Source organism: Martes martes, assembly GCF_963455335.1.
Source record: "Martes martes genome assembly, chromosome: 7".
In the NCBI taxonomy this organism is placed as follows: Eukaryota; Metazoa; Chordata; class Mammalia; order Carnivora; family Mustelidae; genus Martes; species Martes martes.
Genome location: NC_137894.1, coordinates 48,798,194 through 48,942,372, shown reverse-complemented (window position 1 = coordinate 48,942,372; position 144,179 = coordinate 48,798,194). Strand labels below are relative to the sequence as shown.

General features: G+C 46.3%; 1 protein-coding gene across 1 annotated transcript; it reads right to left on the bottom strand.

The window, feature by feature from the left end:
* Window positions 1-55,419: 55,419 nt before the first annotated feature.
* On the bottom strand, window positions 55,420-104,499 carry LOC308346611 (NADPH oxidase 5-like; the record flags this gene model as incomplete). The annotated part of the gene is made up of 17 exons (XM_080809673.1): window positions 55,420-55,942; window positions 56,943-57,109; window positions 64,784-64,883; window positions 65,582-65,666; window positions 65,946-66,070; window positions 66,386-66,430; window positions 68,088-68,279; window positions 70,075-70,217; window positions 72,111-72,243; window positions 73,832-74,014; window positions 75,007-75,185; window positions 75,417-75,570; window positions 76,722-76,956; window positions 77,809-78,019; window positions 80,317-80,467; window positions 82,274-82,397; window positions 104,381-104,499. The coding sequence occupies 17 exons, from the start codon at window positions 104,497-104,499 to the stop codon at window positions 55,811-55,813; spliced, it is 2,478 nt and encodes an 825-aa protein (XP_080665799.1). The 3' UTR covers window positions 55,420-55,810.
* Window positions 104,500-144,179: the final 39,680 nt, after the last annotated feature.

The window sequence follows — 144,179 nt, the reverse complement described above, 5'->3', positions numbered from 1 at the left end:
TAACCGCCTACATCAGGAGAGGCACCTGATGCCGTCATTTTAAACAGGATGTAAAGAAAAAGTGCGGGATAACTTAGGCAAGCTCACGATCTGTGCAGCTTGGTGGGGGAGCTTCTTAGAGGAGATGGGGTTTCAGAACTGCTGGGTCTGGGTAGTGGTTGGAAGGGGGTTTTGGACTCAGTTTGCTTTCTGACCTGCCTCTGCTTACCAGCTGTGATGGCTAACTTTTCCCAGCCTCAGACTTCCCTTCTGTAAAATGGGAACAACCTTTCTTTGTAGGGTTGCTGTGGGAATTAAATGAGGTCAAATACGTGGAACCCCTGAGACAGCTCCTGGCAGAAAATGACAGCTCAATGAATGGTAGGCAGCTGATAGAAAAATGGTTTGTCTTTCTGAAGGGACGGGACGGGAGCTATAGCTCAAAGCTGAGCTACCCTCAGACCTGAGAAGGTCAGCATCTTGCCAGCCCCTTCAGGATTTTTGGAGAATCCCAGGAATTCACGGAGATTTTCCACAGATTCCTGGAGAATTCTGCTCCTAGGCTGCTAAAAAAAAAAACAAAACAGAGGTTTCCGAATATCTGGGTGTGGCTTTTTTTCCTGCAGCCCCTTGTGAAGGGAAGATAAGAGCCTTAGAAACATCTTCACCCATTAATCAAGCTGGTCTGCAGAAAGTGGGGACCACAAGGCATGTCCCTGCTTTCAAAGAATGTACTATTCAGCCAAGAGCATGGAGCAAAATCATGAAGCATGTTATTAAGGACCGGAAGGAATGTTCCAGACTATAGGCATGTGAGCCGTTTGATGGAGACAGATCTCCGGAGTCTGGGGTGCAGCGGGGAAGACTGAACAGCAAGTGTGGGGTTTGGGCTGCCTTGGCAAGAAAGATTTGACTAGGAGACAAGTGGAAAGCGCTTTTTTTTTTTTTTCCCCCAGATGGAGCAGCTAGCATGAGCAAAGGTGTGAGGGCAGGAAATTATAAGGCATGTTTGGAGGCAAGCAGAAGGCCAGTATCTATCTATCTATCTATCTATCTATCTATCTATCTATCTATCTATCTATGGGGTGTGAACTCTCCACCCTGAGATCGAGACCGGAACTGAGACAGAGTCAAACGCTTAACGGACTGAGCCAGCCAGGCGCCCCCAGGAGGCCAATTTTTGAAGGGCAGCTTGGGTCTGGGGAGGGAGCAGAGGCAGGGGAAGTGAGTGAGGCTGTGCTCATCAGGCCAGGGCTGGCAGTGAAAGATGGCCAGGACAGGCGGCCAGGAGGCTTGGGCTGGATTGTGTGGGCAGAGGGGAGCCATGGCAGGGTCTTGAGTGGGACCTCTGGGAGTGGTCTGTTAAAGCTTGGCTAAAGTGTACAAGGTAGATTGTGGGGTAGAGGCAAGGATGTAGCAATGCAGGGGTATAAGAAGTGAGTGGAGATGAGGACCCAGTCAGCACACACAGCAAAAGAGAGAGAGAGAGACAGAGAGAGAGAGAGAGAGAGAGAGAGAGAGGCAGGTACCACTGGAAAAACACGGGGCAGGGTGACGAAACTTACTGCCCGTGGGAGCCGAAGGGAGGCAGGAGTCCGAGGCAACTCCAGCTCTACAGCTGGAGAGACAGGATAAAAGGTGTCCTAGAACACCGGAAAGAAATAAGGTGTGGGGGCAAGGAGCTGAGTTTCCAGGGGACTCTGGCAGGAAACCAGAATGCAGACCTCTGTGTGTGCAACAGAGAATGAAGAATCTGGAGTGAGACAGTTCCTGAGAGGCTTTCTCCGAGAATCCAGAGACAATGCCAACAGTATCAGGTGCTCTGGGGAAGCCCCAGAGCAGATGCACTTCCATCACCCTCCTGCTGGACTCTTCCACCCTCGGCCCTCAGTCTTGAGTAGAAGCTCCAGAAACAGCCCCCAGCACTGCCCTGATGCCCTCAAACCAAGTCATCATTTAATTATTTCACTCCCAGATAACAGGAGCCGTGTAATAATGATGTTTGGCACCCAACAGCAATTAAACATTAAAAAGGTTAATTACATTTATTTTTTTTAATTTGTACAAAAGGAAGATGTTCAAACAGTTGGGCAGACTAATTGCAAGCTAATGTTGTCACTAAATTGCATTTCAAGTGAATTTTATATCCATAGCTCATTTCGTTAATTTCATTCTCTGCATCCTCTAATTTGTTGACAGTGATTGATTATTTAAGGGAATAATGTCTGTGTACCAGGATCATTTAGTGATAGAAAATAGCACACGTGATTGTAACATTCATGAATATTGTTTACTTAAACTTCATCTACCTACTTAGCTTGTAAAAGGTATTGGGTTAATGGAACTAGTCCCAAGATTCAGGGGATCTGGATTAGTGAGACCCTGGGGGTCCATGGGCATTGGGGTGACCTTTACCGCAGGACTGGCTGGATCCTTGCACCTGTGTGAGACACCAGGCCCAGCTTGACATATTCGTGGGTCATTGGTTACTTCCCCCCCCCCCCCCCCCAGTAAAAAGAAATCAGAAACACAAGGATTTCTGGGTTTGCAATCTAGGAATCTCTTTTGGCTAGATCCCTGGCTATGCTGGTGAGGAGAAAAAGGTGACTTGTGTGTGGGGCGTGAGGAGGAAAGGTGAACAGAGGTTCATGCTAGAGTCTGAGTAGCTCCACGCAGTCTCCACTCCTAAGGAAATCGAGGAAGAGACCATGGGAACTGCGTGCTGCCAATCAGCACCCAAAGTCATGGTGATGTGGGTGATCCTTGATGATGCTTTGAGAACCACTGTTCATCCCTAAACATTCGCTGAGACCCGCTGCGAACTCATTTCCCCACTGTTTCTGATCCACTCTAGCCCTTGCTGCCTCTTTTATAATAAAGTCTTTTATAATAATGCTTGGTTGTTTTATTTTATTTTATTTTATTTTATTTTAGAGACTCATCCCCCAACCCCCCCATGTATGCTTTTTTCCTTTCTGCCCAGTTTCCCTGTCTTTTGCTGGAGATGGTTTATTTTGCCTTGATGCAGACTATGTTGCAAATGTGTCTCATCTAGTAAACTGAAACCTATTGCTTAAAAACAAAAAGAAAACAACCACCGGCAAAACACCCCCTCCCGCCCTCAACACGACTTTATGGAATAACCACTGCTGTCATTTCTGTGTTATAATTGAGGAAAGAGAGGCCCAGAGAGGTTAAGCATGCAGGGATGGCAAGTCCAGTTTTTGGAAACAGGCCTGGAGAGGAAGCTTGCTTTGGGTTCTCACTGACTGTGGAACCCTGGGTGAGCGAATGACTCAGCCGCTCTGAGCCTCAGTGTTTTCAACTGTAAATAGGAATTCTAATCCCTCCCTGACATAGCATTAAGTGGGAGCCAGTCGAGTACTTGGCAAAATGCCAAGTGCCCAGAAATCATGCAGTGAACTGCAGCTATGACCCAGATGGCTCTGACCTCCAGCCCCGCCCGGAATGAGGCCGTGAGACCTGGAGAGGGTGAGACCAGAAGACCACGAGAAGCGGAGCACAGCTCCGGGCATGGGGAGCACTCCAATCTTATAAACATAGGATCCCGCCCAACATTCGTCTATTAAAAATTTGATTGTCAAACTTTGGTTATTGCAAAAATGTACTCCTGTGCGGTGATAAACTCACAAGTGTGGAAAGAATTTATAGACAACGTTCTGGCATTGTCAGGAATGTCAAGAAAAGGCAAACAAACTACATGTCTTCTTTTATTTAAAGATTTTATTTATTTATTTATTTATTTAAGAGAATGAATGAAAGAGAGAGAGATCACAAGCAGGGGGAGAGGCAGAGGGAGAAGCAGACTCCCCGCTGAGCAGGGAGCCCTACTCGATCCCACTACCCTGAGATCATGACCTGAGCCGAAGGCAGAGGCCCAATAGACTGAACCACCTAGGCACTTCCACACAAACTAAATGTCTATTAATTGAGTGCTACTTAAATCATTTTAAGGTTTCTATATACCAGGAAATGCTATGCCACTGTAACAAGGAAAAAGCTCTTACGTGTTGGTGTGGAATACCTTTGAGTTTCAGGCTTAATTAAAAACCAGAGGGGCGCCTGGGTGGCTCAGCTGGTTAAGCCTCTGCCTTTGGATCAGGTCATGGTCTCAGGGTCCTGGGATCAAACCCTGCCTCAGGCTCTCTGTTCAGCAGGGAGCCTGCTCCCCCCACTCCCCTTTGCTGGCCTCTCTGCCTACTTTGATCTCTCTGTCTGTCAAATAAATAAATAAAATCTTTTTTAAAAAATCAGAGAGAGGGGATATGTAGATAAAGTCCAGAAGGATAGAACAGCTGGATGCACATGGTTGGAGGAAGATCTTGCTGCAAATTTTCTTGTACTTTTTGAATTTTGAAAGATGTGAACAGGGACACCTGGGTGGCTCAGTCAGTTAAGTGTCTGCCCTGGGATCAGATCATGATCCCAGGATCCTGGGATCGAGCCCCACATCAGGCTCCCTCCTCTGTGGGAAGCCTTGTTCTCCCTTTCCCATTCTCCCTGCTTGTGTTCTCTCTCTTGCTGTCTCTCTATCAAATAAATGAATAAAATATTTTTAAAAAATTAACTTCTAGGGGCGCCTGGGTGGCTCAGTGGGTTAAAACCTCTGCCTTCAGCTCAGGTCATGATCCTAGGGTCCTGGGATCGAGCCCCACATCGGGCTCTCTGCTCAGTGGGGAGCCTGCTTCCCTCTCTCTGCCTGCCTCTCTGCCTACTTGTGATCTCTGTCTGTCAAATAAATAAACAAAATCTTAAAAAAAAAAATTAACTTCTATTTTGAGTTAAATTGGAGCCACTGGAAGTTTTGAATAGAGTGGGGAAACCTGACTTACTATTTAAAAGGATTGCTCTGATTTCTGCGTTGAGGAAGGACTATGGAGCAGAAAGACAGAAACAAGATTAGAGGCTCGTACAACAATCCAGGTGCTAGATGATGGTAACTATTACCACTTCCTAGGCCTTTCTTACCAAATTAACAAAAACTAGGTAGCCTGAAACAGACACAAATTTATTCACTAATACATCTGGTGTCCAGAAGTCCCAAATCTAGGCATCAGCAGAGCGATGCTCCCTCTGAGGGCTCCAGAAGAGAATTCTTCCTTGCTTCTTTTAGCTTCTGGTGGTCCAGGCATTTCCTGGCTGGGGACTGCAAAACTCTGGTCTCCACTTCCATCTCCTTGTGGCCTTCTCTTTTCCCGGTTTCCCTGTGTCTCTGATCTCTCTCTCTCTGCCTCTCTCTTATAAGGACAACTTCGACAGATGTAGGGCCCACCCTGAATGCAGGTGGATCTCAATTCAAGATTCTTAATTATGTCTACAGAGACCCTTTTCCCACATGAGGCCACATTCCCAGGGGAGCATAATTCAACTCACTACAGTGGTTTAGGGCTACGCTGATAGCAGTGAAGGTATGAAAAAGGTTCTTGATATATTTTGAAGATAGGGCCCACAGGAGGAGTAAGAGGAAGAGGAGTCACGAGTGACTGCGCGGGTTTTGACTGAGCGACGGGAAAGCCAGAGTGGCCGCCGCCGAGACCGGGAAGGTGGCAGGTGGATCAGACTGGGGAGAGTGCTAGATCAGAAGTATACTCTTGAACATCACAAACCGGAGATGAGTGTCTGGAGCCTGAGAAGAGATGTCAGATAGGCAGATGGCTATAAATGCCAGGGTGAGGGAGAACGTTCTAGGCTCGGGACAGAAATCTGTGAATTGTCAGCAGGCAGATGGTATTTAAAATCATAAAGCTGGATGACATTGTCTCAGCGGTGAGACAGCAGGAAGAGAGAAGAGGATCTGTGCCCAGGACCAGTGCTTGGCTGCGGCCAGACAAGAATTTGATGTTTCTGCTCCCACTCAGCCTGCGGGCGGGGGCCCCCCAAGCAGCACCCAGGCCCCCATGTGGCATGACCACTCTTCCTGCACATGTCCTCCAAGTGGCTGATCGGTCCTGGCTCCTGTTTTCATAGACTTCCTTTAATGATCTGTTCTTCCGGACACCCATATATATAAAAGAGTAAGAGCAAGAAGAGGGAGGGAAAAGCCCCTTGCGGTTTGGGGAAATTCCCTTGCATTGACCAGGAAAGACCCAGACCACAGCACCCCCGAGTTCATCTCCACCACAGAAGACCATTCCCATTCCTCACGTTTCTTTTCAAACCAAAGGCCAGTCAGATGCATCAGCTCAGATCAAAATAGCACTGCCCATCTGAGTGGCATTGCCAACCTCTGTCCATTTCTGCAGCTCTCCGCTGCCATTCTTGTTTGTCGAAAGATGAGAAAACAAATACATTGGCAGGTTGTCAGGAAATATTTTCTCCCGAAATCCAATATACTGCATGTGATTCAAATCTATTTATACTCTTAAAAAATTAAAATCAATGCTTCTGTTTGCAGCACGGCCGTGTGTTCTTACTGAGTTTACCTTCGCTGTGAAGAGACTTTACTGTCTGCGGAGAACTTTCTCCACTCAGGAAACTTGTGTTTCTCCCGATGGTTGATGGCGCCAAGGTTTCGGAATAGATAGGAGTGGGCAGGACGAACAAAGCCAAGGTCGAGTCTCATCTTTTTGTTGACTGTCAGCGTAGTTATGTTTGATGGCCCTAAAACCGAAGTCCTTGAAATTATGCTTTTGAGGTAAAGGGAGGCAGGATTTTGCTTACACGGCTGGCGTTTCAACTGGTACAACTAGTTCACACATTGTTTAAGGCGTGCATATCCCCCAAGCTGGTCATTCCTCAGATGGCAACAGAGCCTACAGATATCCTCACGTATGTACACAAAGAATGTTACAAACAACGTGGCCTGCAGCACTCTAACACCATAAAACTGTAAACAACCTAAAGGTCCATCAACATGTTTTTTCATCGTGTCTACAAAACGGAATGCTACGTATTTTATGAAAGCCTGGATGTATTAGTTTGCTCAGGCTGCCATAACAAATATCACAGACTGGCGGGGGGCAGGAGAGGGGTGAAACAACGGAAAGGGATTTTCTCCAAGTTCTGGAGACTAGAAGTCCAAGATCAAGGTGTCCAGCCCGAGATTTCTTCTAAAGCTTCTCTCCCTGGCTTGCAGCTGCCCTCCCTGTGCTCGCTGTGTGTTCTTGTGCTCATCCCTCTCTGTGTGTGCTTGTCTGATGTCTCTGTGTCCTCATCTCTGCTTAAAAGGACACCAGTCCTATTGGATTAGGGCACATCCTGATGACCCATTTTAACTTAATTACCTTTTTTAAAAGGCCTTATCTCCCAATACGTTATATTCTGAGGTACTGGGGGTTAGGGTTCAAAATATGCATTTTGGGGGACGCAATTCAGCCTGTACCACTGGACTAGCTCTATATACTCTGACTTGGAAAAGTGGCCATGAAATTCTGTTTAGAGAAAGAAGCGAGTTTAGAAGAGGCTGTATGGTTTGATCCTGATACTGCTTTAAAAATAACGTGTGTGTGTGTGTGTGTGTGTGTGTGTGTGTGTAGCATAGTGAAGAAAAATGTCAGCAAGGGCACACACCAGTTAATGGTGGCTCTCTCTGGAGAATAGGATGGGAATACAGAGAAGTCCGACTTTCTATTTTATAAATGCCTATATTGTTTGATTTTTTTTTTTTTACAACCACCAAGCAATATGGTCGTAATTTAAATTTTGCAAATCTGGCAGGAGAATAGGAAGGCTGCTCTTGCTCCCTGGGAGGGTGCAATGACAGTGCATGGCTCAGTATTTTCATCGTTGTCTCTGTATTGGGGGCCTACTATGTGCCAAGTATCTAACTCTAAATCATTTGGGGCACCTGGGTGGCTCAGTTGTTTAAGTGTCTGACTTTGGCTCAGGTTATGATCTGTGGGTCCTGGGATGGAGCCCCGTACGGGGCTCTGTGATCAGTGGGGAGTTTGCTTCTGGACCTCCCCCCACTTGCATACTCACTCTTGCCCTCTCAAACTCTTTAAAAAAAATCTCACTTGACCCCCCACCATAGTGCTATAAGCTACATATTAGTACCCCCATCTTGCAGATGAGGAACCTGGGCCCAGAGAGGGCAGACGTTGGGCCCAAAGTTACATAGCAAGTAACTGACAGAGGTGAGAGTCAGGCCTGGGTCTTCCCTCTTTTTTTTTTTTTTAAGATTTTATTTATTCATTTGAGAGAGAGACAGTGAGAGCACAAGCAGGGGGAGCAGCAGAGGGAGAGGGAGAGGCAGACTCCCTGCTGAGCTGGGAGCCCCATGTGGGTCTTGATCCCAGGAACTGGTGATCATGACCTGAGCTGAAGGCAGATGCTTAACCACCCAGTCACCCCACTGGGCCATGAGGTTGGCTTGAATTGAATCTTCCCCTTTGCCAGAAAATTCACTTGTAGGGTCTGCTGCTGAGCTTGTGGATGGTCAGGGATTAGTAACCTTTCCTCAGAGAAGGGGTGTCCCCTCTTTGGCTCCTGGGAGCTGGCCCAGGAGGTGCCCACAGGGAGTTCTCCAACTGCTATTCCTTTGAACTAACATTCGTGAGTGCCCACTGCATGCCCGGCTCCGGTTATAGACGCTTAAGATCTGTTAACAGATCCTTCGCAACAACCTCATTTTGTAGATGAGAAGAGTGAGGCATGAAGAGCTCGCCAAAAGAGAGAGAACCTGGTGAGCCACCTACTGCAGGCTTTGTGCAGGCTGCTGGGCAGCGAAGTGCCCTGCTCTCCATTACTCACAACGTGGCAGAAAGAACAGGGGTAATACAAATCCCTTGGTAACCAAATAGAATCAATTAAAAAATGTGGGCCAGAATGTACTGAAAGTTAAGGGGATTCACCATTGAGATAATGGGTGCTGCAGTGCCAAGGACAGTGCCTGGCACAGTGTGTGTCCTCCTGGACAAACAGTTGTTCAGCCTCAGAGCACAGGCACTGGGTGTGGGTGTACATCCAGAGGTGAAATGGAGGTCCAGAGTCTCTGGATCTGGAATGTCATGGTCATGTGACATATGACATGGTCACATGTCAGCTACAGGAGGGGTCTCTGTGGTGGGTGGGAAAAAGGGATGAGCAGGCTGGCAGGCTTGAGCTCATAGTATGTACCGAATGCAGGCTTCTTTCCTTTCAGCCTGAAGCCAAGGAGCTTAATTAGTGCATAGGTGATATTTGGGGGTGCCTTGGAGCTCCATATTTTAGCCAACATCAATGCCCACAGGACTGGTCCAGAGTTCATCAGGGTATTGGGTCCTGTGGGTGATTTCATGGAAGCCACCTTGTTCAAAGCTGTGCATGAAAGTGGGCTAGAAAGAAGGAGACAGACTCTCCAAGACAGAACGGGGACCGACAAGGATAGATGCAAAGTCATGCAGTGAGGTTCAAAATACTGCATGAGATGGCTGGGGAGCTCAGGCTAGACAAGACTTTACATGAAGGCTTGAAATTACTCATTTGGCCATAAGTTCCCTATGAACTTAAAGTATAATATGACACAGCTGCTGGGAAAGCTGGTGCAAATTTAACCTGCATTCCTAGAAGCATGGTGCTTAGGTCCAGAGGGGTAAGGGTGCCCCATCCTTGGGAATAGTCAGACTTCCCTGGGGCTTGGGGTCTAGCTGGCCAACAGTGGCAGCAGCTGTAAAGAGCAGCCCTGGGACCGGATCCAGCCCACGGGCACACTCTGCTGGGCTTACACAGCGCTGTAAAAACACAAAAACAGAATCAGGAAGCCCACGAACTGATCTGATAAAAATAAAAAATTTGCAAACAGAAACCCAGATTTCCAGCAGCTTTTGAAAGCTTCCACGATCTGGCACCATCCATTCGTGACAACACCTGGCTGGAGCCAAACGGCATCTGCTTCCCTCAGACCAAGCATCTGCTCGCCAATTTGCCACAGCGTCCACCAACGCCCCCCCCCCCCATGGTGGCCAATGGCGTGGCTGGCCATGTGTTGCCTTCTATTATGGAATGTGGGTGGGGGGATTTTTATCCATGTGTCCGTGTGGAGTGGAAAATGGCAGAGCGAGAAGACCACGAGATTTTACTGCTGTCGGCCTGGTCTTTTTGTTTTCATGACTAGCCCAGTTTGGTGAAGTGGGATTCTAGCTGGGATACTGAGCCAGGGGGAAGCTCGGGCTCAGAGGAGGCAGGATTGTGGAGATATTAGAAGGACTGTTGCAGGGCACGGAGGTTGGCCTGTGTGTTAACTCTGGTGTGTAGACCAGATGACAAGAATTCTAGAAAAGCAGACTTCTCCTTCATATATGGATGACTTTTTGAACAATCAACACTTCTAAATAGGAAGGAGTTGGCTCAGGGAGTGTGGAGCTAGAAGAGAGGAGGCAGAAGTTCTCAGGGGATGGGATAGAAAGATAGTGCCTAGCCAGGAATTTGGGTCCCACCATTAGCTGCTGTGGCCTTCAACGAGTTTGTTAACTCGATGCCTGTAAAAACAGACATTAAAATCATGCTGCCTTTTAGAGAGATGGTGAGGGTAAAATTAAAGAGAGCAAGTAAATTATTTTGTATAATGTTTGGCATGTAGTAAACACCCCATAAATGTTAGCTATTATTATTTGCAATTGGGTGAAAGGTTGGGTAATTTATTTCTAAGCTCATTGCCAAGTCCCAGCTCTGTGATGCTATATCCCATCCATCTCCATTCCCTCCCTCCAGGAACTTGCTAAAAAGAACGAAAATGAGTGAATTTCAATCTCCTCTTCTTTTATTGCTTCTCCCTCACTTCCATCAGGGCATTTCTCACTCATGAAATGGCCACAGGCTAACCCTGTGAACGGCAGGCTTTATTTTTAGCTCCTTCCATGGCCTCTTCCTTTGTGCCAAACACCCTAGAAGTCTGCTGTGGTTCACAGAAGGTAGGCTCACTTGAAAATGTTTGCTCGTCTCTATTGCTTCAGATTTCATGTGGATTGCCCTGAGGCCTTTTATCAGTAGTGATGATATCAATGGGCTGAATTAAGTTCAAGATCAATCAGCTTCTTAGGACTTGAGCTTGGAAGAAGCAGTCAGACAAATACAAAATGCTGAGCCTTTAAATTGAGACAGAGGCTTCTTCCTTGTGCATGGGGCAAATGGGCGCTGGCTGTATTATGGGCTGCTGGGCCTGCGGTTTTATGGCTAAGGTTGGTGGAGGGGGAAAAAATGTGAGAACAACACAAGTTTCTTTTTCTAGCAGAAGCTGGCTGTGACAAACACTGCAAAATATATACCCATTCCTCCTTACTGGTTAAAACCCCAGTTTTGTTCAGGGTGTGAATGCGCCTAGTTCGTCACATTTCCCTAGCCGCCCCCCCCCCCCCGCTCCCCACCCCAACCTGCCTTTATCGTTGAAACAGAGGTTGATGGGCACCTGGATGGTTCAGTTGGTTAAGGGTCTGCCTTCAGCTCAGGTCATGATCCCAGGGTCCTGGGATCAGTTCCTGCATCAGGCTCCCTGCTCAGCAGGGAGCCTGCTTCTCTCCCTTTGTGCGCCTCTCTCTCTCATGAATAAATAAATAAAATCTTAAAAAAAAAAGAAACAGAGGTTGACTTCTTGTTACATGAGAATGATAAACCTCTTGTTTAAGTCACTGTTTTATCAGATGTTCTGTTCCTTCCAGCCAACCACGGTCTCTACAGTTCTCAAATCCTCAACTGTGTGTCCAACAACTCAATTCGATTCTGACACTCTCTATCCAGAATCAACAGCAGACGCCATAGGTTCGAGGCTCTGTCACACCAGGCTGCCTCCACTTCAAATGCTGGCCAGGAGTCCTGAGGCATCCATACTTCTCATCAACCAGCTGTATGTGGGGGGTTCCCCTGCCCCCTCCTCAGGTTTGACAATTTGCTAGAACTACTCACAAAACTCAAGAAAGCACTTTACTTGTGTTTATTGGATTATTATTAAAAAATAGAACTCAGGGGGGCACCTGGGTGGCTCAGTTGGTTGAGTGTCTGCCTTTGGCTCAGGTCATAATCTTGGGGTCCTGGGATCGAGCCCCTGGTTGGGCTCCCTGCTCAGTGGGGAGCCTGCTTCTCCCTCTCCCTACTGCTTCCCCTGCTTGTGCTCTCTCTGTCAAATAAAATCTTAAAAAAAAAAAAAAAAAGGTATTTAACTCAGGAACACCAAATGGAAGAAGGGCATAGGGCAAGGTCTGGGGGTATGTCAGGAACTCCCAGTCTCTCTCCAGGCACTACCCTGTCAGCACACCCATGTGTTCAACCCAGAAGCTCCTGAACCTGTTGTTTAGAGGGTTTTATTTATTTATTTAGTTAGAGGTTTTTAATGGAGATTTCAATCCTAGCCATGATTGAAATGACTGGCCATTCATGACTGAACTCAATCTCCAGTACCCTCCCCACCCCCCGGAGGTGGGATGGGACTCAAAGTCCCAAACCTCTCATCATGCCTTGGTCTTTCTGGGACCAGCTTGAAGCTGGCTGGATGGGGGGCAGCCACCAGTCATCTCATTAGCATACAAAAGATGTTCTCATTCAAGAGATTCCAAGGGTTTTAGGGTCTCTGTGCCAGGGACCAGGGAAAAAGACCAAATATTTTTTTGTTACACCACAGAATCGTATCTAATTCATAGACCAACTGCTTACTAGGTGCTTCCATTAATTCTCACTGTATAACAAAGTATTCCAAAACTTGGAGGCTTATAACAACCACCATTTCATTATTTCTCATAGAATAATGAGGTGGATGATTCTTCTGCTGGCTTCTCTTGGGGTCTCATGCAGTTATAATCAGAAAATCCAAGATGGCTTCACTCACATGCCTTGGCAGGCACAGGTAAAAGCCAGGGGCTCCTTTCTCTCTCACTAGTCTTTCCATATGTCTTTCTACATGGCAGCTGGATCTCAAGGAGAACATTCCAATGTATAAGGATTTATCAAGGCTTTGCTTTCATCATGCTTGCTAATGACCCACTGGCCAAGCCCAGAGTCACTGTGCCACCAGTCACAGCACCACCAAATTAACAGTCTACCACACCAGGAATGTTGTAGAAGGAATATATTCTTTACGTAGAGCATGGGACAATATTAACTGCCAGGTCCCCTCTGAATAGTAGATTCCTTCTTTCTACAGGGCTTTCCATAATTCTACCCTTATCTCCTTCCCACCTCTTTTCCTTTTCCTCTCCTGACAACTAACCCTCACCCCCAAAAAGCAAAAAATGTGCCAGGTTCCTACAGAAGCATCCCAGTGACTTAGAACCTAGGAATTGGGACCTGAGCTCTTTAGGGTTATAAACTGATAGCCCTAGACAGATTTTGATTGGAGCTCAGTTTTTAAAAGTAGGGAAATTTCAGGGATGCCTGGATCAGTTGGTTAAGTATCTGACTGATCTCTGCTCAAGTCATGATCTCAGGGTCGTAGGATCAAGCCCCAAGTTGGGCTCCATGCTCAGCTGGGTCTGCTGGAGAGTCTCTCTCTCCCTCTTCCTCTGCACCCCCCTCAAATACTAAATCTTAAAAAAATATATAGGGAAATTTCCAACACACCGAAAAGCAAAAATAGACTCATAAACACAGAGGGAAAAACCTGGTGGTTGTCATAAATATAGAGGGGAGGGGTGGGGGGGACAGGCAAACTAGGTAAAGGGGTTTAAGAGGTACAAATTTTCCAGTTATAAGACAAATGAGTCACGGAGATGAGAAGTACATCATAGGGAACACAGACAATAATATTGTATAAATAACATCATATGATGACAGATGGAAACTATACTCACTGTGGTGAGCATTTTGTGATGTATAGAAGTGTTGGATCGCTACGTTGTAAACCTGAAACGAACATTATAGGTTAACTACACTTCAATTAAAAAAGAATTCATATTAGAATTCAGATTCCCAGCTTCCCCTGAAAATTGGAAAGAGCAAGCAATTTCTGGGTTCACACGCTTCCATGGCAACAAGAGGCAAGTGCTGTTGACGCTTACCTTTTAGAAGGACCAAGGCTCTCCAGTACACCAAGGTCCCTAACACTCCATAGTGGTCTCGCTCACATTGGGACCACAAATTCTAACTTGCCTTTCCTGCCTCATCCATTACTCTGAACCGTCTGGCCTCTGAGGGTTTTTGAATTGCCACCCCTGCTTGAAACTAATTCTGAATTTTCTCTCTTTCCCCATACCTCCCCCCTGCAACCAATTTATCTCCTCTCTATAAAATGTGCTCACTGTTCATTTCCACTCACTCACTGTAATTCCATCGTTGTGGTTTATCTGAAGTCTTTCCCAGCTTGAGGACAGCCCATCAAACAGCATCTTGCCTTTTGTTTAAGCAATGCCAAAACAAAACAAAACAAAGAAAGAAAGAAAAAACCCCACCTCCTTTTAAAAGTGGTAGTGGTAGTGGTTGACTTAATAGTGGTAGTGGACTCATCTGGTTTCAGTTGTGTTTAAATTCAGGCCCCCTGGCTTCCACTCCTTCATAATGTTTCTGGTCAAAACTTGATTACCCATATTACTGTTTCTGGATTACAGAAAGATGTCCACAACACGAGGACAGGTTCTACATACAAAGCATTATTCTATAATGTGAGGACCAAGAAACACAACTAAGTCCCTTTCAAAGAGACATATTTGGTCCAAATTTGGAGAATCACTGAAGGCAGTGGTTCTCAAAGTGTGGTCCTTGGAACAACATCACCCAGACTTACCTTCTCACAGCTTTTCTTTTCTTTTTTTTTTTTTTTTAAAGATTTTATTTATTTGACAGAGATCACAAGTAGGCAGAGAGGCAGGCAGAAGGGGGAGGGGGAGCAAGCTCCCTGCTGAGCAGAGATCCCGATGTGGGGCTCGATCCCAGGACCCTGAGATCATGACCTGAGCTGAAGGCAGAGGCTTTAACCCACTGAGCCACCCAGGCGCCCCTTCTCACAGCTATTTAAAAATGCGGTCTCGGGGCACCTGGCTGGCTCAGTGGGTTAAAGCCTCTGCCTTCAGCTCAGGTCATGATCTCAGGGTCCTGGGATCGAGCCCCGCATCGGGCTCTCTGCTCAGCAGGGAGCCTGCTTCCCTTCCTCTCTCTCTCTGCCTGCCTCTCTGCCTACTTGTGATCTCTGTCAAATAAATAAATAAAATCTTAAAAATGCGGTCTCCGGCCTCACCCCTGATCTTAATGGATCAGGCACTCTGAAGGGGCAGGGCTGAGCAATCTATGTTTTAACAAGCCTTCCAGGTCATTCTGACGCACGCTGCAGTTGGGGAATCACTGATTAGAGCCATTCCCCCTGCAGCCCCCCCCCCCCGCAGTTGGCCTCGTGGTTCCAATTTGAGCCAAGCAGAGTAAGTGGACCTCTCCCCAAGGACAGTTGGCTCTGCTGACTTTTTAAATATTTTCCAGAGTCCCACATGGCCGCAGGTTAGTGATTCCCAAAGCAGGTCAGCATCAGTACCACCTGAGGGCGGGTTCCCAGCCCTCCCCGCCCCCACTCCGAATCAGTAGGTCTGGGCAGGACCTAGAAAGCGTGCTGCTCTAACAGGCTTCCTGGGCGATGCCAGTGATCACTTACACTCCGAAACCATTTGGAGAAAGTACCTGCTGATGGGTTCATTTTTTTCTACCCACCACTAAGCACAGGTTGGCGCAATTTGGCACCCCAGTTCCTAGAAAACCACTTTCAAAGCCCACTGGTTTTGGAGGGTCACTGAGTGGTTCGGGGCACCTGTCAAGTGATGCACCCGTCTGCGTGCAGCACCCCCTCCTGCTGTAGAGTGCGGCTCTCCTGCCCAGATGCCCACACTGCCAAACTGTTTGGTGGGCCTGCCCTTTGGGGCTTTTTGTAATGGCATTTGACCCATAATATGCTTTCTGCCTGGCCACAGGGGATTGTTTGCAGACCTTCTGGAGGGTTAATAAATAAATGATGGGCTTCTTTCTGGCCACGGGAAACCATCTCAAGGTCAATGACATTGCAGAGCAGGGCTTTCCAGAGCTTGCTAAGATTAAAAAATCATCAGCTCCCACTAACCACATCCCCTCTTTTCTGAAACTTTGAAGCTTTGCTGCTGCAAAAAGGAGCACAATTAAGCCTCGATAAAATTTTAATAGCGGGAATTATGCACTCTGCAACCAGCCTACAATTAGCCGTTGCTATGCTACGGGCAGAACCTAATCACGATAATGAGGCAAACAAAGGGAGGGAATTAATCAGGGCTATAAGGTTAGTGCACAGCCGGTTCCATCTCAGAGCACTGATTTCTGAAACACAGCAGTGGGGCCCCTGGGAAATCTCAGTCCTACACAAGGTTAGATTAGCTGGTGTGGGGTGTGTGTGTGTGTAATCTTCTGAGTAAAGAAGGCTATGTACAATAGCATTCCTACACTGCCATGAGGATGTATTCATTTTTTTTAAAAATGATGATGCCCCTATTGTGTGCAGAAAACCATGCTAGGTTCTGTGAAACAGATACTGTTTATGAGATGCAAGCCCCGCCCTCTAGGACTTTACTGCTCCAGGTGTCTCCTTGGACCAGCGGCATCCGCACCACCTGGGAGCTTGTTAGAAATGCAGACGCTCAGTCCCTCCCCACAAACCTCCTGAGTCGCAGGTGGATTATAGCAAGATCCCTGGGTAACCTGTGGGCATACGGGAGATGTGAGACCCTGCTCTGGATTTCGTCCTAGTAATTCTAACATTGTTATTATAATAATGATGGTTTCCGCCAGGTTCCACGTGAGGCATTCAAAATGGATACCAATCTCACTTAATCTTTACCATACTATGAGGTTCCCCCCATTATGCATGAGGAAACTGAGGCTCAAAGAAGTTAAGAAACTTGCCCAAGGTCACCGAACTAGCAATAGGAGGGAGCAGAATGGTCATCCCAGGATTTCCTGATGGCAAAGTCTGGGTTCTTACCCTCTGATCTGATGTGCTTCCTATGACAAATAGACGGAGGGTGAATAAAAAGAGTCATAATTCAGATCAGGGTTTGATAAGGGGTCACAAGGGAAGATGGTTTTAGGAGAATATAAAGGGGTAGGAGTCTCTTTTGGCTGGGGTGAGTGGGGATGAAGGAAGTAGCCTTTGAGCTGGAATTTTAATAAGTGGGATTTATATAGCTATAATGGTGGGAAGGGTGTTCTAGGCAGAAGGATCAGCATAAGCCAAGCACAATGACTTGAAGTCATGGAGAATGTCCATGGAGCTAATGAGAAGAACGCTTGCATGTGATCCGTGTGTGAGCTGGGGCTGGCTTATGGAAGGCCTTGAATGCCGAGATAATTTTGTTAGGAAAAGGTGAGGACCTGTGCAGGAGTCTGAGCTGAGGGTGTCACAGTCAGGCCAAGTTCCAGAAAGAGCTGTCATAGACATTATGAACTGCATAGAGATAACCAGAGGGAAGCCTGAGAGCCCAAGGCACCATGGGGTCTTTGGGGTCTGAAACAGGGGTGTCAGGGAGATAGGAAAGGAAGGGGTGCCAAGAGAGCCTGTGTGGAGAGTGGGGACAGGGCATTGGGATCAGTCTGAGCCTCCAATTCCAGAGTCCACCCTTGGTGACTGGGAGACCACCAAGTCAGAGGGAAAGATGTCTTGGGGAGAAAGATGGCATCATGATTTGAGATGTATTATATTTCATGTGATTCGCATCTTCCCATCAGCAACAATGATGCTCATCCAACCGATGTTTATTGAGAGGGACAGCAAAATGAAGAAGGCACAGCAAAAAGAAATGACAGTTCATGGTCACTGAATACCACAGGCAGGGACCAAGGTCACTGCTTTACAGGCGCTGCCCTTCCGACCCCTCTGTGATCTCCTGAAATGACTTGTCACCCCGTCCCTCAAAAGCTAGGACGCACATTCTAATCACCTAGGGAGCTTTAAAAAAAAAAATGCCAGGACCTAGTGCCCACCCCCTAAAAGATGTGTGCACAGTTACTGAGTTGAGTGAGGGCCCCAGTCCAAAGCAGTGAGGGCGTCAGCTCAGTCTCAGTGGGACCTCCAGTTCTGCCAATGCTCTTCAGCCAACGGGCCACCAGGATCACATCTGCAGTTAAACAAGAGAATGCACTTGGGCTTTGCAGGGTCTCGGGAAGTGGGGGTTGCTCTAGATTGGATAGCTTCAGAAAGTGGGGGCAGTGCTAGGAGTAGCTCCATAAATCTCTTCCAGGGGGAGGGAAGACTGCAATAAAGACTAAATTGAAACTGGTAAAGGAGTAGCAGTCACTCCTCGTGGCCAAGAGAGGGGCTATCTCGGACTTGGTGGGTGGCAGAGTGATCCTGTTTTGTCCAAGTTTGAACAAAATTTCTTTGTCTCATTACATCTTGGTCTCAGAGTAAACTTCTCTGAGGCTGGCATTCTGTGAAGTCGTTTTTATCTAACAGGAGCTTACCCTGGCTTGGCTCTGCGGGTCAGGCTGGCTTCCGAATGTCGGGACGCCACTGTGGTCTCTCCCCACACCCATGTCTGCCATGTGCCTCCTGACCTCCGTCCTCCCCCTCTCCCGCCCGGGAGCAAAGGAAAGAGAAGACCCAGCACGGGGGAAGGAAGAGGGAAGAAGTGTCCAGTTCAGGAAATAAAAAGCCAGGGCAGAGAAGGAAAAGGTGCAGGTGGGTACGGGGAGGCTGACCTGAGGAATGCAGCTGCTCAGCCCCACACTGAACCACGCAGCAGCCGAACACGGCGGATGGGCGGGAAAGGGCCCCAACTGAGCACCAAGACGAGGGAGAAGCCATTAATCTTTCACTGCCTTGCAGTTCAGCCCTCCTGTGTTAGCCGTGACGTTGTGGCCCAACCCCCTCGGAGCCAGCACTCTTCCCGCCATCTGTTGGGCATCGGGAGACTGGTGATGCTCAGCTTGGTGTGAAGGGGCACCTGCTCATGGAAGGGGAGACAGGACGGTGGTAAGGGGATCCGGGGCCGCCAGGCCCGCAACCCTGGGCAGAGGGGCAGGGGGCGTATGTGCATGCTGTGTTCACTCCATGTAGGGAAATTGTGGCCAGATTGTTCCCTAGGTAGGTTGACATGCAAGGTATGTGGGCCGAGGGGTCTCCCTGAGTCTGGAGTCTGGCCCCAGAGCAGGTGTCTGCAGCCTCCCTGCCTCCATTCCAACTTATCTGGAGCAGGAGGAGGGGGCGTGCCCCTGAGCCCCTTGGTGCTCCCACCCGACTCCGGGGCTGCCATCTGGGAGGCCTGTGCCTTTCCTCTACTTTGGGGCTGGCTCTATGGGACTCGGATGGTTCAGGGGCTGTGGAGACAGCAGGGGCCAGGTGGTACCACCCCTGCCGTGTCTGTTGTGCCTTTCTTGCCTTGGCTCAGGCTTACCCTCTTCCTGGAAAGCCTGTGCCTCCCCTGCCCCAGCCAGCCTTGCGACTGAAGGCCAATTCCTGCTTCCCCGAGCAGAATCAGTGATCCCTCCTCCATGCTCCCAGAAGGAGGTCTTTGCCCCCTGCTTCTACTGAGCATCTCTCCTATGGACAGGGGACAGGTTTATTTACCACTTGGTCCCCAACCCCTGGACCTGGGCCAGACTCACAGCAGACATTTGATAAATGTTGGGTGAGGCGAGGAGAGAGAACTCGACTGCTTTATTCTCAACTCCCAGTCATGTCCTGGGGGTTGAGGGGATGGCACAAGCAGGCAGCAAAGTCGGCCCTGGGTGCCGTTGAGGCCAGGCTGCAGGTTTCTCCTCCGGGCCAACCAACCGCGGCTCATCCCTTGTTCCCTTGCCTCCCCATCTCACTGGGGCTTTTACGGGGTCCGGAGTGGATAAGGCAGACGTGGGAGAGTTCCCAGCTGAGGAAGAATCTAGGCCACAGAAAGCGGCACATGTTCTGGTATTAGTTCAGGAGGGCCTCCAAAGGAGGAGTGACTGGCAGGTGCCTCCCCTGTTAATACAATTTTAACTCACAGCTTTTGTCATTCTCTAGAACCTCCTCATTCTCTAGAAACTCCTCAGTGAAGCCACAGAGAAAAAACAAAACAAAACAAAACAACCCAGAATCAAGCCAGAAACTTAAAACAGGGTTCCCAGGGCAATAAGATGGGGGACTTGGGGACTAGGAAATATGACTCACCCCCGGGCTCCCTTGGTGGGGAAGCAGAGTTAGCTTTAAGTCTAGCCTGGAGTGGCTGTGTCCCCGGGGCAGGCCTCAGGTTGTGGCCAGGTCTCCTGGCCCTTATTGGGACCTCTGCACGGGGACTGTGAGCTCTGGGATGTGCTGGTGTAACCGGGTCTCCTCTTTGCAAACGAATTATGCAGCTCTCCAATTACGCACTCCAGCCCCCGGAGCTTCTGTGGGGATGCTAAGTGAAAGTGATAATCAGCGTATGCGTGATGATTCCTAGCATTTGTAACAGACGAGACACATAAAGAGACCAGGAGAGGAAAGGGCAGGTAGGAGGGGAGAGGGCCCTAGTGCTCGGTACCTCAGGACTCACCAGCCTGTCAAGTCCCACCTTGGGCCATGTTGGAAACCACAGTGGCTCCTTTCTGAAGTTTCGAGATGCAGCCAGGGATGGGGAGGACGGAGGAGGGAGAGTTGGGAATAACATTTGAAATGTTCCGCTGAGCCCACCCAAGACATGGGGGCAAGATCTTGACAGTGATGATCTCGAAGAGTCCACTCCGCACAGCAGAGTGAGGGAAGACCTGACAGTCAGATAGGCCTGTGTTCGAATCCCGGCTCTCCCCCCACTAGTCCTGTGATCCTCCACAAAGCATTTGGATCCCCCAAGTTTCTATTCCATCCTCTAGAAGGGAGACCATGTCCCTCCTCTGAAGCTGTTGGGATTTGGATTCAAAGAAAGGATATGGCCCCTAGAGAAGGAGGGAGCGCAGGCCTGGCCTACTAGAGCTGTCCAAGGAAGGAGGTTCCCTTCCTGCCGCCCCTCCCCTTCACAGGATGGGAGCACACCCTCCCCATACCCTCCCCACCCGCACACCGGACAGCCCTGTTTCTCACCGCAATTACCAAGGACTGCACCGGCATCTAGACATTCTGTGAGAGGAAGCGGCTGGCTGCAGGCGCTGGTTGGCGGGTTCCAAGTATTGGCTTTCCTATGTGTAAAGCAGAACTTCCAATTTGTCCTAAAGAATAGCTCTCCAGCTGCCTGGAGGGCCTCAGGCTGGAGCAGGCTGGGAGTGGATAGGAGTCTCTCTTTTCCCATCATGATTTTATTGACTCTAATCGCCTCTCTGTCCAGACTTCAGGCCTCCATGTTTTCAGCGTCAAGTGATTCATCTCAAAGGCCTCCCCCATGGGCCCCTCATCGGCTGTTTAATTGGGGAAGGGGGTGCTGGAGGCCCCAGAGCCGTAATTGCATTTGTTAATGGGTAGGTACAATTATCCCTGCCACACTCCCGCACACTGCCAGGCCGACAGAAGATGATTAAGGGGATCTTTAAAACTCCAGCTCCCTACAGCCCTCTCCACTAATTGAACAGTGGAGGAAGCGATATTGAGCTCCCCCACTCCTTTCTTTAAATTAACTCCTGGCTCCAAAGTCCTCCTCTTAGCAGTGCCTCGGCCACATGGCTCAGAGCATTCTGTTCCAACCCCATCTGTCACCTGTCACTTAGGCGCAAGGCCCAGCCAGATCATCAGTGTGTCCATCCATCACCCACGGACTCAGAGTAGACTGGGGATGGGGGTGTACCTTTATGGCCCTCAGACGGTGATATCGTTCAACCTGACTGTATCACCTGACTTAACTTAGAGGTGGCCTGAAGGTGTCCCCTTGTCTCCTGACTTTGGCCACCCACGCTCTGTCTGGACTGCCACAATTGCCTACTGACTGGTCCACTGTGCCCTGATTTAGTGCATTCTCTGCCTGGCAGCCAGAGCAGAGTGATCAGGCTGAATCACAAAAGGGGTCAAGTACTAATGTTCAAAACCTTTTAACAGCTTCCCACTTTACCCAGAATGCAATCCAGTCCCCATCCCATGGCTTACAAGGCCCTGTGGGTTGTGGGGTGGGGGCTGATACACTCTCCATTCTCAACCTGTATCCTCTGGCCCTTGACTACTGAGCTCTAGCCACACTGATCTTGTCATTCCAGTTCCCCCAACATACAAAAGCCTCAGGGCCTTTGCACATGCTCTTTCCACTTCTTGGAAGAATTTGCCTTCACATTTTTCATGGTCAGCCGCTTTCTACCCTTTAGATCTTTGTTTAAATCTCTGTTGCTTAAGAGAGGACTTCTGGGACGCCTGGGTGGCTCAGTTGGTTAAGCAGCTGCCTTCAGCTCAGGTCATGATCCCAGCGTCCTGGGATCAAGTCCCACATCGGGCTCCTTGCTTGGCAGGGAGCCTGCTTCTCTCTCTGCCTCTGCCTGTGCTCGCTCGCTCTCTCTCCCTCTCTCTCTCTGTCAAATAAATAAATAAAATCTTCAAAAAAAATAAAAAATAAAAAAAAGAGAGGACTTCTGTCCTGTGCCTGCCATATCTTAAGTAATTTACCACCATCTTAGTTCTTTTTTAAAAATCACTTGTTTCCTTTGAATTGTGTAATTTTCATTTTGTTCTTTTGCTATATATTTTTGTGGTGGTTTTTGTCTCACTAGGCTATATAGCTCAGAGTGCTTGGTACTTCTTCACTTATTCAGCAAATGTTTATTGAGCACCTACTACATGCCAGGAACTCTTAGGCATGAGGCATACAGCAGTGAACAAACAGGAGAGAATCTCTGTCCTCTTGGATCTTCCATTCTAGAAGGGACAGGAGAGGCAGGAAATAAACAGTGAATGTAGTAAGTAAATCATAGAGAATGTTTGAAGGTGACCAGGGCTCTTTCTAACAACCAAGGCTAATCTCTGTGATCCTGAGAATTAAGTATTGGGTAAAAAGCTAAAAAGAAAAGAAATGTGTGTATATGTCTGTGTGTGTGTGTGTGTCTGTGTTGGGGTGCAGAAGGAAGGTCAGTTAACAGTGTGAACATGGGTGCATTTTGTTCCATGAAAATGGACGTGTGACCACCTTATCCCTTCCTTCTTCTGGGTATCCATCTCCCCACCACTGCTGGCTCTCGCTTTACCAGGAAGCACCCCCACTGTGCATCTACATTTCCCTTCACATTCCCCATAGAAAATCTCCCACCCTGTGTACCCATTGCAGCATGGTGCTCAGGAGAGCTTGGGTATGGCCTGCCTAACATTTATTCCCCTTTCTTCTAGAAACAACATCCCAAGTTTTCTTTGGAGACCACTCCCTCCCCCACTAGATGCAGGCTTGGTAGGAGTGTCAACCACAGCTCTGCTCTGCCCCAGCCAACAGCCTGAGTCCCACATGGAGAGACAGGAAGACTTCAAAACCGAAGTTTGTTGACTCTGATGAGATCGTTGTCCATTCATTCCTGCTCCAAGGCCTTCGAAGCTGCCCTGTCCCTGTCCTTTCAAGTCATGCATCTCACCTGTCCTTTCTTCCTGGAGCTGCTCCACCGTCCTTCGTACGTCCTTTCTTGCTTGCGACCCTAAGGCTTGGCTTGGGTTGCTTGCAGCCAGAGATCGTGCCCAGTGCTGACCGCCACTAGCTGCCCCAGTACAAACGGATATGGCCGCAGACCAGTGCTCTTGGTTGCACCTGGAGGGACTGGGGCTGGAAGCCCATGTCTTTGGGCCTTGATTTCCTTGCCAGTAGAATGAGGATAATAACAGCCCGGTCCTCACCAGATGGGAGTGTGTGCCTGTCAAAGTGCGCAGCAGCCTCATCCCTCCAGTGCTCTCCCTGACCTCTCACACAAGTCCGGGAGGAGATGGAGTGAAGTGGCCACATCAGGTCCCCACACAGGTTGCTATGGGAACCCCAGCCACATGTGCAGCATCCTGGGGGGCGCCCGCGGCTGCTAGGGGGTGCTGGCAGCAACGACTTCGCCTTTTGGAGCAAAAAGGCCCAGCTGTCCCCACTCCCCTCCCCCAGGTCCCAGCTCGGCTCAGAACAGAGCAGCTGCTCAGCTTGGGGATGGGAGGAGGACCAGGACCCCGGGCAGCTCTCAGCTTCCAGTCTCCCCGGAGGCTGGCAGGGATGAGGAGGTACAGTACAGGGCTCTGAAGTCTCAGACTGCACACAGACCTCAAGAAGCCAGGGTCGTGGGGCGCCTGGGTGGCTCAGTGGGTTAAAGCCTCTGCCTTTGGCTCAGGTCATGATCCCAGGGTCTTGGGATCGAGCCCCTTGTCGGGCTCTCTGCTGAGCAGGGAGCCTGCTTCCTCCTCTCTCTCTCTGCCTGCTTCTCTGCCTACTTGTGATTTCTGTCAAATAAATAAGTAAAATCTTAAAAAAAAAATCTGATTGATTTTATTGAAAAAAAAAAAAAGAAGCCATGGTCGTCCACCCGTCCTGTGGTGAACCATCAAGTGAGTCCATTCTGGGAGCCCAGCACTCAACTGAAGGGGTGGTGAGGGGGACGACAATCAGAAAACAGTAATGGGAAGGCCTCGGTGGAAATAAAAATAGAAATTGGCAACAGCAAGCTCGGCTATTATTCATGGAGCGCCCACCCCGCGTTAGCCACTCAGCCTACTTCTCTCCATACATCCCGAGAGCCTGCACCATCAACTGTGGGGAGCCCTCAGTACCCCCCATTCAGCGGCGTGGGGGCGGAGCTCAAGAAGTCACCATGCATGCGCATGCGGAGCTGCTCACCTAGCCAAGCGAGATCTCCCAGGGTGATCGGATGGCCCACAGGCCAGTTCATTCACTCACTCACACCCAGAAACTCGCTGAGCACCAGTACTTTTGGGTCTGTGTACCAGCCCGCTTCGAGCTCTGTGGGAGAAGCTGTCACACACAGAGGACAGTGACACCGGAGAGGCCAACAAAGGGCCTGTGAAATAGTGGGGCAGGACAGCGGAGCCTTGAATGTCAGGGTGAAGTGGAGAGACGTGACTGACCTGGGCCTGGGAGGGTGGCCAAGTGGTGGTTTAGCACCTGAACCCAGGGCAGTGGGGAAGAGGGCATTTCTTGCAGGGTGTGAGCACAAGTGAGCCCTGTGAGGCATGCGGGGCAGCTTCCTGAGGGAGTCCCACAGCTGCGGCACCCAGGGCACCGTGCTCCATGCCAGCTCACGCCCGGAGTGGAAGCCAGATCGCTAAGGGCCTTATGTGTGATGCACGTGATCTGAACTACGTCTGGTGGGAAAGGGGAGGCCTCGGATGGGTTTTAAAGCAGGGGAGTGATGCCATCAGATCTGCCTGATGCCCAGACGCCCCCTGCTCCTGTGTGTCCAATGAACCAAAGAGTGCGCCAGGATGCGGGGCAGGATCCCAGCCGGGGCACCATTGCCGTTGTCCAGTGGCCCGGTGGGGGCTCAAGGGAACAGGGGCTGTGGTAGGTTGGGAAGAGGGACAGTCAGGTGAGACATTCAGAGATGGAACCAGTAGACTCTCAGTGGCAAGAAGCTGAGGACAAAATGATGTTCTTTGCCAGAAATGTCTGGGTGTGTCTCTGGGGTGTTTGTGTGTTTGGATGTGTCTGTTGACATGCCAGCCGTGTGTGTGCACACCTGCTCATATGTGCATGAGAGGCTGCTCTCTGGATGCACGCTGGAGCCATGCGTGCAAGCAACCAGTGTGTGTGAGCTTCTGTGTGCCTACAGGCACATCTGTGTGGCCGTCTCTGTGTGTCTGCGCCTGAGGCCCACACATCTGTCTGCTGCTCCCCATCCAAGCGTGAGGCCCAGGCCCCCTTGTTGTGCTCTGGGCTCAGTGCAGGATTCTGTATGCCCTGTGCCCCCAGGGACTCGTGCTTTACAGGCTCCCACTGCTAACCCCAGCTGCGTCTTCCATTCTTGTCTGATGCTGCAACATGAACCCCGAGGCAGTTCTTGAAAGGGAGCACTGGGGGGTGGAATAAAGAAGGCAAACATCAGGATTAAAATTGTGAGCTAACCCTGCTCCTGCTCCAGCCCTGGCCCAGGGACCTTCCTCTCCAGACAGGCTTTGATTTGACAACCGCATTTTCCCCTGGCCAGCATGAGGAGCTTCTGGGAACAGAGTGCTGGGCAGGGCTGGTGGAGGGAGAGAGCCACCCCTCCCACCCAGCAGGTGCATTTGCTTGTTGGAAGAGGCTGCCAGTAGGGACTGAGCAGAGGAGCCCTCCCTCCTTCCTTCCTGTCCTCCTCTTTCCCTCCATCCCCTCCCCTTCCTCTTCCTTCTCTTCCCTCCCTAAACACCATTTCCAGAGGATTCCAAGGCTTCACACTGACTCCCATCTGGGTCCTTACTCTGATATTTAGGATTGTGTGATGGTGGGTGGGCACGGGCTCCCCCTGTTTTAAAAGGTAGCCACTCTCACCTCTCAGGGTTGTTAGAATTATGTAAATGCAGGCACGGTTGAGGAATGCAACAAATGATAGCCGTCCATTTGTGTAGTGGATCCATAAGGCCTCTCCCCATCAGATCGGCTCCTGCCAGTAGCAGACACGGGCACATAAACAAATAGTGCAATGAGAGTTTTATAAAAGGCTGGGTGCTGGGGTGCTTGGAGAGGGCTCAGAAGAGTAAGGGCCACTCTTCCTAGGAAAAGCACAGGATTAAGGAGAGCTTCCTGGAAGAGGTGACTGAGTCATAAAGGCTAACTGGATTTCACCAAGGGAGGCCGAGGTGAGGGCATCCAGGCTGAGGACAGGATTTTGCTGAGGTGTGGGAGGGATGCTGCAAAGGCACTGTGGTGCCTTAAGGCCTCTCGGTCTGTGTGGGAGTGAGGCACAGGCTGCAATGCCAGGCAGGTCTGTGAGGGTTGAGTGCCCCTGGGAGGATTTCACCAGACTAGGAGTGCTGGGCTGAGGGGCCTCAGGAAAACCTTTCCAGGCCATAAGATTGTTTTCACTCAGGCGGCAGGTTGCCTGTGGAGGCCACCCACATGCCCCTTGCCAGACCTGCCAGAGTGGGGTGACTGACCCGGGCCATTGCAGCCCCAGGCAGGACAACTCTGAGGGGCCGCTCAAGCTCTATCACTTCCTCAAGAGGTCAGTCACATTGTGACTCCTCCCTCTGCCCTCCTCTCCCTTCCCCTCCCTCCCACTGCTATGGATTGGGGGGCGGGGAGGAGGGGGGTGATCTTGCTGCCATTGCCACTCACCTCCACCAGAGTCTGCTGCTTAGCCTTTGGCCCCACTGTTGCCTTTGCATTCTTCTTTCCCCCACCTGCCTCTTTGTCCGGTAGCTTTCTTTTCTGTTGAACACATGCAAACAGAAAGGAGCAAAACACAGGGAATGGTGTATAGCTCAAATCCTTACCCGAAGTGAACACAGCCTGTTACCTGTTGTCCAGCCCCGCCCGAGTCCCTTTGTGCCTCTCTCCTTCCCAAAGGCCGCCACTGTCTGGGATTCTAACACCATAGGTAGATTTCAGGTTTGTTTGGTTTTGAAGATGAAATTAACAGAATCACGTGAAGGCACATGAGCGCTTACGTAGCTGGCTTCTTTCACGCACGGTTATGTGTGTGAGATTCGTGGTGCTGCAGGGGGCAGTAGCTGGTTCATTCTCCCTGCTGCCCACATTCCCCATGTGTACACTACCATACTGTATTTATTCATTCACTGCTTATAGTAGTTTGGGTAGTTTCCAGCTTGCATGGTTACAAATAGCTCTACATTGGACATTAGTGTCCTTGACTTTTTGTGTTTCATTAACAAATTTCTGTTAGGTATATGCCTGGGCTCAGGATTTCGGGGGGTAGGTATAACTGTGGTCATCTTTAGTGACACTTCTGAGTTGTTTTGCAAAGGGACTATACACCCTTATTCTTTCCCCAGCAGTGTACGAGGGTTCCCGCTACTCCACATCCTCACCAAAACTTGATATTTCCTGTCTTTTTCATTTCTGCTGTGGCATATAGTTCTCACTTCAGTTTCCTTGATGGCTAATGAGGTCAAGCATCTTTTTATGTTTCTTGGCCATTTGGACACCCACCTTTGTGAGGTGGCTGCTCTAAGTCTTTTGCTTATATGTTTGCTGATTTGGGATTTTTTGTTTTTGCCTATATATATAAAGGAGCTCTTTATATGTTCTGTATCTAAGTCCTCTGTCAGATCCCCATGTCCTCTTTTTGAGATTCAAATATTCCCGAGAGAGGGGTGGGAGGATGGGGTACCGGGAAGGAGGGAGAGCAGGAGGGGTGAGGCCCCGTGTCAGCAATACTGGAGTGGTACCCAATTTCTTTTTCCCCTCTCTGTGCCTGGGAAGCTCTTCCAGAAAGGAGGCCTCCTCAGGGAAGCTGCATTTCCCTTCCTCCTACTGGTCTTCTTTCAGCTGGAGAAGCTAAAATACAAAAGAGGTGTCATGGAACAGCCAGCAGCAAAGAGCCTGGAATTTTCACTGTAGGGGAGAGGAGCCAGGAAGAGAGTTTGACCTCTCCTCTCCTTTCTGGCCTCCCCGAGTGATGAGCATCCACTGACAGGAGGGGATAGCAAGGACTGCAGGAGCTCCCAGACGAGCCCCCTTCCAGAGAGACTGTCACTGAGCCCAGGGGACATTAGAGCCCAAGGGGATTAGAGAAAGAGATGAGAAGGAAAAACCAGCGGGCCAGAAGGTCTTGGGGAGAGAGGTGACCCCCTCACTGTACAGGATTCTAGCTTCTTCATCCCCAGATCCCTGGTGCTTGACACAGGAGGTGTTCTGTGTTGGCCCAGCAGAATGTAAGGGACTTTGGGACTTTCTGAGAAGCGGCTCTGGGAGGGGAGGGCCTGGGGGTGCTCATCAGTGTAGGCTGAATGAACGAAGAAGTTTAAAATGCACTGTAAACAGGAGTTTACCGTTTCCGAGCACCTACCATTTGCCAGGCACGTGAACTTACTAGCAGCTCCTGTGGTACAATGAGCGCCTCCCGGCGGCCGCTGAGGATAAGTAACTTGCCCAAGGTCACTAGGCCGGAATTCCTGGTAACCCAACCCTGCCAGATTCTGAAGTCTGTGTGCTTCCCCCTAAGCCACGCAGCTTCTGACCAGGGAAGTCGAGAGGGCGGTGTACCAAGGTGTCCCCACCAGGCAGCTGTCTTCTCCTGTCCCGCTGTAGGACAGAGAAGCCAGGGGCTAGTGGGCGGGGCTCTGAGAAAAGGGGCGGGGATAGCAGCCCACTAGCAGCTGTAGGCTCAGCCTGCCCAGGATCTTTCTTAGGCCTGTTTGTCTGCCTTTCTCCCTTCCTCTTCCCTCCCTCCCTCCTTCCTCCCTCCATTCCTCCTTCCTCCCTCCTTCCTCCCTCCCTTTCTCTCTCCTTCCTCCCTCCCTTTCTCTCTCCTTCCTTCAACCCTCCCCTCCTCTCTCCCTCCCTCCCTTCCTCCTTCCTCCCTCCTTTCCTCTCTCCGTCTTTCCTTCCTCCCTCCCGGCCTCTCTCCCTCCTTCCCTTCCAACCTCCTCCCTCTCTTTCCTCTCTCCCTCTCTTCCACAAACACTTACTGAGCCCTACTGTGTGCTAGGCCCCGTGCGAGGGCCAAAGTGAAGAAAGCAGCCTGCCTTGGGTCGCTCACGCTCAAGCGGTGAACACTGGAGCCAGCCCTTAATCAGATGACTGTCATCACAAACGGAGGGGGGGGCCAGTGTTCACTTGTGTTTTCTCCTCCTGCTGCAGATGTTCTCCCAGCAGGGGAGGGAGCCCCGCGTCTCTGAGTTCTGTTCCAGAGTCCTCTGTGTTGCTGGGTGAGCCAGCCCCGGGCTGCTGTTGCCAAGCACCCAGAAGTCTTCCCTCCCCTTCCTGGCTTTTGTTTGGTGAAAACACATTTTCAGGGGAGTTATGCTGCCTCCTCTGAGATGGGGAGGGCTTGGAGGGGGTGAGGTGGAAGCAGCAGAAATAGAGAATTGGGAGTTTCTCCCAACCTTCTGAAAAGGGTCAGGCTTGGGGGGTGGGGTGGGTGGCTCTGGGAGACCTTAGAGGGAAGTGGTCAGCCTACTGGTCACACAAGCTCCCAACCCCAGAAGAGATGCAAATCATCCCTCCTACCCACAGCTGCTTGGCAGGAACATCATGGAACTTCCCACCTTCGGGGTCCAGGAAGTCCGGGCACTGCTATTACCTGTGATGTCCAGAGCATATTGGAGACTGGAGCACCAAGCCTGAAGGGCCTGTATCCCATAAGGCCCGGGAGACCCTTGCTTGAGGGAGGAGGAGCCTCAGTGTCAGCTGAGATGGGGTTCCCACCCTCATGCCCACATGCACCCCCATTCCTCACCGGGATCTCCCCAATTCATGTTCAAATTCCCCGTCTCCGAACTATCATTTTTTTATCTAACTCCACTGTTGACCTCAAGGCAGAATCCGTATCTGCTTTCCCAGCATCTTTCCCCATACCTGGGGCATGACCGGGGGGGAGGGGCAACCCTGTGGAGGGGGATGACCCTCTTCATGGGGAATTTTTAAGGATTAAAGGAGATAATCCACGTGCAGCATTTCATGCAGTGCCTGCTACATGGAAAGTGCCCTATGAACATTAGCTGTCATTATTGATGACCTCTCCATGCAGAGCAGAAAGTGGAACACGGGCCCAGAGGCATGGAGGGACGTGGCACGTTCAAATCATTCAATGACAAACTGCTGGTGTCGGGGCTCATGGGACAATATCAGATATAGCAAAGTGACCCAGAATCTAGAAGACATTGGTGACCACAAGCACCATGCCAAGGGGTTTGCGATTTCTTCCTGCAGGCGGTGGGAAGTCCTGGTGTTTTATAAGCAGGAGTGTGCATTTTTGAGAGCCCACCGGGCCACATGTGGAAGGTGGATCTGAGTGGGGAGAGACTCAAGGATCTGCTGTTACATGCCCTTGACCCTGGTTTATGAGGATGGGACCTCGGCATCTGAGGGGCAACAAAAGGAAAAAGGGAGTCTAACCTATTTTCCAGCAGCATCCCGTTTTCAGTGAGTAAGCAACTTTAGAATGCTAATTGTAGGCAGGGAAGCGATAAAGCAGGAGAGAAAACAAAACAATGGAAGCCTGTAAAGACATTGCAAGTGTGACTCGGGAGCTGACAATGGTTCAGGGACTCCGAAGTGCCAGGTTTTCCAAAGTCCTGACACCTTCCCTCCCATCCCATGTTCCACCCACCCACCAGCTTGTGCATTAATGAGGACTCCGTACTGCAAGCAGCAAAACAAAAGCCTTTGGTCAAAAGGGTTTAAGCAGGAAAGGGAAGTTATTGACTTGCTTAACTGAAAAGCCTAGAGGGAATCTGGCTTCAGGTGAAGCTTGATCTAGTGGCTCAAACAATGTCATCTAAGAACTGATGGCTCTCTGTCCCACTATCTAAACAATCTCCAGGCACCCAGGTTTTTCCCCTCACAATTACGAATGGCAGCATTGGTTCCTAACTTCACATCCTAAATACTCTTTCCAAAGTGTTTGGTGGTGGGGGGTGGGGGGCATTGGGGAGGAATTCTTTTACCGAAGAGAGCCTCTCTTATAAGGCCCTCTCTAACCCAAGCTCAGTGGGGGCTGGGGGACCCAACTACCTAAGGACTGGCCCTCCTCACTCAAACCACACGAAAGAATGACACATGGGGAAGGGTGGGGCACCTGGGTGGCTCAGTTGGTTGAGCATCTGACTTCAGCTCAGGTCACAATCTCAGTGTCCTGGGATTGAGCCCAGCATTGGGCTCCCTATTCAATAGGAGTCTGCTTCTCCCTCTGCTCCTCCCTGAACTCATGTGAGCTCTCTCTCTTTCTCTCTTAAATAAAATCTTAAAAAAAAAAAAAAAAAAGGAGGAAGAGTGGTTTCCTAAAGGAAACTGCCCTCAAAAAGTAGGGTATGGAGGCACCTGGATGGCACAGTGGCAACGACCAACTCTTGATTTCAGCTCAGGTCATGATCTCAGGGTCATGGGATTGAGCCCCGAGTTGGGCTCTATGCTCCTCGCAGAGTCTGCTTGTTCCTCTCCCTCTACTTCTCCCCTTGCTCATGTGCACTCTCTAATAAATAAAATCTTTAAAAAGTGGGTACGGACACAAGATGCCATGACATTGTTTCTCTGTGTGCCCTTACCTTCTGGGACCACTCCTCCTAGACTTTGGGGCTCCTCCTCTTTTCCCATCCTTGAAGCACAAGGTCCTCAGAGGGCTGTCTTGGGTCTTCTCTCTCCTGAGCGGTCACCCTTTGCCCCTCCCCCACCCACCCCCGTGTTGCCTCCTGCATCCACACTGCCTGTCCAGGGCTCGCTCCTGTGCCATGACGTCACACGTCCAACTGCCTGCTGGCTCCTTGCCCTCCGAGGTGCCCCTGGGGTCTGAAACCCCACATATCTAACAACTAACTCATTCTCACCCCCACCCCCAATTCACACGCTCCAAAAACTGCTTCCCTCCGTGTTCCCACCACCGCCACTGAGCTAGAAACCCGGTCAGCCTTGACCCATCTCCTCTGCCCCGCAGATGTAACCAAGCCCCGACTATAAATGGTCCTGTAATCCTTCTACCTCTTTCCGGCCCCACGGCCCGTTCATGGTAGGCACTCAGGAAGTATGGGGTGACTGATGGTTTCTATTGTAGCCAAGACCCCATCCCGTGTTCTGCGCAACCTCCTCTGTGCTCCCGTGGCCACCAGAGTGGCCTTGCTGTGAGGGCAGTGTCTGTCTCGTTGTCGCTGCTGCCTGACCGGAGCCTGGGACAGGGCCTGGGGCTTAAAGATCTCTCTGGAACAGTGTGCATTGAACGGATGAACAAATGGATGAGAGAGACAAGAGGTGGGATACTTCCTGGGGGAAGGTGGCGGCATCTCTGAAGGCCTGGGAAGGCAGGGGGTGCCTCGGGCCGCCTGTGTGGGCCTTGCAGCCCCTGTCAGGCGGGGGGCTGCCCACCTCCCGGCAGCGGGACTCTAGAGAACCTTCTGTGTGAGGCAGCCAGTGGAACAGAAAATTCTGAAGCCGCCGCGGCGGTCAGCCCACATCGCCACCAGGAGCGGCTCAAAGTTGAATCGCTCCATTTGTTTGAATCCCTGAGAAAACTAGCCCATCGAGATGGGGGCTCTAGAAACAGAGCTTGCTTGTTGTCCCTCGCCCTGGTCACGGGGGCCTAGGCGTGTGGGTTAACGACACCCAGGAGTTCAGTGACGGCAGTGACGATAAAATGTGTAACAGGGAGAAGGCCTAACAGGCCTGCGAGGCTGTAAAAAGCTGGCACACTAGGTGAACCTTCTGTGACTTGGCGGAGACAACCCTCTGGGGGCAAACACACAGATGTGGAGACAGTTGTGGGGCTTGGTGAGTTTGGTTTTCTCTCTGAGGTCTCTGCCCTTTTGTAGCCAAGGACTTGCTCTGACCTCGCTCCTGCCGGATAGGACCCTCCTTCAGCCCCTGACAGGCCTGAAGAAAAAGGTGAGGAAGGAGAACACTTGGTTTTGGGTGCTCCTGCCTGGGCCACTCACCATGCTGGGCACCTCACAAGCATTAGCTTATTGAGACCTCAGAGTAACCCTGAAAACAAACATCCTCGCTGTCCTCACATTTACAGATGAAAAGACAAAGGCCCAGAGAAGTCCCCAGACTTGTCAGAGGCTGAAGGGATGGGGTGGGGGGAGAGGCGGCTAAATCGGGACCCACGTGCAATGCTGTTCTTCCCACAGACCTAGTCACCAGGCTGCCTTCGCAGCCATGTTTAGATGGCAGGGTCCCTGTAACTGGCCAGGTGTCAGCCTCACAGGGGACCAGGGGTGTTCATACTTCCTTTGGCTCTGGTTCCGAGCAGAAGCCTGAGTAGGAAAACTTACACAGTGCCCTAGTGTTTCATGTTCGCAAAACAGTAATATACATGTACCATCAGAGACTGCCTGATTTCGCCATGTGGGGCTCACCTTCTATTAGGCTGCTTAAAACGAACTTTCTTTCTCTTACCTTCTTTCTGTCTTTCTTTTTTTCTTTTATTTATTTATTTCTTTCTTTCTTTTAATATGGAGAGGTTCCAAGAAGATAAACAAAAGTAAGTCATTAAGCTTCCTGGTCAGATTAGCCTTTGTTGACACTAAAAAAAAATTCTATAGGGGCATCTGGGTGGCTCACTTGGTTGAGCGTCTGACTCGATTTTGGTTCAGGTCATGATCTCAAGATCATGAGACTGAGCCCCATGTTAGGCTCTGTGCTGGGCATGGGGCCTGCTTAAGCTCTCTCTCTCTCTGTCTCTCTCCCTCAGGCCGCCCCTGTCCCCATGTCTCTCTCTCTCTCTCAAAAAAAAAAAACAAAACAAAAAACTATTAACTAAACTTATCAGGTAATTACTTCACAAAATATACATGTATCAGATCATCATGGTGTACTCTTACAACATATACCTGTCAATTATATCTCAATAAAAGTGGGGGGGAAATCGAGGTATAAATTTAAAAAACTCAAACAACTAGAAAACTTTTAAAATTAAGTGTCACCCCCTTCTGTCCCTGTCCCAAAGGCCATCTTTGTTAACATTTTCTTGTGATTCCTTCAGGAAAAAGGAACATGTACAAATAGGACTCTGTTTTCTGTGTGACATGAATGGGGTTCCATGATCCCTTCCCCAAGATGTTCTGCCCTTGTTCTTTTTCACTCAGTAACACATCTGAGAGAATCTCCCCCCCTCCCTTTAGTACCAGGCCACCCACCTTTCTTTTCCTGAACACATAGTATTTGTTTGAAAACCTGATTTAGGGTCTTTTTCTTATCAAACACTTAGAACTTAGAGAAATCAGTTTTTGGTCAACTTTATGTGTTACAAATATGTTTTTTCCATTTTTCACTGTATCATCTCAATTTTAGTGTATGTGCTGCTGAAGCGAGCACATTCACTGTATAATCTCAAATAAATGCTAGCATTTGTTTCTAGAGATAGCTCCAACGATTGCTTTACAGGGACCTGGGAAGGGCGGGGGGGGGGTGATGTATTTGTTTCCTATGGCTGCCATAAGACCTTACCACAAATTTAGAGGCTTAAAACCAATTACATTTACTCTGAGGTTGGCAGTCTAACATGGGTCAGTGGGGCTCCCCGAGGCTCTGGGGGAGAATCCCCTCCTTGCTTCTACTGGCTCCTGAGGCCCATCTTAATTTGCGGCTGCTTCCTCTATCCCCAAAGCCAGCAGCATAGAATCTTCTGTCCTCCCTGGCTCGGTTTCCATCCTCTCCATCTTTTCTCTCTATTGAGCCTCCGGCTTCCTTTTATAAGGATCCCTGTGATTACACTGGGCGCATCCAGATAATCCAGGATCCTCTCCCCATCTCAAAATCTTTAATCACTTTGGCAAAGACCCCTTCGCCATGTAAAGAGACATAGTCCCAAATTCTAGGGATTAAGACGTTGACATCTTTTGGCAAGCTGTTATTCAGGAAAGAAATGGGAGGGGTGCGAGGAAGAGGTGGTAGCATTGTTTCAAAGCATAGCCTCCCCTGCTTCATCTCTGGCATTCTGGAACTTTCTACATACAGTGGGACCTGAGCCTCACTGCAGGCCTCTTCTTCCAACCCCACCTAAAAGGTGACCTCCTTGTTCTTCAAGGGCTGTCACATGAGCATGTTTATTTCTTATTGTCTTCTGTCCCTCTGCCCCCATCCCCAATGGGGAACAGGGACAACTTCTGGGAATCAAGCTCTTGTGTTAAGAAATTGACTCTTGCAGCCAGGTCTTACTTCCTTGCCAGGTTGTCCACACCTGGAAACCAAGGGCCAAGACTTCAGCTCTTGTTTTGTACCCAAAATGCCTGGCCCAGCACCACCTGCCATCAGAGAGAAGTGGGAGGAAGGGGAACTGGAAGAGAGGGAGGGAGCTGCTTCTCTCAGCTCAGCAGGCCTCCTGCACAGATACTCCCTCCTTCTTCCCTGAGTGCCTGCGCACCTGGGGCTCAGTTTGACTTCTCACCCTCTCGGAGACCCAGAATTTTCTTTTCTTCTTCTTTCTTTCATTCTTCTTCTTCTTTTTTTTAATAAGGGCATTGTGGTTTTTTTAACTTTTTTTTTTTTTTAAGATCTTATTTATTTGACAGAGAGAGAGCACGAGAGTGAGCACGAGAGGGGAACAGGTCAGAGGGAGAAGCAGACTCCCCATGGAACTGGGAGCCCAATGCAGGACTTGATCCTGGGACTCCAGGATCATGACCTGAGCAGAAGGCAGTTGCTTAACCAACTGAGCCATCCAGGCACCCAACCTAGAGTTTTCTAGGAGCCACCTGGGAGCAAAGACTCTGCAGGAGGACCATGCCCTAGTTTCCATCCAGCCATCAGCGCCCTGTTTTCTCTCCAGCAGAACACTGGGGCCACCGCAAAAGCCACAGGGACACTTGGTATGAAGTTGAAACTCTTTTGGGGTTCTGCTGTGGTGCCCTCTATGGAGAGTTTCTGGCCCAGGGAAGGAGCTCAAATACTATGTCTTGTTCAGGAACTTCCTCTCAGAGGCAGGGGAATGGCCTGCCTGGTCTCTCGGGGTCGCTACCAGTCATACCCCTCACTGCTGCATCCCCACCCCTCCAAACCTGCCTGGGCCTCCTTCTCTGAAACCTCCGGACTTGAGACCTCCCTGTACAAATGGTCATGGAATTTTTTTCCCCTCCTGATTTTAAAAATAGCACATACCTCTTATTATTTAAAAAAAAAAAAGGGCAATTTCAGAAAAACAAAGAAGCAGCAAAATCTGATACCCGTAATCCAGATATCCGTAAGGAACCATGGTTAACATTTTAGCTGTTTCTTTCCAATCTCCTTACTGGGCATATATATTTGCAATTCCTGTGAGAGGCTCTTTCTAGAGTCTTCAGGGGAGGCAGCTGTCTGGAGATTAACTTTCTCCCTCCAGGTGTCCCCAGCTGGGGGAGGCTGTTCATGCCCTGTCCCACTTAGATGTCTTTCTCCCCTCTCCTCTCTTCCTCTTGCCCCTCTGGCTTCTTACCTCTTCCTACTCAGCCCCTCCTGGGAATGACACTCTTGAAACAGACAAGGAACTCTTGAATCCACTCTCAAGCCTCCCACATTCCCATCCTCTGGCTCTGATTGACTGTGGCTTGTCTCTAGTGCCTCCAGCTGTCCCTGCTCTAGAAGACAAGTAGGTCCCTGCAGGAGGCCTGTTCTGGAGCGGAGGGATGGAGGGTAGGGGGTGGAGGGGTCTTTTGCCCAAACTCTAGCTGCTTTGCCCAACGGCGCATCTACAATATAACGTATCTCACTACCCCAACACTGATTTTTTCCAGGGAAAAAAATCCCACAACCATACAAATAATATTTGACACACATGAGAAATTAATATTCTCCCTATTACTCTACTCGTAACTCTATTTCCTGTGAGCAAACATGCTGACCTTATTAGCCAGAGAGAACATTTACCTCCTCTCTGTCAAGGTTAGATGACAAGATAGCCTTCATTAACTTGACAAAAAAAGCATACTGCTTTAATTGCTTGGAAAGGAAATTGGGGTGGTTATAAGGTGGTGGGGAGGGCTACGGTGAAAAGCCTCTTTTCAGCCTATCACACACATATTTTTAACATAGTTGAAATTACACAATTTTCTATCCTGCTTTTTTCACAATATGATAAACATTCTCCCAAGGTTTAAAAAATTCCCTAAAAACCCTGTCTTATATAAGCACCATTTTAAATGATTGTGTAACTTTCCATTGCAGAACACAGCCTGGAATTTTTAGGGTTAGAAAGTCAACATCCCAGGATTATTCTTGCTAAAGTAAATCCTTAAGAGCCCTAATAACTAGCTGGGGAATTGCTGGAGAGTTTCCAAAGAAATCATTAATAGGGAATGGCTTACGTTAAATTGGGTATGTTGTTCTAGGATATCAAAGCTGTGTGCAGAAAGCACTGGGGCCAGACCGGCTGGAACTGTGTGAGCTAGGTCAAGAAATATATCCTAGGAGGAGCCAAGGTAAAAGCATTATTAAAAACAAAAACAAAAACCAAAAACAAACCAGATACAAAAGGCACCCTACCTGGGTGATTGTGTCAGTAGCCATCAATCTGTCCCCAGGGAGCAGAAGCAATGACACAATGACATTTCATCTTGGACACAGGGAGGCAGCTGTATTCCTGAGTGGGAATGAACAAGACTGCAGCCCCCAAATCCTAATTTTGAGCTCTGACCGTCTCTGGGACTAGGCAGATTTTATTTTCTTTCTCTCTGTGGATCCCTAGGGAAAGACAAAGTTCTCTGTTCGTTTGTGCAATGCTGGATACTCTAGAAGGCCTTTCTGAAGGTTGGTGGTGGTCTACATGACCTCCAGTAGGTGGCCCATCCACCCCCACGAAGACTTGGCAGGAAATGCTGGGTTAGCAACAATTTTACAGAGCCTTTTGTGCCCAGGTGTTTTAATTTTGTAAACCCCATTTTCAGGTCTTATCATTAGGAAGATGTGGTTAATAGGACAGGAATTGGGGGAGGACAAGGAGCTCGGTTTCCAACTGCCTTAGGGTCTTCTCAGACATTTCCAGCAGACCTGAGTTTCGTCCGGGTATCTGCAGGGGACCTCCCAGAGAAGTGGTGGGCTGCTCACTGGCCCATTAGGACTCCTCCATGGCCTTCCCCGAGGGCCCCGCCCCAGCAGATGCAGCCCAGAACTGGGCGGAAAAGCTGTTGAAGAGGAAGCCATGTTCTATCAGCTTCTGGTAGCCAGCTCTGAAATCATCCCTCTCTGCCTGAGCCATGTCCCCCACCCCCACTCAAATGCCCCATCAGCTAGTGAGAGCCATCCACACTAACTCCTAAGGCTGTATTAGATCCAGTTCTCTTCCTCCCCAACATTAGCTCCCCGATGCAGGAACCATCGCCTCCCTGGTCCTCCAGCCTCTGATGCTTCTGCTTCCAGTCTGTTCCACAGGCCAGGGCCAACGTGAAGACAAAATGGGTGGAGGAGGTGCCCCAGAATGCTGGCTTTTCTGCAGAGGTGCTCGTAGGAGGAAGTGGAGTGGGGGCCCTGGGGTGTAGAGTCTCAAGGACAGCTTGCAAAGCATTTATCCAGAAGGTGGGGGACCCACCCGAGGGAGCAACGGAGAAAGCCTTCATTTGCAACAGCGGGAAGCAGGTGCGCACGCTGGGAGCATGGGTCCCGCTGGACCAGGACTAAGTGTATTTGTAAGAAGCAGTCTGTCTCTGTGGCAACAGGGGAGGAGGGGCTTGGCGCTGGGAAGAGCCTCACCGTTGGTGAAGAGAATTCAAGGCTAAGAGACCTTATATTGACCCAGGTCATCAGGAAAATTGAGCCCACCTGGTAGACAACCTTAGCGGCTCTCCTGCAGGAGGTCCAAGGGAAGGGGCGGCGGGGTGGGGGACACCTGATTCCGTGATGAGTAATTCACACAAAGGAATGACAAGAAATACAGGCAGAGGCGGGTGGGGAGAAGAAACACACAGCAGGTGAAGAAGACACACCAAGGAATGTTGCCATGGAGCGGATGAACAATCTAACCAGAAAACTAAGAGAACAGAGTGAAGCAGTTGTCTCCAAGAAGAAAGTACCGACATGAGAGATCACGAGAGAGGTCATGAAACAGTAGGAAGAAATGAGTCCCGAACAGGATTGCTCAGAAAAAAAGACGACCACCCAAACGTCATTCTTAAAGTCTAAAATCGGAAGGAGTAAAAGGGACAATAAATTCTGCTGAAAACTCAGCGAGAGACAGCAAGAGGAGGAGGGGAGGTCTGCAAATTACAGGGAAATAAAGAAAGGGTCAGCGGGGAAACTAGACCTGAAGGACGAAGACTATCTGTTTGCAGGTGCATTAGATCCTTCTAAAAGGGCACCTAGGAAACTGATCATGTTCTTTGCCCCAAGAGAGGAGGGAAGAACTGGAAAGAAGAATTTTCACTTTGCTGTCTTTTAAAATGTTGACTTTCGGGGCGCCTGGGTGGCTCAGTGGGTTGAGCCTCTGCCTTTGGATCGGGTCATGATCTCAGGGTCCTGGGATCGAGCCCTGCATTGGGCTCTCTGCTCAGCAGGGAGCCTGCTTCCCAGCAACCCCCCACCGCCGCCTGCCTCTCTGCCTACTTGTGATCTCTCTCTCCATCAAATAAATAAATAAAAATCTTTTAAAAAAAAAGGTTGGGTGAGCCTGGTGGTGGGTATTATGGAGGGCACGTATTGCATGGAGCACTGGGTGTGGTGCATAAACAATGAATTCTGGTACACTGAAAAGAAATTTAAAAATGTAAAAATAAATAAATAAATAAAATAAAATGTTGACCTGCATGAACATATTAGCTCTTCAAAAAGCATTCTAGGGGCGCCTGGGTGGCTCAGTGGGTTAGGCCTCTGCCTTCGGCTCGGGTCATGGTCCCAGGGTCCTGGGATCGAGCCCTGCATCGGGCTCTCTGCTCTGCGGGGAGCCTGCTTCCTCCTCTCTCTCTCTGCCTGCCTCTCTGCCTACTTGTGGTCTCTGTCTGTCAAATAAATAAATAAAATCTTAAAAAAAAAAAAAAGCATTCTAATTAGGAAATCCCACAAGCCCCCAGCAGGCAGGAATATTCACCAATCTGATTATGGTATTTACTTTTTCTGCCTTAAAACTCTTGAGTGGCTCTCCTTGCCCATAGGATAAAGAGTGCGTATCTCTAGATGGCTTAGTAATGGGGCAATTATAGAATTTATTGCCCCACAGGGCAGTTTTGAATTTGACAGGGCATGCTACATGTGTAACCCGAGGCTAAGGTCACCCACCTATGTGGCAGTCATGACCTGACCTTTGCTGCCCTCTCCCGCCTCGTCCTTCAGTGCTCCCAGCCCCAGGCGGGAGGGGGTATCCCTAAACCTAGCCATGCTCCAGACCTCTCCACACTGGCTGCCCTGTATTCTCCCTCCTTGCCCCCACCCCCCCTACTTTCTCCTCCCCATGCGCCACTGCTCCCCCCCCCAACTTATTTTGCCCAACACCCTTTCGGTCTGAATGTACCTCTCAACACTTACACATTTTACCACTTCTAAAATGCACGTTTCCTCCTCTACCCGTGCACATCTGAAATTAGCATAGGTCTTACCATGCAGGGCACGTCCCAGTTTCATCGGCAGCGTTTTTCCTGGCGGACCATGAATTAATGGCACATCTTACAACAGAAAGTATCTTAGATTTGACGTCACATGTTATCACTCTGGACTATAACTGACTAGTTCCAGGGCCGGCTTCCCACTAACTGGGACATCTTTGAGGGCAGTCCCGTGGGTGATTTTTCCCTGAATTCCCCAGTGGCACTTACTGGGAAACAGTGGTAACACAGTAAATAAATTCAGCAGTAAGCCAGAAATTTTCAGGGAAAAAAAAAATGGGTAGGGGTAGGGGATTTTCTCTTAAAAACTTTAGAAAGTTTTTTTTCTCCCCCCTGAACACTTCTGATTTTCTTGGGGTCTTCAGATCTCCAAATACCCAAACTTGATGATGTAATGAAGAAAATCAAATCCTATATAAAATACATCTTTATGTTCTAACAGCAGGACTCTAGATCTATACAGGAAAGTGAAATAAAAGTGAAAATATGCATATTTCTTTTTTCTTTCAGCGTTTCCACCTTATCCTTCCCTTGGTTCACAAGGTAGAAGTGACAAAGTGTAGAAGAACATATTCATTCATTCAACAAACATCCATTAGGGTCTCCATAATGATTTGCCTGCACTTTGTTCCAAACTGAAAACACCACAGCAAATAAGGCAAAGTCCCCTCTCCCCCCATCCCGAGCTTACAACCTAGTGATGGATGTGAAACAGTAACAAACACGCAAATAAAAATATAACATGTCAGAAGTGATTATAATGATGATAATATGAGCGTACAGCATTTTGCTACATTTGGGGGTCCCCGGTCCCCAAGCTTATCTTATCATAATGAGCTCCAGGAAGCTCATTAAAAACAGATTCGTGGGCCCATTGCCAGGCCCACTGATTTGTGATGTCCAGGGGAGAGACCTGGCAAAATTTTCTGGAGGAATGCTCCAGTTGCTTCTTGCGATCCCCGGATGCCTAGGCTGTAGCAAAGGTTTCGAACTTTGGCTATAAGATAGAATCACAGGGAGAGCTGAAGTGTATGACACCCAGGTCCCTCCCATGAAGATTATAATTTAATCTATCTGGGTGAGTCCTGACTTTTGTATTTATTTGAAAGCTCACCTTGGGATGCTAGTGAGCTGTCAGGGTGGAGAACGGAGGGCCCCGGGGTCTCGGGGATGGTTGGAGATCAGAATCAGGAACTTGCTGCCTTCGGGCTGTCCACTGCCTGTGCCGCCCCCTCAACCCAGCTGCCCGCCCATGTCCGAGGCTAAATGTCTTCACATCTACAGCCACCGAGCACAGGCTGCTCCCCACTAGCGATTTCTTGGAAAGTCCCCAGTGTATCATTTCCATTAGTAACTTTGTTTTGAAATCCCAACTAGTCTTAAAGATAGAAAGAAAGAGAGAGAGAGAGGAAGGGAGGCAGGGAGGGAGGAAGGAAGGAAAGAAAGAAGGAGATTATTTCCTTTTTTTTTTTTTTTTTAAGATTTTGTTTATTTATTTGAGAGAGAGAGAATGAGAGAGCGAGAGAGAGCATGAGAAGCGGGAGGGTCAGAGAGAGAAGCAGACTCCCTGCCAAGCAGGGAGCCCAATGCAGGACTCGATCCCGGAACTCCAGGATCATGACCTGAGCCGGAGGCAGTTGCCTAACCAACTGAGCTACTCAGGCGTCCCAATTATTTCCTTTTTTAGCTCAAAATTTCTCAAACCATTACATCCCTACACCAGGCCTCTGAGGGGAATTGAAGAGGGAGAGGAGAAGATCGGGGTGCAGGGACATCGAGGCAAGAGGCACCTCGCTATTCTCTTTTCCTGTGACTAGCCTCTGCAGTCACTCCCTTTCCGACACGAAATGCAAGGGCAGATCCCACCTGGCCTTGGTTGGAGCTGGGTGACATCTGGAGACTCAGGGACCCTGTAGGCGTTGCTCTGAGAACCAGAGGTGCCCGTAACTGGGGCAGCAGGTACTGTCTTTTGCACTTAGTAGGCAGTTCTGACTGTTCCTCCCTCCCTCCCCCTTCTGGTGATTTTCTTCTCGAGAACTGATTGTGTCGGGACTTCTTTATGTCATTGCTCAATGAGCTGGAAACGGCGGCCCTGCTGATTAGAAGGCTGGTTTGCAGGGAACAAGCTGGAGTGTTGACATTTGCAGAAAGCATTCTAGCTAAACTTTAAACACTTTGCAGAGCTAATCCTGCTGGCATTGCCCGTTAGTGATATTCCTGTGACTCTGACGGGCACGCAGAGTTCCATCAGACACCCCGGGAAAGGGCAGGTTAATTGGTTTCCTTTAGGGTTATCACCTGGTTAGGTGGACACCACATCCATTTTCCCACGAAGGAAGTGAACTTGTATTGAGCGTTACCTGTCTGGCACATAGGAGGAGCTCAGTCCAGGCTGACAAGCTGAATAACGTGAAGGAGTGATTAATGAACTGCGTGGGCCGGGATGAACTGTGCATATTTATTGGGCACTCTTTATTTTGCTATGAACAAATGGATGATTTCCGATATTGATGCATTTGTGGGAGCACAAAATGACCACCTTTTCTCTGTGTTCTCCTATGGTCTTCCCTTGGGGCATGTTGGAGAGAGAAAGCTCTCCGGAGACTCTTCCTAGAAGGACACCAGTCCTGTTGGATCAGGACCCCACCCGGTGGTCTCATTTTACCTTATTACCTCCTTATTCCAAATAGAGCCAGAGGGTTAGGGCTGCAACATATGAATTGTGGTGGGGGGAGGCGGTGGTCCCGGGAGGGGAAGCACATGCAGGTCCCAGCGTGACCCTCCAGGGCAGTGAGTGAGGAACCCTGGAGACCCCATTCTCGCAGATGGGCGAGGAAGCTGGGGCAGCGGGGAGATGGCCAGAGGCTGCTGGAAGAGTGGAAATGCGGGCTGGCCGGGAAGGTGGAGTCCGAGTTAGGTAAGTGGACAGAGGGGCTGAGCCTGCCAGGCCCTGGGAACTTCTTCAGGGAGGCCTGGAGGTGAGGGGGGAGGGAATGAGCCTCCGAGGAACTGGAAACTGGCAGGGGAGGGGGGGCGGTGCAGGGAATGGAGAGGAGGCAAGGCAGAGAGAGGTGGTGGAGACCCCAATGGGTCTTGTGTCACTCACAGTTTCGTCCAGGGCCCACGCAAGTGTGCTGAAGGGAAAGGGCAAAACATGTCGTTGTTATGGAAATAATTTCATGGGAAAAGAAAATCAGGTCTTTGTACAGTGTCATTTGTGTGTTGCTTTTTCCTTTCAATTCCGGAGGTGGACGTGGTGGCCTCCTTCCGTGGGCTTTGCAATGTTTCAGGCTTCTGTGGGTTTTTATGGGGCCCTCACGGTGAGCTCCTGAAGGCCAACGGAGCTCAGGAAGGGTTTCTCCGGGAGAGGGGGGAGTAGAAAAGAGGCCAGCTTTCTCTTTGTCTCATCTCAGGGGTGCACAGAAGAGGGTTCAGTGAGGCTGCCAGGATGGGGGGCCCAGCCTGCAAGGAGGTGGAGGAGGAATACAGGGGTTTGTCTGGCAAGCCCAGGTGCCCCAGTCCCCTTCTCCTGCGGAGACCTAGGTGGATTGACGGGATGGGGGAGCGGACAAGGGCAGTGACCCAGAGCCCAGATCCCAGAGCAGGAAGCCGGCTTCCTTGGCTTCCTTGTCCGCTGAAGCCACGACCTCCTAGGGCTGCAAATCGTCTCGGGCCTCTCTGAGCCCCCTCCTCCCATCTCTGGTTTGTGCCCAAGGCTTGGACTTATTCTCCCCTAGGACTTTATGCAGACTCTTCATGGACTTCCTGAGCCTGGGGACACCAGGGCAGCCACTGTCCCCGTAGGGCAAGCAGATTACCCAGGGGAGCGAGAGTGCCCCACACCCCCCCACCCCTCCTCCCCCGCTCCAGGCTCACCACCACACCCCCCTTTCCCCTTCTCCCCTGATGTCCCTCAGCCACTTGACATGGCCTGCTCCCTGCCCTTCTGGGTGTAGACCCCCTCCCCACCCCTGCCTGCCCTCTGTACCTCAAAGCCCACAAGGGGAAAGGAGGGACCAAATCAGGCAGTTCCTGTCCTCTTCCTCCTCACTAGACCACCCTGAGCACCATGGCTGGCAGCCTTCACCCAGCGAGGGCAAGGGCACAGGGAGGCTTCCTCCCCTTTCTGACCCAGGTGCCTGTAGTGAAGACCCAGTAGCTGAGAAACGCCTCTCCCTCTCGTCTGCTTCCTTCCAAGTCCTCTGTCTCCCTGCCTCTGTTTCTCTTGTCATAATTTTCCTTGTTCCATCACACAGGGAATACACAAACTCGTTTTCATGGAAGATGCTGAAATAATACATGATGGAGATCACTTGGCAAAATGTCAATATCACAGCGTACCCCCATCCTCGTCACCCCCCACCCCTGCCCGTTCCCCTTCCCTCCTCCCAGGCGGACTCACAGCCCGGGTTTGGGCTGCACCATCTCAGCCCTGTTCCTCGGGGAAGTTCCTGCAATCACACAGATATGACTTCATTACATCTATGTGTATGTGTACATGTACATATTCTTTTAAGATTTTATTTTTTTTATTTGAGAAAGAGAGTGAGAGAGAGAGCACAAACGGGGGGGAGTGGGGAGAGGGAGAGGAAGAAGCAGACCCCCCACCGAGCAGAGAGCCTGATGCGGGGCTCGATCTCAGGACCCTGAGATCATGACCTGAGCCAAAGGCAGACGTTTAACCGACTGAGCCACCCAGGCACCCCTGGTTGTTCCTGTTGTTGTTTTTGTTGTTTGTTTTTTTAATATAATTGGGATCATACCATAAGTGTTCTGCAAATTGCTCTTTCCTTGTAAGGTGTCTGGGGGAGCTGTCAATCACAGAGCACCCCAGTCTACATGAGCCCTATCTCATCCCAGCAGCTGCCTGTTCCAATCTGCGGATTTCTCATGGTTTTTTAACCTCTCATTACCTCTCATTATTGACATTTCTGGCGTTTCTAATTTTGATTTTGCTATTACAAATAAGGAAGTGACGAGTACTATATTAGTTATCTATTGCTGCCTAGCACATTACCCCAAACTCGGTGGCTTAAAACCATAATAAATAGTTATTATCTATCCCAGTTCTTGTCCGTCAGGAAGCTGGGAGAAGCTTGGCTGGGTGGCTTCTGGCTCAAGATTCTTCTCCAGGCTGCAGTCACTTGGTGTTGCCTGGGGCTGGAGGGGACACTCACTCACAGGGTTGGCAAGTGGGTGTTGGCCGTTGGTGGCAAACCTCAGTTTCTCCCCACGCGGGCTGCTCCACAAGGCTGACTGGGTGTCCTCACCACATGGTGGCTGGATTCCCCCCGCAGGAGTTATTCAAGAGGGAACAAAGCAGAAGTAACGATGCCACTTACAACCTAAGCTCACACGTCACACCTTGTCACTTGGGCCACATTCTGTTCTTCAGAAACGAGTCACTAAATCCAGCATTTTTGAAGGGAGGAGTGCAAAGGATTTGTGAACATATTTTAAAACCATCAGTACTGCCCTTATACATAATCTTTGCGTATTTATGTGAATTGTACCCTTAGAATAGATTTCTAGAACTACAATTACGGGGTCAAGCGGTGTATGCCCTTTTAATTTTGATTATTCCTGTTTGTGCCAGAAACTGTTCATCGTCCCCTATTATCCGTTGTCTTTCTCAGCTTCACCAGACCTCCGTGATTTGAGCTGGCTTGGTTCTGGAACGTATTTCCCAGCATCCCTTGCAGCTACGTGGAGCCGTGTCCCTAAGTGCTGGCCCATGACAGGGATTGTGTGGAGCTGGGTCATACCCTTACAGGAACTGTTGGCCTACTTCCTTCCTTCCCTGTGGAGAGAGGGTCAGGGGATACCTAGAAAGACCCCATCCCTGGACCACCTCGTAGAGCCACCCTTCTTCCCAGGATCTCCTACCAGCTTAGACTTCCGTGTGAGAGAGAAATGGAGTTAGGCTACTTGCATTCATGTCCCATCTCTGCCACTTAAGTCTGTTGACATGTCCATCCTGAGTGGCCGCCAGGAGCCACTGGCAATCCTGTGAGAAACTGTTGTGTCCAGATCTCAACTTCAGCGGGCTGAGAGAGACAACAGGCCAGACTGGGCTGCACGGCCCTCACCTGGAGAGCAGGGACAACTCCCAGGGCCACCGCCAAGAATGAATGAAGTTACATGTGTATTGGATTGTGCCCATAGCTCCTAGACACCGCAGAGCCTCAGGATGGGCCGCTGGGATAATTAAGAAAGACATAAAAGAAAGTCTCCAGAACCACCCCCCCATTTCCTCTCTGGTGACTTCCATAGACTTTAATTCCCATCTCCTCAGAAAAAAAACAAAAAACAAACAAATGAAAAACCCTGCTTGTGTAAAAGATCTTCTAAATTCTTTCTCACCAAATAAAATTGATTGGTGTCATTTTATGCCCTTCTGCCGTCACACGGAACCTTTAGCAGGGGACATACTGTGTTTGACTAGACCACGGGGACGAAAAGTCCAACTGTGAAATTTCAGGTACCAGCGAAGCTAAGTGGGGGCCCTTGACCCACTTGGAGGTGCTTCACTGATGCTGTTGGAATCATAACTTTTAGGGAGTGGGCCCCCGACCTCCTTTCTGCTTCCCCCCTTATGTCTTCTGCCCTCTCTTCTCTCTCTCCTGTTCCCTGTCTTCTGGCCTCAACGGCCATCTGAGTCCCTGATGATTCAATGTGATTACGTTTCCACAGGCAGGTGTGTGTCTTGCTTAGTCACATTAAAAATAAATCACTTGGCCGCACACAGTCAATGCCTCAATCTGTTGCTCTCCTCTGCTTTCCAGGAATGGGTTGCTCCAAGTGCAAGTGACTGCTGGGGAAGGTGAGTGGGGAAGGACGAGGTGGGATGGACTGAGCCCTTCTGGCTCGCCCTCCAGCTTCCTGCCCAGTCGGACAGAGAATGGGCCATGCCCACAGTTATGCCCATCAAGCAGCAGGGGCTGCGTTCTTGGGGCCGGTAACAGTAGCTGAGCGCGAAACCAGGTTTGGGGAGGAGAGGCAGGCTCGAGTTCCCTGACACCTGCTTTGTGCCAGGCCCTGGGCTCTCTTTCATGTCTGTTCCCTTCTGGGACCCTGGGCAATTCTACCTTTCAGGACCTTGTTTGTTCAGACTAGAAACATTACCTCATTCTCTAGTCATTCCTTTGGCTATGATGGAAGGGCCTGGGGGTTAGACAGACCTAGTTCACCACTGTGGGCAGATTGCTTAGCCTGTTTCTTCATCTCTAAAATGCAACGGAAATCAGGATTGAATGAGATAATGTATTTAAGACACCTTATAAATAGGCAGCTAAAAAAGGATGGTGTTTAATCTCTCCTTCATAACACACATAACATACTTCAGCATCTTAGAGATCTGATTAATTTTACAGGTTGGGGTGGCAGTGTTTCAGGGTGTGTGTGTCTTGATGAAAACAATGTGGAGGATGAAGAACTGAGTCTTTGTGGAAATCCTGGCACTTCAGAAAACCAGACCCCCGCCCCTGTAAAATACTCCTGGACATTCAATCAGGGGGTGGTGGGTATCAGAGATGTCCCCCAGTGAACTGGTCCTCCCTACGGTCTCACTCTGGGTGTCCTCCTTCCACAGCTGATCTGGGGTGGTCTGTGATTTGTTTTAACCCATAAAATGTGGTGGGGTCTGAGACAGTTCTGGGCCTACACCTTAAGAAGCCCTAGAAACTAACAATTTCATGTTTTGGTGGGATCTTGAGCCAATATGGAAGAAATTTGTCCTCTCTGTGCTGGAGACAGCAGAGAGAGAGAACACGTGGAAAAGAAGAAATCCTTAGAATGTATGGAGACGAGAGAGAGAGGGGGAGAGAGAGAGAGAGAAGGGCAACCATCCCTGTGTCTCCGAGCCCAGCCTTCCAGCCACCCCTGTGAGGCTCCAGCCATGTGAGTGACCCATCCCAGATGCTCCAGCCCAGGCCAGCCCCAGGTCGGTCATTTCACCCCATCCTGACCTGGGTTCCCTCCTCCTTTGGCCATCACAACACTTCATGAGGCTCTCCGCTGTCATCTGCTTAATTGTCCTTGTCACCTGGCACCTTGTCACCTGACACTGCGCCTGGCACAAGGCAGCCATTCAACAAACGCTTCTGACGTGAATGAATGAAGGAAGGAATGAGTGATTTTCAAATGGCAGACTAGTAGGCCTCAGCTGATTCCACAGGGTTTTGTTGGGGGGAGTAGGGCACGAGGAAGGGGCTTTCCTTCCTGGGAGATAAGCCTCAGTCCGGCCCAGGTTGGGGGGCCAGTTTCTTTCGGAGACCCTCCTACCTCCCTAAAGCCCACCCCATCTCCCTTCTCCCCTGGGGACGGGGGGCCGGGCTCTTGCAAACTGGCCTTCATGTCCTTAATTCTGAATTGAAAACCCTGGGAGAATTTTGCCGTTTTCCTCTTCTGGAGAAGAGGAGCACAGAGCCAAGGAGCAGAGGCTGCAAAGCGTGGCTCAGATTTGATAAACAGGCAGGAGATTTCAGAAGCAATCAGGGGAGAAAAGAACGTACATTATTCCCGGAATTCACAATGCAGCACTAACGAGCTGGAGGAACTATGATTTGATCTCGTCCTGCCTCCTACAGCCCAGGACCAGCAGGTTTGGGACAGGAAGCAGGGAGGGGCGCCGCGGCTGTGTCCACACGGCCTGGCCAGCGCTTCCCCTGGGATGTGAGGGGCTGGAGGTGGGGTAGGGCGGTGGTGTTTGCTGCCCCCCGGGGAGGATGGTGGTCCTCTGTGGGATGGGAGGGTGTTTATTAGGCCTCCATATGGCTGGTCATGAAGGACCTAAAGACAAGGGGCAACAGGTGTCTCCTGATGGCAGGGGGAACCCGGAAGAGGGTCCCCAGCAGAGCCCAACCATGCTGGCATCCTGATCTTGGACCCCCAGCCTCCAGAACTGTGAGCAAAAAATTGTGTCATTTATAAACCATCCAATCTACACTATCTTGTCATAGCTGCCCAACAGACGAAGCCAGAAATAACCAACATTTATTGAAACATAACCACATGCCAAGCACGGTTTTAAGCACCTCGATCACATTAACTCCTTGAATCCTTGCCATCGTCCTATCTAATAGGTACCATTATTATTTTGTCCCCATTCTATAGATGAGGACACTGAGAGCAGAGACCCTGACCCTTCTGTCCATGGTTGAATTCCAGCACCCAGAACGGTAGGAATTCAACAAACTCGTCTGCTTCATGGCACCAAAATGCACTCTGATATGGAGCCTGGGGCCAGCAGCCTCCCTGGGGACACGGACCGAGACTCATAACCCCCACGCCGGCCCTCCTTCCATCCATGCTTATTTTCCAAGGCCGGCAAAGTGCAGCACTTTTGCATAGAGAGAAATAAGATTTAGGTTTTGCCCCCAAGTAGATCATAATGACAGTTTAATATGCAGAGACAACCTATGGGTAAAAATCATGGCAAAATAATAAGAATTACAAAGAGAAGCAAACAATGGGTTGTAATAATTTTCTCATTCATTCATTCACTCCCTCAAGGAGAATTCATCAGGCCTAGCCCTGGGATGCAGGGATAAGAGGGACGTATGCCCCCCCCTCCCCCGCTTCTGGTGGGAGGAGGCAGTGGCTGCCCCCTCCAGGGTAGCAAAGACCTGGGTGGAGCCACCAAGGAGAGCAGGCCCCAGGCCAGAGTCTCGTCCCCATCCCCCAACTCTCCTCTCTGCCCTGCGGGTACTGTCGCCAGAGCTGTCTCCAGAGTGCAGCCTGCGGGGCTCTGGTCTCTGCTGAGAAAAGTAGGCCAGTGGACCTTGTCCTGGGTCTAATGGTTGGCTGACCCCTTTCAGTGTCCCTCTGGCGTCCCTTCTTCCCCCTGTGATGGCTGGCAGAGGGCCCCAGACTCCTGACCTGGCTGCACGCTCAGGCACCTGCTCCCTCACACAGATCCTGCTGCAGACAGCAAGGCCAATCCTCCCACTGGCCTGCATGGCTCTGTGGGGTGATTGATGGGGCTGCTCCCGCTCTGGGTCCCCAAGAGCGCCTTTGAATAATAACTTGGCAAAATTACCCTCTTTTTTTTTTTTTTGCTCATCCTATTTCTGATTCATTTGCTCTTTCTAAGTCATTCCTCTCTTTTGAGTTACAGAAAGAAAAGAGGAATAAGAGGAGGGAGGGGTCACAGGTGCAGGGGACCATGAGTCCCACCTCCGTGTCTCATGGAAGGGCTGGACACATGGGCCTTTCTGCCTCTAGGACGTCTCTATTGCACCTGACCTCCGCCCACAGGAGGAGAGCCAGCATGGCAGGTAGGGGAGGTGGGGGAGACCAGCTCTACTCATGGGAGAGATCCTGCCTGCCTGCAAGGATGTCAGGGTTTTCCCAGCCTCGAGGGGAGCGGGAACAAGGGCAGGGAAAGGAAGGAGAGATTGGGGTGCAAGGGGGTCCTGTCAACTTACCAACACCTTCCCCGATCACCTGCCACATACCAGGTGCCGAGAGACAGACAGACAGACTCTGTTCCTGCCCTCGAGGGGGTCGCCAGGCTAGTAAATAGGTAAGTACCTGCGGAAGATGCCCGAGCAGAAGTAAGTCCCGAGCCATCATACAGAGGAGGCTGTTCATTCTGTGACGAGAGGAACCAGGCGAGGCTGGCTTCACAGATGTGCTGGTGAGGAAACGTTCTGGAACTTCAATCTGAAGGTGGGGAAGGGTGCTCCGCATGTCCGGCTCTACAGAGGCCAAGGCATGAAGGTGGTCTGTCTGGAAGGAGTTCTGCTACATGGTATTTTCAGAGCGTGGAGAGGGAGATGGCCATTGGCAAGACGCAAGAGGTCGGGTAGGGCCAGTGATAACAGGGCCGCAGATCTTAACTGAGTGCCTAGCTTATGGGAGAGACCCGTGTGCCTGTTACATGGCTTGGATTACCGCAAAAGGACAGTTATCCAACAGGAAGATGTGTGATTAGATCTGCAACAGTTGGGAGGGGGGAGAGGGGTGGAGTGGCTGGGAGAGGCTGGAGGCAGGGAGACCAGCCAGGAGGCTGCTGCAAGAGTCCAGGCAAAAGGCCATTGGAGGACTAAACCTGGGCAGGGCCAGCGGGGGAGGGAATGGATGTGAGAAACCCGCAGAATGTCCTGTGGACTGGGCTTGGTGATTGGCTGGGGGTGAAGGATGGGGGACATAGAAGAGGCAATGCTACCTAGCAGTGCCACCAGCTGAAACAGGGACCACAGCAGCAGAAACACTCATGACACACGGCCAAGCGCCTGCCAGGTGATAGTGTTTTTCCAGTCCCAGAGACACAGAGACGAATCATTCATGTCTCCTGAACGCTCTTCAGGGGCATTTAAAGACAAGCTTAATTTATATACAAAACTCGTATCCCTCCACATTTGCGTGCATTTCAGAACTTCTTTAGCAAAAAATGTACCCTTTTCTCGCCTGCCACACAGAAACTCACTACGTATTTTTCTTTATTTTGTTTTCTCCAGCAGGCTACACTCACCCAAGTGGGATGATTCAAGATGACCCCATTGGTCCGTGGGCGGGAGCAGGGAGCCCACTTGGGGCCGATTCCCCACGGCTGGGGTTGGGAAGCTGGAAGCTGCAGAGTCAAGTCTCCTTCCAGCCATCTCCGCCAGTCGGCTTGAGTATTTTTCCCCCTGGGATGGATTTCCCCGTAAAATAAATGTCTTGTCTGAATTAATCTTATTTTTAAAAGGAGAGAGTCATCATATTGTAAAAACAGATCATAAAAAGATGCATCAATCTGTCAGAAGGCTGGTGACATGAGTGTTTGTTTAGCAGAAACAGTGTCCCCCTCCCCCTGACTCCCCGACCCCCCAGCCTCCCACCCCCAGCGCACCAGCCCCTGGCATCTGGCCTGTGAGGCTGGGCTGTTGCTGCGCCCAGCCCAGGCAGCTTCTCCTGCGTGCCTGGGGCCCCTGCAGTCTGTGCGGACCAGCTTTACTCAGACGGGCTGGGGCCCACTTGCTGGTACACTGAATCCCCCGCACGCAGCTACCTCCCTTTTCAGCAGAGGCCCAGCAGCGCCCCCAGCTGGAGAGGCCAGTCCCGCTGCCCAGCCGCGTCCCAGCCGCTTTTTCATTTGGGAGCTCATCAGTATTCAGGATCTTAATGGTACTTCAAATCTCTCTATTTTGTTTATTCTTGAAAAAACAAACAAACACAAAACTATATAGGCTTTAACCTAAGTACATAGATTAGGAGGGGAAAAATCACACAAACAATTCTTGAAGAGCCGGGGGTAAAATTCCTATACCATAAGGTGAAACATTACAAGGTAATACATGAATGAGCAAAATAAAACAGGAACATGTGAAAGTCCTCCTTTACCTTCTCCACCGTTGACCACTGGGAACGTTTGGTGTGTTTCCTGTCTTTCAACTTATTTCTACTAATTTTTCCCTTGCTCTATACGCATGCATCGTTTATTTTGGGTTATGTGAGTTTTTTTTCTTTTTCCTTTTACTTAACATCCTTTAAAAAAAAACAAAACTATAGGGGTGCCTGGGTGGCTCAGTGGGTTAAAGTCTCTGCCTTCGGCTCAGGTCATGATCCTAGGGTCCTGGGTTGAGCCCCGCATTGAGCCCCACATCGGGCTCTCTGCTCAGCGGGGAGCCTGCTTCCTCCTCCCTCTCTCACTGCCTGCCTCTCTGCCTGCTTGTGATCTCTGTCTGTCAAATAAATAAATAAAATCTTTTAAAAAAAACTATAAAATCTACAGCCATTTATCATTAAAAACTTCAAACTTTACAGAGGGGTAGAAGATAAAAAGAAAAAAAAACCCCAAAAAACCCCCAAAACAACCCTCAAACAATATCCTTTCCCTGTCCCTCCATTCCCACTCCCCAAAGCAAACAGATGAGAAACATATATTTTTTGCGTATCTCTTAAGAAAGGATTATGCATATACCAGCACTTAAAAATATTCATCCTTAAATCTGTTCATCCTACAGGTGAGGCAGTGACAGATCAGAGAGGTCCCAGGCAGACCCAAGGTCACACAGCTGACTGGGACAGAGGCAAACTTGGCAGCCAGTGCCCTGATTTGAGAGCAAAGGTCCTTTCTCCACACATCTCCAAGGTGTTCGCCCAGCGCCAGTCTTGTCTCTAATCCCTCCCTAATCTTGACTCTGTCAGGCTGTGACACCTCGCACCATTGCCGCTGGCTGTCACCCTCCCCTCCCGAGAATGCTCGTGGGCTCTCAGCGTATTAATAGACGGCATTTGTGTGTCTTGTTGGTCTGGGTGGGCCTGATTCAGGGCTTCAGGAGCACCTGCTGTCTCTGTCAGAGCTGTCCTCAGAGCAGAGCAGCCTCGTGGAGCCTGGCCAAGGGATTCCTTCAGTGGGCTCGAGTTCATGCCTTGGTTTCCCAGATTAAAATGATGGCTACGTGCAGAGGACCTTTCCTTCCCAAGGATCATTCCAGTTAAGTAGGCCCTTTGCCTTGTGGGAGTCGACAGGTGGGGTAGGCCTACTGCCGCTCCCTCTGTGCTAGATTCTGGGGCTGCAGGCCTGGCCGTGGGGAGCTGACAGTGTGGGGAGCTCACACTCACATAATCCACCTTTTATCTGTAGTTAGCCTGTGTTCCTTCTGTTCCTTTTCTGTGTGCCCTCCTTAACCCTCTTAGACCCACAAATGTCTAAGGAGGAAAGTCAGACAGCCATACGGATGCCTTTGTTTCTTGTTGATGGTGGGAAGGCCCCCATCTGGACATCCAGGCAACATCCAGATGGAGAGACCCCACATTTGATCTGCACCTCCAATGATAGGAGGTGGGAGAGCCTGGACCTATGCTCAGCCAGGCCTATGCTGACCTTACAGATGGAAACTTGGGAAGCCCCAGAACCTGGACAGTGGGTCCCAGGGAGGGAGGGATGGGGGGGGTGGGGGGACGTGATAGGGAGAGGGTCTGTATGTGCATCTGTGAGGGGCTGTTAGGTAACGGCAGCTAGAGGAACTCTGATCTTGAAAACGAATTCTCTTGACTTCACAGATCCACCCACATCTGGGCCTCGAGGTGTTGCCTAGAGCCAGGGCTTCAGGGTGGGGCACAGTCTGCTCTGGTGGGTCTAGGATTCACTGCAGCTCAGGAACCGGTCTCCCTCCTAGCAAGCAAAACCTCCAAGATCTCTAATTCCGCAGCGCCCTCCAGTGGCTACCTGGAGTATGTCTTGCGAGAAAGCCTTAGGACTCGTGTGATCCTAAGTCAAACATGTGGACCCTTAATGGATTTTAGAATCTGTATTCAAGTTCCTCTACCTGCTCCCACCGTCTGCGTGATATAAAATCCTAGGTGAAGAGAGAGAGAGAGAGACAGACAGAGAGACAGAGAAGTCCTATGCTAAACGGACTCCGCTCTGCCAACTTTCCAAATTACTTTGGCGCATTCCCAATGCATACACCAGCCCTAAGTCAGGACACCCTCTGAGTTAACTTCTCCACTGTAGGGAGTGACAAAACATGCTCTAAAATGCATCAGAAAAACAAGGGGCACTGATGGATAGAGAGAGGGATAGATGGAAAATATGCAGAAAAGCAAATATAGCAAAACACTAACAGAGGAATCCAGCAACTGGGTAACCATCCACTATACAATTTTTTTAGCTATCTTTATGTTTGAAAATTTTCATAAGAAAATGTCGGGATAAAATCCCGAATGATTGTGGTGATTAAGCAGGTGTGGGACCACTGTTGTAGGGGAAGCCTCCCTCAGAGGACTTTTGGAGGGGCAGTGGCCTGGGAAGCCCCCTCTGCACCTCCTTCTGGAGCCGTTGGGCTCTGGCCTGGTCAGTTTCTCAGCAATCCCAGAATGCACCGCACTTTTCCCAGGGTCTTGAAGGAAGCCCCTCTGCCCCTGGGCGCTCCTGCTCTGGGGGTGGAGTGGGACAAGGTGGGTCCTCTGAGGCTGGTCTCTGTGGGGCATGGGAGCAATATGGTCAAGCTGGCTGGCAGTGTGGGTTGGGCAGAACTGGGAGAGATGAGGCTAAAAGTTCTCCTGGAAGAATTTGAAGCTGAACTGCTCGCAGTGGCCCTTGAGCACCTTGGCCAGGGCTGGGGAGCCACAGAAGAAGACCTGCACCTTGCCCTTCTTCTCAGCAGCCACCTTCTGGAACACCTGAGCCCACACGGGGTAGGAGAGAGCAGAGAGAGGGGAGTGAGCCTGTGGGCCCGCTCAGGGACACACCCAGCTGGGGCTGACAACATAATGGGTCGCAGCGATGTCCCTCCGTCCCCATGACGAACTCCAAGGCACAGCCACGTGGCTTCAGAGCACAGGGTCCAACACGCAGTCATTCTTTTGAGGGGCCACTTACTCTATCCCTAATCTGACATGGACCCCAGGAAGGGGCTGGACCAGAAGACCCAGGCCCTCCACTCCCAGAGGACATCTGCAGGGAGACTGCAGTGTTGGGGGACAGTGACAGGGCCCCATGGGCACACTGAACCCTGACTGCCCGGATATCCCGCTAGTCCTCCCCCCGGTCACAGGCCTCCACTGAAATGTCTGTTTCCTAAACTCTGGCCGTTCCCCCAGTGAAGACCCTTTCCCACCCCAAATTCTGCTTACAGAGGCCATTGCCAAAAGCTCTCCTTGGTGCCCAAGCACCAGTTGTGTCCTCTTCCCTCATTCTCTGGGCATGATCATCACCCATGGATTGAAAAGCAGTAACTTCTGGCACCTTACACAAACGGCCCTCTGACTGGCAAGTACTCAGGGGGGAAGAGAATCTAAAAACCAATCTAAGACACAAAATAAAGACTGCAAACTTTTGTTCCTTTGGGCCTCAGTATTTCCATTTGTACTGAGAAGGAAAGGACTTGGTGCTTCCCCAAGACCCAGTCTACTCAGGACTTCTGACCCCGCTTCCCAGGGAGTCAGGGCTGGGGGAGGCCTAGGAGGTCAAACTGGCTAACTTCTTCACAGAACAGATGGGGAAACTGAGCCCAGTGACGGAACAAAGAGATCCAGTCATGCTGCCAGTGATCCTGGTTGGATCCTGGCCCCTGGCCTCGTGCTCGGTCCCTAGCTGCTCGTCCCCAGTCTCCCAGCGACTGCCTTGGGCTCTCAGCCCCAATGGTCCCTGCAGGCCAGTGGGGCTGTCGCTGGCCTTTACCTTGTCCCAGTCGGGCCGCCCGGGCTGGGTGCGTGCCTGGAGGCCTGTGATGGAGTCCTTCTTCTCCTTCTTGGCCAGGAGGTCGAGGGCCATCTGCAGGCCAATGGCCTTCATGTCATTCTTGCCCAGTGCAGAGGTCATATACATGTGCAGCTCCAGGAAGGGGTCTGGGTGGTGGGAAACAGAGGCGGCATTGAGGGGCTCACACCCGTAATGGGGACCAGCCACGATGTCAGCCCCCGGCCCCAGGGCTTGGAGCGAGACCATGAGGGCTCCGGGCTCACACCTTCAGTCCACCAGTGCTTTAGAAGGAAAGCTGGCCCACTGCTGGAGCGGGACCTGCTCTGAGCCAGGCATACACAGTGACTGTATCCACAGTCCGGCCTGCACCCCACGGCCACCTCAGGACTCGAAGGGGAAACGCATTCCAGGAGAGCATGGCAGTCCTTGGGCTCCGAAGCTCATGCCCTGTCACACTTCGTGGTGTCTGTTCCATTTGGTTGGGGACACAGGCCAGGCACGGCTGAAAAGCTGAGACCAAAGGGTCAAGGGTTGAATGAGGGGGTCAGGTAGCAAAGGGTACTGAGCTACAGAGAATGGCTGCAGCAGACAAGGGGCTTTCTGGGACCATGGGGATTAGGACAGGTCTTGGAAGAGGGGCACGATTCAAAGCTAGGGTGGGATGCGGGAAAGGAGGGCATCCTGAGGAGGGGGGACAGATGAGCCAAGAGTGAGAGGCTGGAAGAGATGTGGTGTTTGTGGGGAGTGACATGACTGCCCACCTAGAACACAGGATCCTTGGACGGGAGCAATAGGAGATGGGAGTGAGGAGACCGGATGCACACTGAGGCTGGAAGGGAAAGGGCCTTGAATGTCCAGCTGGCAAATGGGGAGCAGGTAGTGGGTATCAGAGTGGGGTGTGGCAGGATGAGAACAGCATCCCAGAGGGGGAGCCAGAGGGCAGGAGGGACAGGGCAGAGGCTGGCCTGGCTCTGCCTGGACACAGGCCTGGACACAGTGGGACGCCTGTAGTGGGACGGGTTTGCTAAGATCTTGATTCCTTCGGCTCGCAGGGCAATTTGAGCTCCCTGGTAGCTCTGTGCTCAAGCAGTTTCCTCCATTTTCCCTGATCTGGCAGACTAATGTTATCATTTTCCACGTGGGCCACGGCAGGGAAGAGGCTGGCGATACCATCCTCCACTTGAGCATTGGTCCAAGCCAGAGATGACGGGGCCTGATCTGGGACGTTGGGGCTGTGAGTGGATGATCACTCCATCCTTCTCCTCTCCCAAGACTAAAGGATCCCTGCCTTCCTGGCTGGCTCTCTATTGTTTCATATGTTGCCATTAGCTCCTTTTCCTTTGGCTTGAGGTCTCAGTCACTGTTAAAATGCAAATCGCCCCAGGAGGGAGAATATATTTTGTTTCACATACCACTTAACTTGAGAGAGCCCTGACCCTTCTTCCCCTCCCTCAGAGTCCCTAACCCCCAGAGAGGGGGCCAGGGAGAACGACACCGTGGTAAGAGGGAGAAGAAGGAGCTCTGGAGAATGACCCGACAGGGTTTCCACCCCTGCCAGAACTGCTGTGTTGGAGATAGTCATTCCATCTCTGGGACACTCTCTTAAAGGAATCATCCAAAAGAAGGAAATAAACTATGTATACAAAAATATTAATTGCAGCTTTATATATGATAGTGGAGCATTAGAACAAAGACATTGTCCAGTAGCAGGAGCATGGTGGACCACTGACATATCATTCATTGTAGAGTCATTAAATACCACTACTACTTAATTAAATACTTCTACTACTACTACATTAAATACTGCTGATACTACTACTACTTCAATACTACTACTAAACACTGCTACTACTACCATTGCTACTACAGCTACCGCTACTATGATTTTAATTACTACTACTGCTACTGCTACTGCTACTATTACTACTGCTGCTACTAATGCTAATGCTATTGCTACTATAGCTACTATGATGACTATGACTACTACTACTATGACTATTGCTACTACACCTACTACCACCATTACTACTAGTGCTACTACAACTACTGTTATAACTGCTGCTGCTACTATTGTTACTACAGCTATTGCTACTACTATTATTACTACTACTGCTGCTAATGCTACTATTGCTACTATTTCTACTATAGCTACTCTACTATGACTATTACTACTACAGCCACTACTACTATAGCTACTACAGCTATTACTATTGCCACTACTGTTACTACTATTGGTACTACTGTTACTACTACCATTACTACTTATATTACTACTGCTACTACTATTGCTAGTACTGCCACTACTACTATTACTACTACTACCATTGCTACTACAGCTGCTGCTACTACGATTGCTGCTACTGCTACTACAGCTACTGCTACAACTACTATTGCTGCTGCTACTATTGCTACTACTCCTACTGCTACTCCTATTGCTACCACTGCTACTGTTGCTACTACTGCTACTATCACAATTACTTCTGCTGCTGCTTACTTTACTGAGCAGTTATTATGCTCCAGTTCCATGTGCTGCACAGATGATCTCGTTGACGCCTGCCTCATGACAACCCTGTGAGGTGGGTACTAGTTCCATCCATATTTTTCGCACGAGGAAATCGAAGCAAAGCAGTTAAATAATTTCCTCAAGTTTTGAGAGTTACTATGGGATAGAATAAAGATTCAAACTCAAACAGGATATTTGAAGCTTAAGCTGTAGAAATTAAAAACAATAAGCCACAGATTCTTGAACTCAAACCTTGGTAAATAATTAGAATTGAAATCAGAAGTCATGGGTTTCTGTCATAGTTAATGAAAAACCCTGAAAGAAATTTGAGGTAATAAAGTTGTTGACTCAAGTGGCTTTGAGACTACAAAGCACCAAGTTTGCTGTTATCCTTTGTTTACACAGATTACGAAGAAGCAAATAGCAAATATTTATATACCAGTAACCAGGAAATTTAAATGAAATCTAAACTTCCCCCCTAGCTTGTCCTCATAAAATTGAGTTTCTAATAAATTAATATACATAAAAGCATTGAGAATGAATTTGAGGCTCTATAAATATTTGCTATAATTGTTATTTACAAGAAAAGGTGAAGAGCTTTATTGCGACATTCTAGAGTTTACCAATTCTGTGTCAAATATGTTGACTTGCGCTTTAGGGCTTTGAACGTCTGTTATTCTAAACTACATCTGTTTGAATGTTTCTTATAAAAAAAAATGTTTGATTACTTGAACTTATAAACTATTTATCATGGAATTTTAATTCACTCATGGCAGCCTTAGGATAATTAAACAGCCAAACAAGATCCGGTTCCACTGAATTCAACCAGCATAATACCCCACCCCCCGCCAATTCTCTAAAGTTAGAAACACACCTAAAAATATTCCTCCTCATATTAATTATTCTGTCAGTAAAACACAACAACGATTCTAACAGATTCACTTTAAAACACAGTACAAAACCTCAGTATTCCATGAAGATGTCCTATGAAGACTATGATGAACCCAGAGAAACACGCTATCGTACAGATTAAACCTTGGCTTAGCACAAAGTGTAGGCAGCAACACTTGGGGGCAAGGAGGGGAAGATTGTGGGGCTGGAGGAGGACATTCACAAGACTCATTTTTTTTTTTTTAAAGATTTTATTTATTTATTTGACAGACAGAGATCACAAGTAGGCAGAGAAGCAGGCAGAGAGAGAGGAGGAAGCAGTCTCCCTGCTGAGCAGAGAGCCCGATGCAGGGCTCGATCCCAGGACCCTGGGGTCATGACCTGAGCTGAAGGCAGAGGCCTTAACCCGCTGAGCCACCCAGGCGCCCCCACAAAAGTATGAAAGAAGGGACCAAAGAGGAAAATAACTCGTACATGCTAAGCTGTTTAACCTGTACCTTAGACCATTCTCTACACTTATGGATGGCCATCTCATCAGGAAAAATACTGAGCATCTACCTATGCCTCTTTACCTGTTCGTCTCTACTGGCAGATTATGTACATTAAAAATAGATGTTGGAAGGGCACCTGCATGGCTCAGTCAGTTGAGCATCCGACTCTTGGTTTCAGCTCAGGTTGTGATCTCAGGGTTGTGAGATCGAGCCCTGCGTCAGGCTCCATGCTGAGCGGGGAGTCTGAGGTTCTCTCCCTCTCCCCCCTCCCCTGCTCGCATGCTCTCTCTCCCTCTCAATAATTAAATAAATAAATCTTTAAAAGATTATTTGGAGGAAAAGAATATTTATTTTCTCACCTTAAACAACTAGGAAAATGGACAAAATATAGGAAACAATGGTTCTGGACTCATGTGATCAAGCAGCACAGACTTTGAGTCACTGAGAGAGGGAAACAGATGAGGGGAGCCCCAGCTCACTGACTGATGCTGGTCTCCCAGAGTTGAGGAGACACAAGGTAGGTAGAATTTGCCAGTCACAAACCCGAGGAAGGGGAACTGCAAGAAATAAAGCAAGGGGAAGAAGAAGAGAAAGAGGAAGGGGAGGGGAAGGGAGTTCCCTAGCTCTGAAAATCCACATAAAGTTTTGCTAAGTCTTTGGCTGAGTGTTAACCAATACATATAGGAAAGAAAACTACCAGAAAACACTAGGCTGAGCAGTACTGGGAGCTCAAGCAGAGCTGGGAAGAGACTGTGTTTCCATCAGCAAGAGTGGAGAGACCTTGCAACATCCAGGGCAGTGGGTACAGCCCACAGAGGGGTCGCCCATGCTAACGCCTGCTCTGCACTCACCCTGACAAAAGTTAAAAGCAGGTCTCGAAATGCTCCCAATTCCCCTAAGTAACACAACTGTGCACCAGAACAACCTACAGTACTGTGTAAAGAAATAACCACAAAAGCCAGAACACGCAACACGCTGACCAAGAAATGACAGAGATGATGGACACAGACAAACATGTCACAACAAATACCGAAAGTGTGGTTGAGAGAATGCGAAAATCAAAGAAAGCAGACAGGATGAAGAGAGAAGCGGAAGACAAGAAGAGACCCCAGTGGAACTTCCAGAGAAGAAAAATACTACAACACAAATGAAAAAACACAACGGATAGGATTAACAGCTATTCCAGGTCTTTCGGTTTTCCAAATACATTCTAGAATCAGCTTCTCAGTATCTATTTTTATTTATTTTTTAAAAGGATTTGCTTATTTATTTGAGGGAAAGCAGGAGTGGGGGAGGGGCAGAAACAGAGAATCCCCAGCAGACTTCCCACTGAGCAAAGAACCTGATGCAGGGCTTCATCTTAGGACCCTGAGATCAAGACCTGGGCAGAAATCAAGTCAGACACTTAACTAACTGTGCCACTTAGGCCCCCTCCCAGTATGTATTTATAAAAACCTGCTCGGATTTTGATTAGGATAGGAATGATAGATTAGGTGCTACAGAAGAAAAGATCAGTGAACATGAAAACATACAGTAGGAAACTCAAAAATGAGGCACAGATTGGGGGGGCAAAGTCTCAGTGACCTGTGGGATACCAGTCTGTGTAACTGAAGTGACAGGAAGGAGAGACAAAATAAAGATATGTAGAGAAAGAAAGACTGAAATTTACTCAAATTTGATGAACACTGTAAGCTCACATATCCCAGAAATTCAGTGAATTACCAATGCAAGAAACAGAACCATTTCTCAGAAATGTTTTGTAATTTTCAGTATACAGGCTTACTCATATTTTGCTAAATTTATCCTTAAGCATTTCATGTTTTTAAAATTTTAATTTCAAGGTTTTCATTACTAATTATCTACTGTTAGTAAATAGGAATACAATTGATACAATTGATTCTACAGCCTATACTTTGTGGAACTCACTATGAGACCAACTGAAATGAAAAGCTAAAACTGCAAAACTTCTAAAAGAAAACATATGAGAAAATAGTCCTGACCTTAGTGAGGCAAAGATTTTAGACAGGACACGAAAAGATGAAGAATAAAGAAAAAAAAAATCGGATAAACTGGATATTACTGAAATTTCAAAATGTTGTCCTTCAAAAGACAGTTTAAGAAAATGAAAAGGCAAACCACAGACTGGGAGAAGGTATTTATCAAATGTGCACCTGACAGTGGACCTGTTTCCAGAATACGTAAGGAACTCTTAGAACTTAATAAAAAAAAAAAGAAGGCAAACATCTAGATTTAAGGAGTGGACAAAATATTTGAACAGACACTTTACAAATGCACAAACAGCAAAGAGAAACATGAAAATATGGTCAGTATCATCAGTTGTTAGAGAAATGCAAATTAAGAGCACACTGAGATACTGTTACATACCCACTAGAATGGCTAAAATGAAAGACACTGCCAAGATCAAGTGTTAGCAAGGTTGAAAAGCTACCGGAACTCTCGTCCACTGCTGATGGAAACACAGACATTGGAAAACTGGTTTGGCAGCGTCTTATAAAATTAAACTTAACACATACCACACTACCCAGCAAATACGTCCACACAAAGACTTCTGTGCACATATGCAGAGCAGCTTTATTCTGAATGGCCGAAAAGTGGAGATAAGTCTAACATCTATTCACAAGTGAATGGCAAAGCAGATTGTGGTATATCAACAAAACAGCAAAGGAATTAACTATTTTCTAATACCTGCAGCAACATGGGTAAGTCTCAAAGATATTATGTTAAGTGAAAGAAGTTAGAAAACTGTGACTGTCATATGATTCCACTTACTGGAGATTCTAGAAAAGGCAAAACTATAGTGATGGAAAGCAGATCAGACGTTGCAGGGAGCTGCAAAAGGGGACAGGGCGTTGATGCAAAGGCGGATGAGCAAACTTTGGGGGGGTGGTGATAGAAATGTTCCATGTTTTGATTGTGGTGGTGGTTACGCAGTTGTACATATGTGTAGTAATGTCATTGTATTTACTGTAAACTTGTATTGGTGAATGTTATCATATGTAAATTTCCCTTAAAAAAAACTAAAAAAAAAAAAGAAGAAAGTGTGAATAAGAGTCATCTGATGTACATTCCTGGGGAGGGGTGCCTGCGTGGCTCAGTCAGTTCAGCGGCTGCCTTTGGCTCAGGTCATGGTCCCAGGGGCCTGGGATCGAGTTCTGTGCTGGCCTCCTTGCTCAGCAGGGAGTCTGCTTCTCCCTCTCCCTCTGCACCCTTTCTTTCTGCTCCCTCTGCTCTTTCTTTCTCTCTCTCTTTCTCAAATGAATAATAATAACAATAATAATAACAAGATGTATGTTCCTGGGCCCTGCTTTCAGAGATCCTGATTTGGAAGTCTGGGATGAGGCCCAGGAATCTAAATTTTCATCAAGTGGGGCACCTGGGTGGCTCAGTCATTAAACGTCTGCCTTTGGCTCAGGACATGAACCCAGGGTCCTGTGATCGAGCCCTGCGTCGGGCTCCCTGCTCAGCCAGAAGCCTGCTTCTCCCTCTCCCTCTCCCACTCCCCCTGCTTATATTCCCTCCCTCACTGTCTCTCTCTGTCAAATAAATAAATAGAAAACTTTAAAAAAATAAATTTTCAAGTGCTCATTGTGAATTAAAAGAAATGCTGCAAAAGAGGGAAATTAGAAAAAAAGGATATATATTTTTATAAATGTAAATAAGAAAAAAACATCAGGAGATCCTTTAAAATGCCTGGAATAGTTTGCATAGCTGGATGGGATTATGAATAACTTTTTCTCCTCTTTTTTTGGTTTTGTAAATGTTACATTTTAGTGGTGGAAGAAAAACCATTCCTCTCTCCCCCACATTTTTGATAGAAATAGAATAATTTAAACACTGTCTTAACCCCCCACCCCCACCCCGAGCCCGAACCCCCACCCTGCTGCCATCCTCCTCAGGCCCTGTCCCTCTCCTACCCTCTTGGGTCATCTCGGCCTGGTCCATCTCCAGCTTGGTCAGCAGGCTCACAAACCACTCAAAAGACCGCTGGTCTCGGTTGATCCAGATGAAGTCCACCTGGGGAGAGGGGCCCTTCTGTTCAGGGTTGGCCCTGCCTCGTTCAGGGCATGCTCACATCTGTGATCCCCAGCGCCTAGATGACCACCCCCGTGAGGTCAGGGCACACGCTATCATCCCCATTTAATGGAGGGGAAAACGGAGGCTTGCAGGGGTAGGAACCTTGCCAAGGTCACAGAGCAGCATGGAATCAGGACCCAAGTTCCTGACTGGCAGGTCAGGATTTTCTATAATAACCTCTTGTTAATAGCAAGCAGTGTGCTGAAATATTAAGCTTAGGAAGAAGGCAGAAGGACATTACTTATTTCCCCCCTACAAGCTCTTTTAAGTGGCCTATAGGAAATAATGCATTTTCAAAAGGCAAACTTTTTCATTTTTAAAACCACTACCAGGTGATGGCTAGCACACGTCAAGGTTATAACTGGATCCCAGCTGCCTGACTTTTAGGTTCCAAGGTCTTTAGTGGAACTCCACCTTCAGGTCCCAGAATGCCTCTCAGAGGTGATAGGTGGAGGCCTGGACACATGGGAGGCTTGAGGAGAATATGGGGTGTTGAGGGAAGCACAGGGACCAGCCATTCCAAGCAGGAGGGAGAGTCATCTGTCCCTCCCCTGCATCTGCACAGGAGAGCTCGCTCTGGTCAGGGAGGTTTCCAGGGGAGAGGGTCCAGAGGGCTGCCTGGAGGAGGCAGTGCTTACCTTGCGGAGCTTCATGTCCTCATCCTGGATGCTATCCATCCAGGAGTGCTGGCAGCTGGGGCAAATGTGCTTCCTCTTCTGGTGCCTGAGGAGAGGCAATGAGTGATTTTGAATTTGGGGCGGATATGAAACTTCTCAGACCAAAGAACAGTACAGTGATTGGGGGAAAAGGGTGAGGTGGCAGGGCCCACCCTATGAGGAAGGGGAGGATTGAGAGCCACAAGAGAGAGGGAGGAGGGACAGGGGAGAAAAGAGAAAACAGGGTGAGAGGAGAGAAGGGAGGAGCAAGGGGGAAGGAAGAAGTGGGGTGCTTCTTGGGACTCTGCCCCAGGAGGCAGGCAGGGGTGGCAGCCTGTCCACCCACCGGTACATGATGCTCTGCAGGATAGAGGCAAAGGGGGTGATGCCGATGCCCGCCCCGATGAGTACTGCGTGCTCAGAGGCAAAGATCCTGCGGGTGGGGGTTCCGTAGGGGCCGCTGATGTAGCACTGTGAACAGGAGGGCGTTGCAGGAAAGAGAGGGCTGGGTGCCTGGAGAGCTGGAACCCAAGGCTTCAGCACCCCCTGTTATATGCAGGCAGTCACCTGGGCCTAAGCGGCCCCCACTGTAGTGCTCAGAGCACAAGTCTGGGAGAGCCCTGGGATGTGAGAAGGCAGAGCTGGTGAGAATAGAACCCAGCGCCTGCGAAGGGATGGGTTTGATCCCCTTCTCTGGATGCCTGGGGACTTGGAGAACTGGGGTACCTGAGGCTTCTTTTCCTCTGGTTGCAGCAGGGGGCACGTCCACCCACTGGACCCTCTTACCTTGATGTTACAAAGCAGGTGGTTCTCAGAGGACATCTCAGGGACCTGCAGGGAGCAGAGAGCTGTGGGCGGATAAGGCAATTCTCAGAGGCAACCCAGCCCTTGTTGGTCTAAACAACTTTACAAAAAGGGAACTGTTTTTTTCTGCCCTAGGCATTCCAGGGAGCCCTTCTAAGGGAGAATGTCAGTGATGTGCTCGTAAACTGACTCTTGCAAAGAAGAAAACACCACCAACCACCCATTGGTAGTGTCTGGAGATTTCTGGTATAAATGCTGCCATCGTGGCTTCCAATGTAATAACTGTGTCTCATGACTGGCTCTTAAAGCTCCTGAAAATCTAACGATAGGCTCTTGTGGTCCAATACAAGGCAGCCTTGGGAGTGCCTGGAGAACGCTCACTCCCCCACCCGCCCCACAGTCTCCAGCCACTCTTATAACTTTCATGTCTCTGATACACCGCTGGCTTTGAACATTCTCTTCCCTTGACCTAGAACACCCTCTCCTCTTCCCCAGCAGGCAAATTCCTGTGCAGCCTTCAGAGTCTAGTTCACTTGAAGCAGCTGCTGCCCCTTGAAGCTCTATCTAGATGCACCAGCCAGAAAAGCCTGCGCTGGCCTGGCTCACAGCCCCACCCTGCCCTTGGGACCCTGTTCTGGGCCTGCTGATGGGAGCCACTGAGGGCAGGGAGCAGGCCTCCTCTGTTCTGCCTGACTGCTCCAGGCCTGAGCACACAGCAGACTGGATCTGGGAGGTCAGGGGATTTCCTTCCAAAAGATGAAGGAAGCAGACCCCCCCAAATAGGCCTCAGGGGCCTGGGTAGCTCTTTGTCTGGTGCTGGAAGGCAGAGTTAAGAGTGACCTTCATAATCATTCAGAGAAAATCCTCATTTCACCAAGGAGGAACGCAGTCTCAGAGCGTGGGAATGACCTGCCGCAGTTCCCAAAGAGCTCAGGGTAGAGCTGGGTCTCCCGCTGACTGTCCAGGGCTCATACCATGACGGCACATTGCTTCTCTGTGTGGGGTCCCCTGCATGCTGCGTCCCCCACGGTGTCAGACTTGAACTACTGGTGTCAGAGGTGCTCTGGGCAAATGCTACTGTCCTTCAAGACTCCCGATTGCAAGGGGAAAGCCTACATCATGGTTAGCGATCTTCGACGTGCAACACTCACCAGTCCCACTTCTCTCTCTCTCTCTCTCTCTCTTTATTTTTTTTATTTTTTTATTTTTTTTTGATTTTACAAAGCGAGAAAGAGAAAGAGTCTGAGAGAGAGTCCAAGAGAGAAAGAGGAGGAGTGGAGCTCAGCTTCAGGCTCGGAGCACGAGCAGGCAGGAACATAGGGCAAGAATGGAGTCACATGGGTTTTTATTGATTTTACTTCTAGAGTTATCTTCCAATGATGGCACATGCTACTAGTTTGCCATTAAAGCAGCCATCTCAAGCAGCCTTTTAGATACTAGGAAGTTGAAAGTTTTGTTGGGGAGTAAAGAGAGATGCTAGGTTGGAAAGATTCTCAGTGGAGAGTGACTGGCAAAAGTTCTGAAGGGGGTGCGCCAATGCCTGGTTATGGGAACACCATGTCCTGTGCATTCCATGTGTGTGGCTTGCCCCTAAGGACCTCTCTCCCGAGTTCCAAGGACTCACCACCCCTGGGAGAAAAACACCCCAGCTTCCCGCCTCCAGCCTCTGCTTCCGCAGCCTTACTGGGCCCAGATGGGCTGGGGCTCCTCGCTGGGCTGGAGCCCCTTCCTCGGTCCCCGTGCCTACCAGGTCTTGGTCTCCCTGCTGTGGAGTTCCCTTGGGCCTGTAGGAGGTCAGCTCCACGGTGACGTCCCTGCTGAAGGCCACTGCTCCCTGTACCGAGGTTCCCGAATCCATGGGCTGGCTCGGCAAGCTCTGTTTGGTTTCAAAATGGAGACTGCTTTGTTATTTAAATCATGAAATCAATACATGCTAGTTTGTAGAGATTCCCATGTTATAGTACTTGCAAGAATAAAGTGAAAAAGTACCCTGAATAAAGCGGAATAGCTCCTCTAAACACTTTTCTATGTCCTTCCAGACTTTTACTTACACACACACACAGTCACATGCACACACTCTTACATAAACGAAACATACCGCTTTCTAACCTGCCTTTTCCACTTAGTACATCTTGACTAGTTTTCCATGCTAATGCATATGCAGTTACATCATCTTTTTTAAGGGACTTACTATTCCTTGAAAAGGATGACCAGTAATTTATTTAGCTACACCCCTATTGTTGGGCATTTCAAGTATTCCCATTTTCTCATTTTTGTTAACAACCACCATATATAAAATAGCACCTTTCCCATCTCTATCCCTCTCCTCCAGTTTATTTTTCCTCATAGCATTTATTTTCACTTGACACATTATGCATGTATTTTGTTTGTTTATTGTCTGTCTCTCCTGCCAGAAGGTAAGCAGGGACTGTGCCAGTTTTGCTTACTGACAGATCCTCAGCACCTAGAACAGTCCTTAGAAAACCGTAGGTGCTGTGCTCAATAAGTATTTGCTCAATGAATGAATGAAAATGGTGATTAACGCACTTCCCGTGCAACTCTCCAATTAACTAGTCCTAAAAATGGAAATACAGGGCCAGCCGGTCCACATATTTAAGAGGCTGATACGTACGGCCAGACCACGTGCCAGAAAGATTGTGCCAATTTATTCTTCAGTGGTGGTGCCTGAGGTCCAAAGAAACACAGCCTTTAATGAATCTATCCACTGATTCCTGAGGTGCAGGAGTCACCTGGTTTGGAAAGCCAGCTTCCTCTGTCCAGAGAACGTCCTGCTTGTTTCTACCTACCCCTTCATTTCCCAAAGCTTTGCATCTTTCTAGAGGGATGCCTGCCTCTAGTCTGGACTGGCAGGATTCTGCCTCGTTTTCTCACCTGGACTTTAAATTCCACAGGGGCATGGCAGGGCTGAGCCAGGCCCAGGACTTCTTTTCCTTTGACCCTGGGCACGGTTTCCCCGTATTAACACGTCTCCCAGCTGAGTGGTATTGTCTACTAGCTTTGTGTCCAGACACCTTCAGCCTCCTTTGTCTGTTTTTTACTGTGATCTCACTGTTTTCCTCCCAAACCTCCCAGAGCCTGCATTCATTCCAGACACTGGCAACTTGTCGGCTTTGTGAGTTTCATCACGGCTCAGAAGATAACAATGGCGCCACCGCTGCTGCTGACGGGGACGATGGGGGGGTCCATGGGGACCCTGCTGTCTGGTCAGCTCAGTAATTTACCTGCATCCATTCCATCCTCAGTCCTTTAAAAGAACCGTGTGAGCAAGGGAGGCCAAGGATGGGGGCCTCCTCCAGTTCGTTGATGCATACGTTAAAGCTTGGTGAGGCCAAAGGGTGTGCAAGGCGGTACAGTTAGAACGTGCTGGAGCAGAGACATGGAGGCGGGTTTTTCTGATCTCAACTTCCTCTCCCTTTCCATTGTCCCCTGGCTTCTGAAGGAGGCCTGGGGAGGACCTGGGGTCCTGGGGGAGGACATCGGGCTCCTGGATCACATAGTTAGTTCACAGCTGGCTCACCCTGTGTGTGGCTGTTCAGCTGGTGTATACAGCAGCTGCCCAGTGATGGATTCTCACCAGCCAAGAAGATAGCAACATGGTCCCTGTGGGGTTTGTCTCCACGGTGGACCCTTCCTCCCCCAAAGCCACCTACCTGGGGCCCCCTCTTGCTCCTTCTCCTCCTCAGACTTCTTGATAGCTGTCCGGAGCCACAGTCCATGGGGCACGACATCTTGAACGACTCATATAGCCTGTTTGTCCACTGGCCTTCGGACCGGATGTGTAGCCAGATGGTGTCTGAGCGAGGGGGGAGAGGGGGGCTCAGCACTGGCTCCTCCAGCAGGGAGCAGACGTGTCCCACCCCAGGGACTGGAGCTGGGCATTAACTGCTCAAGTCCCAGACAGAATGTCCTTCCTTGGGTCCCAACCAGAGTCACAGCCCCAGGACTTGGAAATCTGATCTCTCTAGCGTGAGATCCATGGAGTCAACGTAAGCCTACAAAGCAAGGGTTCAGTCTCCTCTGCCAAGACAGGGGAGCTCCCTGGAGGTGCGGGCCCTGCCTCCTCTATCAGGCCAGGGTCTCCCCATGGCAAGGACCACTCCCCCCCACATTCAACCAGGGGCCCGTCAATGGCTCTGCACACTGGAGGTGTTCAGGCTGTGGTGGGACCAATGGCTTTTATTGTGCCCAGTGCCTGGGACAAAACAGGGGCTTATTCAGGTGCTCTGCAGAGTGGATGACTGGTAGAAGGCAGTGTGGGGCAGCTTCTCCTCCGCTGAAGGGCACAAGAGAGAATCCACAACATTAGAGTGAGGTGACTTGGGGCCCAGAAGATGGCAGATTCCAAGCTGAGACCCTGAAGAAAGCCCTTGGAGAAGGGGTGCAATCGATGACACCTCCGTATAGTGTACACAGTCATTACAATCACACTAGCATCGGTATAGTGGAATACCACGCAGCCACAGAGGAAAGCTCCTGTTTTAAAAGAAGGGATATGCAAAGACCTTCAAAGACATTCTGTGCATGGAGAAAAAGTGGGCTGCAAAACAGTGTGAACAGTGCGATCCATGTAGGCAAAATTCTCTCTGCACCAATAGAGCCACATAGAAATAGTAATACAGGACTGCCTGGGTGGCTGAGTTGGTTAAGCATCTGCCTTCGACTCAGGTCATGATACCAGGTTCCTGGACGGAGCCCCGCATCGGGCTCCCTGCTCAGCAGAGAACCTGCTTCTCCCATTCCCTCTGCCTGCCGCTCTCCCCCTGCTTGTGCTCTCTCTCTCTCAAATAAATAAAATCTTAAAAAAAAAAAAAAAAGAAACATTAAGACAGATCACCAAAAGACTGACAATGGCTTTCTTTGGATGGAATTATTTGAGGAATTAAAATTTTCTTCTGTACATATTTCTATATGTCTGACTTTACTGAGAGCAGGCATCTTCTTGAGAAACAGAACAGGAAAGAAAACTTGGAAGAAAACAACCTTCCCTCTCCTGCCAGCACCCCCACCTCCGCCTCATGGTCCATGTGAGCCACCACTCAGGGCAGGTGGTGGGCAGTCTCACATGGGGAACACTTGACTTGGGGCTGCACCCTGAACCATGGGCACTAGGTTTCCCTGGGAGGCATCCTGAATAGGACTAAAGCTTTTAATATGGATGGGCCAGAGAAAACCAGGCAACCAGCACCCTTTACTCTTCATGGAGTTGAGCAAGGGTCTCGCTGTCATAGGTCATGCAAGGTGTTCCCTGCCAGAGGTGCCACTTAAGGCAGAAAGGCCTAGGAAGAGTGCAGAGGTCCAGGAGCTGGCTCCGATGACAGCCCAGGACTGGAAGCACGCACACACATGGCTGGGGGCCAGATGTCTGCTGGGTGGAGGGAGGGTGAGCTGAGCAGTTCTGTGGGTGCTGGGGAGCCAGACAGAAATGGGAGTGGTCCAGGGATGGGGAAGAAGGATTTGAGGGATTCTGTTGCCCTGAGGCTCCACAGGGACGGGGGAAGATGACTGGCCCTCATGTGATCTTCACAGCAGCTCATCCAGCCCTGACCTCCCAGTCAGTAAGTGTTTGGGCATCTGCTTCCAGGTTTTGGAGGAAGTTTTTGGAAGGCGAGACTGGGGGCCTCTGGTCTTGTTCACTCCCGTGTTCCTGGTTCCCAGCCTGCGCCTGACGCCCAGCAGAACGCCATACCTTTCTGCTCTGGAGCGCTGCTGATGGTGAAAGGATGCCACTCGTAGCGTGCGATGCTGGGGACGTTCAGGTACAAGTAGTCGCCTGGCCTGTAGTGGAAGAGAGGGGGCCTCTCAATGAGGAGATGGGTGACCTGCGGAGAGAAGAAGGTCAGGGTCATCCGTGTGGGCCCAAAGCTGCCAGGGGCCCCCCTGGGCAAGAGGGCAAAGGCCAGGCCATCCTCCTCCACCACTGCCCAGGCGGGCCCGGATGTGAGACCCTCCCGTGCCTGTGAATGGGGCTCACCCTGCACCCCTCTGCCAGGCTGGGGACAGGCTGTGATCAGAGAATGGGAGAGCTGAGATGTGTCTGAAGTGAGGCTCAAGGCTTGATCCCACTTCTTAGGGTGTAAACACAGCTTTTAGTGGCCCCTTCTCTGTAACCCCCTGACAGCTCTAGCCCTTTGCTAGGAAATTCTGTAGCCACTCATGGGCATCTCCCCTGGGAGAATGACACCCTCCTGGACTACAGCTTTGGCTCACTGAGCACTCACTGGGTGCCAGAGCTGTGTGAAGCAGGGGAAGTGTGATCTCTGGTCCTCATGGCCATTCTCAGACACGGATGTCATTCTTTCTCCACTTTATAGGTGGGAAGCTAAGGCTCAGAATGGCTAAGGAGCTTGCACAAGCCCATCAGCGAGGAAACTATGGGATGCAAATCTCATCACACTGTCTGAGGCCAGAGCCTTGATATAAAACCCATCACTCTCCACGACCACTTCACACTCAAGTGCCTGGAAGTGAGCCCACCTGGAACTGCCTTCCTTTTCCCCACAAATGGCCCGGTCACTTAGACACCTGGGAGAGGTCCTGGGCTCCTTCCTCTCTTCCACCCCCGAATGCATCCGGTGACCTCTTGAGCTTTTCTGTGATAGGCCACCCCACTCCCACCCCACAGCCCCCGTTTAAGGTGAAGGCCCTCATAAGCTCTCATCTGTGTATGTGTAATAACCTCCCAAAAGTCCTCGCCAAGCCATCTCGTCTCCCACAGAGCGACTGCAGAAATCTGGCTGGAATAAAGACCCAACCTAATACGACTGCCTGCCCCCTCCCTACCGGCCTGCCCAGGGGTTCTCTGTTGCCTGCAGGACGAGGAGCGTCCTGGCCCACCAGGCCCCACCCACCCCTTCTTCCTGGCATCTTGGCTCCAGCTGTGCCAAATTACATTACTCACAGTCCCCAAGGACAGTATACCCACCCACAACCCGGTGCCTTTGCTGGTGCTGTTCCTTCTCCAGGAGTACCCTTCCATGTCTGTGCAGCAAACTCTTGCTCATCTCTCAGAACCCTGATGTGGCAACTCCTTCCTCCTTCTGGAGCCTTCTCGGACGGCTCAAGGATAGTTTCCCACATCCTGACGTTCTACTCTCACCAGCACAGCCCTGTCCTGTAACGTAGGGGTCAAGCAGGACAGTACCCGAGCCATCATTGTGTCTCTGCTACCTCACACGGGGCCTGGCAACTTGCAGGCTCTTAATATGCTTCGTGAGCTGGTCTGGAGCAGTGTCCTGACTACCTGTCATTCCTCTGCCTCAGGTGTCACTCCTGAAGGCAAGACTGGATCCCAGACTTTGCTCATCTCCTCTGCTGGGCAGGGGCTGTAGCTATGCTGGTCCCTATCTCCTCGCGAGTCTAACTGGGTATCCAGCAGCTGCGCCCTCCACCTGCAACTCCCCTTCGCACCTTAGAGGGAAGAAGATTGACTTCCACGATGCAAAGGGCTCCCATGCGGGATACTGCTAGCGCGATGATCTTCTCCAGGAAGAACAAGATGCCAGGGACCAGCAGCCACTTCCAGAAGTTGGGCCCATGCAAAATGAGCAGAATCCACATGGGGAGGTAAGACAGATGGGTCCAGTAGAACACCTGTGAGGGTGAGGAGGGAGGGGGTGGTAAGCTTCCAGAGCTCAAGACCTGGGGTCGAACAGCGCCAGAGCTCAGAGCCAACCTCAAAGCCAGGGCAGACCCAGAGCCTTGGTCATATACACCCTCTCCTGGAGACAGGGCTGGGTAGGAGGCTGGGGATGGGATGCTTTGGGGTTTCTTTATTCTGAGGGCTTGGCCCAGGGATCTTAATATAAGGGCTCCCAGCGCTCACAGCAAACATCTGAAACATCTGCCTAGGAATAGCCTGGCCAGAGTGGAGTGCCCTCAAAGCGCTTATCAGCATCAATGTCCCCATGGCATTGACCCATTTTCAGGGGGAAGAAAAGAAAGTAATTTCCTGAGTGTGGAGAAGAAAGAACGGAGCCCTGAGTTTGAACGCCTGCTATTGTGGGCTGCGAGATTACTTGTCTGAGTGTCAGACTCCTCATTGGCCAAATAAGGTTGCGGAGTCCCATGTCAAAGGATTGCTGCTGGGGCTCTGTATGTGTCTATCTGATATGACTAGATTAGTCCAGGGGGCTCCAAACCAAATCTGTGACTTCCTACATCTTGAGGATACTACATAGAGGGGAATGAAAATGGAACTAACATGTTGGGAGCATCTGTGTGCCCCGTGAATAGTAGGGGCTTCCCATATGTCATCTCATTTAATTCCTAAAATAACTTCATAGGTAGAGAACTATAGATCCACTTTATAGATGAGGAAGCTGAGCAAGCCTGTGCTCCTTCCTCTCCCTGAGCCTGATCTAATCCAATTTGGGCAGGCTGGCAAAAAGGCAGAATCTTCCAGAGCCAAATATCTTCCACTTGGCAGACATATACTACAGTCCAGTGACAGACCTCAAAGCACGTGCACATAATAGGCAGACCACCCTGGGCACTGCCTGGGCTCTGGAGTAAATGCGAGGGGACCCGGCACAGAACGAAGAGGGGAGCCCAGCTGGGGAGAGCCAAGGGGATGGGCTGGACACCTCAAAGTGGCCACTCCTCCGGATGCAGGAGCTGGAGCAGGCAAACATGAGGACCAGCAGCAGCAGCAGAGCCACACCGGTCGGGGAGGCCAAGCCATAGACCCAGCCGATGCCAGGCCTGGTGGTGAGCAGCAGTTCCCAGAACCGGAAGGGGCTGTCCTCGGACTGAGCCTGAAGCGCTGGAGACGAGCACAAGACAACCTCTTCCCTCTCCACCTTTCTTTTTGGGGGACCCCCCCCATCAGACACCCATATGGGTAGAGACTTCCAGCCAGACCACTGGCTGGTACAGGACACCCCCTCCCCACCCACTGGGCCTGCAGGACACACAGGGGCTGAGTCCCACGTCCTGGGCTAGGGGCTGGGGACAGGCCCACCCACGTCCTCTTCCCCAGCCCCAGGCCACTCACCGAAGTTCACAACGTGGGCCACAGTGTGCACAAGGGAGAGCACAACCACCACATAGCCCATGAGCTGGTGGAACTGGATGTTCCGGTCCAGCGGCAGGACCTGAGCCAGCCAGGTAGCCCGCAGCCATGTCAGGCACCGCCGCAGCATCAGCACCTGGACAGAGCAGCAGAGAGCCCCCGCCTGGCTCTCCCTCCGCCCCATTCTCCCTTCCCCAGCAGCCATCTCCCCGCCTCCCTCTGAGCTGGCTGTGCCTCCTGAGCAGGCTGGGGGGGTGGGGAAGGCTTCACCATCTCCCCTGCCCCCAAGCCTTCGCTGCTCCCCTAGGTCCACAGCTGAGGTGTCCAAAGCAGTCTCTGGAATCAGGGCAGGGAGAGCAAATGTTACAGAATGGCTGCTGGTATTACTTTCACCTAAACACACGAGAAGCACAGAAGCTTTTGCTAACATTTAATACCCGCGTCGACACGGTGCCCTCATTTAGTCTGTGTGTCAGACGGGCACGTGTTATGTCTAGTTCTCAAGGTGTCCTAGAGGAAGACCGGGTTCTCCAAAGGGGCTTGAGACCAGGGTTCCCTTCCTGCTCATTTGCTTTCAATATGTGTGCCCAGATAGAGGGACTTGCAGATGATGTTGTCTGGTTTTAGCCAAGTTAAACTACCTCTCACAGGAAAGACAAGATTCCCTGCGGAGAAAGTACTGACTGAAAGCAGTGTTACTGATGCGAGTGACCAAGCAGATGAGTCATGGGTCTCCGACTCTTGGTATGTGGCCAGTTCCGAGGATAAAAATAAAACCCACCTAAGACACTGACATTATCAAGAAGAGTATCTGAACTAAAGATGTACATTCCTGATCATTAAGATGACTCTTGCCTTATTGTGTTCTGTAAGTCTGATGGCTAATGATAATAGGGCATGCATATAATTATAAGTAAATGAGCAGGTATTGGGTCAGTGGAAGGGTTTTTCGTTCTCTGTCTGCTGTCCACCTGCCCTGGGGCCACCTAGGTTGTTGTGAACATCAAAAGGAGAAGGCCTAGCACCCTGACTGTACATGGTAAATGCACAAAAATGCTGGCTGTGTTTTACAGGCTGTATGACTATGGACAAGTCACTGCCCCTCTCTGGGTCCCAGTGTCCAATGAATATTGATTGATCCAGCTGGTTTCTGAGGAGCCCTCCTGCCCTGGCACTCCAGGACTCCATGTGTGGGTCCCTTGGGCTATGAGGAACATACATCAGCATCCCCCAGCAACCTCCCCCCCTCACCCCGCTTCCCCGGGTATTGTGCCCCCGCAGTCCTACCGCGATGAAGCTGCAGTCGAAGTTGAGGCACTGGCCGCAGCCCTTGGCCACCATGACGCTGGGGCCGCGGGCCCGGTGAGCGCTGGCCGCCAGCGCGAAAAGCAGCACGTGGAGGCCCACGTAGGCGGTCAGGCAGAGCAGGTGGCTGCGGTGGTTGTGCCAGTAGGCAGAGGTCAGAAGGCGGGGACGCCGCCGGCGCGGCTGGGCGGCGGGGGGCGTCAGCCAGTGGGCGGCGCTGCGAGAGAGGGGCTCTGCTCAGAGGGACCCGCCCGGCGGGGGAATCCTCACAGGGTGTGGCGGGCAGCCCCCCAGTGGCAACCTAGAGACCCCACGCCCGCTGTAACCGACCAACTCTCTGGATCCTCCTGGCCAGCGGCCGGCTCCCCTTTATACCAGGACACAGAGAGGTCGAGCGACTTGCTCAGAGTCACACAGCAGGCAAAGCCGGATGGAACTCCCATCTGCCTGATGCCACAATCACGGCTGCTTCTATTACTTCCCTTACCTACCAGCTGGGGGTGGGGTGGGGGGAGGCAGTCGAAAAGGATGGAAAATTCTGAGATATGTTGTGGTACATACCCCACAAGTAAGCTAATACACAAAAAGAATGAACCATAAAAGTGGCACTTTTCGGAGCCTGGAACACCCCGTCTACTTTATTCTCCTCCGCAGCTCTTTCCTACTTAGCACTTCTCTAGTTGATGCATTTGTTTATTGGCATAAATTACGTATAAATTAACAGTGCCTGCTTGACCAAGTTGAATAAATGTCTGCTAATTATAGATGTGATCCTAGGTAAGTTACTTCAGGTGAGGTAACTAATTTCCTTTTGGGAATCAGTTCTGGTGCGGTCACGAATTTCCTTTCCATTACTATAAGACGCACTGGCATGTTTGTAAAAACGCCCAGCCCACTGTAGGTGCTTAATACTGTGAAGATTCTGAAAACACACTGTAAATCGGAGACCCGATGTGAGCCCCCAGCAGAACAGGCCTTTGTCCGCTATAAGAAACTGGGTGGGGTGGGGCCGAGGGATCCCCGGAGCTTTCGCGCCGCTCTGCGCCCCTGGAATCTAACCTCACCGCACCTGATGGTCAGGTTCTCCATGACCCCGGGGAAGCGCTGCAGCTCGTCCCGGAGCTCGTCGTAGGTGATGGCGCCGTTGCAGTCCTTGTCGGCGGACTCGAAGAGCGCCAGCGTTAGCTGGTCCAGCTTCTCGTCCGGCAGCGAGATGGCGCTCTCGCGCATGCACGACTGCAGCACGGTGCGCAGCTCGTCCACGTCGATGGAGCCGCTGCCTGTCCCAAGTGGGGATCGAAGCCTAGTGGGAGCTTGCCCCGGACCCTACTCTCTACCTGCAGATTCCCCCTGCCTGCCCAACTATTGCATGGAGAGATGAGCTTTCCCTGTTCGCCCACCTCCAGTTTTCTCCCAACCAAGTCCCTTTCCGGGTGTAGATCAGGCAATCAAAGTACATAATGTCATCCTCAGTTCAGAAAACTTCCATGGCTCCCCACTGCCCAGCTCTGTGGAGAGAAACTCCTCCCCAAGCATAGAGAATCTTAGCTTCAGTGCATGCCTTTCTCCAGAATCTGCAGCCTCCTCTCTAAGTACTGAGCTTAGACAGCCTTTTTTTTTTCCTGTGTATTTTTCCACTCCGCATGAACAGCAGGGCCCATGATTAATGAGTTCTTGGCCTGATTTGGATGCACTACACATGAGGTGGCTTCATGTTTCTGCCACTTACTAACTGTGATGGTGGGCTATAAGTCCTTTGGAGTGGTGAACCTTACTTTGCTCATCTATAAAATGGGGATAATATTCCTTCCCTCTCAGAACTGGTTCAAGGATAACAGATCATTATAAAGTACTTACTGTAGTATCTGGAAGAAGGTAGCTGCATATAAATGGAAAGTCTTATTGGTATTTTAATCATCATAAAGGCCCAAGCCAAAGTCTGGAATCACATGACAGTGCAGTCTCATGTATTGCTCTCCAGCACACCTCCCATACTTCAGCTTTCCTAGCCAAGAGCCACTATGCCTCAGGTCTCTAACTGCATCCAGAGTCCCTCCCCTGTGCCTTCACACCCTCTGGTCCATTCAGCTTTATTCACTCCTCGGCTAGTTTCAAATCCAGTGTCCCCCTTCACTATTATTCTCATACACACATTCCTCTTCCTCATCCTGCTGTCCTTCTATTCCAGTGACCTAAACATATCCCATTCCTGAGTGAATCTAGCCACCTGTCCTTTCCCTTCCTGCACCAGGGCAGCTGATAGAACATTCTTGGAGAAAAGCACTCAAGAGAGCAGGAAGCTTTGATCCTCAGCCACACAGCAAGGCCTTCAACTTGCCCAGAAACCTCATCCCGATTCTCTAGTAAGGTCATTCTCCTACTGCCTACAGGATCACTTCTCTCTTCCATGTGCATCCAATCCCTGCCTGGCTCTCAGAGAAAACAGAAGCCACTGGAAGGGAATGCTCTCTAGTTCCTGCCTTTCACCTGCCCTGTACTGCCCCCCCCCGCCCCAAGTCTGTAAGGAGAAGGTGAGTGTGTTGCTTCTCCCATCAAAAATCAGCCTCTCAGGAGTGAGCAAAGCTTGGTGGTCAGAAAGCAGTCAAGGAGGATTGTCCCATGGAAACTCGGTGTGGTCAACTCCCTATGTACTAGGGGAAGGGGGCCAATTTGGGGAGTGGGTTCCAGGAATGAGGCCTGGCTAAACTGAGTCAGGTGGGACTGAGAGTTAAGAAACCCCAAGGCCAGAGGGCCCTGCCCAGGAGCAGGCCTGCAGCTAGGTTTAGCTTTTCAGGATGCAAATCCAGGCCAGAGACTTCCCTGCTCTACACTCTTCAATGGCTCCCCATGGCTAATTGTACTGAGACTCCAAACCTGAGTGGGTATAGAGTTTCAGTTTGGAAAGACGAAAAAGTTCTGAGGGTGGATAGTGGTGGGTTGCCCAACAATGTGAATGCACTGAACACTGTTGTACTGACACTTAAAAAATGGCTAAAGTTTTAAAAAAAAAATTGGTTAAAGTGGTAAATTTAATGTTATGTATATTTTGCTACAGTAAAAATGCTAGAAAGCATTTTAGTCTTACACGAACAAATGTGTATATTGTTTAGCAAGAAAAGGCAGTCAGTAGAGCGTAATCCCATAAAAAATGTGTGTGGGGGGGTGTACAGAGATAGAGAGATCAATTATAAGGTAGTATAGAAAAATGTTATGGGTGGTTTTTGCTTTCTTCTTTAAAGAAAAAAGAACTGTAGTATCTAAAATGTTCACAGTGGACTTATCATAATAAGGAAAAAGCAATAAAGCAATTTCTTTTTTCAAACTTTCAAAATAACTTCAGGTTTCTGGTGATCGAATTAAGGGCATTTGTCTCCTGGGCCAGAGTGGGCCCTTCTCGCCACCTCTCCAAGAAGCGAGACAGTGGTCAGACGGAGAAATGGGTTGAGGGTGGGAGGGGTAGGGGGTGGATACACAGAGGGAGAGAGCCACCAGCCTGGGCTGGAGAAAAGTCACTGAGGCGGGTGGATTCCCTTTGCTCCTCCCACTGACACCATCCCCGCCCCTCCGGAGCCCTTACCGTCGACGTCGTACACCTGGAAGAGGAATTTGAGTTTGTCCATGGGGTTGCCGTGAATGAGCAGGGTCAGCGCCTCCAGCAGCTCCTGCAGGGTGATGGTGCCACTTCCATCCGAGTCAAACAGAGTGAAGAACCTCTCGGCAAAGAAGGACTGCGGCCAGAGAAGGGCGGGAGATGGGCACTGGGTGGCCAAGGGGCCCCAGCTTTGAAGTGCTGCGCTTTGCGCGCATGCGCTGTGGGGTGGTGGGCTTCAGGCTGATCCCCTGTGCTTCCGCACCGGGTGGGAACAGCCGGCTTGGCCACACCAGGGGGCGGTGTCCACGGCCCCTCCCGCTCGCCCAGAGCAAGTTTAGACACCCGTGGAAGCACTGTTCAGATCCCAGCAGTGAGGAAGGTCTTGTGTCTGGGCCGCAAGCCCCCTGCTGGCCCCTCATGCTTGGTCATTTGTACAGGCTCTCTGTCCCCTGCATGCCCGTCACCCCCATCAGCCTTGCAGTCCAGACCCCTCGACATGCAAAAAAGGGTCAGACCGAGGGCTCCCCCTGCAGGCTCCTCCCGGGTCCTGTCTCATCCCCCTTGGGGTGAACTAGGAGGGTTTTAGAGGGTAGATGGCCCTTGAACACCTGGATGGTCCCTATACTTACTGCTTAGGCTGCCTGAGCTTACACTTAAGGCTCCTTCTTAAGGTCCTATTCACTCACTCTATTCACGCACTCATTTATTCACCCATTCATTCATTCATTCATTCATCCATTCATTCAGCAATCATGTCCTGCACAGCCCCCACTTGCCAGGCCTGGTGTTAGACACCCAACACAGAAATTAAGACAGGCGGGGTCAGTGCCCCAGATATGCCGGGCCCGGAGGCTCGCCTTGAGGCAGGGAGAGGGGCCTGCAGGGCTTCGTGTCTGACCTAAAGAAACCATGAGGGTTCACAAGCAGGAAGTGGGGGCTGAAGTCTGTTGTAGACAGTCACCCCTGCCTCGGCTCTCCTCTTTCTTCCTTGGATCCATGGCTAATGCCTTTATCACTCTCTACCATCCCAGGTGGTCTTCAGCTTAAGATAATTTACAGCATCCTTGTAATGTATTGGGACGCCTGGGTAGCTCAGTCAGTTAAGCAACTGCCTTTGGCTGGGGTCATAATTCTGGGATCCTGGGATCCAGCCCTGAGGATCCTCCCCCTCCCCTGTTTGTGCTCTCTCACTCAAATAAATAAATAAATAAAATCTTGAAGAAAAAAAAAAAAAGAGTGTAATGTATTGGTAGGCAGAATGTCTTTTTTTCCCTTCCCCATGTTTACTATGGAAGGAGGCATGGCATTTAGAGTTCTTAGCAGTATCCCTGCTACCAGCAAGTGAGGGGCCCTCTGACCCAAACAGGGACATGCAGATACTCATTGGCTCGCCCCTATCAAGGACACAGGCCACAACCAGATGCCAGCCCATGAAATGTGTGGGGAGAAGTTAACATTTGCAGGCTCACTGCCCCCGTATCTCTGTGGATGTCTCCCCTGTTTGTGGGGCATGCAGGCTTCTCCAGGAACAGGCAGAGAACCTATGAAATGAAAGATGTTTTGGAAAGGGGGTGGGAGTTTCATGGATACAAATCCCTGAGAATCTTATTTCTTGGAAGGAGGCTTATGGACATCATAGCCTCAACTCTGCCCGTGAGGCTGGTGGAAAACATGAGGCCAAAACTATGTCCTAAGATCTGGTGAGCTCCTGACACCCAAATTTACATGTTGTTTCAAAGCCCCCAGGAGGCACGGCTACCAGAGGGATGGGAGGGCATCAGGAGCAGAGACTAAAATCCTTGGATCCTGCTTAGGGGTGAGGCTAGAAGCCCTGAGGATGCCCGGGGAGCGATCTTTCCCTCCGTGCGAGGTACTGAGTCCCTGAGAGCCAGACTGCTCTTCTGCTATGAGCACAGGGTCCACTTCTGGAGTGGACACTTGCCTCTTTCACATTGAGGGCTGCTTTGAATTCTTGCAGGTCGATTTCCCGGTCTTCCCCCGCAATGGTCTCAAACTGGTGCGTCACCCACTGAAGCCATTTGGTGTCCTCTTCGGTACTCATGGTGCTGGAAGAAGAGGAGACAGGTTGTGGGTTTAGGGTGGTCAAGGGCTTCTGGTGGTTCCAAGATGTGTGCCTGCTTCTATCTAGGTCCTCGGGCCTTCCATGGGTTGGACCTGCTTTGCCCATGGGAAAAGAGCCTCCCCAAGACTGATTCTTTATGTCTCTAAGTCCCTGTCTCTTTCTTCCATCTGGCATCAGCCAGCCTGGACTCGTGTCTTTTTATGTTCTGGAATGGTAGGGTCCCAGTGAGATGGAGCCCAGGCTGTGGGCATGAGGTCAGAGAGTGGCGCACTCTGGGAATGCTGTTAACACGATGACAATATTTCCTGCCTCACATTTACACATCTCTTCACTGTTTTCCAAATACTTCCCACCCACTACTTCATTTGGTCTCTGTCACAGCTTAGTGGGTCATGACGTTTTATAGGGAGGAAATAGATTTAGAGCAGATGAGTATTTTAGAGAAATTTATTCAGCCAATGAGAGAGAGAGAAAGTTCAAATTCAAGGTCAGTATGTTTTCCATCATGCCCCTGTTGGGATCCATTACCAAAGGAACGAGACTGAGACAAAGTGAAAGTTATGCAAAGCCTTATTCTATGTCAAGCATTAGAAGCTACGGCCAGGAGAACGAGACTGAGACAAAGTGAAAGTTATGTGAACTTTATTCTATGCCAAGCTTTAGAAGTCAGACTGACCGGCCAGGGCTGCCTCCGAAGAGAGTGACCCCCTCCCGATCTCACAGGCTGGTTTTGTTGTTGTTGTTGTTTGTTTGTTTTTTTTTTTTTAAAGATTTTATTTATTTGACAGAGATCACAAGCAGGCAGAGAGGCAGGCAGAGAGAAAGGAGAAAGCAGGCTTCCCACTGAGTGGAGAGCCCAGTGCGGGGCTCGATCCCAGGACCCTGAGATCATGACCTGAGCCGAAGGCAGAGGCTTTAACCCATTGAGCCACCCAGGTGCCCCTCACAGGCTGGTTTTATAGGGCATAACCGCAGATGCAAGGTACGTGGCTTCTATTGTTAAGGAGTTTACTCCCAGAATCCATACCCGGAACCATACCAGGAACTACGGGGGCATTTATTCCCGGAATGAAGTCCATGGATGTAAACAACAATATGGCTACCTAGGCAATATGGAGTCACTCTGGCTAAGCAGGCCCTAATAGTTAAACAGGTTTTAACATTAAATTGGCCCTAACATTCCCCCCTTTTCTTTGGAGATTAGTCAATTCTTTGACTCTTCAGCCAGTTCTCAAGAAACAGGTTGACCTGAGGTGTCGTTAACCTTGAGTGTTGTTCCATCCGCTGTTTTTCTGATTTTCTATTGGGCTGTTTTAGGCCGATGAGGTGTCCCCTGGCTGCTGCTGAGTAGGAACAGGGTTAAAAGTGACCAAGTTATGAAACGCTTTTGAGTCTTAGTTTTAGTCCACAGTTAGTGGGGTCCACCAGCAGTGGTTCCCATTTCTGGGGGGGTGTCCTTGTTTTCAGCTTGTTTGACGTGACACGCGTGAATCCAGGCCCTGATGCCTTCTACATTTACTGCCGTGGGGGTGGTCAGGATGACCATGAATGGTCCCTTCCAGCGGGGCTCCAAGTTTTCCATTCGGTGACGGTGTATCCAAACCAAGTGTCCGGTTGGTAAGGATGCGGTTCTACCTCTGTCTCCATCTCAGTGTAGGCACCTCGGATCCCTGCATGGGCTCTTTTTAAGACAGACTGTAGTGCCTGCAGTGACTGTAGTACAGACTGATCAGTCATTTCTGTTAGGGCAACCTCTTGTAGCTGTGGGCAGAGTGGAGGGGGGTCTCCTGAACATTATTTTAAATGGGGTCACCTTGTTTAAGTAGGGTGTACATCGCACCCTAAGGAGGGCGAAGGGAAGGAGATCCACCCATCCACCGCCAGTCTCCAGAATTAACTTTGTCAAGGTCTCTTCAAGAGTCTGGTTCATTCTCTCTACTTGTCCAGAGCTCTGGGGCCAGTAGGCACAGTGTAGTTTCCAATTAGTGTCCATGGCCTTGGCCAATGCCTGTGAGACTGAGCTCACAAATGCAGGGCCATTGTCTGACCCAATCGTGAAAGGCAACCCAAACCTAGGAATTATTTCCTCTAGTAGCTTTATGGCTACCATTCCTGCCGTTTCATGTTTGGTGGAAAAAGTCTCTACCCAGCCTGAAAAGGTATCTACAAAAACTAACATATACTTGTGTCCACACTTTCCCTGTTTCATGTCTGTAAAATCTACTTCCCAATAAATTCATGGTTACCTACATCTTTCTTTTTTTCTCTTCCCATCCTAGTTCCTCCAGCATTTGCTGCCTGACATTGAGCACATCCATCAACCACATCCTGAGCCATACGCCCTAATTTAGAAACCTGGAACTGTTGACCCACAAGCTCCTTAAGCTTGCGAGTCCCTAAATGAGTGCCCTGATGTATTTGGCTTACTAATTTTTTTTTCCTAGTCTTTGAGGAAGTATTAACTTTTCTGCCCTAGTCTTAGCCCAATCCCCTTCATAGTCTAATTTAGTCCTTTTTGTAAATATTTTAAATCTTCCTCTGAATAATCTGGTTTTTCCAGTAGGGCTGGAGCCAGGAGTGTAACCAGTTCTTGAGCCGTTTCCCTGGCTGCTTGCTTTGCTGTTGGATCTGCTAATCGGTTTCCTTTTAAAACCAGATTAGTCCCCTTTTGGTGCCCTGGGCAATGCATAACGGCCACCTCTTTCGGGTCCCAAATAGCGTGGAGGAGAGCCAATATTTCTTTTCTGTTTTTAATTTCTTTTCCTTTTGCTGTTAATAGGCCCCTTTCTTTATAAATAGCCCCATGTATATGGAGAGTAGCAAAGGCGTACCTGCTATGTATGGATGTTTGCGGTTTTACCCTTGGCCATCTGCAGTGCCTGGTGAGTGCAATCAGCTCCGCTTTTTGCGCCGAAGTTCCGTGTGGCAGGGCCGCCTTCCAGAGCTCCTGTTCAGGAGAAGCCCCCGCAGCCCCCGCATACCTCTTTCCATCATCCATGTAGCTACTCCCATCTGTGAACAGAGTCATCTCAGCGTCCGGGAGGGGAGTGTCGCTGAGGTCAGGCCTTATTTCTGTGATCTGGGTTAGGACCTCCCCGCAGTCGTGTGGGTGGTCAGATAGCTTTTCTGGCAGCAACGTGGCTGGATTTAGCACCACTGGGGGCCTGAAAAATCACTTTCAGTTCGTTGAGGAGGAGGGCTTGATACCCTGTCACTCAGGCGTTTGTCATCCACCGGTCTGGTGGGGTCTGGAGGAGGCCTTCGATAGCATGAGTAGTGGTCAAGATGAGATTTTGACCCAAAGTCAATTTACTTGCATGCTTGACCAGGAGTGCCGTGGCAGCAATTATGTGGAGGCAAGGGGGGAACCCAGCCACTACTGGATCTAGTTTTTGTTTGTTTGTTTGTTTTTGCTAAAATAGGCTACTGGCCTTTGCTAAGGCCCCAGAGTCTGAGTCAAAACCCCTTGGGCCACCCCTGCCTTTTCATCTGCATACAAGTGGAAGGGTTTGGTAACATCTGGGATGGCCCGTGTTTGGGCACTCAGTAAGGCTGTTTGTAATTTTTGAAATTCTCCTTCTGCCTCAGCTGTCCACTCTACCGTAGTGAGTCCTCCCTTAATCAGTTTGTAGAGGGGTTGGGCAATCTCCGCGAACCGCGGTATCCACAGTCTGCAGTAGCCCACTGTCCCAAGAAACTCCCTCACTTGTTGGGGCATGGTGGGGCTGGGGTATCAGGTGATCACCTGTTTCCTGGACTCAGACAGTGAATGCACTCCCTTGTGGAGATCAAGATCAAAGCCTAAATAAGTGGCGTGGCTCTGACAAAGCTGTGCTTTCTTTGCTGACATCTGATACCTTTTTTCCTGCAGAGTCTGTAAGAGAGTTTTCATCCCCCCACAAGCATGACTCATAGTCCTCAGCGGCTATTAGCAAGTCATCAACATACTGTAACAGAGTGACTCCCAGGTTGGTGATTCTGTACTCACGCAAATCCTCGTGTAGGGTCTCGTCGAAGATGGTGGGTGAATTTTTGAATCCTTGGGGAAGTCTTGTCCAGGTGAGCTGGCCCTAGAACCCTTCCTGTGGGTCAGACCACTCAAAAGCAAAGAAGGGTTGAGACTCCCTTGCCAAAGGTATGCAGAAAAATGCATCCTTGAGATCTAAGATGGTATACACAGTTCTTTTGGGGCCTAGGAGGGAGAGTAGGGTGTAAGGGTTGGGCACCATCGGGTGGATATCTTCAACCCGTTTGTTAATTCCCGCAAGTCCTGAACAGGTTGGCACTCCCCAGTTTCAGCCTTTTTGACGGGCAGTAAAGGTGTGTTCCATGGAGACTTGCAAGGAACTAGGATCCCGTCTCCTCAGAGGCGGTTAATGTGTTTTCTGATCCCTTCCCAGGGGAGGGAGTACTGCCAGACTCGAACGGCTGTAGCTGTTGTTTTTAACTGTACCACTACTGGAGGCTGTCCCTTGGCCAGGCCAGGAGGCCTCCCTTCTGCCCAGACTTCGGGAAATTCGACCTGTAGGGTTTGGAGAAGGCTTCCCTCCCTTATCTCCTCTGGTTTTGAGACTGGTTCATAAAGGAGATGTTCATCTACTGCTGCCACAAGCATCTGCACAGTGGGTTGTCCCAAAGTCACAGTCATGTCTCCTTCCGAGAACTGAATGCCAGCCCTTAGCTTGTGGAGGAGATCTCTTCCCATCAGGTTACACAGGGCATTAGGGAGGACCAAGAATTGATGTTTGACTACTCCCAAGGCCAAATTTAAAGTCCTTTCTGTTGTCCATTTCTGTCTTTCTGTGCCATTTGCCGCTTGTACCCAGACTTCCTCTCCAGATAGTTTTCCCATAGGCTTTAGTAATGATGAAAATTGGGCTCCCGTGTCCACCAAAAAAATCAATTGATTTTCCCTCCACCTCAATTTTAACCCGAGGTTCAGGGAGGGGCTCCGAACTATGGCCCCTTCAGTCTTTGGTGACCAGCATTGCCGTTTTCTTCTTAGGGCACTCTCTGGCCCAGTGTCCTTTTTCCTTGCAGTAAGCACACTGATCTGAATCTAAGCCTTCCCACCTGCTTTCTCTATGTTTAGGCTTTTTTTTTTTTTTTTTTTTTCCATTGACCATCTCCTACCTGCCTTTTTCTTTTCCACTGATCTTTTTTTTTTTCCTGTCTCCTTCCCGCCTCATGTAATGTCAAAACTTTAACTATTTTTTAAGTCTGTTTTTCATCTTCTTGTGTTTCCCTGTTGTTAAACACCTTTTCTGCTATTCCCATTAACTCAGTCAGATTCTTCCCTTCAGATCCTTCAATTTTCTGAAGTTTCTTCCTTATATCTGGGGCTGACTGACTGGCAAAGACAAGATTTACTGCCCTCTGATTTTAACATTTACTTGAATGGATCACCAATATAGATTTGCCATGACACAGGGCTTTAGTCTTCCTTTCTTAAATACTATGCCTCATTTGAGCAGAAACATTTTACAGGAAAAGATTTATTAGTCTTTTTTTCCTTCTTGTGAATAAATCCATCAAAACTGATCTAATATGGTCAAATTTTTAACATATTTCATTGTTTCCTTTCGAACCTATAAACCAAGGCAAATAAAAGTCACTTTCCCCAAGTCTTCTACGACTTACTATATACCCTCAAGTTTAGTTTTTATTATCTCCTTTCATGTTCTGTTGCAACCAGATATTTTTACTTTAAGACAAAACTATTTACTCTCTTAGGCCCTCTTTGTGGTGTGTACAGTTTTTTTTTTTTTTAACTTACTATCAGTCAACGGCCTTTCCTCTGGTTTTTCAGACAACATTAAAACTTTTAATAAAAACCTTATGGTGTTTTTCTTTTGGTAGTCCATCCTGACCTTTTTTTTTTTTTCTCTGAAAATTTCCCTTCACAAACCTTTTACAACTTTCTTTTGTATCCAGGTTTTGTCCCAAGCCATTTTCTTTCAAACAACCATCTCATTTAGGACAAAATTACCTTTTCTTTAACAAAATGTATTCCCATTCCTTATCTTTCTTATGTATCTCCTACTTTTTTACATATAGGGTTATTTCCCTTACTTCCATCAGTCTTAGTTACAGTCAGCAGAATTTTCTATTCTTAGAAACATTTCAGTTTCTAGTGATGGTTAAGTATTAACCAATTGTGAACAGTTACAACAGAATTCTGTAGATGGCAAATTTATGAATCAGTTAAGCACAAAACATGCTTACCAACAGATTTAAATATTCTTAGTTTCTTTGCAGTAAGAAGTCAAAAGCACAAACCTACATCAAGGACTCAATGCTTTAGCATTTTATCCCATTTGGTTATGACCTAGATGTCCAACAAATTTAATCCCATTTGTCATCCAACCAAAACCTTGAAGTTTCAGGTTACCAAAGACTTTGAAAGTTACTTTAACAATTATCCATTAAAACTTTGAGAAAATTGACCATCAGTTCAGTTATTTCTTTGCTAACAGATTTTAACAAATAGCATGAGCTTACTTGACCTTCAGTAAACTTTGATTGAAGTTTCAGATTTACTGCTGTAACTTTAAAGGCATGTCTATCTTAATTAAACCAACAAACTTAACTTAGTTCAAATACTGATTTACATTTCACCTGGATCCACTCCACTTTTAACATTTACCTGAGACACGGGTGGGAAGATCTGGAGTCGGGGGGGGGGGTGTGTTAGGTCCAGGGGCTGCTCTTCTTGCTCCTTGACAGTGAAGAGGGAAGGAGCCATGGTGCAGGAAGCACCGAGGACGGTCTAGAGGCCAGTTATGCAGGCCACACCCAAGTTGGTGCAGAAACAGAAAGGGGGAGTGCTGCCAAAAGGCAGAGAAAGGATTCCCAGTTTTAGAGAGTTTTCCTGGGTAAACCTTGTCACCCAACTGGGTGGTTTTACCTTGAAAATCCTTGAAATGCTGGAGAACAAGACTTAGGGGTGTCATAGGTCCCTTACTCTCCGCTTGCCCCATTTCTCCAAACACAACAAACAGCACAACAGACAACAAAAAGACAAGACAAAGACAACCGCAGACCAGACCCAGCAGCCCTTCCTCAACCAGATATCAAGTCTAAGGGTGTGCAAGATATAATCCCAACTCAAAAATACAACCTGCCACTGGTGGGGATTTTCTCGGTCCCCTGACCGCCTAGGGGGACTTGAACCCCCTGGCAGGTCCCCTGACCACCTAGGGTGATTCGAACCCCCTGGCAATCTCCCAGTGGAGGGATGGGGTATCCCTGCATCCACTCCAGGCCTGGGGAGCAATGCTGCATCCAGCTTCTCCCCGGTGGGCTGTACCCTGGAGCTCCGCAACCAGATAGACAGACAGACCAGATCCTGCAGGATAAAATCTCAAGATCTTACCTCTGGAGGCTTTTCCCAGAAATTCTGATGCTGACTCAGTTCTCGTTGTTAGATCCCGGACGAGCCCCCAGAATGTTGGGGTCCGTTATCAAAGGAACGAGACTGAGACAAAGTGAAAGTTATGCAAAGCCTTATTCTATGCCAAGCATTAGAAGTTAGACTGGCCAGCCAGGGCCGCCTCCGAAGAGAGCGACCCTCTCCCAATCTCACAGGCTGGTTTTATAGGGCATAACCGCAGACCCAAGGTACGTGGCTTCTATTGTTAAGACGTTTACTCCCAGAATCGATACCCGGAACCATACGAGGAACTACGGGGGCGTTTATTCCCAGAATGAAGTCTGTGGATGTAAACAACAATATGGCTACCTAGGCAATATGGAGTCACTCTGGCTAAGCAGGCCCTAATAGTTAAACAGGTTTTAACATTAAATTGGCCCTAACAGCCCCATCCTATGCTTGAACACCTCTAGTACAAGCCTCCCCAGGACTCAGACCTCAGGTCTTGACTCTCTGGATCCAGGGCATATTGTATGATGTTCCAAGAGTATCACAAACTGACAGCCTCCCAGATGAGTTAAATACACAATGACCTGAACAGAGGTTACTGGTAAATGAGGACACTTTCTGTGTTATCAGAACCCAAGAAACCAAAAATGAAGCTGTGAGTGAGGATTGATAGCTTCTGTTGCCATAAACTTTTCTCTGAGAGAATGGCTTTGTCTGTGTCCCGTGAGTTTAATGTAACCTTAAATGATTTAGCTACAATCGATCCTCATTATTTGCAGATTCCATATTCATGAATTCACCTGTTTGTTGAAACTTATTAGTAGCCCCCAAACCAATACTTGCAGCATTTTCCCAGACATTGCAGGCATGAGCAAAGTAGTGATCAGTTTCAGCTGCCTGATTTACATGTTCCCAGCTGAGGCTGAACGGGGGTCCCTCTGCTTTCTTGTTTCAGCTCTCATAGAGCTGAAGAACAAGTGTCCTTTGCATGATCCAGTGAGTGCTGCAAGTTTTAAATTTTTGTGCTTTGTGTTGGTGATTTTCTTTTTCTTTTTCCTTTTTTTTTTTTCATTCTTAACAAAAGTTTTTTAAGGGTGGTTGACACACAATGTTACGTCAGTTTCAGGTGTATGTCTGGTTATGTTTTGCTTATGATAAGTATAGCTACTGTCTGTTACCAGGCAGCACTGTTATGATATTATTGGTTATAGTCCCTATGCTGTGCCAGTGACTTTGCTGTTTAAAATGGCCCCAAGAGTGGTGTTGAGATGCTGGCTAGTGTCCCTAAGCACAAAAAGGCTGTGATATGCCTTAAGGGGAAAAATACATGTATTAGGTAAACTCTATTCAGACATGAGTCCTAACACTGTTGACCATGAGTTCTATGTTAACAAATCAACAATTATATATATATATATATATATATATATATATATATATATATATTTTAAAGATTTTATTTATTTATTTGACAGACAGAGATCACAAATAGGCAGAGAAGCAGGCAGAGAGAGAGGAGGAAGCAGGCTCCCTGCAGAGCAGAGAGCCCGATGCGGGACTCGATCCCAGGACCCTGGGATCATGACCTGAGCCAAAGGCAGAGGCTTTAACCCACTGAGCCACCCAGGCGCCCCAACAATTTATATTTTTAAAAAAGATTTTATTTATCTATTTGAAAGAGAGTGAGAGAGAGAGAGACAGAGCACGAGAGGGGAGGGTCAGAGGGAGAAGCAGACCCCCGGCTGACCAGGTAGCCAGATGTGGGGCTAGATCCCAGGACTCTGGGATCATGACCTGAGCCAAAGGCAGATGCTTAACCAACTGAGCTCCCAGGTGCCCCTAAAGGAGTCTTTAAACAGAAGCACACAAAAAACAAGATTTTATATTGATTGTTTGATTAAAAAAAAACAAAACTTTGTGCCCAAATGTTGGCAGGAATCTAACCTTGCATTTTCCTGAGGAGCAATGGCCCAGAATTCCCTAATTCGTTGTTTGCAATGAATTTAGAGGACATAATTGTCATGAATAATGAGAACTAACTATCTATACATAAAAATTAAAAATAAACAAGCTCACTTCCACTTAAGGAACCAAGAAAAAAATAATATAATATCCACATGCACAAATAGAAGGATAGACTATTAAATAGAAAATCTGAAATTCAGGAACTAGAAAACTAAAAATGGTCAAAATAAATACATTTATTTTTTATTATGATGATGGTTTTGCAGATGTAGCCATATGTTAAAAACTCATCAAATTGTTCATGTTAAGTATCCAGTTTATTGTTTATTAATAACGCTTCAGTGCAGTGAAAAAAGAAGTTGGGTCTTCAGAAAGTCCAAGTAGAAAAGCACAATTAAAGAAAACAAGTGGGGGGCCCCTGGGTGGCTCAGTGGGTTAAAGCCTCTGCCTTCGGCTCAGGTCATGATCTCAGGGTCCTGGGATTGAGCCCCGCATCAGGTGCTCTTCTCAGTGGGGAGCCTGCTTCTCCCTCTCCCTCTGCCTGCCTCTCTGCCTACTTGTGGTCTCTGTCTGTCAAATAAATAAATAAAATCTTAAAAAAAAAAAGAAAACAAGTGGGAAAAATACGAGATTAATATTGAGAAAGGCAATAAAAAGGGAGGGACTACATACATATGAGTATCCAGTGCATTTGTTTGGTGAACTCAGGGAAATGAGTTGATTTCAAGAAGACATAACAATCCGAACAGACTAACATTCATTTCAGAAATAAGAAAGGCAGTGAAATGTCAACCACTTATGACCATGTCAGCCCCAGCTTGTTTTTGTAGCTGATTTCTACCCAATCTTCAAAGAATAAGCCCAATATCAAACTAGCTCTGATGGTTAAAAAAAAAAGTAATAATAATGGTAAGACTCCCAATTTATTTTACAAAGCTAGCATTCCCCTATCCTGATGTAGATAGCATATAAGAAAAGGAAAATTCTAGACATATGTAACTGGTAGAGATGCAACACTCAAACTAGAATATAACCAAGTTAAATCCTGGAATTTACTTCAAAAAACAATAACCCACCTTTATCAGGAAGGACTTTTTCCAGATATACAAGGATAATTCACTATAAATATTACCTGCCAACCCCCGCTGCTGTCCAAATGCAGTAGTTGGAAGACTAGCGGTGCCTAAGTTATGATATCTGCCTGTCAGAGACAGGGAGAGCTTGCTACAGTGCCCACTCTGGCTTACCAACTTTGGGGTGAGGCCCCGGAATCTGCACATTTAACCAGAACCCTGGATGTTGGCGACCCATGCCGGCAGGTCCAGGCTCTCACCTGGAGGTTCAGCAGCCACAATTACTTTACCCCTGGGGACCCACAGGAAGGCATTCCACAAAGCAGAAAGAACTCTGGGAAAGAGGCTGCGTGCAGGTGCTGACCCAGGGAGGGTGGGGATGGGCTATCTGGTGTGTGCTGGGGTGCACTTCCCTCTTCTCAGAAATGTTAGTGTTTCAGGCCTGCAGAAGGAGAAGAAATTCTAGCAAGCTGGTGGAGAAGAGGCTGGAACAGCCGGTGGGAGGAAGGGAGGAAGGGGATGGGGGGGAAAAAGAAGGTAGGACCGAAGGAGACAGACGTCCTCGAGGAGGAGCTAGGAATGTTCAGATTTCAGAGCTCTAGGGGAACAATGTGCTCAGCAGAGGCCAAAATTTTCCCGGGAGACCAGGAGTTTAGGTTCAGGCTTGCTCTGCCCTACCTGATCACTGGCCCCACTGCCCTGTGGTGAGCTTATCTGCAGCACGCGACAAACATCCTTCCAGCAAGGGCTGCTACGATGACCAAATGAGATGCTATTTGGGAAAGTGCAACTGACAAGCACTGTACAAATGTTACATATCATTACTCTGACTAGGCCAATTCCTCCTTTTACAGATGTGAAAACGGGTCCAGAGAGGTCTGGTGACATGCCCAAGATTGCACAGCTTGCTGGTAACCAGGCAAGACCTCTGTCCCAAACAGACAGTCATCCTCTGTAGCTCCCCTACTGAAGGCAAAGAACCCTTGCCTTTCCCTTGTCACTGGCATGGAAAGCTAGAGAAAGAGTCACTCACCCTCTGTGGCTTTCAAAGTCTGGCTCGGCTGGGTCTTCTGGTCTGCTCACCCTTTCTCCTATCTTCTAGACCATAGGTCCCAGAGAGGCTATGGTCTGTACAGCAGCTTGTGGGTGAATCCCACAGTTGACCTCTCCCCAGCTCCTCCTCTTCCTGACTCTCCTAAAGAGCTGCTCACACCCACTGTCCCTCCGGCATGCATGTACTGGCCAGTGGCCGACTTGGTGCAGAGAAATCCTGACAGAGCCTGGTGCAAGGGTGGGGCAAGGATTTCACTGGAAAGATGTTGGCAGTCTTCCATCTGGCTGTATAGCTTCCATTTCCCCTCCTTCAAGGAGACCAGCAGGTAGGAAATCTAGAAATGCACTGTGGAAAAAATCAAAAGCACCATCAAGCAGAGCCGGCTCTGCTCAGCCCTTAATGAGCCAAATGCAATTTATCAATCCCAATAACGCAGATTACCAACAGAAAGGTTGAAGCACTTATCCTGAACCATGCATTGTGCTAAGGACTTTACACATAGTGTTCAATTAAATACAAAACCCAGCCCTGTTTGGTGGGGTTATTACCATCACTGCACCAAAGGGGAGAGTGGCACTCTGAAAGGTGAGTGACACGTCCGGATGGCTTGGCAGGCATTTGGCCGCGTGGGACTGACTCTGGAGACTGTGCATTTAACTCACAGGAGCAAAGCTCAGTCCCAATGAATTGGGTAAAATATATCGGAATGATTCTGGGAAGAGGTTCCCAGTTCAAGGGACCTGGGGAGGGAGGGAGGTCGGAGAATCCTACTGGCCAAAAATCCAAGAGAAATTATACAAATGGTTGGATAAGGTCACACTGTGACTAAAATTTGAAGTGCTTTTTACGTTTTGTCCTGTCTGGCAAGACATGAGCAGATAACCTTGGACGTCTGGTGGGGATTTGGACCCCCGACAGGTGATTTTAGATGTCTTTTGCTACTTTCCAAAATGAGGGAAATGATAACTGTTTTGTTTTTGTCTTAAAGCAGGCAAGTTGGCAGAAGAAATTTCTCTGATCATGTGGCCACTGGTGGGATGCTTTAAAGGGCTCCTTGAATGCAGTCCTGTCTGGACTCGTGTTGTCAGGGGCCCACTTGATGCCCTCTTGCAGTCACTCGTGCTTCTCTGCCCACAGGTTCAGCCAGTTCTTCCTGGGCTAGTCCCAAGGCCATGTATGATCTGTAGAACTGGGGTGATCTGGTGATCTCTGAAAATTCTCCATTATGACTTGGCAAAAGACATCATTCCCTGGTCCAGATGACTTAAGACAGTGTCAAAGATGATGAAGAACATCTGTGTCTCTTTTGGGGGTCACAATCCCAGAGTCTGTGCTGTGATGATAGCATTTGAGAAATTCAGCCCCATGATCTTGGTTTAGGGTTGACATGTTTTCCTTAGAATCAGGATTGGAAAGACCTGCAAGATCATAGAGTTCAAGCAACCTTTTTTTATAGCTTACGTCTCTCCTTTACCCTACCCCAACCAGACCTGGTGGTCTGTAGTCTTGACTTGCACACCACCTGTCATGGGGTGCTCACTTGCTTGGGAAGCAGCAATTTGGGGGCTATTTTGACTATCAGATAAGTGCTCCTCATACTAGAGGGAAAAGAAATAGAAACTTCCATTAAGTAACTTCAGAAACTACATGTAGGAAATGCAAAATTCTTTGGAAGAAATAAGCAAAGTGGTAAGTATGGATAACGCTTTCAAGTTGTGACTGGTTAAGGAAGAGGAGGAAGAAGAAGAGGTGAGGTAGAATTGCCTGTGCCCTATTGTAATAGTGATTATCTGTGCATGATTCTCTTTCTATCCCACTGGACTGTGAGCTCCAAAAGGCAAGGTCTCTGGCTATTTATTTTAGTCCCAGGAAATTAACACAGTGCTGAGTACACAGTGGGCACTCCATACACATTTATGGAATGAACAAACCTGCCTCCATTCAACAAGTATTTATGAAACACCATGTGCCATGCACTGTCTGGGTCTACAGAGATGAGTGAAATAACCTAGCGTGATCAAGGCAGAGACAGAAGTGCTAAGAAGAGAGCATTAGGAGGGCTTCCCAGTGGAAGTGACTGATCTGAGATGGGTTTTAGAGTGTGGATAGGAGTTTGCCAGGCGGAAAGCCAAAAGGACTTATTCGGAGCAACTCAAAGATCAAACACAAAGGCATGGTGATGGGAATGCATTCTGTGTTCTGGAAGCTATAACAGTTCAGGTCTAACTAAACAATGTCATGGGGAAGGACAAGCTTGAAAGCAGGACTGGAGCAGAGAGCAGAAGTCAGATCACAAAGGGTCTTGTACGAAGTGAGCTAAAGAGCAAGGCCTCTGCCCTGGTTGCTGGGGAGCCCAGTAACACATATAAAACAACAGAGCAACGAGGTACTTGCCAATGTTCTGACAGATGAAAGTCCAGTTTTTCTCCTAGTATCTGGAAAAAATGCACATTTTAAAAAGGAGATTGATAAACACTGTGAATATTCATTTTTGAGCATGGCTTTCTTCTAACCAACATTTGGGAAGGATAGACTTTTCCCCCAATAACATTTTTGTATGATTACAAAACTTATAAACATTAATTATAGGGAAGCATATAAAAGCACAAAAAAAGATTTTAAAAATCACCGCAATCCACCTGCCAGATAAAATCTCTGCTATAATTAAATGTTCCTTTCTAGGCACGTGCCGAAGGTGACCCAGCGTGGGATTCAGAGTGGAGTAGTTTCTGATGAACTTGTTTGCATGAGCTGGTTTGCCTTTTGAAAGGTGAAATGGAATGGTTTCACTTATGTCAAGGGCTTTCACTTCTGTCTCCTCCCATGGAGCTGGGAGGCCATGAAGGAGGTGGGCATCCTGCACATTTCACCAGGTAGAACCATGAACTTTTGAACCTGACCAAACCACAAATATTCTAAGGAGTCCACCTGAACACCTGCAACTTGCTACAGTAAGAGACTTTGCTGAGTGAGAGCCTAAGCAAGCAATTATACTCAGCCAAGGCCCATTTTCTGCCCCCAAAATCAATAAAAATTCTTTGGAAACAACAGATGCAAGTGTTCCCTTTTGTCTTTAAAATTCCTTGACTTTTCAAGCAGAGAGAGTCAAGTATCATATGGTTTCACTTATTTGTGGAGCATAACAAATAATATAGAGGACAAGGGTAGATGGAGAGGAGAAGGGAGTTGAGGGAAATTGGAAGGGGAGGTGAACCATGACAGACTATGGACTCTGAAAAACAACCTGAGGGTTTTGAAGGGGGGGGGGTGGGAGGTTGGGGGAACCAGGTGGTGGATATTAGGGAGGGCACAGATTGCATGGAGCACTGGGTGTGGTGAAAAAACAATGAATACTGTTACGCTGAAAATAAATAAAAAATTAAAAAAAAATAAAAAAAGGAAATTAAAAAAAAAAATTCCTTGACTTTTGTTCCCTGGGAGGGCACCATTTCGGTTGCTGCCTATATCTGTTTTCCCAGAATCACAATTCTGAGAACACAAATAAATGCTTTTGTCTTTATTTTAGCTTAGCCTCTTTTCTGGGTCAACAGCCTTGCAGGACACGCTTGGGATGGCACCTGGAAAGAGGAAGAGAAAATCATGGGAATGTTCTACAGCTCTACCCTTGAACTCTGGTTGGAGCTCTCTGAAAAGAGAGGCGATGTTCTCTCCACTATTGTAGGGAATTCAGGTGGTTCTGATACCGTTTGGGCTCAGGGGTCTTGAGTTTTTGGAGGACATCAGCTGCTGAGCAGTGGGAGGAGGTGTCCTTAAATGGCTGTCACGTGGTAAACACCTCCAGGAGCACCAGAGTGGCTGGATTTGAGCAGGCTGGCTTCTGAGCACATGTGATACCAAATGCCCACTGGGAGAAATTCCTGGGGAAAACTGAAAGTGGAGTTGGGAGGTCAAAGTTCACAATCAGAGAAAGGTGGGTATGAATGCTAATGTTACTTCATTCACACTCACAGACTAGAGTCAGAAAAGTAATAAGCTGCAGTTTGGGGTTTCTGGTTAAGATGGCCTGAAGTTCACTCTTTGAGGACCCCCTCACCTGTACTATACACAAAACAATGAGAGAGAAAATCCTTCTAAAAATTTAAGGCAGTGCTCTGGTGGGGAAGGAAGGTGGAGACCTGGGAGTAGAGAGCATTGTCTGAGGATCCTCTGGGTTGCATGGAGGGAGGCAGTTCCCCTGCTTGGAGTTCATTTGGGAGAGGGGGGCATGACCTCTCCATGGGTGAGGGACCTGGTGGGGCCATTGAGCTGCCCCATTCACTAGCACAGAACTCGAGGCCAATTTCTGGACAAAGCAGTGCAGCAAGATTCTCCCCCAAGGGATCGGTGCTTGCACAGATCTCTAAAGTTTGGAGTTTGGGAACCCACTCATACCTGAGATAAAACACAGGAGTACAGGGCCACCTGGCAGGCAGATAGCTCAGACACAGGCAGGGTGAAGGCAGGGATCTGATGGAGGCTTGGGACACGGAAGATGTGATTGTGTGCTCTTCTATGGGTGCTTGAGAAGGGTGGTGGGTGTAAATTCCTCACTTTGGGAGGAGAGAGTCTGGGCACTACCATATTTATCCTGTCCCTCAGCACTGATGGACTTCAGTGAACAACACAGCCAAGCCACGCCCTCCTGCACCCTGCAGGGACATCTCCACTAGTGCAAGTCTACCTGACCTTCAGGGTAACAGGCTGCTCTCTCAGAAGACCAGCACAACTCCTTGTCCACACCAAGTCTACCAAACACAGAGTGCTGAAAAACTTCAGCTCTTAAAAAAAAAAAAAAAAAAAAAAAGGGAAGAAAGAAAAACAAAAAACTTCAGCTCTAGAGGAAATAAGATCAGGCTTCCTTTTTATTTTTATTTATTATTATTTTAAATTTAATTAAATTAATTTAGTTTGTATTTTTTTTATTATTTGTATTGTTTTTTATATTTTTTGGACCTAGTTTTTTTAGCAAGCAGACTAAAACACCACCTATGATCTAGCTTTCTTTCTTTTAAAAAATATATTTTTTTATTTTAAAAAAATTTTTAAATTTTTTATATTTTGGATCTAGCTTCTTTTAACAAGCAGACCAAAACACATCTACAATTTAACTTCCTCTTTCTTTCTTTATTCCTTCCTTCCTTCCTTTCTTTTTTTTCTTTCTTTCTCCTGGACATAATGAAAAGATGGAGGAATTCACTCCAAAAGAAAGAACAGGAAGAAGTAACTGCTAGGGGTTTAATCAATGCAGATATAAGTAAGATGTCTCAATTAGAATTTAAAACAATTATAATGATACTAGCTTGCCTTGAAAAAAGCACAGAAGACACTAGAGAATCCAATCTAGTTGATCTAAAATTTAAAATGCTGTAACTGAGATGCAAATCCAGATGGATGCCATGACAATGAGGATGGATGAAGCAGAGGAACATATTACTGATATAGAAGATAAAATTATGGAAAATGATAAAGCTGAGAAGAAGAGGGAAAGAAAAATATTGGATTATGAATGTAGACTTAAAGACTTAAGACTACTTAAGACTTAAGACTACTTAAAGCATATTAACATTCATATGGTAGGAGTCCCAGAAAATGAAGAGAGAGAAAAAGGGGCAGATGGTTTATTTGAGCAAATTATAGCTGGAAACTTCCCTAATCTGGGGAAGGAAACAGGCATTGAAATCCAAGAAGCACAGAGAAGTCCCATTAAATTAAACAAAAGCCAGCCATCACCAAGACATATTGTAGCCAAATTCACAAAATGCACAGACAAGGAAAGAATACTGAAAGCAGGAAGGGAAAAAAGTCCTTAACCTATAAGGAAAGACAAATCAGGTTCACAGCAGATCTGTCCACAGAATCTTGGCAAACTGGAAGAGTGGCATGGTATTTTCAATGTGCTGAATGGGAAAAATATGCAGCCAAGAATACTTCATTCAGCAAGACTGTCATTCAGAATAGAAGGAGAAATAAAGAGTTTCCCAGACAAACAAAAATTAAAGGTGTTCATAACCACTAGACCAGCCCTGCAAGAAATATCAAAGGTGACTCTGAGTGGGGAAAAAAGACCAAAAGCAACAAAGACTAGAAAGTAACAGAGAATACCACCAGAAATACCAACCCTACAGATAACACAATGGCACTAAATTCATATCTTTCCATAATCACTCTGAATGTAAATGGACTAAATGCTCCAATCACAAGACATAGGGTGTCAGATGGATAAAACAAACAAACAAACAAACAAACAAACAAGACCCATCTATATGCCTGCAGAGACTCATTTTAGACCTAAAAACACCTATAGATTTAAAGTGAGGAGATGAATAACCATCTATCATGCTAATGGATGTCCAAAGAAAGCCAGAGTAGCCATACTTATATCAGGCAAATTAGATTTTAAACCAAAGACTGTAACAAGAGAGGCAGAAAGATATTATATCATAATTAAGGGGTCTATCCATCAAGAAGATCTAACAATTATAAATATTTATGTCCCCAACTTGGGAGCACTGAAATATATGAATCAATTAACAAACATATAGAAACTCATTGATAATATGAAAACAGTAGGGGACATTAACACTCTATTTACAGCAATGGGTAGATCATCTAAGCGAAAATTAGCAAGGAAACAATGGCTTTGAATGACACACTGGACCAGATGGACTTAACAGATATATTCAGAATATTTCATTCTAAAGCAAAATATACATTCTTTTGAGTGCACATGGAACATTCTCCAGAATAGATCACATACTAGGTCACAAATCAGGCCTCAACAAGTACAAAAAGATTGATCATACCATGAGTATTTTCTTTTTTTTTTTTTTTAAAGATTTATTTATTTATTTATTTGACAGACAGAGATCACAAGTAGGCAGAGAGGCAGGCAGAGAGAGAGGAGGAAGCAGGCTCCCTGCTGAGCAGAGAGCCCGATGCGGGGCTCGATCTCAGGACTCTGGGATCATGACCTGAGCTAAGGCAGAGGCTTTAACCCACTGAGCCACCCAGGCGCCCCACCATGCGTATTTCTGACCACAATACTATGAAACTTGAAATTAACCACAAGAAAAAAAACTGGAAAGACAACAAATCCATGGAGGTTAAAGAACATCCTACTAAAGAATGATTGGGTTAACCAAGAAATTAAAGAAATAAAAAATTACATGGGAGAAAATGAATGTGAAAACATGACAGTCCAGAACCTTCGGGATGCGGTAAAGGTAGTCCTAAGAGGGAAGTATATAGCAATACAGGCTTACCTTAAAAAGCAAGAAAAGTCTCAAATACACAAACTAACCTTACACCTAAGGGAGCTGGAAAAGGAACAGCAAATAAAGCCTAAAGCCAGCAGAAAAAGGGAAATGATAAATATCAAAGCAGAAATAAATGATATAGGAACAAACAAACAAAAGAACAGATCAATGAAACTAAGAGCTGGTTCTTTGAAAGGATTAATAAGATTGATAAACCCCTAGCCAGGCTTATCAAAAAGAAAAGAGAAAGGGCCCAAATAAATAAAATCATAAATGAGAGAGGAGAAATCACAACAACACCACAGAAATACAAACGATTATAAGAGAATATTATGAAAATAAGCAGATGCTTAACTGACTGAGCCACCCAGGCATCCGAAAAGACCCAAGTTAATATCATCCTCAATGGGGAAAAACTGAGAGATTTTCCTCCAATGGTCAGGAACAAGACAGGGATGTCCACTCTCACTACTGTTATTTAACATAGTACTGAAAGTCCTAGCCTCAGCAGTCAGGCAATGAAAAAAATAAAAGGCATCCAGATCAGCAAGGAAGAAGTCAAACTTTCACTATTTGCAGACAACATGATATTATATCTAGAAAACCCACAGGACTCCACCAAAAAAATTGTTAGCACTGATACATGAATTCAGCAAAGTCTCAGGAAGCAGCAAAAAAATATATCAAGGAATTGATTTCACTTACAATTGACCAAAACCCACAAAATACCTAGGAATAAACCAGACCAAAGAGGTAAAAGGTCTGTACTCTAAAAACTAAAAAACTCTGATGAAAGAAATTGAAGAGGACACAAAGAAATGGAAAGACATTCTATGCTCATGGATTGGAAGAATAAATATTGGTTGTTTTTTTTTTTAAAGATTTTATTTCTTTATTTGACAGACATAGATCACAAGTAGGCAGAGAGGCAGGCAGAGAGAGGAGGAAGCAGGCTCCTCGCCGAGCAGAGAGCCCGATGCGGGGCTCGATCCCAGGACCCTGGGATCATGACCCGAGCCGAAGGCAGAGGCTTTAACCCACTGAGCCACCCAGGCGCCCCAATATTGTTAAAATGTCTGTACAACCCAAAGCAATCTGCAGATTTAAAGTAATCCCCACCAAAATACCAATAGCATTTTTCACAGAGCTAAAACAAATAATCCTCAAATTTGTATGGAACTGCCAAAGACCCTGAATAGCCAAAGTAATTCTGAAAAAGAAAAGCAAAGCTGGAGGCATCGCACTTCTGGACTTCAAGTTATATTACATAGCTGTAGTGATCAAGACAGTATGGTATTGGCACAAAAACAGACGTATATATCAGTAGAACAGAATAGAAATCCAGAAATGGATCCACAAGTATATTGCCAAATAATTTTTGATGAAGCAGGAAAGAATATCCAATGGAAAAAAGACAGTCTCTTCAACAAATGGTGTTGGGAAAACAGGACAGCCACATGCAGAAGAATGAAACTGGACCACTTTCTTACACCATACACATAAATAAATTCAAAATAGATGAAGGACCTAAATGTGAGACAGGAAGCCATCAAGATCCTAGAGGAGCCACCTGGGTGGCTCAGTGGGTTAAGCCTCTGCCTTTGGCTCAGGTCATGATCTCAGGGTCCTGGGATCGAGCCCCGAATCTGGCTCTCTGCTCAGCAGGGAGCCTGCTTCCCAACCCCACCCCCCACACTGTGTGCTGCTCTGCCTACTTGTGATCTCTCTCTGTGTGTCAAATAAATAAATAAAATCTTAAAAAAAAAAAAAAAGATCCTAGAGGAGAACACAGGCAGTAACCTCTTTGACTTCAGCCATAGCAACTTCTTACTGGACACAACACGGAAACAAAAGCAAAATGAACTATGGGGACTTCGTCAAGATAAAAAGCTTCTGCACAGTGAAGGAAAGAATCAACAAAACTAAAAGGCAGCCTATGGAATGGGAGAAGATATTTGCAAATGACATAGCTGATAAAGGATTGGTATCCAAAATTTATAAAGAACTTATCCTACTCAACACCCAAAAGACAAATAATCCAGTTAAGAAATGGGCAGAAGACAGGAATAGACGTTTTTCCATAGAAGATATCCAGATGGCCAACAGACACATGAAAAGATGCTCAACATCACTCATCATCAGGAAAATGCAAATCAAAACCTTAATGAGACACCACTCCACACCTGTCAGAATGGCTAAACTTGACAACACAGAAAACAACAGGTGTTGGTGAGGATGCAGAGGAAGGAGAATCCCAGGCACTGTTGGGGGGAATGCAAACTGGGGCAGCCACTGTGGAAAACAGTATGGAGGTTTCTCAAAAAGTTACAAATAGAACTACCGTACAATCCAGCAATTGCACTACTATGTATTTATTTACCCAAAGGACAAAAATACAAATTTAAAGGGGTACATGCACCCCGATGTTTACAGTAGCATTATCAACAATAGCCAAACTATGGGAAGAGCTCAAATCCAACAAGAGATGAATGGATTAAAAAAAAGGTTGTATATGTATACAATGGAATATTACTCAGCCATTAAAGAGAATGAAATCTTGCCATTTGCAATGATGTGGTTGGAGCTAGAGTGTATTATGCTAAGCCAAGTAAGTCAGTCAGAGAAAGACAATTTCCATATGATTTCACTCACGTGTAGAATTTAAGAAACAAAACAGATAAACATATGGGAAGGGCAAAAAGTGGGGGGGAACAAACCATAAAGGGCTCTTGATGGTAGAGAACAAACTGAGGGTTGACAGAGGGAGGTGGGTGGGGGACGGGCTAGGTGGGTGATCGCCATTAAGGAGGGCACTTGCAATGATGAGCACTGGGTGTTGTATGTCAGTGATGAACCACTGAATTTTACTCCTGAAACCAATATTGCACTGTGTGTTAGCTAACTGGAATTTAAATAAATTTTTTAAAAAAGTTAACACATAAAGATAAAAATTTAAAAGATCAGCTGTTATAAAGAATAAGATAAACATCTCTTTTGACCAGCGATGAAAGAGAAACACACAATGGCTGTTGAATGGAAACTCTAGTCCTGCTCAACTCCTGGTGCAGAGGCTTCTAAGAACTGTGCTCCTAGGAAAGGATGTGAGCCTTGGGCTGAGGGACCCCTGATTATGGGACAGGGCTGTAAAAAGCTGTGACCAGCCATTGCCTGGACTGACTTATATTTTGTACTTAGGAGAAAAAGAGAAGTTGACTTAGGAGAAAAGAGTTGACTCACCCAGACATGGACCAGGCCAACTGCTGTTTGGTGATTGCCCTCACAATGTCCTCAGATCTCGATGGATGGGAGCTCCAGGCCATCAAGACCAGAACTGAATTTGGGGGCCCAAATTCCATGGTTGGAAACAACCATGAAACTTTTAGAGAAAGAGCATGAACACACACACACACACACACACACACACACACACACACACACACACCATTCAAGGTGAGCCAGCAAGTGGGTATGCCCAAAGATCCAAAAAGAATGAATGCTAAGAAGATAGCCAATCAAACCAATAATAGAGAGAATCCATTCTGTAAGCATATGTAGAGTCTTTAAAGAGAGAAAAAGAAAAACACCCATTTAAAAAAAAAAAAAGAAATTCAGGAATAAAAATGGGGAGAAAGGAAACCAGTTTCAGCTGGTATGAAGAAAACCCAGTTAGAAATATTGAGAATAATATAGTGTTTACAATTTTAAAATAATTCAATCAATAGGATAATTTTTAAACGAGACAGAGTTGGAGAGTGAATGCACAATCCCTAAGATAGCATGGAATCACTCACTTGAAATAATTCTATGACTTCTTTCCACTTACCAACATAGTCTATGCATTTCTCACATTTTTAAATATGAATGTGTCCAAATGTTGTAAGTTCGTGCTCCATGCCTGGACATTTGATTTTCCTACGTTTAATCCATTACTGTAAACAAGTGTCTGAGAAATCTTGTGATTCAGTCTTTGTCCAAACCTCCAGTGGTTTCTTTGGATTCCCGAAAGAGGAGATGCTGGGGGTAAAATGTATAAATTTTCTGAAGCCCTTTAATAAAGCCAAATTGCTTTCCCCGAATCTTGAAGCAGTGTTCCCTCCCAACTGTGTTTTCAGAGAATGCCTCTTGCACCAAACACTTGTGAGTAATAGGGATTATTCTTCAAAATACTTGTCCATCAGGCAAAAGAGGATACCTTGCTGCTTTTATTTGCTTTTGCCTGATCAGTGGAGAAGTGAAACATCGTGGAAGGAAAATCCTGAACTCCTCTTTCCCTCACTTCTTGAATGAATTGGGTATATTTTCCTATAGAGAGGACACGGAGCTTCTTTTATATAGTCATGCTCCCAACTGGTTGTGTTTTTTTTGGAATAAAGTCCTTTTTTTCTACATTCTTTCAATCAAAGGTATGACATGTTTTCACTCTATCCCTATGGCAGATTGTTTGTTGTTTCTTGGCCCTGATTTTAACTCTTGAGTTGTAGCCCCTGGATTTTCCCTTTTTGCTGGAGGATGGAGACAATGCTGAGGCCACTTTCCTCTGCCAGGAAAGGTCAGGAAAAGCTGCAAAGATGTGGACGAACCCTGGAGAAGACCATGGGTCACCTACCTGTGCTCTCCTGGGCGGCCAGCCTGCCACCTGTGCCCTGGAGCCCTACCCTGTTACCCACTGGAGGCCTCAGGCCATTGCCCAAGTTCTCCTTAAGAGCAAAACTTCCTGAATGAGTGGCCTCTACTCAGTCTCCACTTCCTCATTCCCCTTTCTGGGGAGTGTAGAGTGGGGCAACCCACTCCAATCAGACTTCTATCCCTCAAAAAAACCTTTCTTACTGAGATTAACAATAACCTGTTAAACAGAGGGGTCATTCTCAGTCTTCAGCAGCATGCATCGAAGTTGAGGGCATTCCTTCCTTTTTGAACCTCTGTCTTCATTTGACTTCCAGGATCTTGTCCTGTCCTCCTGTCCTTTCTAACTCACTGTCTCCTTCTCAGCATCCTGCCTTATTGATCCATGCTGTTCAGACCTTTGAAAGTTGGGCTCAGTCCTCTGACATCTTTTCTATTCTCTACAGATGAACTTCCTGTTAAGTCCATCTAGTTCTATGGTTTTCAAGTGCATGGGCAAGTTTGAGACACGCCTGGAACTGTGGCTTGGAGATCCAACTGCCTACTTCACATCTCCACTTGGATGTCAACATGCATCTCAAACTTAACATGTCCCAAACTGGACTCGTGGTATCCCTAAGTCTGAGCCACCTGGTGTTCCCATCTCAGTGAATGACACCCCTCCATTTACCTAGCTTTTCAGACTATAAGCAATGGAGTGGTCCCTTATTTCTTTCTTTCCTGCCTACCTGACATCCATCCCACAAGCAAATCCCTATTGCTTCTACACTGGAAATTGATCCAGAATCTGATTGCCTCTCTGCAGCTAAAGCCACCATTGCCACTCACCTGGACTACTCTGACAGCCCAACTCACCTCCCTGTCCCACTCTCACCCCCTGTAGTCTGTTTTCTACTCAGCTGCCCTGGAGATTCTGTTGAAATGTAAGTTAGATGAAGTCACTCTGTTGTTTAAAGTCTTCACATGGTTCCTCACCTTGCTTATAATAACTACCAGGGACATGGCCCCCACAGTCCTTTCATGACATAGCCCCATGATGTTGCTGCCCTCAGCTCTGGCTCTCCTCCTCCCTCACTCAGCCCCAGCCATACTGACCTCCTCAGTATTTCTTGATCATGCCAGGCACATTTCTGCCCCAGGGCATTTGCACTGACTATTCCCTCTGCAACACTCTTCTCCCAGACATCTCTACCTGGCTAACTGCCTCACACCCTTCAAGCTTTTGTTTGTCTCACACCTTCTCAACAGAAGTCTACCCAGAGCACCCTATTTTAAAAATGGATCTCACCTTACCCCAAACTACTAATTCCCATTACCCTGCTCTACTCTCTTCTTTCCACAGCATGCATCACCTTCCAATACACTATATGATGAGTTCCCTTATGACGTTTGCTTTTGGTTTTGTCTTTTTTTTGTCTACCTCCCCCTGGACTAGAATATAAGCTCCAGGAGGGTGAGGACTTATGTCTGTTTTAGTAGCAAATGAATCTCAAAACCTGAACAGTTAGCTGGGCTGTGATGGACACTTGGGTCAATATTTAGTGAATGACTGAAGCGGCCTGGCTACATGAGCATCCCATAGAGCCATCTCCCCACTCCAGTCAACCATGCACAGCGTCCCACTCTGGTTCTAAGGACGATCAGCAGGGTCTGATGAGTAGCCAGCTCCAGGCACCCGTCAGGAGAAGGGGCTCCACCACCACTGTCCAGCCTGCTAACTCATCGCATGGCCTGGAAAAGTCACCTCTCCAGGACTCAGTCTCTCATGTGCTCCACGGAGGCTTTTTCTCCTGTGCTCGTCGGGACATAACATAAGGGTACATACAGGAGTGTATATTTCGAAGCCAAAAAAAGTTGCCCTCATTCATGTTATGCAACTCACACCTGGGAGACAGGATTGCAAGGACTTGTTTTCAGGCTATTTGCTAAGGGTAATTGTCCTCCTGAGGGTTTGACCCCCAGCTGGGCACCCCTGGGGTAAAAAAAATATATATATGCAGGAGCTCCTGGCCTGCTGAGGCAAGTAGGGTTAATTCTACTACAACAGGAAATCTGGTGTATCCTCTCCAACCCCGCCCCCTCTAAAGCTGAAATGAACTTTCCGAGGAAAGCAGGGATGTTAAGGTCACTAACAACATTTCAGCAAGTTCTGTTATCACTTTGATTGATATATAAAATTTCAGAGGCTATTACATTTTCACCCGCTATTCTTATCTCCAGTTTCAGCCCCGGAAGGCTGGGGCGTGTCTTCCTCCTCTTGAATCCCTGCAGCGATTCCACTGGTGGTTGTGATCTGGTCAGTCTATCAGTCTGTCAGTCTGCTGGGCCTTGACGTGCTGTCCCACGGCTTCAGGAAAATGTAGGGAGAGCAAATAGGGTTCCCCCTGGGAGTGTCCACTTTCACAGGCAGCCCTGGGATCACAGGGGACAGTTAGCATCTGCAGGAAACATCTCAGACTGCAAAATGCTTGTGCAAACAGGAGGTCCCAATGATGAGGGAGCAGGAGGCTGGCTGAGGACAAAGCAAAAGCTGGCACCTTGCACCCCCCCTCCACCCGCTCCCTTTGGTAATATGTGTGACATTCCTCAGGCACCCCTGACTGCCCTAAAAGAAAAACAAATAGTTAACTTGCAGAGATCACAATCCTGCAAGACAGGAGTCTCCCTCGGTTTACAAATGTCCTAGAGATTTACAACAAAGAAGTTACCTTATCAATAGCCCAATTTCCAGAGGCACATAACTCAGTTCCTCAAGCCCTAACATCACCCTCCCCTCCATAAAAACTGAAGGAGGCTGAGGCAAAAGGAAATCTAAATAAAGTTCAATTTCTTTTAAACCCAAATCTCACTAACAAGGACGCTTGATAGCAAGAATGTGACATTCCACCAGGAAACTCCCAATTGTCTTCATGCTAGTGCTTCATTAAAAGGAAAAATGGCCTTGGCTTAATAATAACCAGGACTTCAATGTCCCGACAGTCTTCTTTACCCTGATAGCCCTTCTGAACACCCCCTTTGTCCTCACCTACCCAACTCCTGTGTATATAATCAGCCACTCCTCACATCCCCGAGGCAGCAGCTCTTTCTGCCCATGGGTTCTATGTCCGTGCTTTAATAAACCACCATTTTGCACCAAAGATGTCTCAAGAATTCTTTCTTGGTCATCGACTCTGGACCTCACCCCACCGAACCTCACCTAGGTTCTAGAACTTCATCACCAATAAGACCCCATGTGGCAGACATTCTGAGGGAGCAGAGCCTAGACCAGAATGCTCTGAGCCCCACCAGCCCTACCCAGGCCCCTTCCCTCTGTGGCAGAGATGCCCCCTGGACTGGAGAGCTTGAGCCTGCCTTGCTTGCTTGCAACACAGAGCCCTTGCAGGAAATGCCCGTGTTCTACAGGGCAAGCCTCGGGGACCCCTCTGAGCGGCGCTCTCATAGTGGGGATCTGTCTGCTGTGCCCACCCTTCCACGTGCTTGGGAGGATTAGATGAAATACTTGACCCAGGCTCATTTTCGTCATTCAGAAGGCCATTTTGATTATTTGCAATCAAAAAGAACCGCAGTTAGCATTCTTGAAGCAGAAAGAGCTGAGGGCGCGTGACTTGGACTGTCAGCCCAGGGGTAATGGTCCTCATGCTCCAGCTCACCCCACCACCCATGAAACCAACGCTTGGCGTCCACCCCTTGTGCCTCAGGCCACTTTTCCTGTTCCTTTTTTTCTTCACCTGTAAAAAGGGGCTGCTCAGACCTACCCACGTGAGGTTGTTGGGCTCCCCGGAGACACAAGCAATCCGCCTCATGGCAAGTCACCCGGACACATGCTGGCTGCTGTCCTCCTTCATGTCTCCTCCTGGAGGGGTTGGTTCTCCAGAGAGAGTGGGGCAGGGTTCCAAAGCCAGGCAAGGACCTGTCCTCCTTGGCCAACCTGTCCTCCTCACCCTCCACCCCTCTTTTGCCTCCTTAGCATTGGAGGCACTGACTGGTGCCACCGTTCAGTTCAGGAGACAGGTGATAAGGGTGAGGCACACTCCCTTTGCTGAAAGCCAATGATGGGCGGGAAGGGGGTGCTATGGGGACAGGGCTGTGGAAGTCCACCACCCTCCTCCCTGCTCTTTCTCCACTTTTAAGCTTGGAGCAGTATAGAGACTTACAGAAATTATGTTTGCCTACAGCCTTAAAATTCATTTTTAGTTCCTTGGGTAGTATTTTAACTGACCCCACCAAAAATATGTATACAGTTGTTTTTTCTATGAAAGATCTAACACAACCTCTCCTTTCTAGATGGGGAAGTGAGGCCCGGCCCCTGGGAGTGGTTGCAGCTTCCTGAAGAAGTAACTTGGAAGTTGCCAGGGCTGGGACTAGTGCCCTGGTCCCCTAACATGGCTTTCTTTCCAGCAGCCTCTACACTGACGAGGTTGCATGCCAAAGCGAGGCCCACCTCCGCACAGAGAAAGGGAGGAAGGAGGCAGGGAGGGTGGAGCCCTTGTAGTTTACTTACATGGAAAAGAATCTTGGGCTGATCCAGGAACTCTGAAGATTTATATCTTCATCCAGTTTCCTAAGAATTGGTTCTTGGAATATGTCTAGGAGCTGTAAACTGGGACTTTTTGTTGGAAGAAATAAAAATGTTAATCTTGCCTTCTGTTGTTAAAGAGGTTTTGTTAAGAGCCATTGGGCTTTAGAAATCCTGGAGGAAGGAAGTGTGAGCTCAAATGTTAGACCTTGGAGAAGGTCTGTCCCTAGTTCCCACTGTGAATCATGGCCTGAGATCTTCATCAAAGTAGACTTACCTTGACTTCCCCTGCTCACTCTACCTTGCCTTGTCCTTCTTTTTGTCCCTTCCCTTGTGTTCCTTTAACCGTTTAATTTGTACCTGCAGGAATCACAGCATCAATGGCCAGGCCTTCCTCTAGGCTGGGGACAGGGCCTAGAATCCTGGTTCTACAAGAGAACAAGAGAGCATCTGGGATTACAGGCCCCGTGCAGACCACTTGTGTCTTAGCCCTCTCCTCTCTCCATTTCTTTACACTCTGAGTTCCCCTGAAACTGCTTCTTTTTTTTTTTATTTTTTTTTAAGATTTATTTATTTATTTATTTGTCCGAGAGAGAGAGAGAGAGAGAGAGAGAGAGAGAGGAGCGAGAGTGAGCACAAGCAGACAGAGTGGCAGGCAGAGGGAGAAGCAGACTCCCTGCCGAGCAAGGAGCCCGATGTGGGACCCGATCCCAGGACGCTGGGGTCATGACCTGAGCCGAAGGCAGCTGCTTAACCAACTGAGCCACCCAGGCGTCCCCTGAAACTGCTTCTTAAATCCTGGGGATGCAGAAGTGTTGGGGTCATGGCAACATGGGATCATTCAGGAAATCTCTAGAGAGAGTCAGGCCCTCGGTGTAAGCACCAAGCATATAATAGCTCTCTTCCACATTTCTTTAACCTGGTAAACTCCTCTTCAACCTTCGAGGGCCACCACAAATATTCCCCTCCCTTCGGGAAATATTCCACTCCTCCTAAGGAAAGCTAATTTATTTTCCTCCTCTAGTTCCCACTGCCCTTTTACTCTATCAGGACTTACCTGAATTAAAGTAGAAGAAATTACTGAGAATACAGTGTTTCACAATTAATTCTTTGAGAAATTCATTTATGTCATTTGCTTTTGTTGACTTCATCAGGAAAGAATACAAGCCCTCTGGAGCCCCTCCCTTGGAGAACAGTCTGATTTTCTTCTTCCAGTCAACAAGGGCTTTCCTTAGAAACCATAAATAATCCTTCCTCTTTCTGGGTGTGAGCAAGGAAGCTGAGTGGGTGATGGGGGCCTGGTGTGAGAATGGGCTGCCCAAAGACAGCCTCTGAAAAGGCTTAGTGTTTAGAAAGCAATGGAGGCAGGTAAACCAGATTACTGCAGGGGAGGAGAAGGGGGACTTGATGCTCCAAGCCAGAAACTGAATGTGTTTTTAGCATCAGCAGAACATGTCTCAGACTGCAAAATGCTTGTGCACGGAACACAATGTCCTTCTGAAATAACACTGCTGACTGGCTTACATACCAGTACTACTAAAGGCATCTTTGAAACCCTCAGGACCCAGGTTGGTGCGAGGATGCTGCTGTTCCGGCGGGGTGGGAGCTGTTCCAGCCCCTTGCATGCAGGGCTGAGAAGGTCAGGCCTGGATATTTTACCTCCAGAAGCCGTCGCTGCCATGACAACTGGAGGTTGCAGACCCCCTTTTCAGCCTTCCAAGTCCCGAGGGAACCTTTGGAAAACCCAGGGGAGAGGAGAAAGCAAGGAGCTGACGATACAGGGTTTCTCTTCAACCTTGCTTAAGGAGCATCCAAACAGGATTTAATTCCTTTTAATAAAAGCAAGACATCATTATATGTTAATATAAAAAAAGGGGGGGACGCCTGCATGGCTCAGATGGTTAAGAGTCTGCCTTCAGCTCAGGTCAATGATCTCAGGGTCCTGGGATCAAGCCCCCCCCCACCTCCTGGGTCAGGCTCCTAGCTCAGCAGGGAGGCTGCTTCTCCCTCTCCCTCTACCCCTCCCCCTGTTTGTGCTCTCTCTGTCTCTCTCTCAAATGACTAAATAAAATCTTAAAAAAAAAAAAAAAAGAAAGAAGCAAGGCATGTGCATGGTGAAAACTAGAACAGCCCAAGAGAGTGGATGGGGAAAAAGGAATCCCCATCCCTCCTCGGCCCCTGTTCTCACTTTCCAGGGCCAAGAGCACTCGTGGGGTTTTGCTTGTACACTTACACAAGACAAAGGAGCCCAGAGCTGCCCGCGTGCACCACCTCATTCCTTCAAAAGGCTGAAAGCATCCATTTCCATTCCCATTCCAATGGATTTACTTGGATTTAGACACACCCAGGAATGTTATATTAACTGTACCCCAAGTGTCATGGTATCATTTCATTTCTATATTTATACAGGCAATGATATTTACATATATTTGTACATAATAGTCCACGTACTACCAAGATTTGTAATCTATATCTCCTGCCCCCTTGGGCTGCCCCCCCACCACAAAGGTCTGAAAGGGAAAGCAGTTTAGCAGTGGCCAAGGGTTAGGAATGGTAGGTAGGACACAACAGTGAAGGGGACGCCCAGGGAGCTCCTTTGTGGTGATGGAAAAGCTCTGCACCTCGATTGTGGTGACCAGCAAATCTATCCATGTGATGACAGTACACAGAACCACATACACACACACACACACACACACATACACAGAGATGAATAGTCCACATCAACACTGGTGAGATCTGGACAATGTCTGTGGGGTTTTGCCAATAACAGCTTCTCAATTTTAATATTATGCTGTGGTTTTACTTACAATGTTACTACTGGGGGAAACTGGGTAAAGGGTCCATGGGACTTTTGGCAACTTCATAGGAATGTAGAATTATTTCAAGGAAAAAAGCGATAATGATAAGGTTGGAATCTTCTGTCCCCTTGTGTCGTCTATTCCTAACTCTAGCCCAAGTCCTGGCACAGAGATGAGATGTACTCACTCAGTAAATGTAAGCAGAAGAAGCAAAGGGTCTCACCCTTCTGGGCCTCAGTTTCCCATCTGTAAAATGAGGTTGTGGACTGAATGATCTATACCCCACACATTTCCAGGCCCCACATTCAGTTCTGTCTGGGCAGACCAGGCTCCTCCTGCGGAACCAGTCAGCTGAGTCTCCTCCTAAGTGCTGATCTCCCCGCACACTCCCCCGACCCTCTCACCTGCAGAACACACAGGCAGATATCCCCCCACGTTTCCAGCAGAATATAGTAGGAGTGTGATGAAATCACTAGCCAAATTAAAATGGAAGTCGCGGCACTTCTTGAGAAAGGATCTTTCTGAAAGTCTCTGATGTGAAGAACAAGAGTTTGTCAGATATGTTAGGGAGGCCTGTTTACTCTGTGGATGGGAAGTACACGGCCAAGTGGAAGAATCATGTAACAGTGAAGCTGGGGTCTCTGGACTCCAAGCCCCAACTTGCCTCCAAATGAAGTTGCCTTTCCATTGTCTCTATCGACCAAGCCCTGGGCTTGCTAGGATTTGAGGAGATAATGGCTTATAGTGGATGGTGTTGGTGCTCCATGCACACTGCTTGTCAGCATTTCTGTGCCCCTGTCCCCATGCCACAGCTGACACCCTCACCTCTTCGGGGAGCACTGCTAAAGCCAAGAATGCTGGGCTTGCTTGGGAGCCAACACCCTCTTCCTCTCCCAGTGGGTGACTGGCTGGGCAGCATGGGAGCCCAGTGCCCTGGCCCCAGATTGGGACATCTGAGGTGTCCCTTACATTGTGGACTCCCCCTGTGGGATGGGGTAGCACTCCCAGGAGACAGCTGAGGTCTTTTGTCTGAGGCTGCTCTGGCTCAGCTTCTTCCCTTCCCCAGTCTGCATCCCAATCCCCTTAACTGGTGTTTGCTGGGAGCTTAATAAATGATTTGCCTAGAAATTCACATCCCAGCATCTGCTTCTGGGGAATGCATTTGAGCAATGGTATCCTCAAGCCATCATTTGTCTCAATGCCATTCCTAAAGGGTGGGTGTCATCATGGAGAGTCCCCCTCCCAGACAGGCTTGGTGAGCGCCTCTCAGGGGGCAATCAGAAAAGATGATTCAAAAAGGAGCTGAGAGAAAGTCTACATGGAATTAGGGGATTTGAATGACACACTGAACCAGATGGATTTCACAGGTATATTCAGAACATTCCATCCTAAAATAGCAGAATACACATTCAGAATGCACATGGGACAGTCTCCAGAATAGATCACATATTAGGCTGCAAAACAGGTCTCAACAAATTCAAGAAGACTGATATCACACTGAGCTCCTTTCCTGGCCACAACGCTGAAACCAGAAGTCAACCAAGAAAAAATCTGAAAAGACCACAAATACATAGAGTTTAGATAACATGCTGCTAAACAATGAGTCAGTCCCTCAGGAAATCAAAGAAGAAACTAAAAAACATATGTAAACAAATGAAAGTGAAAACACAATGATCCAAAACCACTGGAATGCCACAAAAGTAGTTTTAAGAGGCAAGTGTGTAGCAACACAGGATTTCCTCAAGAAGTAGGAAAAATCTCAAATAAACAGCCTACTTTTATACCTAAAGAAGCTAGAAAAAGAACAACAAACAAAGCCTAATGCCAGCAGAAGTAGGGAAATAATAAAGATTAGAGCAGAAATAAATAATAATTTAACCCCTGCACCACCATCAACAGAACAATCAAACCAGGAGATGGTTCTTTGAAAAAATAAAAGTGATAAACCCCTAGTCAGACTTATCAAGACAACAAGAAAGAGGACCCAAATAAATCACAAATGAGAGAGGAGAAATCACAACCAACACCACAGAAATACAAACAACTATAAGAGAATATTATGAAGATTATATGCCAACAAATTGGACAACTTACAAGAAATGGATACATTCTCAGAAACATAAAACTTACCAAAACCGAACAGGAAGAAATAGAAAACTTGAACAGACTGATAACCAGCAAAGAAATAGAATCAATAATCAAAAATCTCCCAACACACCAAAGTCCAAGACCAGATGTCTTCCCAGGGAAATTCACAAAACATTTAGAGAAGAGTTAATACTTACTCTCCTCAAACTACTCCAAAAGATAGAAAAGGAAGGAAAACTTCCAAATTCATTCTATGAGGCCAGCATTATCCTGATATCCAAACCAGAAAAAGGCACCACACAAAAAAGAGAACCACAGGCTAATATCTCTGATGAACATTGATGCAGAAACCCTCAACAAAATATTAGCAAACCAAATCCAACAACACATTAAAAAATCTTTCACAGGCAATCCCTCCTTGGGAGCTTTATACTATCACTTTGCTACCACTCAATAAACTTTGCTCTATCACTCACCAAAAAAAAAAAAAAAAAAAAAAAGGGAAAGAAAAAAGAAAAAAGTTCACCAAGATCAACTGGGATTTATTCCTGGTTCAATGTTTACAAATCAAGCGATGTAATACACTACATTAATAAAAGAAAGGATAAGAACCATATGATCCTTTCAGCAGATGCAGAACATCTGTTTATGATTAAAAAAACCCTCAGCAAAGGAGGAATAGAGAGACCTTATTTCCACATGCTAAAGGCCCTATACAAAAAAACCTACAGTGAATACCATCCTCAAGGTGGGGTGGGGTGGGGTGGGGTGGGGAATTGAGAGCTTTTCCCCTACAGTCTGGAACAGGACAGGGATGGCAACTCACCACTGTCATTTAACATAGTACTGAAAGTCCTAGCCTCAGCAATCAGACAACAAAAAGAATTAAAGCACATTTAAATCAGCATGGAGAAGTAAAACTTTCATTATTTGCTGATGACATGATACTCTGTAGAAAACTCTTAAGACTGGCCAAAAAATTGTTAGAAACAAAACACAAATTCAGTGAAATCACAGGATACAAAAATCAATATACAGAAATCTGTTGCATTTCTTTACACCAATAATGGAACAGCAGAAAAAGAAAGTAAGGAATCAATCCCACTTTAAAATGCGCCAAAGGAGGGTGCCTGGGTAGCTCAGTGGGTTAAGCCTCTGCCTTTGGCTCAGATCATGATCTCAGGGTCCTGGGATCAAGCCCTGCATCGGGTTCTCTGCTCAGTGGGGAGCCTGCTTCCTCCTCTCTCTCTGCCTGCTTCTCTGCCTACTTGTGATTTCTGTCTGTCAAATAAAAAAAATAAAAAAAAAAAAGCGCCCAAAATAATAAGGTACCTAGGAATAAAACCCAACCAAAAAGATGAAAGATCTGTAGTCTGAAAACTATAAAACACTGATGAAAGAAATTGAAGATGACACTAAGAAATGGAAAGATATTCCATGCTCATGGATTGGAAGAAAAAATATTGTTAAAATGGCTATACTACCTGAAGCAATGGACAGATTTAAAGCAATCCCTATCAAAATACCAACAGCATTCTTCACGAGACTAGAACAAACAAGCCTAAATTTGTATGGAAACACCAAAGACCCGAAATAGCTGAACAATCTTGATAAAGAAAAGTAAAGGAGTGCCTGAGTGGCTTAGTCAGTTAAGCATCTGACTTGGGCTCAGGTCATGATCCCAGAGTCTTGGGATGGAGCCCCATGTAAGGCTCTTTGCTCAGCAGAAACCTGGTTCTCCCTCTCCCTGCTACTCCCTCTGCTTGTACTCTCTCTCACTGTCGAATAAATAAATTAAATCTTCAAAAAAAAAAAAAAAAGAAAGAAAGAAAGAAAGAAAAAAGAAAAGTAAAGCTGGAGACATCACAATTCCAGACTTAAAGTTATATTTCAAAGCTGTAGTGATCAAGACAATATGATACAGGCAAAAAATAGACAACATCTATTAATGGAATAGAAGAGAAAGCCCAGAAATGTACCCATAATTATATGGTCAATTAATATTTCCCAAAGCAGGAAAGAATATACAATGGGAAAAATACCATTTCTCCAACAAATGGTGATGGGAAAACTGGACAGCTACATGCAAAAGAATGAAACTGGACCCCTTTCTTACACCATATCTAAAAATAAATTCAAAGTGGATTAAAGACCCAAATATGAGACCTGAAACCAGAAAAGTCCTTGAAGAAAGTACAGGCTGTAATTTCTCTGACACTGGCCATAGCAACTTCTTTTTTGATATGTCCCCCAAGGCACAGGAAACAAATGCAAAAATAAGCTACTGGGGCTTGGAGTCAAGATGGCGGAGAAGTAGCAGGCTGAGACGACATCGGGTAGCAGGAGACCAGCTAGATAGCTTATCTAACCATTGTGAACACCTACAAATCCAATGGGAAATCGAAGAGAAGAAGAGCAACAATTCTAGAAACAGAAAATCGACCACTTTCTGAAAGGTAGGACCTGCAGAGAAGTGAATCCAAAGCGATGGGAAGACAGACCGCGGGGGGAGGGGCCGGCTCCCTGCAAGCAGCGGAGCAACGGAGCAAAAAATCAAGACTTTTAAAAGTCTGCTCCATGGAGGGACATCGCTCCAGAGGCTAAACCGGGGGGAAGCCCACGCGGGGTCAGCGTAACCCCAGGTCCTGCAGAGTCACAGAAGGACAGGGGGTGTCTGAGTGCCGCAGAACTTGCAGGTATTAGAGCGGGGAAGCCAGCTATTGTGACAAAGCCGAGGAGTGAGCTCTCAGCCCGGGGTTACCTTGTGTCGGTTGCAGGCTGGGTGGGCTCGGAGCGCGGCCGGAGGCCATGGAGACGGAAGCGACCGGGCACATTTCTCCAAGTGCCAGCAATTGACTGCTTTCCTACCGGCATGACCGCAGGCCAGGGAGGCGGGGCGGTTGGGCGCTTTTCTCTGAGGGCGCACTAAGGAGTGGAACCCCAGGCTCTCAGCTTCTCGGAGGTGGCCAACTTCATTCCTGTCTTCCGGAACTCTACGGAAAGCATTCAGGGAACAAAAACTCCCGAAAGCAAACCCAAGCTGATTACTTAGCCCGGCCCCTCGCAAGGGCGGTGCAATTCCACCTGCGGCAAAGACACTTGAGAATCACTACAACAGGCCTCTCCCCCAGAAGATCAACAAGAAACCCAGCCAAGACCAACTTCACTCACCAAGAACAGCGGAATTCCAGAGGAGGAGAAAGCAAATCTTATCTGGACAAAATGACAAGGCGGAAAAACTCACCACAAAAAAAAAGAACAAGAGGCAGTACTGAAGGCTGGGGACCTAATAAATACGGACATTGGTAATATGACAGATCTAGAGTTCAGAATGATGATTCTCAAGGTTCTAGCCAGGCTCGAAAAAGGCATAGAAGATATTAGAGAAACCCTCTCTGGAGAGATAAAAGCCCTTTCTGGAGAAATAAAAGCACTAAAATCTAACCAAGTTGAAATCAAAAAAGCTATTCATGAGGTGCAATAAAAAATGGAAGCTTTTACTGCTAGGATAAATGAGGCAGAAGAAAGAATTAGTGATATAGAAGACCAAATGACAGAGAATAAAGAAGCTGAGCAAAAGAGAGACAAACAAATACTGGACCATGAGGAGAGAATTCGAGAGATAAGTGACACCATAAGATGACACAACATTAGAATAATTGGGATTCCAGAAGAAGAAGAAAGAGAGAGGGGGAGCAGAAGGTATATTGGAGAGAATTATTGGAGAGAATTTCCCTAATATGGCAAAGGGAACAAATATAAAAATCCAGGAGATGCTAAGAACGCCCCTCAAAATCAATAAAAATAGGTCCACACCTCGTCACCTGATAGTAAAATTTACAAGTCTTAGCGACAAAGAGAAAATCTTGAGAGCAGCACGGGAAAAGAAGTCTGTTACATACAAGGGTAAAAACATTAGATTGGCGGAGGACCTATCCACAGAGACCTGGCAGGCCAGAAAGAACTGGCATGATATATTCAGAGCACTAAACGAGAAAAACATGCAGCCAAGAATACTATATCGGGCTAGGCTATCATTGAAAATAGAAGGAGAGATAAAGAGCTTCCAGGACAAACAAAAGCTGAAAGAATTTACAAACACCAAACCAGCTCTACAGGAAATATTGAAAGGGGTCCTCTAAGCAAAGAGAGACCCTAAAAGTAGTAGATCAGAAAGAAACAGAGACAATATACAGTAACAGTCACCTTACAAGCAATACAATGGCACTAAATTCATATCTCTCAATAGTTACCCTGAATGTTAATGGGCTAAATGCCCCAATCAAAAGACACAGGGTATCAGAATGGATAAAAAAACAAAACCTATCAATATGCTGCCTACAAGAAACTCATTTTAGACCCGAAGACACCTCCAGATTTAAAGTGAGGGGATGGAAGACAATGTACCATGCTAATGGACATCAGAAGAAAGCTGGGGTGGCAATCCCTATATCAGATCAATTAGATTTTAAGCCAAAGACTATAATAAGAGATGAGGAAGGACACTATATCATACTCAAAGGGTCTGTCCAACAAGAAGACCTAACAATCTTAAATATCTATGCCCCTAACATGGAAGCAGCCAACTATATAAACCAATTAATAACAAAATCAAAGAAATACATCGACAATAATACAATAATAGCAGGGGACTTTAACACTCCCCTCACTGAAATGGACAGATCATCTAAGCAAAAGATCAACAAGGAAATACAGGCCTTAAATGACACACTGGACCAGATGGACATCACAGATATATTCAGAACATTCCATCCCAAAGCAACAGAATATACATTCTTCTCTAGTGCACACGGAACACTCTCCAGAACAGACCACATCCTGGGTCATAAATCAGGTCTCAACCGGTATCCAAAGATTGGGATCATTCCCTGCATACTTTCAGACCACAATGCTCTGAAGCTAGAACTCAATCACGAGAGGAAATTTGGAAAGAACGCAAATACATGGAGACTAAACAGCATCCTTCTAAAAAATGAATGGGTCAACCAGGAAATTAAAGAAGAATTGAAAAAATTCATGGAAACAAATGATAATGAAAACACAACGGTTCAAAATCTGTGGGACACAACAAAGGCAGTCCTGAGAGGAAAATATATAGCAGTACAAGCCTTTCTCAAGAAACAAGAAAGGTCTCAAATACACAACCTAACCCTACACCTAAAGGAGCTGGAGAAAGAACAACAAAGAAAGCCTAAACCCAGCAGGAGAAGAGAAATCATAAAGATCAGAGCAGAAATCAATGAAATAGAAACTAAAAAAAAACAATAGAACAAATCAATGAAACTAAGAGCTGGTTCTTTGAAAGAATTAATAAGATTGACAAACCCCTGGCCAGACTTATCAAAAAGAAAAGACAAAGGATGCAAATAAATTAAATCATGAATGAAAGAGGAGAGATCACAACCAACGCCAAAGAAATACAAACAATTATAAGACCATACTACGAGCAACTCTACGCCAACAAATTTGACAATCTGGAAGAAATTGATACATTTCTGGAGACATATAAACTACCACAACTGAACCAGGAAGAAACAGAAAACCTGAACAGACCCATAACCAGTAAGGAGATCGAAACGGTCATCAAAAATCTCCAAACAAACAAAAGTCCAGGACCAGACAGCTTCCCAGGGGAATTCTACCAAACATTTAAAGAATCAATTCCTATTCTCCTGAAACGGTTCCAAAAAATAGAAATGGAAGGAAAACTTCCAAACTCATTTTATGAGGCCAGCATCACCTTGATCCCAAAACCAGACAAGGATCCCATCAAAAAAGAGAATTACAGACCAATATCCTTGATGAACACAGATGTGAAAATTCTCACCAAAATACTGGCCAATAGGATCCAACAGTACATTAAAAGGATTATTCACCACGACCAAGTGGGATTTATTCCAGGGCTGCAAGGTTGGTTCAACATCCGCAAATCCATCAATGTGATACAATACATTAATAAAAGAAAGAGTAAGCACCATATGATACTCTCAATAGATGCCGAAAAAGCATTTGACAAAGTGCAGCATCCCTTCCTGACTAAAACTCTTCAAAGTGTAGGGATAGAGGGCACATACCTCAATATTATCAAAGCCATCTATGAAAAACCCACCGCAAATATCATTCTCAATGGAGAAAAACTGAAAGCTTTTCCACTAAGGTCAGGAACACGGCAGGGATGTCCGTTATCACCACTGCTGTTCAACATAGTACTAGAAGTCCTAGCCTCAGCAATCAGACAACAAAAAGAAATTAAAGGCATCCAAATTGGCAAAGAAAAAATCAAACTATCACTCTTTGCAGATGATATGATACTATATGTGGAAAACCCAAGAGACTCCACTCCAAAACTGCTAGAACTTATACAGGAATTCAGTAAAGTGTCAGGATATAAAGTCAATGCACAGAAATCAGTCGCATTTCTTTACACTAACAACAAGACAGAAGAAAGAGAAATTGAGGAGTCAGTCCCATTTACAATCGCACCCAAAACCATAAGATACATAGGAATAAATCTAACCAAAGAGGCAAAGAATCTATACTCAGAAAACTATAAAATACTCATGAAAGAAATTGAGGAAGACACAAAGAAATGACAAAATGTTCCATGCTCATGGATTGGAAGAACAAATATTGTGAAAATGTCTATTCTACCTAAAGCAATCTACACATTTAATGCAATCCCTATCAAAATCCCATCCATTTTTTTTAAAGAAATAGAACAAATAATCCTAAAATTTATACGGAACCAGAAAAGACCTTGAAAAGCCAAAGGAATATTGAAAAAGAAAGCCAAAGTCAGTGGCATCACAATTCCAGACTTCAAGCTCTATTACAAAGCTGTATCATCAAGACAGTATGGTACTGGCACAAAAACAGACATCTAGATCAATGGAACAGAATAGAGAGCCCAGAAATAGACCCTCAACTCTATGGTCAACTAATCTTTGACAAAGCAGGAAGGAATGTCCAATGGAAAAAAGACAGCCTCTTCAACAAATGGTGCTGGGAAAATTGGACAGCCACATGCAGAAAAATGAAATTGGACCATTTCCTTACACCACACATGAAAATAGACTCAAAATGGATGAAGGACCTCAATGTGAGAAAGGAATCCATCAAAATCCTTGAGGAGAACACAGGCAGCAAGCTCTTTGACCTCAACCGCAGCAACTTCTTCCTAGGAACATCGCCAAAGGCAACAGAAGCAAGGGCAAAAATGAACTATTGGGATTTCATCAAGATCAAAAGCTTTTGCACAGCAAACGAAACAGTTAACAAAACCAAAAGACAACTGACAGAATGGGAGAAGATATTTGCAAACGACATATCAGATAAAGGGCTGGTATCCAAAATCTATAAAGAGCTTATCAAACTCAACACCCAAAGAACAAATAATCTAATCAAGAAATGGGCAGAGGACATGAACAGACATTTCTGCAAAGAAGACATCCAGATGGCCAACAGACACATGAAAAAATTCTCTACCTCACTCGACATCAGGGAAATACAAATCAAAACCACAATGAGATACCACCTCACACCAGTCAGAATGCCTAAAATTAACAAATCAAGAAATGACAGATGCTGGCGAGGATGCGGAGAGAGGGGAACCCTCCTACACTGTTGGTGGGAATGCAAGCTGGTGCAACCACTCTGGAAAACAGTGTGGAGGTTCCTCAAAAAACTGAAAATAGAGCTACCCTATGACCCAGCGATTGCACTACTGGGCATATATCCTAAAGATACAAACATGGTGCTCCTAAGGGGCACGTGCACCCGAATGTTTATAGCAGCAATGTCCACAATAACCAAACTGTGGAAAGAACCTAGATGTCCATCAACAGATGAATGGATAAAGAAGAGGTGGTATATATACACAATGGAATACTATGCAGCCATCAAAAGAAATGAAATCTTGCCATTTGCGACGACGTGGATGGAACTAGACGGTATTATGCTTAGCGAAATAAGTCAATCAGAGAAAGACAACTATCATATGATCTCTTTGATATGAGGAAGTGGAGATGCAATGTGGGGGGGTTGGGGGGAGGTAGGAAAAGAAAAAATGAAAGATGGGATTGGGTGGGAGACAAACCATAAAAGACTCAATCTCAAAAAACAGACTGAGGATTGCTGGGGGGAGGGGGGACGGGAGAGGGTGGTGGGGATATGGACATTGGGGAGGGTATGTGCTATGATGAGTGCTGTGAAATGTGTAAACCTGGCGATTCACAGACCTGTACCCCTGGGGATAAAAATACATTATATGTTTATTAAAATAAATTAATTAAAAAAGAAAAGAAAGAAAAAAAAATAAGCTATTGGCCTTCATCAAAATAAAAAGCTCCTGCACAGTAAAGGAAACAATCAACAAAACTAAAAGGCAACCTGTGGAATGGTAGAAGATATTTGCAAATGACATATTCAATAAAGGGTTGCTATCCAAAAGAAATAAAGAACTTGTGAAACTTGACACTCGAAAAATGAATAATCCAATTAAAAAATTGGCAGAAGTCATGAATAGACATTTTTCCAAAGAAGACATACAGATGGCTAATAGAGACATGAAAAGATGCTCAACATTGTTTATTATCAGAGAAATGCAAATCAAGACTACAATATCACATCACACATGTCAGATCAACAACACAGGAAACAACAGTTGTTGGCAAGGATGTGGAGAAAGGGGAATCTTCACGCACTCTTGGTGGCAATGCAAACTAGTACGGCAACTGTGGGAGACAATATGGAGGTTCCTCAAAAAGTTAAAAATAGAACTACCCTATGATCCAGAAATCACACTACTAAGTATTTACCCAAAGAATACAAAAATACTAATTCAAAGGGTTACATGCCTCCCGATGTTTATAGCAGCATTATCTACAATAGCCAAATTATGGAAACAGCACAAGTATCCATCAATTGATGAATGGATAAAGAAGTGGTACCTAAAAAAGTGAAACAAGATGGGATTGGGAGGGAGACAATCCATAAGAGACTCTTAATCTCACAAAACAAACTGAGGGTTGCTGGGGGGAGATGGGGTATGGAGAGGATGGTTGGGTTATGGACACTGGGGAGGGTATGTGCTATGGTGAGTGCTGTGAAATGTGTAAGCCTGATGATTCACAGACCTGTACCCCTGGGGCAAATAATACATTATATGTTAATAAAAATAATTTTAAAAAAGAAGTGGTGTGCATATATACATGTATATGTATGTGTGAGTTTATATATATAATGGAATATTATTCAGCCATAAAAAAGAATGAAATCTTGCCATTTGCAATGACATGGTTGGATCTAGAGAGTATAATGCTAACTGAAATAAGTCAGTCAGAGAAAGACAAATACCACATGATTTCACTCATATGTTGAATTTAAGAAACAAAACAAATAAGCAAAGTGGGGTGGGGGGTGTAGAGAGGCAAACCAAGAAACAGACTCTTAACTCTAGAGAACAAACTGATGGTTGCAGAGGGGAAGTAGGTGTGTGGGGACGGGTGACAAAAGTGATGGGGAGTAAGGAGTACACTTGTCGTGATGAGTACTGGGTGTTGTATGAAAGTTTGAATCACTATATTCCACACCTGAAACTAATGTTACACTGTGTTAACTAACTTGAATTTAAATAAAAACCTTAAAAAAAGAAAAAAGGAAGAAAGGAAAAAGAAAAGGAGCTGAGAGCAGAGACTGGTTGAAAAGGGAAGAGGGAATGGTAGCTCTAGCAAAAGTTAGCATCATTTAACTTGCTACTGACAAACGACAGCCTAGCAAGAAGTCCAGGAAGAAGAGTCACAGCGTGCCTCTCGGCCAATGCAGCTTGTACCAAACATGAAGCTGGACCTGTCTACGTTTGTCCCCCACTCTCCCTTACACCTTCCTCTTCCCTCCCTGCATCCCCCAGCTCTAGGCACAAACTTTTTCCCGACTGCATTATTTAAATAGCACTATCGAGGTATGATTACATGCAATAAACTACAAATATTTCAGATGTGCAATTTGAGGTTTTGACTATGCATATATCCATAAAACCATCATCACAGCGAAGACAGCAGATATACTCATCACCCCCCAAAGTGTTCTCTGACCTGCAATCCTGAGTCAGTGTCAGAAGACACAGCAACATGGAGGGAGAAACAGGAAGAATCCAGGGACAAGCGTGCCAAGTGGTGTCCAGATCACACTGTGCTTGAAGGTGACGTTGCTGTGTTCCTATCTACCAGCCTTCCCTTGGGTGTGTGAAGACTCTGCCCCTGGCTTTTCAACTTCTCCATCAATCTGTGAACACCCTGATAGTCTAGTCAAGTGTTGCTGAAGTTACTCATAACCTAAAACCTTAAATGACAGATGGGTGATAGAGAATGGTTGGAGATGGATCACTGGACAGAGAATTATAGGCAAGGGTTGTTCCAGGGCCCTTCAAATCCATCAATTCTTTCCTTAAACTTCATGAACTAACCTTTGCTAGCTTCAGATTTTTCTTCTGCAGCTTTCTCACCTCTCAGCTTTATAGAATTGAGTTAGAGCCTTATTCTAGGTTAGGCTTTGGTTCAAGGAAATGTTGTGGCTTGTTTGAGCTTCTACCCAGACCACTCACATTTTCTCCATTTTTTTTTTTTTTTGACAGAGAGACACATTTTGAATTTATTTTTGTGTCCGGTGTAAGGAAGTGGTCCAGCAGGTCCCACAGAGAGGCTCTGCTCCCTGACGGTCACCCCCAGGAGTCCTGGGAAAGAGCTTGAGGAGCAGAGATCACCCGGTCTGCCTGGAGTCAGGGGTTTTGCAGGACACGGGACTTTCAGTGCAGAGTTTCACACTTTTGCTGAGCAGAGAGCCCTACATGGGGCTCAATTCCAGGACTCTGGGATCATGACCTGAGCCCAAGTCAGATGCTTAACCGACTGAGCCACCAGGTGCTTTTGCATGTAGCTGTCCGGTTTTCCCACCATCATTTCCCATTGTGTATTCCTTCCTGCTTTGTGAAAGATTAATTGACCATATAATTATGGGTACATTTCTGGGCTTTCTCTTCTATTCCATTAATCGATGTTATCCTTTTTTTTGCCAGCATCATACTGTCCTGATCACTGCAGCTTTGAAATATAACTCGAAGTCCCTCTCCCTGCCGTTCCCCCTGCTTGTACTCTCTCTCACTGTCAAATAAATAAATAAAATCTTGAAAAAAAAGAAGAAAAGTAAACTCTAGTCTGGGACTGATCGAAATCAGAAGGGAGTCTTTTCACTTCCAATTTAGCGCCAAGTCTCCTCCACTGATTTTCTCCATGGATGACGGTGCATTTGCTAAGGGAGTCACTCTCAAAAATTTAAAGGATGCTGGGTGGTAATCCCCATTGTAGCCCCCATTCAATTCACTTGTATGGCCCCTGCAGAAACCAGAGAGATTGTAGCATTAAGTGGTGTGCTACCAAAACCTCAGCCAAGTGGTAGTTCTAGTTATAGCTGCTGTGCCAGGTGTTCCTGGTTTGCTGCAACACACCTAATAGTAAGTAACAAATGTCTTGGTAAATGCAATATTTTCAATCTCCATCAATAAAGAAGAGCAAATGAGGATAAAATTTACATGGAAAGGACAGAAGTACACATTGTCTTGCCCCAGAGCTATGTTAATGCTTCTGTTCTCTGTCACAAGACAGTCCATGGAGACTTTGATAATTTTAACATTTCACAGAATATAGTGCGGATCCACTATATTGGTAAAATATCATGTTAATCAGATTCAGTGAAAAAGAAGTAGGAGGTTCTAAGGAAATGTGCCAGAGGGTAGGACATAAACCCTAACAAAATTTGGAAGCCTGCTGTATCAGTGAATAGTCTGGCCATGCCAGTTCATCCTTTCATAAGATCAGTGTTTTGTACCTGTTACCCCTTATCTTTAGGAAAGAGACACAGTACCTGATGGGTCCCTGGATTTTGGAGACAACATGTACTTCATCTGGGAATATTGCTTCAACTCACTAATTGGGTGACTCAGAAGTTAACAATTTTGAGTGAGACCCAGAATAAGAAAGGACTATTACAGGTCCAGGCTGTGAGCAGCACTGACATTTTGACCCTAAGACCCAGCCTATCCAAGGCACTAGAGATATCCATGGTGGATAAACACACTATGAGGAGTCTCTGGAAAGCCTTGATAAGAAATCTATAATACAAACCTATAAGGGTTTGGAGCAAAGCCATGCCTTCTGCAGCAGAAAACAACTTTCCTTTTGGAAAGGAGATCTTGAAGTGAATCTTGGTAGAGACTGAGCACATAACCATGGCATATCAAGTGACTGTCAAACTGGTACTAAGGTACCCATTTTATGGTACAGGAAGTATGAAATGGGCATGTGACCAGAGAACTCCACTGGTCCTAATATCCCAAGAAGTAACTGAGTTTATTCACTTGAGTGCACTCACCCAAATTCAGGACTTAATGTGGTGGCTTAAGCCCTGGGTGGGGGTGTTGGAGGTGGCATTAATAGTCTGCTAGATGGTCTAAATGAAGCCTGACTTCAATAGTGGTCAGTACTGTCTTTAGACCTGCTCTTCTTCCAGGCTGTTACCCATGGAGCAGGGCCACCATGCTCCAGAGTGGAATTCCAAGGAGTCTTAGAAAATTCTAAATCTTAATCTTCTCTATTATTGTATTTTTTGAGGTAGGAGGACAAATTTAACTTTTTAAAACTTGATTTCTAAATATTTTTATATTTTAAATATTTAGACAATTGAACAACGCTGTAAGCAAACTAGATCTAGCTGAGATATATAGGACATCCCACCCGATGACAGCAAAATACACATTCTTCTCAAACATTTGCCAAACATTTATCAAACATTTACCAAAATAAACCATACATTAGGCTACAAAAAAAGTCTCAATAAATTTTTAGAAGTTGAAATGATTCAAAGTATTCTCTTCAAACACAATGGAAAAGACTAGAAGTCAATACCATAAGAAAAACAAGAAAATTCACAAGTATGTGGAAGTTTAAACAACCCTCTCTCAGACAACCAATGGGTTCAAGAAGAAATCACAGGAAAATCAGAAAACCCTTAAAGGTGAATGAAAATGAAACACAATATACCAAAACTACTGGGTGTAGTAAAAGCGGTGCTCAGAGGGAAATTTATAGCAATAAACGCCTACACTAAAAAAAATATATCTCTTGGGTGCCTCGGTGGCTCAGTTGGTTAAGCGACTGCCTTCAGCTCAGGTCATGATCCTGGAGTCCTGGGATCAAGTCCCACATCAGGCTCCCACCTCTACAGGGAGTCTGCTCTCTCTGACATTCTCCTCTCTCATGCTCTCTCTCACTCTCTCTCAAATAAATATAGAAAATCTTTAAAAGATATACATATCTTTTAAAGATTATATATATATATCTTAAATAAATATATATCATGATACATATGTTTATATATCATGATCTATATCTTATATATCATTCATATATATACACACACACACACATACACACATATATATATCTTAAATAAATAATACAACCTCACACCTTAAGGGCTAGAAAAAGAAGAGCACATTAACCCCAAACCTAGAAAAAGGAAGGAAATAATAAATATCAGAGTGGAGATAAATAAAATAGAGAATAAGAAAACAGTACAATTAATGAAAACAAAATTCGGTTCTTTGAAAAAAATCAACAAAATTGACAATCTTCAGCTAGAATGACAAAGAAAGAGAATGAGAAGTTTCCAATAACTAAAATCGGAAATGAAAATGAGAATACTAACTACTTATTTTACAGAAATAAAAATATTATGAACTATTGTATGCCAACAAATTAGACCTAGATGAAATGGACAAGTTCCTAAAACACAGATACCAAAACTGACTCAAGAAGAAATAGAAAATCTTGGGGCACCTGACTGGTTCAGTTGATGGAGTGTGTGACTCTTGATCTCGGGGTTGTGAGTTTGAGCTCCATGTTGGGTGTAGAAATTACTTAAAATTTTTAAAAAAAATAATCTTTTTTAAAAAAGAAGAAATAAGAGTTCTATACAGAACTATAACAAACAGAGATATTGAATCAACAATCCCAAAAGCCTTTCAAGAAAGAAAATTCAGGACCAGATGGCTTTACTGGTGAATTTTACCGAACATTTAACAAAAAATTAATGCCAATCCTTCACAAACACTTCCAAAAACAGCAGAGGAAGGAATACTTCCTAATTTATTCTATGAGGCCAGAAATGTCAAATAAATACAAGAAAAAACTATAGCTTAATATTCCTTATGAATATAGATGAAAATTTCTCAACAAAATACTAGAAAACAGAATCCAGAAGCACATCAAATATATTCTACACCATGACCAAATAGGATTTATCCCAGGAATGCAAGGGTGATCAACATAAGAAAATCAATCAGTATAATATACCACATTAATAGAATAAAAGGAAAAAACCCACATAATCATCTCAACTGACACAACAAAGGCATTTGACAAGATTCAACAATGTTTTATGATAAAAACATTGAGAAAACTAGAAATAGAAGGGAACTTTTTCAATATGATAAAGGGCATTTATGAAAAACACACAATTAGCATCATACTCAATGGTGAAAGATTGAAAATTTTCTCTCTAAGATCAGGAACTACATAAAGATGCTCTCTTTCACCATTGCTATTCACCACTGTCCTGGAAGTTCTAGCCAGAGCAATTAGGGAAGAAGAAGAAATTAAATGCGTTCACAAGGAAAGGAAGAAATAAACTTTCCACCTCAACTTGAAGATACATGGTTCTATATATAGAAATCCCAAATAATTCACAAAAAAGCTACTATAACTAAGACACAAATTCAAGAAAGTTGTAAAGTACAAGATCAACACAAAAAGTCAGTTGTGTTTCTATATACCAGCAATGAACAAGCTGAAAACAATTCTATCTACAATAACATCCAAAAGGATAAAATACTAGGAATAAATTTAACCAAGGAAGTGAAAGATATATATACTGAAAAATACAAAATATTGCTGAGAGTCATTAAGAAAAGCTAAGTTAAAAAAAATTTCTTTGTTCGTGAAATGCTGCTATTTTAAGATAGCAAAACAACCCAAAGAGACCTACAAATTAAATGCAATCCCTAACAACTTTCAAAACAGTTGTTTGGTTTTGGCAGGAATGGAAAAGCCAATTTGAAAATTCATATGTAATTATAGGGGCCATGAGTAGCCAAAACAATCTTGAAAAAGAAAAACAAAGCTGAGGACTTATACTTTCCAATTTCAAAACTTACTACAAAGATACAGTAACCAAAACAGTGTGGTAATAGCATAGAGATAAACATATACACCAATTGAATAGAACTGAAAGCCCAAAAATAAACTCATTTATCTATTATCATTTGATTTTCAACACTGGTACAAGCCAACTCATTGGGGAAAAAAATAGTCTCTTCAACAAATGGTGTTCAACAACCAGAGAGTCACATGTAAAAGAATAAAATTGGACTCCAATTCCACACTGAATACAAAAATTAACTCAAAATGGACTGATGACCTAAATATAAGAGCTAATACTATAAGACCACTTCATAAAGCATACATGATTATATTTATCTAGAAAAACAAGGACTAAAGAAAAAATTTCCAAAAGAACAAATAAAAAGACCTATCACTATAAACCCTTAAAGAAAACACAGGGGTAAATCTTCATGGCCTTGGATTAGGCAATGGATTTTTCAATAGGACACCAAAAGCACAAAAGAAAAAAGGAGATATACTGGAGTATATCAAAATTAAAAACTTTTGTGCCTTGAAGGCCACTATCAAGAAAGCAAGAAGATAACCCACAGATTAGAAGAAAATATTTGCAAACCACTCATCTGCTAAGGAAGGGTCTAGTATTCAGAGTATATAAAGAACTTTAACAAATCAACAACAAAAGACAGCTCAATCAAAAAATATGCAAAGGACTTGAACAGACATACCTCCAAATAAGATGTATAAATGGCCAATAAGTTTGTAAAAAGATGCTCAACCTCATTAGTCATTAGGGAAATGTAAATCAAAATCACAGTGAGAGGGTGCCTGGGTGGCTCGGTGGGTTAAAGCCTCTGCCTTCAGCTCAGGTCATGATCTCAGGGTCGTGGGATCGAGTCCCGCATCAGGTTCTCTGCTCAGTGGGGAGCCTGCTTCTCCCCCTCTTTCTCTGCCTGCTTCTCTACCTACTTGTGATCTCTGTCTGTCAAATAAATAAATAAAATCTTTAAAGAAAAATTATCATATGACCCCATAATTCCACTTCTAGGTCTATACCCCAAGGAACTGAAAATAAGCACTCAAACATATACACATATGTTCATAACATATACATAACATATAACATATAACATAACATATACACATATGTTCATAACAGTTATTCATAACAGCTAAAAAGTGGAGACTGTTCAAATGTCCATCAACAGATGAATGAACAAATGAATTGTTGTGTATGCATGCAATGGTATATTATTCAGTGATCAAAAGGAATGTAGTACTGATACATGCTACAATGTAGATGAAGCTTGAAAACATTATGCTAAATGAAAGAAGGTAAACACAAAGGTCATATATTGTATGATTCCTATTAGATGAAATACCCAGAGCAGATAAATTTAAGGAGACCAAACACAGATTGGTGGTTGCCAGGGGTCGAAGGGAGGGGACATGGGAAGAAACTACTTAATAGGTAGAGTTTTACTCTACGTGATGGAAATATCTTGGACCTAGATAGAGACTGTGGTTACACAACATTGTGAATGTACTAAATGCCGCTGAATTGTTCAATTTAAAACAGTTAATTTTAGGGGTGTCTGGGTGGCTCAGTAAGTTAAGCACTGATTCTAGATTTGGCTCAGGTCATGATCTCAGGGTGCTAAGTGTGGAGCCTGCTTAAGATTCTCTCCCTCTTGCTCTGTGCCTCCCCATCACTCTCTTTCTCTCCAAAAAAATTATTTTTAAATGGTTAACTTTATGTGAATTCCACCTCAGTAAATAATATAATCAAAAGGAGATATTTTACTAAGTAATACTTTAATGTTATTGTTTCAAATGCATGTGTTCTCTCCTTTTTCCATGAAATCTGAATATAAATATTATCGTTGTTGAAGATTTTAAAAACTGACCAATAAAAAAATTATTTTAATACTTGTTTAAAAATTCATCCCATGGCCGGGATACCTGGCTGCCTCAGTAAGTTGCACATCTGACTCTTGATTTTGGCTCAGGTCATGATCTCAGGGTCTTGAGATCAAGCCCCATGTTGGACTTCACACAGCACAGAGTCTGCTTGAGATTCTCCCTCTCTTTGCCCCTTCCCCCTGCTTGTGCACAGACACATGCACGGTCTCTAAATAAAATAAAATCTTAAAAAGAAATTCAGTCTGTGGCCCAATGTTGGATTTACCTAGAGTCATTGTCAATATATGAATTTCATATTATTAGGTCCTGGAAGTTATGTGACTGTCAGTATAATAATATTTTCTAGGCCTAAGTGTTGCTAGGTTAGCAAGTGAGATGTGCCTATTTCATTAGGATTCTCTGATGGAAGTCATTCAGTGATATTACCAAAATAAGGGTGGGGTTGCAAAGGGTTTTATAAGTTATTTTTTCACAAATTTTTAATTTTCTATTCACTTTTTATTTTTATTTTCTTTTATGTTATATGCTCTATCCCCCTCTCTGAAAAAAATAAAATACTCAAGGTAAATGTAAACCAAGGTGAAAGATCTGTAATCTGAAAACTATAAAACATTAGTGAAAGAAACTGAAAAAGATAAAATAAATTAAAAAATATTTCATGCTGATGGATTAGAAAAACTAGTATTGTTAAAATGTGTATAGTCCCCAAAGCAATGCCCAGATTTAATGCAATCTCTATCAAAATTCCAATGACATTTTTCACAGAAATTTAAAAGCAATTCTAAAATTCATATGGAATGCCAGAGATATAAATGACCAAAGCAATCTTGACCAAGAAAAGCAAAGCTGAAAGCATCACACTTTCTGATTTCAAACTACATTGCAAAGCTATAGTAATCAAAACAGTATGGTATTGGCATAAAAACAGACACAGAGGTCAATGGAATAGAATAGAGAGCCCAGAAATAAACCCATTCATATATGGTCAATTAATTTCCAACACAGATGCCAAAAAATATACAATGGGGAAAGGACAGTGTCTTCAATAAGTGGTGTTGGGAAAACTGAACATTCATATGCTAAAGAATTGAATTTGATCCTTATCTTACACCATACATACAAATCAACTCAAAATGTTTGAAGATCTGAATGTAAGACCCCAAAATGTAAAACTCTTGGGGGAAAAAAACTACAACAACATAGAGGTTAAACTCCTTGATATCTTGGCAATGATTTTTGATTTAACACCAAAAGCAAAGGCAACAAAATAAAAACAACTGGGACTACATCAAACTAAAAACCTTCTGTACAGCAAAGGAAACTATCAACAAAATAAAAGGCAATCCATGGAATAAGAGAAAATATTTACAAACCATCTATCTGAAAAGTGGCTAATATCTGAAGTATATAAGAAAGTCATGTAACACAATATCAAAAATAAAAGCAAAAACAAATAACCCAATCTAAAAATGGACACTTGACCTGAACAGACACTTTTTCAAAGAAGACTTAGAAATGGTCAATAGGTAGATGAAAAGGTGCTCAACACACTTGTCATCAAGGAAATGCAAATAAAAATCCACCTCAAACCTGTTAGATGTCTATTAATAGGAAGAAAGAAGATAACAACTACTACATTCTTTAAAGTAGTAAGGATGTGGAGAAATGGGAACCCCTATACACTAATGGTAAATGTAAACTGATACAGCCATTATAAAAAAAAAAAAAAGTATGGAGTTTCCCTTCCCATGAACATTGCATTGTTCATGACAGCCAAAATATGAAACAACCCAAGTGTCTGTCAATGGATGAATAGATAAAGAAAATGTGGGATGTGTGTTTGTGTGTGTGTGTGTGTGTGTGTGTGAGAGAGAGAGAGAGAGAGAGATGGAATATTTTTCAGCCTTAAAAAAGAAGGAAACTCTGCCATTTATGACAACGTGAATGAATCTTGAAGGCATTACGCTAATTGAATAGGTTAGAGAATGACAAATACTACCTGGTATTTCTTATATATGGTGTTTAAAAGAAACAGAGAGGAGAATGGTGGTTGCCAGGGAAACGGGATGGAGGAGATGGGGAGAGGCTGTTAAAAAGATACAACCTTTCCACTATAAGATCAGGAAAGGTATGAGGATCTAATGTATAGTGTGCTAACTCTAATTGATAATACTGTATCATATAATTGAACTTTGCGAGGAAAGTAGATCTTAAGTGTTGTTACCAAAACAAAACAAAACAAGGTAACTATGTGAGTTTATGGATATGTTAATTAACTTGATTGTGGGAATCCTTTCACAATGTAGACATATATCAAATTATCATATTACACACTTCAAACATACTACAATTTTGTCAGTTATACCTTAATAAAGCTAGAAAAATTTTTAAATAAGAAATATGACAACAAAAAAGTATAAAATAATTTATGGAAAACAAATTTCCATTTTGTAAAATAAGTGCTAGTAAATTCTCATAGGAAATGTTAGCAAAATCATTAGTGTATTTTTTTCTGCAGAACACATTTCATTGTTTTATATCATGTTTGAATCAGAAATGATCATCTTTATCCAGTGTCTATTACAAAGCAAATACAAAGTACTGCCCAATAGTTGTCTACTAAATGCTATTCCTCAAAAAACAATAAATATGTATTGTATTACTAATTTAATGAAACTTATATATGCCGATTTGTGACTCTATTCTTTGGGAATTAAGATATAGTGAGGATTTTTGTCTATCAAACCTCTGACTACATATTACAGCTTTCCTAATTCTATGTGAGGACAAACAGGATGAGCAGGCTGGCAAGAACAAATACTGGACTGAGTTCACAAAGATGTAGTACGTGATGAGGATCAGACATCCACACTGAGAAAACAGTCTATCAGGCAGAGCACATAGATGAGAATATGGAATATTGATGCGCTTTCAGTGATTATCACAGGATGATGGATGCTCTAGAAAGCAGCAGGTGTTTCCAATTTAAGCATGTGTCCGAGTCATTTGGAGGGCTCACTGCAACACACTTTGTTGAGCGTCACTCCCAGAACCACTGAATTAGAAACCCGAGGCGGGAGGTGTGTGGCCCAATAGTGTGCATTTCTAACAAGTTCTTAGGCAATGTGCATGCTGTTGGTTTGAGGAGCGCAGTTTGACAACCAGTAATATAGAAGAAGAGAATACTCATGAAGGCAGGAAGCATCAGGTAAGTCCAGCTAATGAAAACTCAGTGGGTAGAATTCTAGTCCCTGAACAAGGATTAGTTTAGAGCAGTACAAAAGGAATGACTGACTGCTAAATTTGGGATTCAGGGGCAAGGTTCTGATTATTAAACCTGGGGTGTGAGGTGGGGATGAAGTCCCAGGAATAAGGAAGAAATAGGGATCTCAGAACTAGTGCACCAGATCAAGGCTAGTTTAATACTCAAAGTGAGTTAATGCTAAATCCAAAAGAGTTGAGTTATATTATTCCTGCTTAAAGTCAAAGCTAGTCCTAGGGTCAAGTCTCAATGTGCAGGAAACATCAAAATCTATTTTAGTGGAGGGGCGCCTGGGAGGCTCAGTGGGTTAAAGCCTCTGCCTTTGACTCAGGTCGTGATCCCAGGGTCCTGGGATCGAGCCCCACATCAGGCTCTCTGCTCAGCAGGGAGCCTGCTTCCCTTCCTCTCTCTCTGCCTGATTGTGATCTCTGTCTGTCAAATAAATAAAATCTTTTTTTTAAAAAATCTATTTTAGTGGAAGGGTGCCTGGCAGGCTCAGTTGGTAGAGCACATGACTCTGTCTCAGGGCTGTGAGTGTGAAGCCCATGTTGGATGTAGAGATTACTCCAAAAAAAAAAACAAACAAACCCCAAAAAACTTGAAAGAGATTGTAGTAGGAACTAATAACAATTTGAAATCAAGCAGAAGTTGGCTTCAACATAAAATAATAAGTCCCATCAAAATCTGAACATATAAAATAGATAAAGCAGTATCTCACAATGCTTTGATCTAATGTAAACATTTTCTCAAACTAGAGTTTCAAACACATTGTCAGACTATAGAGAAGATATTTGAATGTTCTCAAATCACATTATACTACACTGGTCCTATATTATACTATCTAAAGCTATAAGTAATACAAAACAACCACTCATTAACACCTGCTATGTTCTAGACCCTTCACATATGCTATCCCTTTTAAACCTTCCAACTCTCTCAATATCAGCAGATATCCTCAATTTCTACTTCACTAACAAAGAAGAAGAGGATGAGAAGGAGAGCAACAGAAGCAGCAGCAGCAGCAGCAGCAGCAGCAGCTACAATCTGGAAATACCTCAACTTTTGCTACCAAACCTATAAACCTATCTTTATCTGAATCTATTCTTTCTCCTCACCCTCCCACCCCATCGCAATAAAGGAAATGTTAATCTTTCCATCTAAAGTAAAATGCTCTTGGTACTTTGATAGGGATTGCATTAAATGTGTACATTGCTTTGGGTTGTATAGACATTTTAACAATATTTGTTCTTCTTATCCATGAGCATGGGATGTCTTTCCATTTCATCACCTTCAATTTCTTTCCTCAATATTTTATAGTTTGCAGAGTACAGATCTTTCACATCTTGGTTAGATTTAGTTCTTGATGTCTTACTATTTTTGGTGCAATTGGTAAATGGGACTGTTTTTCTAATTTCTCTTTCGCTGCTTCATTATTAGTATATAGAACTGCAACAGATTGCTGCACATTGATTTTGTATCCTATGACTTTACTGAATTCATTTACCAGTTCTAATAGTTTTTTGGGGTTTCATTAGGGTTACCCATATAACATCTATATCCATACCCATATAATGTAGAATATCATGTCATCTGCAAATAATGAAAATTTTATTTCTTCCTTGTTGATTTGGATGTCTTTTATTTCTCTTTGTTGTCTGATTGCTGTAACTAGGACTTCTGATACTGTGTTAAATAACAGTGTTGAAAGTGGACATCACTGTCTTGTTCCTGACCATAAAGGAAAAGGGATACATGCACCCCCATGTTTGTTGCAGTGTTATCTACAACAGCCAAATTATGTAAACAGCCCAAATGTCCATCAGCTGAAGAATCAATAAAGAAGATGTGGTATATATAATTACAATGGAATATTACTTAGCCATAAAAAGGAATGAAATCTTTCCATTTACAATGACAGGGCTGGAGCTAGGGAGTATCATGCTAAGAGAAATAAGTGAATCAGAGAAAGACAAATACCATATGATTTCACTCATATGGGAAATTTAAGAAAAAAAACAAACAAGCAAAGGGAAAAACAAGAGAGAGAGGGGGTAAACCAAGAAACAAACTCTTAACTGTAGAGAACAAACTGATGGTTACCAGAGGGGAGGTGGGGGGGAATGGGTTAAATAAGTGATGGGGATTAAGGAGTGCACTTGGCATGATGAGCACTGGGTGTTGTAAGCAAGTGTCAAATCACTGTATTGTAAACCTGAGACTATATTACACTGTACATTACCTATTTTAAATTTAATTTAAATAATTTAATTAAGTAAGTAAGTAATTAAAAGCTTTAAAGAATAAAATCAAAATCCTTTACCAGTGTTCTGGATCTCATTTGCTTCACTGATTCTTCCACCCTCCTTTCCATCTCTTTTCTACTGGCTCCTTCTCAACAGTTGCTAAACATGGTCTAGTCTAGTCTATCTGAAAATAACAAAGAAACTAATATTTTCCTTGGGCTTTTTTTTTTTAAGATTTTATTTATTTATTTATTTATTATTTGTCAGAGAGAGAGAGAGAGCACAAGCAGAGGGAGCTGCAGGCAGAGGGAGAAGCAGACTCCCTGCTGAGCAAGGAGCTCGATGGGGGACTCAACCCCAGGACCCGGGGATCATGACCTGAGCTGGAGGCAGACGCTTAACGACTGAGCCACCCAGGTGTCCCGTCCTTGCTTTACTTTCACCTCCAGCCATCATCTTTTTCTCTTATTCTCGTCAGTTAAATATTTCAATTATTGTCTATATTTTCTGTTTCCATGTTCTTATCTCAACTTATTCTTCCAATGTACTTTCTTCATGAATGCCTCTACCAAAACCACTTTTTAACTAATTCAGTGGATGATTTTCAGTCTTTACCTTGTTTCTCAGTTACAACAAGGTTAACTCCTCCCGTTCTTTAAACACTTTTCCTTTGCCTTCCATTTAACTACACTTTTCCTGTATACCCCCTACTTCTCTATCCTTACTCAGTTGCTTAAGGAGCTCTTTTCCTTATTTGTCACTTTAAGGTAGAGATCCTTAAGCCTTAGTTCTAGGCTTTCCTTGCTTCTGTATATACTCCGTGAAGAATCTACATCAATGGCTTAGATTTCCGTTTAAGTGCAGATAGTTACCAAATCCTTACCAAACACCTTACCAAAAAAACTGCTATCTCCTCAGCTCTAGACCAACGTGTAACTGGGATATGTGTCACAGGCACCTTAAATTTAATATATTTAAAAATAACATTTTCAAAATAATCTTCCCCACAATGATGCTCACTCTTTTTATTTTTTTAAAAGATTTTTAAATTTATTTTAGAGAGCGAGAACACACAAGAAGGGGGAGGGGCAGAGGGCGAGAGAGAGAAAGACTCCTCAAGCAGATCTGCTGCTGAGCATGGAGCCTGACATGGGGCTGCATCCAAGGACCCTGAGATCATGACCTGAGCCGAAATCAAGAGCCAGCCGCTTAACCAACTGAGCCACCCAGGTGTCCCAATCATGCTGCCTTTTAAATATACTGTAATGTATTAATATTTATTGAGCATATAATCACAGGCCAAATATTGTGCTAGGTGCTGGGATTACAGCAGTGAACAAAACTCTCATGGCCCTTCCATGGGAGACAAACATTAAACAAATAAATATACAAATAACTATAAAATCATAATTGTGATAAATGCTATTTAAAAACAAAGTATACTACCACCCACCCAGTGGAGCAAGTCAGAAGCATAGAAGTTATTCCTGCCTTCTTCATTTATCTTGAATATCAAACAATCACCAAGTTCTATTGAGTCTCAATTCTTAAATATTTCTTTTTGTTGTTGTTGTTTTTAAGAATTTATTTATTTATTTGACAGACAGAGATCACAAGTAGGCAGAGAGGCAGGCAGAGAGAGAGGGGGAAGCAGGCTCCTTGCTGAGCAGAGAGCCTGATGCGGGGCTCGATCCCAGGACCCTGGGATCATGACCTGAGCCAAAGGCAGAGGCTTTAACCCACTGAGCCACCCAGGCACCCCAATTCCTAAATATTTCTGAAATTCAACTACTTATTTCCATTTCCTCTATTACCTTCCAAGTGCAGGACATCATTGTCTTTAAGATTCCTATCACAGTTTTGTAGCTGGTTTCTATTTCCAGTCTTGTTCTCTCTTATCCTTTATCTACACTGCAGTCAACGAAAACGACTTGTTAAAAATGCTTAAAATACTCAGGTCATGATCCCAGGTTCCGGGGATCGAGTCCTGCATCAGGCTCCCTGCCCAGTGGGAAGCCTGCTTCTCCCTCTACCCTTCCCTCCTGCTTGTGCTTTCTCTGTCTCAGATAAATAAATAAAAATCTCTTTAAAAATGCTTAAAATATTTCAAAATATTTTTACTGTCTTTAGGATAAAGAACAAACTCCTAAGCACAACTAAAAACTCCGGATATTACATATAAAATAAACATAAGAAGACTCTAAATGGTGGGGAAAAAGAAGGCATACTGTCTAGAGAACTCTGAATCCAAGAAATGACATGGTGGTACATTCTCCAGACTTTTTTCTCCCTTCATATATCCCAGACTTAGAGCTAAAAACGCTGACAAACCAGAAACATGAGCAGGCACCGAGATAAAAACCCTAACAAAAGCCATTATCTGTTAGCCAAAGGATTGGAAAGCGGCAGGCTAGCAACACACAAAACTTTTGGACAATAACCACTCTGCTATAGCCAAACATAAAAACTGTAGCCTCTGACCCAATCCCCATCCCCAATGGCAAAAGCCAAGTAGGGACCCTCCCTTCACCGGGGTGGTATTAGAGAAGACTCAGTAGGAATACAGGACTTTCTTCCCCAATGGATATACTTAATCCCCCACTTCATATTAGTGAACAGTATGTGGGTAGCCTGAACTTCCACCCCATCTAGTAGTAATGAGTCATCCCTCCTCCTCACCACTAGAATGGTGTCAGAGGAGGCCTAGTAGAGAGTCAGGAGTTTCACCACTATCCAGCAGATACAATAATCAAGAGATGTCAAGACCAAGATAACAGCAATTTCACAACTATATGACAGGGATGTTAAAGCAGCTATCATAAAAATGCTTCAATGAACCTTACAAACATGCTTCATATAAATGAAAAAAGTTTAAAATCTCCCCCAAAGAAAGACAGTCTTAGCAAAGAACTAGAAGATATAAAGAAGGGCCAAGTGGAAATTTTGGAACCAAAAAATAAAATAACTGAAACAAAAAGCTCAGTGGATGGGCTCAACAGAACAGAGGGAATGGAAGGAATAATAAGTAAACTTGAAGACAGAATAATAGAAATAACCCAATCTAAACAATAAAAAGAAAGTGAGCTTAAAAAATATAAATGACTAGAGCCTCAGGATCCATGGGACTATAATAAAAGATCTAGTGTTCCCATCACTGCAGTCCCAAAAAGAAAGAAGAAGTTGGGGTTGAAAAAGTACTCAAAGAGGGGCCCCTGGGTGGCTCAGTGGGTTAAGTATTTACCTTAAGCTCAGGTCATGATCCTTGAATCCCAGAATCAGGGTCCCTGCATCAGGCTTCCTGCTAAGTGGGAAGTCTGCTTCTCCCTCTCCTACTCCCACCCCATTTATGTTAGCTCTCTCTCACTCACTCTCTCTTCCAAATAAATAAATAAATAAATAAGATCTTTAAAAAAAAAAAAAAGATAAAGTACTCAAAAAAATAATGGACAAAAATTTTCCAAATTTTGCAAAAAGCACTAGCCCATAGAATCAAGAAGCTGAACAATTCCAAACAGAATAAATCCAAAATAATTTACACCAAGACATATTATAGTTAAATATCTGAAAAGTCATATCAAAGAAAAACAGACAAACCCTAGAAAACAGTGAAAGAGAAATTACATTTTACCAATAAGAAAAAAAACAATGCAAATGGCAGTGGGTTTCTCAACAAAAACCATGGAGGTAAGAAGGAATTAGTACAACATTTTTAAAGTGATGAAAATAAAGAACTATCAACCCAAAAGCCAATATCTGGCAAAATTACCCTTCAGGAATGAGGGGAAAATGAAGATATTCAGGTAAGGGGAACCTTAGGGTACACTAGAGAATTCTATCAACTGTTGAAAGAAGAATTAAGATGAGTTTACACAATCTTTTCCAGAAAATGGAAGAGGGAGGAACACTCCCCAATTCATTTGATGAAAGTAATATTACTCTGATGCCAAAACCAGACCAAAAAAATGCAAAAAAGGAAAACTACAGACCAATATTTCTCATTAGTGCAACATCCTTAATAATACTAGCATATGGAATTAATCAATATATACAAGAGAATTAAACACCATAAATGGGGTACTTGGGTGGCCCAGTCATTAATCGTCTACCTTTGCCTTGGGTCATGATCCCAGTGTCCTGGAATCAAGCCCCAAATCAGGCTCCATGCTCAGCGGCGAGCCTGCTTCTCCCTCACTAGCTCCCCTGTGCTTGTTGTTCCCTCTCTTGCTATCTCTCTGTCCTACATAAATAAAATCTTTAAAAATAAATAAAAAATAAACACCATAACTATTTTAGTTTACCAGGACTGTCATAACGAGAGTACCATAAACTAGATGGTTTTAAACAACAGAAATTTATTCTCGTGGTTTTGGAGGCTAACATTCCAGACTCAAGGTGTCAGCAAGGTCATTCTTCCTCTGAAACTCTGGGCAGAATCTTGCCTTTCCTCTTCTTTGCTTTTGGTGATGGCCATGATCCTTGTCCTTCCAGTCTATGTCTCTGTCATCACACAGTGTTCTGTGTGTCTCAGTCTTCATGTGGCTTTTTAATCTTCTAATGAGGACAACAGTCATGCTGAATAAGGGAACTTGCATTTGGAAATTGTTTCTTAGATGTGACACAAAAGCACAAGCAGCAAAAGGAAATAAACACTGGACTGTATTGAAATTTAAAATTCTGTGCTGAAAACAATACCATTAAGAGAGTGAAAAGACAACTGACAGAATGGGAGAAAATATTTTCTAACTGTATATCTAATAAAGGGCCAGTGTCCAGAATATATAAGGAATTACAACTCAATAATAATATGACAAAGAACCCAATTAAGAAATGGCAAAGGATCTGAACAGATTTTCTCCAAAGAAGATATACAAATAGCAAACAGGCACATGAAAAGAGGTATGCAAAAGCACACAATAGCGTTAGCTATCAGAGAAATACAGGTCAAAACCACTTCACTCCCACAGGGGTGGCTATAATTAAAAAAAGACCTTGATAAGTGTTGGGGAGGATGTGAAGAAATTGAAATGCTCATATATTGCTAGGAAGAATGTAAAAAATTGTTCAAGCCCTTTAGAAAAGTTTGGCAGTCTCCCAAAGTTATACATAAAGTTACCATATGACCCAATAATTCTGCTCCTAGGTATATGCCCAAGAGAATTTAAAACTTATGTGCACACTAAAATGTGTATGTCTGTAGTAGCATTATTCCTAACAGCCAAAAAGTGGGAAAAACCCAAAGTCTATCAACTGAGGCAAGCATAAACAAAATTCAATATATCCATAAAATGGAATACTATTCAGCCATAAGTAATGAAGTACAGATATATGCTAGAATACAGATAAAATGTGAAAACACTGTTAAGTAAAAAGAAGCCAGTCACAAAAGAACACATATTGTATGATTATGTCATATGAAGTCCAAATAAGCAAATCCATAGAGAGAGAACACAGTTGCTAGGGGCTGGGGGAAAAGGAATGGGGAGAAGACTGCTAACAGATATGGGGTTCTCTTTGGGGGTGGTGTTGAAGTATTCTGGAATTAGATAGTTACGGTGGTTGTAAAATTTTATAAATACACTAAAACTACTGTGTACCTTAAACTAAAATAATGTTAAACAATAGTGATGACCCCAAATGCTGGTGAAGTTTCAGAGAAACTTGTACACTGGTGGTTTTAGGATATGGTGCAGCCACTCTGAAGAATGGTGGGCAGTTTCTTATAACACTGAATATGTAACTACCATACATCACAGCAATTTCATTCCTAGGCATTTATCCCTAGGATAAATGAAATCCCTAGGATAAAGGAACACTTACATTCACACAAAAACCTGTAAATGAATGTTTATAGGAGCTTATAATAGCCCAAACCTGGAAATAGCCCAGAGGTTGTTACGCAGGTGAATGGCTAAGCAAACTGTGCAGCACCATTCAAGTAAAAAGGAAGGGACTGACACATGCAGCAAGCTTGCTCAAGCTCTGGAGAATTGAGCTGCAGGAAAATAAGCCAATCCCCAAAGATTACATGCTGTATGATTCTACTTACAGAACATTCTTGAAAGGACAAAAATATGGAAATGGAGAAGAGAATGGTGGTTAGCAGAGACAAGAAGGTGTGAAAACAGGAGGGAAGTAGGTGCAGCTATGAAAGGGCAACATGAAGGAACCCTACAGTATTGTTACTGTTTTATATCTTATACCAACATATTTATCTTGCTTGTGATATTACACTAGAGTTTTGAAGATATTACCATTAAATGAAATGAGTAAAGAGTACATTAACTAGATTTCTTTGTATTATTTCTTAAAACAGCATGTTTATCTACAAT